Source organism: Ipomoea triloba, chromosome 15 (genome assembly GCF_003576645.1).
Source record: "Ipomoea triloba cultivar NCNSP0323 chromosome 15, ASM357664v1".
Lineage (NCBI taxonomy): Eukaryota > Viridiplantae > Streptophyta > Magnoliopsida > Solanales > Convolvulaceae > Ipomoea > Ipomoea triloba.
In genome coordinates this window covers 2,787,152-2,927,230 of record NC_044930.1, presented here as the reverse complement: position 1 = coordinate 2,927,230, position 140,079 = coordinate 2,787,152, and the positions used below count along the sequence as shown (strand labels likewise).

Below are 140,079 nucleotides of genomic sequence, written 5' to 3'. Positions count from 1 at the left end.
AAAAAGCTTAAGTTAACATAACTAGAAGCTATTTTTCTAATGTCATCAAAAATAAGTTGGAGAGAGGAAGCTAAATCAAAATCATGAAGAATGCCATTAACAACAAGTTGGCAATCACTCTCCACTTGTATATTATCAAACTGCAGGCTCTTAGTCCACTTCAATGCCTCTCGGATACTGATCGCTTCTGCTTCATCAGGGCGATAAACTCCATTCCATGGAAGGCGGCAAGCAGCGATGAAACAACCCTCGGAATTGCGAAGAACAAAGCCGAAACCCATGTTGTGGTTACTTTGATCGATAGCAGCATCAGTATTAAGTTTAAGCAACCCATGTGGGGGCTTGGACCAAGTAGTGGCTGCATGCAACCTGTCAATGGGATTAGCAGTAGTGTGAACAGATGACCACTCAAACAAAAAGTTTAATGCATAGTGACAGATAAAAGGGGCTGGGAGGATAGTGCTATTCCAAATCTTTTCATTTCTGGCATCCCAGATTTTCCAGCAGATAGTAATGATCTTGCAGACTGCATTGTTAGTTTTGGTGGTAAAGATATGCTCCAGCCATTCGAGAAAAGTTGTTGGAGAATGATAATCTATATCTCCAAGAATGTTTCAGCATTCCCTAGCAAGAGGGCATCTCACAAATAAGTGGCAGGAGGACTCTTCATCAGTATTACAAATTTGACAGTGGTCCGGAACATTAATATGTCTAGATCTTAACCGATCATGAGTAGGCAGAGAGTCTGAGCAAAGCTGCCAGAAGAATGTTTTTATTTTCGGTGGCAACATGAATTTCCAAGCCTTTGTCCAGAAAGGTATGACGGCCAACTGGGAATTAGCGGCGAGAGCCTTATAGCAGCTTTTAACAGTATAGACACCCTTAGCGTCCTCCATCCAAATGAGCTTATCGGGCACCTTAGAATCCGGGAGGGGTATGCTTTGAATCAGGAGCCGATCATTATAATCAAACAGGTTATACGCACATTTTTTGGGCTAATATGTGTTATTTAAGATTTGATTTTGATTTATTATGTTTTTTTACTCGCACCAATAATTATACATTAACAATGCATTATATATTTAAACATGTATACATATTTGGTTACTATATCTGTAAATCAAAACGACAATAAGACCAAAAAGAGAATAATTAATTTCTTTTGTCAAAAAGATAAAACTATTGCGATTTTGATGTTATTAATTTGTTCAAGCTTTCACTTGTGAAAAATAAATAATCATTTGGCAATGCACCATCTCAGGGTGTGCTACTACTACAAATAGTGTATACAGTGCTGTTAACGAACCGAACATAAACGAACGGAGGTTGTTCGTGTTCATTTGTTAAGAATTTTGTTCGTGTTCGTGTTCGTTTGTTAAGGTTTTTGAAAATTTTGTTTGTGTTCGCGTTCGTTAACGTTCGCGAACGTGTTTGTTAACGTTAACGAACACGTTCACGAACGTGTTCGCAAACGTTGACAAACACGTTCACAAACATGTTCATTTACGTTTATGAATACGTTCGTGAACACTTAATAACCAAACACATGTACATGTTCATGAACACAATTTGTTCGTGAACAATAAATAATCTATGTTCACGTCTTAACGAACAATTATATATATATATATATATATATATATATATATATATATATATATATATATATATATATATATATATATATATATATATAAAAGTTTGTAAACATGTTCGCGAACATTATTAAAAAAACACTAAACGAGCTTGTTCGCGAACACTACTAAACGAACACAAACGAGTTTGTTCGCGAACACTTAGCAAACGAGCTTACCATTGTTCAGACTCTGTTCGTTTATTTATAGAGCTCTAAATTTTGTTTGTTAATATTCATTTACCTTAATAAACGAACATAAACGAACACTTATCGAACTCGAACACGAGTAGTTTGTCGAATGCTCTGTTCGCTAACAGCACTAATTGTATAGAGCAATAAATTAAAGATTAATAATAATATAATGTCAAGTTAATGTCATATGAGGTCCTCCAATAATTTTGTCACGTTTACTTCTAAACTATCAAATTGATCACTTATAAGCATGGTCCTTCGACTTTTAAATTTTAATACCATTTGAGTATTGTGATAATTGAAGGACCATGGGTAAGTGTTAAAATTGAAGAATCACTAATGTTCAATTTAAAAGTTTATGACTAAAAGTAAGTCATATAATGTGACGCCTATGTTGATATATTTTCTTTAACTGCAAATGGCATTTTCACAGATCCAATCCACAAATTCCCATCTTCTTCCTCAATAATCTCACTAACATACTTCCATCTCCTCCCATTAACACCTTCCAAAACCTCCAAAACATCTCCATTCCCATTCATCCTCACTCCAAACCCATATCCACCAACAACACTGCCCACATACGAATAAGCCTTGGTAAGATCAAAGGGGAGTTTGACCAAAGCATTCCCAACCCAAGATTTCGACAGTGCCCATTTCATGAATGTTTTCCTCCTGGAATGAACTCCCACCCAGAACTCGCCTCTGTGGTTCCTTTTAATGTTGTCTGGGAATCCTGGGAGTTGGGCTATGGTTTCCACTTCCCCTGTTTTTGGAGCTTTGAGCCACAGCTTCAGTATCCTGCATGTCGTGGTTTCTGCGACGACGAGGAAGTCGCCGTCTTTGCTTAGGGAGACGCCGTTGGGGAACTTGAGGTTGCGGAGAATGACGGAGATTTGGTTGGTTTCAGGATCGTATTTCATTAGCCTCCCCGTGTCGTCACCGCTAACTATCGCAGAAATATAATTCCTGAAAATATGTGAAAATGATCAAATAAAACCTTAAACATAGTTAATTAGGCCTAAACATTTAAAACGTGCAATTAGACCTTTAATATGTTAAATTAGTGCAAAAAATTCAAAAATCGATAAATGACCTGCAATGTTCAGGGGAAAATCCGGCAACCGCAACGGTAAAACCGTCGCTAATCGCCATACTCCGACAAAAAGCGACCAATTGGTTGCCTTTTACTCGAGAAGGCGACCACTTCACCGCGGTTCCGCCGGAGAAGGCGACTTAAGACGGTCCGCGCCGAACTTTGGCCTAAGATTGGAATGACCTGTAATAGCAGGTCAATTACCGACTATTGAACTTGCCTCAATATAACCTGTTAAAGGGTCTAATTGCACTTTTTAAATATTTAGGAACCTAATTAACTTTTCAAGTAATGTTTATGGGCTTATTTAACCCTTTTTCTCTTTTTTTTTGGGTGATTACAAAAATTCACACTCATAATTTGAGAGTGTCTATTGATAAACTTCGTTTTGTGATCTTAACCAAAAAATGGTTACCAGTAGGTAAACCATGACTAGTCTAGATTGTCACCAACTCAAATCATTAAAAGGTCAAACTTTACTGGGTAAACCTAGCCATATGATTTTAACTAGGGGTGTAAACGAGCCGAGTCGAGCTGAGCTCGAGCATAGGGTGGCTCGAGCTCGCCAATTTTCGAGCTGCTCGAGTTCGGCTCTAGCAGCTCGCGCTCGATCCCGAGCTCGAGATCAGGGTTGAACTCGAGTTCGAGTTCGATTTTGAGCTCAAATTTAACATGTTTGATTTTAAATTCATGTTTCAATTAAAAATAAACAATATAATTTTATATGTATATATTATATTATATTATAAATAAATAAATAAATATATATATATATATATATATATAATATTATATATATATGGCTCGCGAGCGACTCGACGAGCCACGAGCCTAAGACATTAGAGCTCGAGCTCGGCTCGAACTTGAATTAGACCGAGCTCGAGCCGAGCTTTGACCAAGCGGCTCGCGAGCAGTTCGCGAACCGCTCGGCTCATTTACACCCCTAATTTTAACCGGCAAAGGACATCCAGGAAGTAAATTAGTCTGCCCATCAATCAATATTGTCTATAGCTAATCGGTTCAAACCAATAAAGTCATTGAGCATCGAAATTGTATATATGACATACCTTCTTTGGTATTTGGTGCTGCTATCAGTGAAAAAGACGACTCCAGTTGCCTGATCAATGTCCAGAGAGTTGGTGAATCCAAAGGGGACTCCTTCGGCCTGTTTAGCCACCGGAGTTGCAATGCCGCCGTTTGGTGTCACGGCAAGAAGGCCCATATAGGCATCGGCAACCATAAGATGTCCATTCTTTTTGTCAAAATGGAGACCCAATGGCCGCCCACATACGTGCTCCCTCGCACTATCATCTCCTGCACCTCCACACCCATTTCTGTAAACAATTAACCTAGAGATTTTAGTAACTTACCAACAAAATTTTTTAATGCTTATAGTATACCTATATACTATAATTGTAAAAATTACAAAAACAGCAAACACGGCTATTACTTTTCCAGAGGACCAGATTGTACTTCCATTTACCCAACTTTCCCCCAATAGCGACCCCACATCGACAACTTCGTATGCATGAACACACAACACATGATGTTTCTGGTAAATTGGCAGAGATGCATACTAAAAAATTCTTTGTTGGTGACTCACGAAAATTGCATTATATCTCTACATTTTTGTTTCTTCTGGGACTATCTTTAATGGTCCTTACGTGACTGTATATTCTATAAACACAACACTCGTGTAACGTGACATCCAATGATTCAAGACAATAATAATTAAAAAATAATATTCCATCTATCTCATTTTATTTGTCCTACTTATTGGTCAAATTAACTATTTCATCTATGTGGGAGTATAAATCGGACACTAGACCATAAAGTTTTTGGCATATAAATTTTATATATTAATACTAAATATAATATTATAAAAAATTGAATTAAAAATAATTTGAGTCAAATCCGAGGAAGTAATAAACTAAGATAAGATAAATCCTCACCTCTCCGGCGACGTGATGGCGAAATCAACCCACCGGCTTTCGTTCCGGTGCCACTTGATTATCCGGCCGTCGGACACGCCAGTATAAGGGCCGCCGCCGTTGGGGTCGAACGCGAAGCTCTCCGGTCCGACCGCGCCGACGATTGGGATCACTTGTTTGTCGTCACGAAATCCTGTGTCGGACGATGAATGTTTTGGGCTTCCATAATAAAAAGAGAAGAGGATTGCTACGAGAAGAAGAATGGCCGCAGGAACAATGAGCTTAAGAGTTGAGGATTTTGTAGGACAGCCCATGAATGAACTAAGAGAGGAATTGGCATTTCATAGGTGGGGGTGCACATATATATAATGGATATATAGTATTATAAATTTATAATTAATTAATAAATATTAGTTAGTAGTTTAACCTAACAAGTCTAATCAAACGAATATTTACAAATTTAATCCAACGGTCTGAGTGACTTTAAGTTTTGACATAGCAGTCCAAGTTTGTTGAGGCCATCTCCAAGGAGTGACTTTAAGGTTCATAAAAATTATTATTTACATGACAACTTATATTTTATATTAAACTAATTAAATTCGAATTACATTATATTAAACTAATTAAATTCAAACTAAAAATTGAGGAATCAAATTATTTGTGTATAAATTTTATTTTGGTGTAATAAGTTCGAGATGAATAAAATTTGGTTTGAGAATACGCTGAGAATATTCATTTTGATGTGACATTCGATATAATGTGAGTTGGAGATGCTCGGAGTATGTGTTAAGACGATTTAAATAGTATTCAATACCTTTTTTTTGAGTACATGATATTGTCATTATTGCATCATAGCGGGTGAGGTGTATTCCAGTAACCTTACCTAATTTTGGATATTAGTGTGATACTCTCTTGATAGATAATTGTACGAAAGATACACTCGGCACATACTTTTAATAGCTATGAATATATACTACATTGTAACAGAGTCGTAGTACTAAAAAAAAAAAAGTTAATAGCAATAGTTAGTCATATACGGCTATATATACGTACTATTTCAGTTACTTAAGACTATCTCCCATTTTGGTTAAACTACACTTATTAGGTTTAACTATCACTTATGTCAGGGCCAGTTTTTTTATTTGCATGGTCGTGTGCCGGTAAATAAGTGAGACCCGATCAAAGTATAAATAAACTGCAAATTGAAGAAAAGTGAATCACTTGAATATTACGGAGTATATATATATATATATATTTTTGAATAATAAGTAGAATTTAGATCAGTCATGAAAACCTAATTTTGAGCCAATACATGCAATCACAAATACATATACTAATTATTGGGTCAGGGCTGTATTAGGGGCCTTCAAAATTTTGGAACCCTGTGCGGTTGCACATCTTGCACGCCATAAAATCCGACCCTGAGTTATATATATATATATATATATATAGAGGTAGGGTAGTTGAGCCCATCAAGTCTAGTGGTTCAATGACCACTCTAAATCTCTAATCCTAATTTGGTGGATTTGTTAGTTTGTAAAGGAGTTATTGGACCAAACAACAGATTTTCATAATGTATGTTAATCTCGAAATAAATTGTCTGTATCATCACAATTAAGTTTAATTTACTTTTCAATTGACTTATAAACAAAATTTTATTGTTACGGATTATTTAGATAAATTCAAATAAAGTGATCAAAATGCCAATCCAACTTTAATAGGAAGAGAAGTTTGAAAATCATTGTTTTTTTTTTTTTTGGGTGCCAGTTTTGAAAATGCATCATTGATTAATGGTTGTAATAGAAAGAGGATACCAACATATTACGTAAATGCATAGATCATCTTAGGAATGTAGGGTATTAAATAATGGGTTTGGGAATGATCACATTTAAGGATTTATTATTGTGTTTGGTGTCTTTTTATATATGAAATGGTCCTTTTGTTTTGTTTTGTTTTTTTTTTTTTTTTTTTGTTTGTATTTTATGACATATACAAGAAAAGTATGTATTTGTAATTTCATAAATTTTATTTTCCGTGGGAGAGAACCCTGTAATTAATCACTATTTTTTGAGGATGTGCATTAGATAAACTCCGATCATATGTAATAATGCACAAATTATGCAAAAAAAAAAAATTGTAATAGAAATTAGACTATATGACAAGTTTTACAGGTTTTCTCATATATTTTATTTTTATGGCATGTACATGAGGGCCTCACAAATTAAATATTTAAAATTTGTAATCTCATAAATAGAGATGATGGAGTACTTATGGTATAGGTTGGGCGTTTGGCAAGCCAAGAATTTTGGCACAAGGCATACAAATGAATTAATAATTGGTGGAACAGTACAAACTAACGCGCGACTTCTTTTGGCATTCATTGCCATACTATTGGAGAGAAGAATTTATGGATGGAGTTCATAAGGATAAGGGTTGTGTGATTGGGTATGGCTTTCACATCTAATCCATCAAATATTTACAAATACTTCAGACGATAGAAAGTAACAATGAAGTAACTCAAAATAAGTTAATAAATTTTACTTTAATAGCGGTCACAAATTCACAATGTGTATAATTTAAATCTTATCAAGAATCAAAAGAGTGATATATTAAGAATAAAAATGGATGTATAAGTCTGACTTTGATTTTACGAGAAGACTTATAACCATTATTCAAATGAGCGTTCATGGTAAAACCCGCAGTGTAATCATAACAAACAAAGGATCACAATGAGGTAAATTGACATTGGTTAGTGGTTACCCATAGTGATTGCTTCAAATCAGAAGAAAGGCTAATAGACAACTTATACGAGGAGTCAAACTTTGAACCTTGTCATTGCCAATTCAAATGTTCGACCAAACATTGGGATGACACGCTATGATTGAATTGGAAGATGATGGAGGTCGGCAATTGAATGAGGTCGTTGGAAGAGATGATGGGCAATGCTGCTGCTCCGCTCCAAATGTCATTACTTAATCACACATACAATTCCAACCATGTCATCAATTAATGCTTCATCTTACGTGTTTACTTGGCCGGGGAAAAATACATCTCTCATTCCATATCCTACATGTTTGTAAGAGGATTCTGTCCGATCACTTTCATTTTTACTATGATAAAGGGGACATATCTATCAAGATCATCATCATCATGAGTTTATAAATTGGACATACAATCCATTTTTTACACCAGAAACATATAACCTTACAGAAATGGCAGGCTTAATTATGCAGTGATGATTTTGACTTTGCAAGAAGATCAACATATATGTCAGCATGCATTAGTAAATGCTTAGCCACATAGATGTGCTACTCATGTACATTCAGAATTATTTGTGGATTGTAGACTTGTAGTGCTCCAGCCTCCATGGAAGCCTAATTTAATTTGTCAAAATCTGCGAGCTCATGCTTGGTTTGTACTTGTGAATTAGCCTAGCGGTGCCAAACAGATGACAAAAAAGAAAATGACGGCTGTGGGATTTGAACCCACGCCCTTTCGGACCAGAGCCTAAATCTGGCGCCTTAGACCACTCGGCCAAACCGTCCTGGTTGTTATATAAGTTTTCTAAGAATTATTTTAATGACAACAAATAAGTTTGATAATTCAATATCCATCCAAATTCAAATGATGTACCCAAAAAAAAAAAAAAAAGCACACACAATAGCAGTCTTGGAAGTAATACATGAGTGGATGAAACACGATTTTAATACATGAATGGTTAAGAGTTTGATTATTGTCAATACTTTCTCAATTGAACTCATCACATATGATCTTTTTAATACGATTTACCTCTCTTGTATGATTTGGAAGTTATTATAACTTATTGTTTCATCTTGTCGTGATGGGCGGTCAACCCTACCATGTTAAGTAGTTGCCCACAAGTGAGCTCCTCTAGGCTCTATACTAGCTATATATTTAGACATGTAACAGTTAGTAGACAAGTAATATATAAAGCAACACACAATATTCTTAGTATGTTTTTTTTTCTTCTACCATGTTAACTAGATTGCCCACAACGGGCATACCCACAAGTGAGCTCCTCTAGCTATTTAGAGATGTAACGCTTAGTAGACAAGTAATATAGAGTTAGAAGAGCGTGGTTGTACGTTGGGGGAGACAAGCAAATCCTCTATGAACACAAGAAACAGTAGAGGCCCATACAGAGTAAGGCCCACTAAACAATACATACGTACTTATAAGTAAGCCACATTATATGTTTGCCATATTGAATTTTGTTCATATAAATATTAAAGTTTAACATGAACAAAATTCATTAATACCCATCGAGCTCGTCATATAAGGTCTTTCATTACACAGTAGCACGATTAATTTAATGCAATGCATACTCTTGAATCGTGACTACGGGTTTCTCCAACCACCTAAAAAAAAATTCATTAATTTGCTTCAAAATCTGCTAAATTATAGAGTTATATAATTCAAAATCATGTAAAATATGGAGGCAACCCCAACCAAATTCGTGGGCTATTGGCCTAGTAATCACAATATCAAGTTTAATTTGCAGTGAGTCAAAGTGACCTAGGATGTGGTTATTAATCATCGAGGTGCCCTGAGTATACTTTAACTATAAGAGACACTTTAAATCCAAATCATACTCAAACTAATCCTTGTTCGCACCAAATAAGTCTAATTAGTTTTTCCATTCAAGATGGAGTCTTGGACTCTTGACCTATCTTAAACGATGAGAGTTCACGGCGACCATTCACACCAATCAAGCTGATTTTTAATTTTTAACTTAGTTCACTATCAAAACGTGCTATTATAGCCAAAGACCTTGTGGTCAAGTGGCATCCGGTGTCCCGATTAACACTCCCACATGGATGATAGGAGTGGATTCGAGCCTCAGTGGACTCGTTGTGTTTCAGTAGGTTGAGAAAGTGGCTATGAACAAATACTACATTGTAATAGAGTCAGTAGTACTCAACAAAAAAAAAACGTGCTATTATAAAATTTCCGGGGATTATACGATGAATGTTGTAAAGTTTTCAAGAACGCCGGGTATAATGTAGGTAGGACATGCAGTGTTTTGGTGTAAGTAATAGTGAATGGCAGGTGAATCTAATAAGGGTGGTTGGTGGAAGACAGTGGTGACCCAAAGGCACTGCTTAAGGGCATATATGCATCCATAAATGCCCTTACACCTCTTCCTAAGGCCACAACTTCGTACCAGAAAAATATTCCAGACAATCACAAAGGACGGCATATTGTTCCCATTTTTTATTATTATATGCAGCCTGGGGTTTAATTACTTTTGCATTTATACTTAAACCTAGCTAGCAGGTTAGTTAGTATGTGAACTGTTAAATAACTGTAAAAAGATTGACTTTTGACCTTTTGCATGTGTGCAAGATAATGAATTCTGTGTTAAAAAAATTTTCAAATTTGATCTAAATTGAATCTCGATTAATTTTATTGTGGTGAAAATAAAGGTTAAAAGAATAAGAAGAGAAGATATTTATATGTACAAGATGTACATGTAGGATTCTTTGGCGCGGAACATGGTGCACGCACTAGGAAGGTGTGATTAGGATAATATTATATTTTATTTGTTTTGTGTTTGTTTAATGGTGGAATTAGAAGAAAATAAAGGCAAGAAACCTAAATAGGAGCTGGCAAAAAGATTTGCTTCTCTGTCACAAAGGGTATGTAGGAAAAGAGATGATCAATGCATGGGTGTGAAAAGATATTTTGCAGGAGGAAACATTATATTGATGTTTGTGACAACACCTACTTTATTCTCGAGTTGCATCAGATCTGTATGCAGAGTTTAAGGAAGGAAAGGATTCCGAGGGAGGGGGGATTGGGAATTAATTAAGTATGTTTTGGTTGTGGAAGATGAAGTGGCATGCAGAATTAGTCTACTACCGAGGATGTTAATGTGGACCGAAGTCCGTGGGCCAGTCCTAAATCACTTCGTAGTGAAACGAGTTAGGACCTAAAATTTTTTACCCGCTTAAATGCGATCCTTGCGTGCTTGACCTACGCGGATTAGCAAGCTAGTCCGTACGTGCCTGATTGGACAGCTCATAAGTTAGTTAGACAGTCCGTTTTTATGCTTGATTGTTCATAATAATTTTTTTAACCCTCTCCTATAATTTGTAACTGTGTTATTTTATAACTTGAATTAATATATATTGCTTTCGAAAAGAAAGTATGAAGACATGAAAAATCAAAACCAAAACTTCACCCTACCCCCGAGGATAGAAAGGCAATGGCAATCCCAATCGCATGTACTTTAATGTGAAGAAAGGAGACCCACAATCCCCGGCAAGAATCATTGATTTGAATTGAAATGTCCCAACCAAAGAATTCAAAGGAATCCCTTCTTCTTTATCACCAAATCCATCCTTGAAATGAGAGCTGATAGATTTAGGTGATTGCCGGTTTGAATTGGGACCATTATATTCTTCATCATAACCCATTCAGCCCGGCCTGCAATTTCCTACTCTCATCTCATCTTTCTTCTACTTTACACCATCTTACAGATGAATTTATTAAAATGTGTTCAAGATTTATTAGCGTGGGCAAAGTTTACATTCAAGAATTATTACCCTGCAAATTGTCTCGAGAGAACCTATTGATGCATAAAGAATCAATATATCCCGCTGAAATTTGAACCTGTAACCTTTCATTCAAAAGAATCACAGAGATGTCATTAAACTATAAGTTACTTGAGTTCATTTTTATACTTATATTATATTAACGGTACTTGAATATATTAAAAAAAACACTATAGATTTATGTAACAATTAAATAATTAATGCCTTAAAGAAAACAACACTTAAAATAACTAAATAAGGACCGTTGATCATATAATATATAAACATAAATGTGTAATCCAACTATCAACTTAAGTTTTTAGTTGAGATGGAGTAATGCTTCAATTTGGTATTAGAGCCAACCTCATGCCCGTCCACGTGTTTCTTGGAGCCTATCAAAAGTAATCGGCCCGCACAGGGGCGTGTTGAACATATAATACATAAATATAAATGTGCAATCTAACTATTGACTTAAACTTTTAGTTGAGATGGAGCACATGCTTCAATTATGATAACGGAATTGGTTTTTTTTTTTAACAAAAAAATAATTTATTAATTAATTATTTTTTAGATGACGAGAGAAACTCATAGTCACTATTTAACGGTTGGTGTGCACTAGATAAATCTCACTCTACTCTTATGTAATAATTCACAAATTACACTAAGAAAAAACCTTGTGCAATGAGTTCAACCGAGATGATCTTTTTTTTTTTTGGCAATATCTCTCGTGGGTAGTTTTATATAAAACATATATAAATTGAACGTGAATTGTTGATGATGTTAATTTTAAACCTACTGCTATATATTATTGCATTATTAATATAAATAAAAATTTAACTACCTCTTTATTTTAGTGTGGACACCAAAGCAAAATGGCCACGTGGAGGGTTCACTCTATCAACTTTTAATATTGATTCATAAACTAATAATTTCCAATCTAATTATATATTTCTTTATACCTTTATTTAATGTATAACACTTGTTACGGTATTATTATTTTAGATTCATGTATCTGAATTGACATCTAAAATTTCTTATATAAGTCAAAAAATTTTATATGTGTAGAGGCGGTGCATAGATGCATCAGGCATTTGATCTTTTAATGGTGGTGAAAGTTAATTGTCAAATTGGTCTTTGGCTTGACCCAAGCCATTAGTATAATTCACAACTAGGTTTTATTGACAAACCCTTTGATTTATATTTTTTTTTTTTCGTTTTCAAAGGGTTTGTACACAAGTAATGTATGTGAATCAATTATAGTTTTTTTAAATCATTTTTTCATAATGATATGTATGCGTGCATTTCAATGTAAATGTGTGCGTTGTGCAACATTAGAGTACGCACGGTGCAATGTACAAGTGTGGATAGTGCAATATAGAAGTGTGCACACTGTTCCTATGATATTCTACGATGCGCGCAATGTTATGCATTAGTGCACACAGATACAGAGTTGCCTAGAACACATCACAACAACCTTTATGTTGTTCATGAGTGCTTGTCTTGCTAAATTAAAGCACTGTACTAGATATTAAGAAAAAACAATAAGACTTTCTTACACTTAATAATAATAGTAAAATTTGATTATTTAAATGAAATAGTTTAACAATATATGAACTTTTATTTCAGCTTTGTCTAACCTATTTTTATGAAATGTTAAAATTTTGTTTGGACGCATGAATTTAGGATGTTCACTTTTAATCATAGCCTTTAACCACTAATTTCCTTCTCTTCTCCCAAAAAGTTGAATCCCCAACCCCAGGGCCCCCCACGTCACGACGCAACAAAGCATATGAGAGAATGTAAATCATGGTAACTCAGCTGACCACATAGGCTAGATCTTTGCTTACTGCGCACAAGAAGCTCCCCTCACTTTGAGAGGTTGCTACTAATTTTCTATGGCTACGATTTGTCCACGCTTCTCATGTGGGAGAATGTTCTCATGCAATGGACACTAACTACGTACTCCAAAGCATGCTGGATGGCGGAGAAGACCCTGTGAAAGTTTGTGTGCATTCATGTAGTTCTCACGGTCTCACGTTAAACATTGTTCTCATTTGAATACAACTATCTCTCTCTCTCTCTCTCTCTCTATATATATATATATATATATATATATATATATATATATATATATATATTTCATGTGCAAATAAACTTTAAAAAAATAAGCGCATCTCTCAAGGTTACAATTGGATGAAGTAGAGCATCAAGAATTGCCAGCCATATCTAATGACATCTTTATTAAAAAGATAAAACGAGATTAGGCGTATCGGTTATGTCAATTCCCATTGACATTAACCTGTGATAATACATAATTAATGTCATAGTTGTTAAGTCAAATTCTAAAATATTTGTTTTAATTAGTTGTGGCTTTCAATGGTACGACGCAGAATCTTAACGCTTTTAGTTAAGATTGCCCATGATTCTTATCAACAAGGTTTTTTAAAAGGATTGGACTGACACCACAACAATCTGTGATCAATAAAATAAGTGCTGACCATATATGTTGGCTATTATATATATATATATATATATATATATATATATATATATATATATATAACTTTGTTTTTTTTTACTTTGATTTTCTTTACCTTTTTTTTTTAATAAAATATTATTATTATTATTATTATTGTTTGTAATAATAATTAGAACACAATTCATATTGATTGAGTATCTTGAGCCAGTTATCGAGGACATCATGCACATTATTTATGGGGACGTCATGGGTTTTTCTAGAGCCTGTAGGTCTACAATTACCCCTCTTGAAGTCGATCTTGATCCAAATAAAAAAAAATGTAGTTCTTACATGACTACGTAATGAATGTTATCATTATTTATAACAATATATCGCTCAAAACCTTTTAAATAATGATGACTAACAATATATAAGTATATGTAAGTGAAACTTTTAATAAGTTACCTACTAGTTAAAATTAGTAATTACTAACTAGTGTCACATGTATACAATAATTATTGGATGTAGCTCTAGGTATTGACATAACATCCTTGCACAAAAACTTATTAAAGATTTTTCCTTTTTATAAAAAACTATATTTAATAACATGTCAAATGCAAAGTATGTATTATTTTTGCAAATAATATACTTTTATATATATATATATATATATATATATATATATTACAACAACGTCACTATAATAGTTATTCTTTATGAGGTTTGGTTGAGGACTTGAAGTTTTACTAGATTAATAGCATCAAATATAAACAGCCAGTGTCTTATGCAAATAAATAATAATAATAATAATAATAATAATAATAATAATAGTAATAAAAAGGGTGAACTCATATGTTTGTGCTAAATATTTTATACATAATATGGTTATCCATAAATTGAGTAATTGTACTACAATTGTTGTTGTTGTTGTTGTTTACAATCAATCTTAAGGGGACCCATGCTTAAACCACCAATTTTATCATTGAGTAACCACATGATGAGATTCCTTAAACAGGACGATTGGACGAATCAAGTTTCCTTTTTATTCTTTTTTTCTTGTGGCCTAAAATCCAAAACCATTTCCACTTTTATAAGCAATAAATCTTTTATGTGGAGTGTTACGCAGAGATTTATTTATTTATTTTGTACCGTAAAAAAAATTCCAATATAATATATATAATTTACATTTAACTTTTAAAAAAACAATATAATATATCAGAAATTAATGTACCATCATGTCAGGGTTGTCGGCATAACACAACTTTGGGTTCTATTATTATTATTATTATTATTATTATTATTATTATTATTATTATTATTATTATTATTATTATTATTATTATTATTTTATTGGATTATAAAAACACTCGTTGTCCTATATATATATCTAGCAAACCGTATTATAAAAACTTTGATCTATACGACATCTTTAATAGTTAATGCCGTAATGTATTGATACAAATTAAATATGTGACATTTTGATTAATGGGAATCATGTTTTATCTATTTAATTGGTCACCTCTTTTGAGTAAGCGATAAATATTATTATCTATCAGTAAACGATTTTCTCAACATTCGTTACTCAATTTACAAATTTTGAATTCAAGAAGAACCAAACTAAACATATATACAAAGAAATAGAGTAATAGAACACTCTTCTCCTAATTTTACCTTGTAATATTCACATTCTAGAGTTATGATGTGGCAATATTTCATTGAATTGCTCATTTTTAATTATAATGTGTGTTTATTTTTAACTTGGTATACACCAATTATATTCTCACATTACAAGGAGAACACTATGAGATAAATTTAAGAGGAAAAAAATATTTTTCTAAGAAATAATATACTAAAAGGTTTGTATATATAGGGATAGAAGAAGAAAAAAGAAAAAGAGAAATTCCTTTTAATTAAGCATTGGTAGGGCCAAAATGATGGTTCAAAATGGAAAAAGGGGAAAATGTGAAGAGTTTCCACATGAGGAGGGCAGGACAAGGATCCTGTGGAATCTAAAGCCGTGCATAACAGATGATAGATAATCTTCAATCTTGTCCTAAAGATGAAGGCATATATGCATGGTGGTCCTCAAAATAAAGGGGTCCATCCCTAGCTAATTTAGCTATCCAGGTATGGACAAGTAACATGGGTTAACACAAAATAGAATTTCATAAAGTAAATTTGGAAAGCATATTTTAATTAGTATTTTTTTAAAAATGTTTCCGGGAATTTTTATAGCGTCGATTGACATGGATATCATGTTGCACTTATTACAAATATGCAGGTGATGAAGCAATCGAGCTGCTTGTGCTAGTACTGTGAGCATGGGTGCCAATAGCTTACACCTAAGTGGTTGTACTAAGCACAACGAGCATGACATCATACAAGTTCTCGTAATTTGGGTGTGCACTAGGTAAACTCGCCTTGTCACTTTGACTGACAAAAGACCACAAACAAGTAAATTCATTTAGGTTGTCCGTAGCTAACATACTAAAAAAAAAAAAGCCAATAGGCTATTTTTGTTGGGAATCAAATTTGTAATATTGTGGTTACTAAATCAACAACCTGACCAATTGATTAGGATTAATGAAGAAATAATTTAATTGAAATTTAAATATTTTTGTATGTATTAAATTTAAGGATGAATAGTTATGAACATACTTTATAATTTTCAATGAAAAAGTCATAGCTATATATACATAGACCATAATAGATATATCCATGACGTTTGCCTTACTAGGAATAAAGTCGAAGATTATAAGGAATAAAGATCACAACCTATTGTTTGTTAAGAAAAAGGTAAAGATTTTAAGAAATGAGATGTATGTTTTACCTACTGTCATGATGATGATATATGTTGTACAAAAACATCTAATTAATGTTCATTTACATTTACATAGTGATAATGATTGGGTGGAGAATTATATTATCAATTCATAATTTCGTCATAATTATATAATTATTTTTTACATGGAAATATTATTAACTCAATCACTTGTCCTCTATCTATTATTATATAAATTCTTTTTTGGGAGAAAATATTATTAACTCAATCATCCTTATTTATCGTTAAAATTAAACATTCTGGTCATAATTATATAAATTCTTTTTTTAAATCATAATATTATTAACTCAATCGCCCCTATCTATCATTAAAACATCTTGGCCATTGCAATGTCTGTCCATTTCTTATGTCTCGCAGTTATATCATACACACACCTTGCATATTGTTGAAGTTATTATTACCAACCTTCATTGCTTGATAACAAACAATCGACTCAAATCAAGTTAAAGAGGGCATAAGGCCAAGCCTTATGAACCATGGACCATGTTATAGAAGTCTAGTGCACCCGATCCAGTATGATGCTCGAAATACTTTGAATGCATGAGGCATATGAGGTCTGTTTCAACCGTCATATATTCTAATCTCAATGTTATAGTTAGCTCTGAACCAGAAAATTGATACTCGGTATGTGTGTGTATTCACAAGCTAGATAGGTTCGTTGATCCAATAGAAAATTTGTGTGAGTCAATTTACTTGATGTTTGTGTGAATATTACTCATTAACAAAAGTTTGGTAATATGTTATTTTCTTGTGATTATTATGCTTTCTTATCCAAAATCAACTGTTGCAAATCAGATGCCAATATTGTTAGTTGTAGTAATAGCTAACTACTTTTAGAATCTAAACAATATCACTTAATATATATATATATATATATATATATATATATATATATATATATATATATATATATATATATATCATAACACAAATTATGACCTCATATTTTATATATGACTATGAATATTACTATTCATGTAATATTTTATAAAAGTAAATCAACGGGCATTAGTGCATTATTTATAAATCAAGAAGTGACATTTATTTGTAATATTAGTTTACCATTAAGTGGGCATATATATATTATGCTAAGTTTGAATATACGACCTTATACATCATATGACTATGAGTATTGTTATTAGTAGATTTTCTTTTTATAAAAGTAAATTAGCCGGCATTATTGCATTATTCGTAAATCAAGAAGTGAAACATATTTGTAACATAATTTAAAGTTATTATTAAAAAACAAATGACAAAAATTGCCCAAAGACAGACAAAAGCTAAATTGTAAATCTTGTAAATTTTATAAATATTGCATTATTATGTGAAAATGATGTAATATAAAACATGACATGTGACACATCAGATTGAAATCCGCACTCTTGATATGGTCATAGACTTACAGATAATCTAAATATTGTTATTGAATTTTTATTTTTTTTCTATATAAAGCTAAGTTAAATCGGTGGGTATTAATGCATTATTATTTATAAATCAATAAGTGACATTTATTTGTAGCATGCCATGTCTATGATCATGATGAAGTGACCACAAGCCATTTAGTTGAAGCAGGGTTATTGATTCCTATCGATTCTTGGTACTGAAAATGGAAATTTGTGCCATCCCTCATCAATTAAAGAGCTCAAATACATGCACTTTTGTACATGGACATGATAATGACTTTGCACAACTCCTATCAGATCTGTTCTATTTTCGTGAAGATTTTGTGTCTATTGTAACTAAGGGATTATATTCTCAATTAATCTTTGCTTTCTTTGTGATATGAAAGATTTATTGGGAGATTTTGTGGGGATACTTTAGTAAGTTGCACAAGACTTTGCACGATTATGGCAGTGCATCTGAAAACTGCATGATCTTCGCCACGATCGTGATAATGTATAAAATCATTAATAAATATAATGTGTTATATGATATTTATTATTATTATTATAATTAAATATCGTATATTGTGTGATTTAATAAATTTCAATGAGAAAATGATAATAAAATTGGTCGAGTAGGTATAGAATGATTATCATATTTAAATGTTATGGTGAGTTTGATTTGTGTTAACGCTCTCTCGATTAAATCTCTGTTACACTAGAGTGAGATTTGCAAGATAATATTACAGTGTTATTTTGATAAAATGGAATATCTTGTGGATTAAGTGTGATAGGTTGTACCAAACATTATGGTGTGTCGAAGAATCTTTTTGCTAGGAACCAACCAAAAGCTCACCTCGTTTGACGTTTCGGAGTCAAACTTGTGATGCAAAGTTGGTAATATACCATATTTTAGTTTTTAAAGTTTTATTTTCTTTAAAATTATTTTGAATACTTTCTTTATTGTCTATGGACAATATCAACGTGCTCCATCATTTCCATTTTTTTTTTTGGAAAGTTTGGTTCAAGTTATATGAGATAACTAAGGTTATATTTGCTTGGGAATATAAGATTCCCCTGTTTGGTTCAAGTTATGTAAGATTCCCAGGGAATGTAACATAACATCCCGATGAAGTTTTTAGCTATTGGAAAGGAATGTGAGATACACCCCGATTTCTTAGGTAATCTCACAATCCCTTATCTTATTACCAAGTTTTTGGTATTTTAATCAATTAATCTTATCTCCGTTGTCTTATTTACCTACTTCAATTTTAAACCAAACACAGGAATCTAACATTCCCTAAGTTAATCTAACATTCCGTGAACCAAACGCCCCCTTAGAGTTGTAACGTTACGTTTTTTTTTCATTATTTGTTTTAAAACTATAAAATAAAAAAAAAATTCCATTCTTTAATTCAGGAAATGAAATCCCATCTAATGATTTCACTTTTGGCTTCTTCTAAGAATTAACACCCCCCCCCCCCCCCCCCCAAAAAAAAAGTGTCAATGACAAATAATGGCACGAAGTGACTCTCCCAAATGAGATGTCATGAATTTGAGTCTCAGTAAATGTGATATTCTGAGTTATTAGTATTCAAAAAAAAAAATTATTAACATTTTAATTATTAATATGTACTTTTTGGCCAAAAGCTTATAAAATAAGAGTATGTTTAGTAAAATTTTTTAATTTTTTTTTAAATATTTCCAAACGAGGACTAACAGCGTAACGCTACAATTCTACAAAGATGGACTATATTGCATGACCTAATTATAGTTAGGTTTGAATTATTGGAAAACAAAAAACTATTCTCTATTTCTTATTTGAATTTAAAAATCATTTAGTCTTTTTTTTTTTTAAAGTTTTTAATCCCCCCTCCCCCCAAATAAAAGAAATCATAAAGCAAACTCTCTATTTTCAATATCCTAAATAAAAAAGTAAAAAAAATGTTCACACAAAATTGCAACCAGAAAGATTCAAATCATTAAGTATGATAGTCAAAGGATCAAGGGATTCATCCTATTCAAGATCATATCATTATTTATTAACAAGACAAACACGTTGTTAATTTATAAACTTTTAATAAAAGTACTTTAATTTAATGTGACAAGGAGGGTACAATATAATAATAATATTATTATTATTTTAAATCAAGTATAACAAAAAAAAAATGCAAAATACATAGAGCAACCACCCTACTCTACTCATTCTTCAGTACTCATCCGAGTAACACTCGTGGTATTGTTTACAAAGATATGTTGAAGTCCTGAAATGGTAGACACGTGAGTGGTGCATGATATTTGTACATCACGAGTTTGGGCACAATTCTTGGCAACATCATCTTAGTTGAGCCCAATCTACTCCCTCCTTATAGATATGTTTCACCTATGGTATAGTAATACATTATTACTTTTAAACCCAAATTGGAAGGGGTTGAACTATACTAACAAACTAAGGCAATCGACAACATAACCTTATTCTATTCTTTATAGATATATTCCACCTTTGGTATAATAATATAGAGTATTAGTTTTTAATCCGAAGGAAGGAAGGTATAACTCAAAAAAAAAAAAAAAAAAAAAANAAAAAAAAAAAAAAAAAAAAAAGGTTAAGTGGACAATAGCCACCCTCATGCGAGAAACATTCATGGTATAGCCTAAGAGGATATATTAAAGAGTAATAATCGACAGTAAAACACTTATAAACTTGAGCATATTGTTGCGCTATACGGATAAGACAATCAACAACCTTATTCTATTCTTTATGGATATGCTCCACCACTCGTATAATATTATTGTGAACAAGAAAAGGGTCGAACAAAATATTGTCAAAAATCACACAAAACAGCAAAAGCTTATCTCTTAATACTATTAGCCAACATCATTGTTTTGAACTTTTCGTCTTTTTGGTAAGCCAAATATCAAAATCAAATCTAAAGAGTAGAAAAATGTGAGATTTTCTTGAGAAATCAATCCAAAACATACAAAAAGAAAAAGAAAGGGTCTTTAATTTGGTCAATCCCCCCTACATAGATCATCTTTATATATGTTGTTTTTTAGTTTCTTAAAGTTTGCAAACGTTGAATTTTGGAAGGCTAATCTCCACAGTTAGCGTGATATCATTTGTAACATCAAATCTTTTGTGGGAGCCGCTTGCTTTGTGTTTTTCTTTGCTAAAATATTTTGCTACACACCTACAAATTTATTTATTTATTTTAATTCCTTTTACTAACTGTATCATATGGTCTATGCACCAATTTACTCACCGTTTCTCTCATTAGTTGATTTATGTTGACCGGTCAAGATAATATAATGTCAGTATATTTGATTAATTACATGGATAAAATCACATATATTCCTTCTTTTTTTTGTTAGCTAGTCAAAGCTTGGTTTGAATTTATTTAAATTTGAAATTGAACTGAGTTCAAGTTGGCTAATTAAGTAATCGAATTGAGTTAAACTTTTAAATTTTTTGACTTGTGACTCATCAAACTATATATATAGTTTGAACTCAAGCTCATCAATTCGAAGCAATTGAATTTAACTCGAGTTTTATAAAAACTGATGAGGCAAACTTGTGCCTAAATTTTTAAACTCGATTAAAGTTCAACAGTACACAAACTTGAGTTATTGTTACTATTTCGAGCTTAAACTTGAGTCATGCTAAGTTCGAGCTTGTCTCAACTCATTTGCACCCTTAAGCTTTTTTGTTAATCCTGTGAGGTTACACAATATCAATAAGTTGCACTAGTTGTGGCGAAATCACTTCTAAGGCAATGATTTTGAGTTCTATTACATGTATTTTCTATTTCTATTCCTTCACTTTTACTCTCCGATGTGACAATTGATGATTAGTTATCTTCATCCTGTGGATCTTAATGAAAATGTCAACACCAAAATTTTGTGAGAGAGCAGCAATTGAGAGTATAAATTGGGAGTGTGAATAGTATATTTCTCTATTTATTGCATAGCTTTATATATAACTTTAAAACGTTTCTTGAATTAAACGCTCTTTAAAAGTAATGGAATATTTTATCCGGATGCGATAGTCAATTAAATGTGAGCAAAATTTCCTATGAGTGGGTCAACAAGCGTGTATTTTAGTACGAGAAATTGAATCAAATTAAAAGCGATAAATCCTAGTATTCATCATCTAATTATGTTCATGTTGACCTAAGATTATGATTCTAGAAACCATAATTCCGTTTTACACTTTAATTCATTTTATTATCTAATTAAATCAGTTGTATTTAATATTTCTCATTTTTTTCTATTGTATAAAATGTTTCATTAACTCTAAAAAATCGAGCAATTTAATCTTATAAGACCAACTTGTTTATTATATAGTTATGTACGAAAGTACTCTTAAATCTCGAATTCAAAAGTTTTAGTTAAGCTAGAAGAGACTTGTGCCATCTTATCCACACCTCATGAATTATGTGCGAATTGTATTTAACCTAATTGACCTTATAATTAATCAATTAGTTTATATTATGTTATGTTGCATTGTTAGTAGACTAGTAGTTCAAATAAACATGCTAAAAAAATATATGCATAAGATGAGAATCATGAGATTGAATTGCAGCCCGGATATTAATGACGATGACCAGAGAGAGTTGTGGCTCATGAATTTTTGATTCAATTAAGATTTTTATATATTTCCTAAGGAACTTGTGGTCTAGTAGCATCAAATACTGCATTGTAATATAGTTAGTAGTATTAAAAAAAAAGGTTTTTATATTTTATTTTTAATAAGAAACGATGATTTTAATCTTGATAACTTGACTTCGATCGTCTAGGTTCCATTCTCAAATGAAATCAAGACAATCCATATAGCTTCAGTTCTTTCAAATACAGTTTGGTCCAAATCATGATGATGCCTAATGGACAATGGTACATATATACATGAATCAAAATTTTTGAATCAAACCCTACATCATTTGAATTAATTTTTATGATTATAACGTATTATAAAGTCAATTAATTACACATACACAATCTAATTTATTAAAGAAGTTATAACGTTTGATATAATTATATTAAAAATCTCGTACCGTTATTTATTTATTTATTTATTTATTTTTGTTTTAAGACCAACCCATTGATGGTTGATTTTGATTTGCACATATGGATTTTAATTTGTTAGTAAATGACAAAGTTTAGTACCCAATAGCTGGAGGATTTTGGGCGGAGGTCGGTAAAGTCTCCAATGATCAAGTCCAGCATTCAACCTGTCTCAAATAATGTGATAAGTAGGAAAATAAGTTGTGCGCATTAGTAAACAAAATTAAAGAGTGGGCCATTATATTGTTAGGAAATAAAAAGAGGCATGAATAAACAAGACATGAGGAATAGGCAATATGTAGAGAGATGATGAGGATGGGCATAACATATTGGATGGCCATGGGAAGCAAATCTTGAAAAGAAAATCATAAGAAAATTGGGTCTCTTCCCCTTTCTCCCCCACCCGAAGCAAGACATGGTAAGCGCACATGATTTGGCACCACCATAAATCGACCGCACTGCTCACATCACTTGTATCTCTTGGCAGGATTTTGGTGGACCAATCCAACCCTACTACTATATTTTTATTCTTTTTTTCAACTAAATAATCAATATAATACATACAACATGTATACAAATTACTAAATACTTCAATTCGTACGTGTATCTAATTACATCACATGATACCACAAATGTTATATTTATGTGAATTAATATTGTTTTTAGTTATAGGAGGGTTGTGAATTTACCGCTTTAATTTAGGGGTATTTTTGTCTTTTTGATTGTTTTTTTTTACTACTAAACTCTTAGCCTAATTGTTTCTCATTGAAAATTTGATTAATTCAAAGGCATTTCCATCTTTTCGAAGGAAATCACTAAAAGTGACAAGCCAACAATATTTCATAATAAAATAATGTTATAAACGCCCTTGAGGCTTAACGTATTGGTTCGTTGTCTGAAGGCAGTAGTGGGAGGCCAGGGAGGCTCAAGATGATGGTGAGTGTGTATTGGATCTCTTGTGCAAGCATGGAGACTAAGGTTTTACCGATGAGCTAATTACACGACTTATGATTTATCTCTGCAGTGACTCTACAGACACGGTCATTTAGCCTCTACATCAACCAAGTTATATTTTAACATTGACATATATATAATAAACACACGTAAATAATTATATAAATAGTTATTAAAAAAATTTCTATTTACTTTGTGACGTATTGATGTCATGGTCCAAAAAATTACTATAAAGTTAAGTCCATTAATTTTCTCTCCTTTTTAAACAAATATTTGAATTACCACACCATGCAACAATAGAGAAGCTCCAACTAACAGTACTACTACATAACATAAAAAACAGCTTTTATATATATATGCTTTAACCTTGTCTCAAATTCTTCCCCAAGCCTTCCCAAGACAAAAACCCCATATGAGTAAACTTGCTAGTTTTCTTCATAGCATATATACATGAAAGCCCAACCTTGAAAGCAATATTCTATACTATACTTCTTACCAGCCCCATGTTCTTTCTGGATATGCAATCTTTTAGTTAACTTTGTATAAACATATTCTTTTATTGTCTCTTTCCCATTGGTTTGCCTTGTAATTCAAAACCAGGATTGGAAAACCGGGGTGGAGATATCTTGGCAAGAAATCTGGTCAGATCTTGCTTTGTGGGTTTGTGGATTTTGGTGGGTCTTGGTTCTCAATACAAAGTTTCTTCTCCATTATTTACCCTCTTCTTCTCATCTCATTATAAAGTAGGGGGGAAAAATAAATAGAAAAAGAAGGGGAAATTAAGAACTCATATATATATACCCCAAGAAAGAAGGAAGGCACCTTTTTTTCCATCTTTCCCTTTTTTGGTTTCCTGTTATTCTTGGTTATTCTAGCTTTTAAAGCTCTGTTTGGGTTCTGGGGATTGAAGAAGAATTTGGAGAAATGGGCATGGCAGCTGCAGATCCACAGTTTCATGTTTTGGCTGTTGATGATAGCCTCCTGGATAGGAAGCTCATTGAGAGGCTCTTCAGAACCTCCTCTTGTCAAGGTCTGATCTTTTCTTGGTTAGATACATTGATGTGACTGTGGGATTTGATTCCTGGGCTTTGATTGTGGGGTTTTTGCATTGATACTGAATCTGGTTTTTTTTTTTTTTGGGTGTTTTACATTGCAGTTACTGCAGTTGATTCTGGTAGTAAAGCCTTAGAATTTCTTGGATTACTAGAACATGGCCAGGATTGCCAAACCCAACCTTCTGTTTTACCCAACCACAATCAGGTAAAAATTTCTCTCATTTTCCCTTTTGTCTTGGTTTTAGGGATTCCAGAATTTCTGTAAAATTTCCTCAATGTTTTCTGGGATTTGCAGGAAGTGGAGGTCAATCTTATCATCACAGACTACTGCATGCCTGGGATGACAGGCTATGATTTGCTCAAGAAAATCAAGGTAGGTATATTGGTTGCAATATGCTTTGTGTTTTGTAATTCCTGGAGGGCCAATCTTATCCACTGATTTTATATTTTGCTTTGTTGATTGAGAAATAGAGAGATAGAGATTCTATAAATTTCTTTCCTTTCATGGAAAAAAAAAGCCCATGACAAAAGATTTCCCATCCATACCCAAGCTGTACTGTAGTCTGTAGCCTCCTCCAAAGTGGGTCCTTTTCTCAGCTTTCAATTTTTGAGATCAGTGGGAATCTGGCAAAAAATCTTGCCCACCTATTTTTGCATAATTAGATGTTGAAAGGGCATGTGACTGTCACCTCTACCACTCACCCCCCTATTGTCTTTATTCTTTACTTTTTTATTTTGTGCATTGTAATGGCTACATTGAATTTTTTTTTCTGGCCTGGGAATGATATGGTTGTGGTGAATAAATATGGGTGTTTGCTTTTTCCCTGACAGGAATCTTCATCTCTGAGAAACATACCAGTTGTCATCATGTCATCTGAGAATGTTCCTTCAAGAATCAATAGGTATGAATATGAACAATGCAAGATGGTCAGATTGTTGACTTGGTAACCATAAGATTATAAATTCAACTTTCAGTGGCCTAAAGACCAGCCTTATTGGTTTGAGCTGGTTAGCTATGGACACTCCAACCAAGTTGGTTAGATTGTTGACTTGGTAACCATAAGGTTATAAGTTCGACTTTTAGTGGCTTAAAGGCCGACCTTCTTAGTTTGAGCTGGTCAGCTATAGACAACCTAGGTCGGTTTACCTGGTTTGAATTGAACTGTGTTTTGTTGAGGATGAATTAATGGGGATCTTGCAAAATTTACAGATGCTTAGAGGAAGGGGCAGAAGAGTTTTTCCTGAAGCCAGTGAGGTTGTCAGATGTGGATAAGCTTAAACCTCATATGATGAAAACCAAGGGCAATAAACACCAGAAAGCAGGGACTGATGATGACACCCAAGAACACAAAGAAACATCATCTGAAGAGTCATCATCAGTTGAGTCTGGTGTAACAGATGTTCAATCACAACTGCCACAACTACCATTAGAACAGCCACAATCAGAGACACAACAGCACCAACCGCCACCACCCGATAATACCAATAATTGTAACAACAAGAGGAAGGCCATGGAAGAAGGCCTTTCACCAGATAGATCAAGAACTAGATACAATGGTCTCACCAGCCTCTAACCACCTGTGCTCTTTCTTTGTTCCTTTTTCAGTCTGAATTTGATTCTGATAAGTCATAACCTTTACCCTTTTTTCTTTTTTCTTTTTCCTACTTGTTTTAGTTACATAGGTGGATGGTACAAAGGTCCTGAGAAATGTAGAGAAAAAAAAAAGATTTGTGACTATATGACTGATCTGTACACATATTATATGATGAAAGAAGTTCATCCAATTTTGTCTTGCTGATCTAATAGGGGCTGAAAAGTTGTCATTGTAGCTGAAAGATCAGTCTGACTATTGTAAAGCTTTGGTAGTTGTTAGATAAGGGATTTAATGCAGGAGAGTTAGTAATGTTCTGCATGCATTTTTTTTTTTCTTAGTATAAGATAACTTATTATAATCATAGACTTTCAATTCGACCAAAACAGATATATTGACTTTTATTTTTATTGCAAATAGTCATCAGTTATGATTTCTGCCAAATGGTGTTAAATGTAAGGGTATTATTGTCAAATTAAATCATATGACGCAAACGAAATATGCAACAGCCCGTTGATATACTGTGAATAACCCGTTAATTATTTTTGAAACATTATGCTTCACCTAATGGGTTCTCGAGATCCCGCCAACAACCCGTCAATTTATTTGTCCAATTTGAAGGGTTCCTAGTTGGCTCCTGACATCCCACTTACATTATGTTGACTCATGTTTATGAACATATGGAACAAATATTATGAGAATAATACAAAATAAATGTTATTAAACATAATGCATTGATTGTCGCCATTAACAACATAACATAAAGTGATATCGTTTTGAACTAGGGTTCACGATATAATTTGCAGTCTAAGAGAGTAAGAGAGAAAATTAAGCAGAGACATAGTTATATCATGAACCCTTCACAATTTGAATTGCGAACATTTAATATGTAAATTGTGAATATTCAGTATATAAATTATATATTTGCCTAGAGACATCAAATGGGCCACCATACATTCCCAAGACCACTGATAGGGCTGGGCTAAACTATATGGGCAAAATCCGATGCTTGTTCCAAGCCCACTAGACTCGGGCCCAATACCCGGTTTCCCGCTCTTGGTTTTCTTCTTTTTCATTTCAAACTCTCTTTCAGAAGATGCTGATTCTCCATCTCCATTCACCCAAAAAGCTTTGAATTTCAGCGCCGGTGCCGGAGAAACCGATTCTGTTTCTCTCTCTAGAATTCACTCTGCTTCTCTCTCTCGGGAATGGCTCCACCTTTCATTTTCCCTCCAAATCTCCAATCTCTGGAGGAGGAAGACGCCGACGGCGGCCGTCTCACTGTCCAAAATCCCACCTCGGTGCCGTCTCTTCGCCCTTCTGAACTGGAAGAGTTCGTGAAAGGTCAGTTCCGGCCCTCTCCTTTCCTCCAGATACTCATCAGCTCCTAATTGCGTTCAAATTTCCCTCCATTTTCTCTGCATTCGAATAGGTGTTTCCTTTGACCTAACGGATAAAGAGCTATTCTGCATCGAAGAGCAGGATGTGTTTGACCGCGTGTACTCGCTCGTGAAGGCTTTCGCAAGTTTGCCTCCCCCGTGTAAGCTCAATTTGGTGGAGTCTCTTAGGTCTAACCTCAGTGTTTTGCTCCCGAATGTGGAATTGTTTTCAAGGGCTTCTCAGAACCGAGATGATAATCGCAGTGATGATGATAGTGAGGAAAGCGATGGCTGTGATAGTTCAGTTAGTGATCGCTTGGCCTCACATCGGAATGCTTTCAAGATTTACACTTTCTTCCTCATTCATATTGTGCTCATTGAGGAGTTTAGTACAAGTTCAAACAACAATACAAAAGTAAATTTCGTGCCCCCAGCATTTATTTATTTATTTGCGCCTCTATATTAGTATGCACACTGCACAGTTTGAAAATTTGAGGAATTTCCTTAGTTTTCTTTGCTGATGAACTGGTCATTGTTTGCTGTCAGTAATTGATTCATACATCAATGTCTAGTTTTGCAATTAAAAATTCAAGGAAGATGCGTCATTCCAATTTTTATTCTTAATGCTGTATCTGTATTTTGATCGTACCATGGCATGGGTGGTCGTTGGCACTGATGTTTGCATGTACTAGTGTTTTTCTTTTCTCCTGTAATAGAAGTTGGAATTTTAAGTGATTGGTGGATATGGTGGATGATGATTTTAGGTGATGGCTAGTGGTCGGAAGAAGCAACTCGCAAGCTCATGGAATTGGGAGCCCCAAAGAGCAAGGATACTGATTTTGATTGCTAATTCATTAGAGATCAACCTCTCATTGCTCTTTGGATCTTCAGACCCTGATGAAAATTACTTGTCTTTCATATTGAAGTAAGTCATAGAATCTTTTTTTCTTTAAAAAGGTAATTTGCTGTAGCTGTGTATAGGTAGACAGTGATAAAATGGTTATGTGAATCTCTGCAGGAATACTTTCTCCATGTATGAGAAGGCTACACTGTTAAAGGATTCAGACACAAAAGGTGCCTTGAGCAGGATAATTGCAACATGTGCAACTAAGTTCCATTTTGCAGCACAGGCATGTGCTTCAATTCTCCATTTAATTCACAAATATGACTATACTGTTTCTCACTTGGCTGATGCTGTTGCTGGGGCTGAAAAGAAGTATGGAGATGGAAGCCTTGCCATTTCTCTTATTAGAGAGATTGGAAGGACAAACCCAAAAGATTATGTGAAAGATACTGTTGGGGCTGAAAATATAGGAAGGTTTCTTGTAGAGCTAGCTGATCAATTGCCTAAGTTAGTTTCAACTAATGTGGGCTTGTTAATCCCACACTTCGGTGGGGAGTCATATAAGATAAGAAATGCTCTTGTTGGTGTGTTGGGGAAATTGGTTGCTAAGGCTTTTAATGATGCTGAAGGTGAAGTGAGTTCAAAATCTATTCGTCTTCGAACAAAACAGGCAATGCTGGAGATCTTGTTGGAACGTTGTAGGGATGTCTCGGCCTATACTAGGAGTCGGGTTCTTCAAGTTTGGGCTGAACTATGCGAAGAACATTCTGTTTCAATTGGTATGTGGAATGAGGTCGCAGCTCTAGCTGCTGGAAGGTTAGAGGATAAGAGTGCAATTGTCCGCAAATCTGCACTTAATTTGCTTATCATAATGCTGCAGCATAACCCTTTTGGTCCACAACTTCGAACATCCTCTTTCGAAGCCACTTTAGAACAATATAATAAGAAATTGAATGAGCTTGGACCGATGGCTCAATCAGATACTGTTTTAAATGGGTTACCTTCTGACAATGAGGAATGCAATGGGGATGGTGAGATACATGAGGAAGGTGCTGAAAGGATGTCCAAGGAACTGAACGATAGCTTAACTGATAGTTGCTTGTCTCAGATGCAAGATCCTATCCCGCAGGAGGATATTTCTGTGCCAGATGTTGGCAACTTGGAGCAAACAAGGACTTTGGTTGCATCATTAGAAGCAGGGCTTAAATTTTCCAAGTGTATTTCTGCTACAATGCAAACTCTTGTCCAATTAATGGCTTCATCTTCTGCCACAGATGTGGAGAACACAATTCTTTTGTTAATGAGGTGCAGGCAGTTTAAGATTGATGGCTCAGAAGCATGCCTACGCAAGATGTTGCCACTGGTAATTGCTGATTAGCATCATTAGAGTGAAGATCTTTCTTGTTTTTATTGCAATTAGGGTGGACTCCGAATCTCAGCCTGGAGGGGTCCCCTCTGAATATCCATTGGGAGTGGTCCCCTCTAATAAGGGTTTAGTGCTACCCAGAGGGATTAGGCCTCCCTGCCTAACCTTAATGCTCTTCTGACCAAATTCTGGGCCAAATATGGCATTGTGCAGGTATTTTCACAGGACAAAGCAATTTATGAAGCTGTTGAGAATGCTTTCATAACGATTTACATACAGAAGAATCCCATAGAAACTGCAAAGAACCTCCTGAGTCTTGCTGTAGATTCAAACATTGGAGATCTTGCAGCCCTTGAGCTCATAATTGGAGCCTTGGTATCCAAAGGCGATATAACTTCTATTATGGTATGCTTGAATTATATATTTGACATTTATTTATTTATTTATTATTTTGATGTAACAAAAAACAAAAACAAATATTTTATCGTAGTAACAACTATATAAACTATTTCTAATAGGCTCCTTATGCAGATATAGGGTATTTTCATTTTTCCTGAACAATTGAAAAAGTAGTTGGTTGTAGACTTGTAGTTGTTGACCCTGATGAAGAAAGTAAATGATGCCTAGAAATATGATAATCCTTGTTCAAGTATGTCTGTCTGAATTCTGAAAGATTTTTGAAGATACTGCATTGAATATGATTGTTGTAAAATAATTAAATATCTCCTATATGTTGAAGGATTTCTGTAAAGAATTGATCGATCTGCATAACTTATACCTCCCTGAACACATCTGTAACTAATTCTTGTAGCAATTTGGATAGACATCTCTGATTTTCCTCTTTTGCTGAAATCTTTGAGGAAAGACTTTGAAATATTTTATCTGTCTTGCAGTTATCAGCACTGTGGGATTTCTTTTGTTTCAATTTCAGTGGAACAACAGCCGAACAGAGTCGCGGTGCATTATCTGTCTTGTGCATGGCAGCAAAAAGGTCAACTATGGTTTTTAGCTCTCACCTTCCAGATATTATTGACATTGGGTTTGGTCGCTGGGCAAAGGTTGAACCCTTACTTGCAAGGACAGCATGCACTGCATTGCAAAGGCTGTCTGAAGAAGATAGGAAAAAATTGTTGTCTGCTAATGGAAGTCGAGTATTTAGTATTTTAGAAAGTTTAGTTACAGGAAATTGGCTTTCTGAAAGTATATGGTATGCAACTGCTGATAAAGCAATAGCTACTATATATACTATTCACCCCTCTCCTGAAAATGTAGCTGTTAACCTGGTGAGAAGATCTCTTAGTTCTGTATTTGATTGTTGTGGGGGAGATGAGATACAAAATGATATAGAGAATGGAAGCACTAATATGCTTGCCTCAGTTAATGTTACAAAACTTAGTAGATATCTATTTATTGTAAGCCATGTAGCTATGAACCAATTGGTTTACATTGAATCACGAGTTCGGAAGATTCAGAAAGAGAAAGCAAAGAGAGAGAGAATTGTTTCTGAACAGAATGCTGATGCTAATAATACCACTCCTGATGCTCAGAAGGTGATCAGCATTTCACACTTGCACTATGTGGAGTAACTATTTTGTGAGGAACTGCACAGTTTGTTTGAATTTAGATAATTTGTTATACTGAATTTTTTCTACTGACAAATTGTAGGATAAAGGTATCAATGCTGAGCTAGGTGTGGCAGCTTCTGAAGATGCTTTACTGGATTCACTCTCTGATAAAGCAGAAAAAGAAATTGTTTCTGGTGGCTCTGCTGGGAAAAACTTGATTGGGCATTGTGCACCTTTTCTTTCAAAATTATGTAGGAACTATGCTTTGATGCAAAAGGTAATTGCATTGTTTTTGCATGAGTTTGCAAATCTTTGAGATACTATGCAAAAAATCAGTAATAAAATGGACTTAATTTGTATAAGCATAGTTATTGCATCCAAAAGTCTAAAGTTCAATGTCTATACTCTATTTGAAGAATGTCTTATGGACTGATGGTTTATTCATGTTTTAATAGTTTTTGGATACAAAATCTTTTACATATACTGATTTGGCTTCTCAATCTTTCAGTATCCTGAACTACAAGCATCCGGAATGCTATCATTATGTCGATTTATGATAATTGATGCTGACTTCTGGTTAGTTGGCTCTCTGTCTCTATGCTTTTATCTTGGTGGTTATAGCAAAATAGTCTGAATTCATGATTCTATACAGTGATGCAAATCTCCAACTTCTCTTCACTGTTGTGGAGAATGCCCCATCAGAGATTGTTCGATCAAATTGCACAGTTGCCCTTGGAGATTTGGCAGTTCGTTTTCCTAACTTATTAGAGCCATGGACTGAGCACATGTATGCACGTCTAAGAGATCCATCAGTTTCTGTCAGGAAGAATGCTGTATTGGTTCTGTCTCACCTCATTTTAAATGACATGATGAAGGTTAGGGGGGCTAACTTACAGTTACCATACAATGTGCCATGTGCCCATGTCTTTAATCCTTTTGCAGCTTATGTTAGCATTTTTATTTTATCTATTGCGTGCAGGTAAAAGGTTATATAAATGAAATGACAATCTGTTTAGAAGATGAAGATGAACGAATATCAAGCCTGGCAAAACTGTTCTTCAATGAGTTGTCAAAAAAGGGTAATATTTCATATCCACATGTTCTTTGTTGATGAATTTCTTTGGCATTTTAAATCTATAAGTGAGCACAGGTCATGTAGAAGCAACCCATTTGGTTTCTGTTTCAGGGAGCAATCCAATTTATAACCTACTTCCAGATATCCTGGGCAAGTTATCTACACAGAACCTGAAGCAAGAATCGTTTTACAACATAATGCAGTTTTTAATTGGTTCAATAAAGAAGGTATCATTGGTTGACTTGATATGGTGGCAAGCTGTGTTTTTCAATCCATTGACTTGTATATTTTGAATTTTTAGGACAAACAGATGGAAGCACTTGTTGAGAAGCTTTGCAATAGATTTAGTGGAGTTACAGGTATGACGTTTTTTAGTTGCTTATGATTATTGTTTCAGAATCAATTTTCACTATACTGTTTCAACAGGATAACATTATTTATCGCTTTTCTTGCTACAGATGTTAGGCAATGGGAATATATTTCATATTGCCTCTCTCAGTTAACGTTCAACGAGAAGAGCATAAGAAAGCTGATAGAGGCATTTAAGACATATGAACATGCCTTATCTCAGGACACTGTGATGGATCATTTCCGAAATATTATAAGCAAGGTACTTTTTATTGCTTGGCATCACCACATTTTTTTTTCTGGAGATTTACTTCAACATAGTATTTCTGATCTTCCTGTTTGAATAATTCTTCTTCAATCAGGGGAAGAAGTTTTCTAAGCCAGAACTCAAGTCATGCATTGAAGAGTTTGAAGAAAAGATCAATAAATTCCACATAGAACAGAAAGAGCAGGAAGTTACTGCAAAGAATGCTCAAAATCATCAACAAAAAATGGCAAGCCTTATGGTGAGCAAGAAAGAGGTAGAGGAAAGCAGTGAATCTGAAGTTACTGAAGGTAAAAGTATAAATACCCAGTACATAATACTAAGAATTTGTTTCCAAAAAAAAAAAAACTCAGAATTTAAAGTCTTTGAAGCAATTAGATTTGCAGAAATGTTTATATAAGCAGTTGTGGTGACTGTATTAGCTTAATTTTATGAAGGTGGAACAGAGGGTGAACTCACTGATATGTCAACTGAAGGAACAACCGAAATCACACATTCGAAGACAAGATTTCCTGAGTCAAAAACACATTCTCATGCTTCCAGCGAGGTGACAGATCCAGAATTGGATGAGGATGAAGTTCAATCATCTCTTGTTCATCCAACAAGAGGTAGTACCCTGCTCTTCTTCTGTCTTTTTCTTCTATGTCTTGATACCATTATGGATTCAATTTTCATTCCCATGTCACCATTTGCAGCTGCCACTAGATCAAGAACCAAGAAAACCAACAAAGTTGACCAAGGCGATGATACTCGCACTTCCACTAGAAGAACTACCCGGTCCAGTAGAAGGTACTGATCAACTATCAGTCTACCTTTCCTAATTCTACACTAGTAGTTGAGACTTGAGAGTCACATACTTGTCCACAACTCAACCTATTCTTGTATGGGTTATGTTCAAATTTTGCTTTGTGATTATGCAGGTAGATTAAGGCACGTGATTGGTGATTTCCTTTTCGTTGTACGGCAGAATGACAGGGAGTCAATGATGAAAAAATTATGTTTGTAAATTGATACAATCCCCACTCTAGTGTTAGTTTCTCCACTGGAGAAATGTCGCTTATGACACATGCTTGTGTATTTTCTGAATTTCAGTTTTTGTAAGCTTATAAAAAGGAATTAATACTTGATAAGTTGATAATCATTATTTCCTAATTGCTCTTACCCTGACTTGAATTTTCCATAGATTTTATATAATCAATTATATAAAATCAATGTTCATCTTGTTTTACGTTATAATATACTCTCTAACTTTTAAACTATAAAAATACTAGAATAAAAAAATAATGTGTTTTCTTTAATATTATCAAGAGATGGACAATTATATAAAAGAAAATACTATGATTATGAATTACATAAATATTAAATAATTAATTTTTAAGCATTTAGAGCATTCCTACTTAAATACGGAGTAATAAATAAATATTATCATAGAGTTTTCGTGCAACATATTGTTCACCTAATTTAATTCACTTTTTTGGTAATTTTGAAGAGTTGTAATTTTTTATTATTTTTTTAAACAAATCTTTAGAATACCAAGGAATGGAAGAATCTTTTAACTACAAATCAGAGAGAGTTCAATATAGGCATTAGATGATTTATAACCATTTGTCCACAGTTAGCAATTCCATAGATGACAATAGTATTCAGCTCTTAAGGTACACCAGTACTGCACCTCAGCTACACCAAAAAAGGGCACAAAACAGGGCAGCAGAATTGCTTAACACTCTATGACACAATATACTCTTTAGCTTCATCAAATCTGCTCTCCAATGAGTTAGAAAAGTATTGCAATTCAGTGAAACTTCTTAGAGTCTCCGAAAGGCATGCCATAATGTTGAGCCAACTGATTAGCACTTCCATTAGGACCACTACCACTCACGCTTTCTAACAGCTTATACTTCTTGTGGTGTGCCTGCAAGGCCAAGTCCTGCTTCTTCGCGAGTTTTTCTTCCTCTTCCAGTTGATGCTATTCACAGAAATGAAGTTATGAATATATGCGCAAGTGATAGTGAATCAACATGTGTGTATGTGTGTATACTATACCTTCATTAAAAAGTCAGCCTCAGCAGCATGTTTGCGGACTAGAGCCGTCATCTTCTTTGCCACCTCAAACTCGGGGTCATTAGGGGCCACCCAACGCAATTCTATCTTTCTACCAGGTTTGCGAGGACGATCATCAAACATCTCAGTCTCTGCAGCACGCGCCCTGACTGGCCTTGGCATCCCTGAGATCATAAACGGGGAATTGCTCACCTCATAGATTATGTTTTCAGCCTGATTTGGGGTCCGCATCTCCACCAAAGCTGCACATGCAGTATTGTTGGGCTCGATGTAGTTGGGAAACAGATAAACGCTCGTGACATCCCCGAATTGGTTAAAAGCAGCTTTCAGGACAGATTCAGTCGCCAAAGGAGAAAGGTTATCGATGAACACAGTGCGCTTCACTTTCTCTTCAAAGGCAGCATACTCCTCTATTGCAGGATCCATTTTTGGGTTATCATTTGTAGGTTCCATTTTCCCCTGAACAAAAATCCCAGAATCTGCAGAGAGGGTAATAAATAAGACAGAATGTTCGCAATGATTTTGGGATCTCAGCTTCACACAATGATTACAGAGAACAACCTTCAAGCACAGGACTGTTTTCAAAAGGTTTCCAAAATAAACACTAATACAATCATACAAATACACTAATAGCTCCCCATTCTCTCTTCCCCTGATATGAAACAGAACAACCCCATGATCACCAGCTTATTTTCTTGGAAATGTTCAAAATAGAGACTTATGTTTTTGTATACAAGGGAAGAACAAATAGAAACTTCCACTACAATATCTTGCTTTATGGGCAACCAAATAGAAAATGTAGAACCCTCCATTGACTAACAGACTCACATGGCACATTTTGTATTGCCAAAATACTCAATTAACCCTGCATTGGGTTATGTTCAAATTACACAAAAATCATTAATTTCTTTTCTTTCTTCTTTTGCATAATCTCACAATCAAGAATTCCAGGGCTAAAATACCAAGAAATATTGGGTTAACAAATATACAAATGGATGAATGATGAAAGTGATCAGTTAATCATATGACAGTGACACAAAAAGAAGTCCACTTTGCAAGAAGAATGTAAACCCCACCCCAACCCACACCCACAAACTCCTTCTAGTAGACCCATTCTCACAGTTTAAAAGAGAAAACAAAAATTTCAAGAAACCCACCCTGAGAAATCAACACCAATAATCTCAAGAAGGCCAACTTATTTCTCATATTCAAGACTACTAAACCCTATATGATTGAACCCATTCTTGGCAAGCAACCCACCACTCCATTCTATTATCTTTACACAAAGTCACAAACTTTAGAGAGTTAGTGCATGGTGAGAATCCAGTGAAAGTCACACATAATATGTAGGATTATCAAATGGGCTGTGAGAAAAATCGCAATGCGAACCTAATAACGACGTGATCATGAAAAACAAGTAAACTTGTATGCATATTTAGGCGTAGAGATAAGAAGAGAAAAAAAAAAGCCCATAATCACAAGAACAAAGATGGAGTTGAGACATTTTACCTTCAGAAAATTCTCTTTCGTTCTTCACTGCTCTTCTCTCTCCCTTCCGCTTCACGTGACTCGGTGAGTATTCCCTTGGTTACTGACTTGCATCTTATAATTTTCTTTCGGGTCTTTTCATTTCAACAATTTTATTTGTTTTTTTCCTATAAAATGCATTCCTAAATAGTAAATAAACTCCATTTTATATTTCTGATTCAGTTAATAAGACTTGACTGAAGTTATTTTTCATTCAGTTTTTAGAATATTAAGTTTAGTATTAGTATACAAAATTTAGAAACTATACTAAAATTATTATTAAACACAAAAAATCAAATTTAAAAAATACTAAAGAAAATAAACAAAGAAGAAAGAGTTAATTTGACCAATAAATAGTGAGTATGACAGATAAAATGTAATGAGTATTATATAGCGTTACTTATAAATATAAAAATACTTTTAAAAAGTTAGTAGTTACTTGTCAATTTATTGCACGTAACTGGCACGTGTACACACACAATTTACCACCTTTATTATTATTATTATTATTTATTTAAAATTTAAAATTCAATTACATATATAAAAGGCTAATATTGTCACATTCAACTTCTTCCTAATATAGAGGAAGACAATACATGTAGAGATAGGATGGAGGAGGCAATGCATTTTTTTCAAAATAGGAAAAAGAGGAATCAACGTTGTCTCCTTTGCCATCTTTTAGATATGGAGGCCACTCAAGTACTTTATGCTATATACTATAGTAACGTACTCCTAAATAAGTAAGTGGACCGTTTTTAACAAAAGAGATGTACATATGAGAGAGTGAATCAATAATATTTATAACATAAAGTAAAATGAGATTAAAGGAGGAATCCCTGCATTATATTCCTTCAAGTGGACTCCAATTCATATCTCTCACAAATATAATCTTCCTAGCAGTGGTTTATGTGTTATGCCAAAGCTTTTGGTTATGGGCAAGCAACTAAATATACAATCAAGTCTATGACAAGTTGTTTATGTTCTTGACGAAGAACATGTTGCTACTGAAGTTCCAACTAAAATAGTAGTAGAACCACCTTATGTTATAACACCTATTGAATAGTCAAGGAGATCAGAACGACAAAGGTAAATGCCAGTGCGCATACAAGATTCTGAAATAAAAATAAAAAACAAATAAATTGATTAATTAAGATCTGAACACAAAATATTACAATTAAAAAAGAGGGTTAGGTCAAAAGATCACTCTATACTTTCAATTATAGAAACATACACCAAAACAAATAAGTAAGTTGTCTGATTCACGAATCACTTAATAAAAGAGATATACTATTTCTTAGAATCTCTGGAACGACGCAACCCATAATGTTGAGCTAACCTATTAGCATCTGCATTAGGAGCATTACTACTAGAGCTTTCTAACATCTTAAACTTCTTGTAGTTTTCCTTCAAGGTTGCTTCCTGCTTCTTGGCAAGTTTTTCTTCCTCCTCCCGTTGATGCTATAAAGGGAAATAACAAAGTTATGAGTTAATCAAAATTCCCGCATTATATTAGCATCAATGGCCAATGAAAAGTAGGTATGTATTGTATAATTAGTACTCTCGAAGCAAACTGATCCGCTCCACGACAAGCCTAATCTCTGACGGACTTTTACGAGCCAGTCCGCCAAAATCGCGGGCTAGGGTTCATGTAACCCTAGCCCGCCTCATGCAGGTTGGTGGGCCCTAAGGGCTAGTCGGCGAGCTTTTTTTTTTTATAAATTATATATATATAAAGGGTCTGGCCCACTTCTTCACGGGCCACATTTTTGTAGCCCTAACATGCCCACTGTGGGGCAGGTGCGAGCCGGCTTGCCGGCTTCGGTCCACTTTGACAGTACAGGTATATATATACCTTGATTAAACAGTCAGCCTCAGCAGCATGTTGGCGCACCAGAGCCTTCATCTTGTTCGCCACCTCAAACTCAGGCTCATCGGGGTCCACCCAACGCCATTCAATCCTTGTTCCAGGTTGTCTAGCAGGACGATCATCAAACATCTCGGGCTGTGCAGCACGTGCCCTGACTGGCCTGGGCATCCCTATGATCATAAATGGGGAATTGCTAACCTCATGGATCAGCTTCTCAGCCTGGTCTGATGTTCGCATCTGCACCAAAGCTGCACGTGCAGTGTTGTTGGGTTCAAAGTAGTTGGGAAGTATATGAACATTGGTGACATCCCCAAATTGGTCAAAAGCTGCTCTCAGGACAGCCTCAGTAACCAAAGGAGAAAGGTTATCAATCAGCACAGTCCTCTTTACTTTCTCTTCAAAGGCAGCATATTCTTCTGTTGCAGGATCCATTTTTTCCCTCTAATAAAAATCCCAGAATCTGCAAAAAAGGGTAATAACACAAAATGCTCACAAGTATATTCTTATATAAATATATTATTATTATTATTATTAAAAAGTAACAAATGTGCCAACAGACTACATAATACTTCATAGTTGGCAAGTTTTAAAATAATTTAATTATTGGTGTATTTATAGTTATATATATATATATATATACTATCAAACAAAAAACAAGACAAAATACTAATAATTAAGTGATAGAGTTTTAAAATTAATATAATATTAATTATGAAATACATTTAATAGTCAATATATAATGCATATTTTTTTATATTTATAATACTATTTCAGGTTAGTTCGAGTTTCGGGTCGAGTATGGATAAATTTTAAATACCCGATATTCGAATCAAATTTACATTCAGATATACCATAATTAAAATATCTGAACCAATATCAATTCGGGACTCTGGGTTAATACAAAATTCAATTCGAATTTCGAGTGATAGTTTGGATAATTCAAATTACGCCCACCCCTAAGATTAAGAGGAAGGACACTTGAGAGATACATAAAATAGTGATTATTGTGATTGTTTTTTAAATCCGTTTTTTTTGAAGATCCAAAAGAAGATGAGCCTTTTTCTAGACTTGGAAGAAAATGACGTCGTTTCCTTCACCCTCCTCTAGATTTGTAGGAAGGTGACGTCTTCGATCACCTTCTTCCAAATAGGGGTGGACGTAATTTGGATTATCTGAACTAACACCCGAAACCTGAACCGACTTATAAATTTCGGGTGAACCCGAATAGTTATCAATTCGATTTTTTTAAATTTGATATATTCGAATAAGAATTCGGTTAAGATATCAGGTGTTAAAATTTTATCCATATCTGACCCCAAACCCGAACTAACCAAAATTTTATTATAAATAAAATAATATAAATTATATATTTAGTTTTAAATGTATTTCATATAGTAATATATTAATTTTCAAAATTCTCTTAGTTAATTATTAGTATTTTGTCTTAATAAAATCATTAAAAATAACTTAAAATTGATAACTTTTTTTTTGGGAGTATATCCAAACTAACTCGAAATAAATCCGAAATAATTCCACCCGAACCGAACATAACCGAATTAAATGTAGTTCGGATATTGGGGGTAAAAAATATCACTCAAAATTTTTAGATATCCGAAATAAAATTCGTCTATCACCCGAATCGAACCGACGTCCACCTTTACTTCCAGATATGGACGAAGATGACATTGTCGCGTCCACCTTCTTCCAGATCTAGTGAAAGATTAAGTTTTCTTTTCACCTTCTTCCAGATCTAGAAGAAGCTAAGACAGCGATTCCGGTTCACCTTCTTCCAAATTTGGAGAAAGATGATGTTATCGTTTCACCTTCTTCCAGATCTGGAGGAGAACAACATTTTCGCTTCATATTCTTCTTGATCTGGAGAAAGACGATGTTGTTGTTTCACCTTCTTTAATATCTAAAGGAAGACGATTTTATTATTATTATTATTATTATTATTATTTGTAAAAATGATACACATAGCGAAATCATCATAAAACAAGTTATATTGTTTTTATGCAAAAGAAGATCGAAGAGATTACCCTTGTAGCGTGCTTTGATGGAGTGGTAGAAGCCCCTTGAACTGAACAATTGCTCGATCTCTACTCTCTAGTCTGACCACCTTCTAGGCAAGAGAAAAATAAAACAAAGAGTTTTATGAGAAACGACTTTTCTATATTTTCTTAACCCCGGTAAGAAGTGATAATAACTATATATATAGATATCTTTGGGATATTAGAGTTGTCAAAACGTGCCCAATTCGACAGATTGGGCCCGTACCTGTATGTTAGACATGCTGGGTTAGAGAATTTTCAACCCGGCCCGTATAACCCGTGTGGAGGTATAGTACGAGTTATACGGGTTGGCACGTGGGTTGCACGGGTTGGCCCATGCATGGGTTGCACGAGATGGCCCGTGGATTGCACGGGATGGCACGTGGGTTGCACGGGATGGCCTGTGGGTTGCACGGGCCAACCCGTATTCCCATCCCACCCTCAAAGTTGTTGTGTAATTGGGTATTGTATTAATATTTCAAAATGTTATTGAGAATCCCCAACGTTGCGTTTTTAACTTCTTTTCGACTTCTCGAAGCGGGATTAAATTTTTAGAAGGGGTTGCTATTACAAAATCAGTTGTTTACAAACTTCCAAGCTCTGAGACTCCTAATTTGACCCTTTTTGATGAGTGAATAGCCTGAAATGGAATCAGAATAGAAGGTAATAGAATCTCCTACCTTTGAATTCGTTGCATCAAATACCTTGTTTAACTCTTTGATAGAAGGGGGAAGAATTCTTTTAAAAAAAAATTAGAAAAAAAAAAAGATTTGAATATCTTGTTTGTTATTAGAATAAACCTAGAAATATAACAAAAATTGAACTGTTGACCTTTCACTTAATTTAACACTATTAAAACTAACTATGCTAAAGTCGTTTGTTGAACATTTTTATATAATCATATATTATTTAGATCATTCACAAGCATTAAGTATATAATTTATTTATATTACATGTATTACAATTATTAATTAATAAAATTAATTATATCTTTATATAAATATTAATATAAAGTTTAGTTATTATATAAAGTTATAAACTATATATTTTATAAACCTTATAACTTAATAGGATTATAATTATAAAATAAAAACATTACATGTAAAGGTGACTTTAACATATAAACTTTTATAATTGTACACACTTAAATCCGTGATTATTGTGAGTATTTTTTAAATCTGTCTTCTTTTCTTTTGTTTGAAGATCCAGAAGAAGATAAAGTTTTCACCTTCACCATTTTCTAGACTTGGAAGAAAATGACGTCATTTCCTTCACCATTTTTTTAGATTTGGAGGAAGATGACGTTTTCTATCACCTTTTTCCAAATATGGTGGACTTAATTTGGATTATCAGAACTAACACCCGAATAGTTATCGATTCATTAATTTTAAATTTGATATATTCGAATAAAAATTCGGCTCGGATATCAGATGTTAAAATTTTGTCCATATCCGACCCAAAACCGAACTAACTAAAATTTTATTATAAATATAATATTCCCTCCGTCCCGAATTGGATGTCTCATTTGCTTTTTGCACGCTTTTTAAGAAAATAAAGTAAATGTGATGTGCTTTCTAATTATGCCCCAAACTTTTTTACTTTTGAAAATAAAAGCAATAAAGAAAGAAAAAGTCATAAGGGTAAATTGGGAAAAGTAGAATGATGGTGATGTTCAATTTTGGAAAGTGGACAACATTTTGGGACAAACTAAAAAGGAAAGTAAGACTGGTAAAATGAGACAGTGGGAGTAATATAAATTATATATATTTAGTTTTAAATGTATTTCATAATTAATAATATATTAATTTTCAAAATTCTCTTAGTTAATTATTAGTATTTTGTCTTTATAAAATCATTAAAAATAACTCAAAATTGGAAAAAAAAAATTGGGAGTATATCCAAACTAACCCCAAATAAATCCGAAATAATTCCACCCGAATCGAACAAAACCGAATTAAATTTAGTTCGGATATCGGGTGTAGAAAACATCACTCAAAATTTTTAGATATCCGAAATAAAATTCGGCTATTACCCAAACCGAACCGACCTCCACCCGTATTTCCAGATATGGACGAAGATGACGTTGTCGCATCTACCTTCTTCCAGATCTAGAGAAAGATTAAATTTCCTTTTCACCTTCTTCCAGATCTAGAAGAAGACTGCTATTCCGGTTCATCTTCTTCCAAATTTGAAAGACGATGTTATCGTTTCGCCTTCTTCCAGATCTAGAGGAAAACAACATTTTCGCTTCATCTTCTTCTAGATCTGGAGAAAGACGATGTTGTTGTTTCATCTTTTTCCATATCTAAAGGACAAGACCTTTTTTTTTTATTTTTTATTTTTTTAAATCTATATTTATTTATTTGTAAAAGGGATACACAAAACGAAATCATTTTTATGAAAAAGAAGATGGATGAGATTACCCTTGTAGCGTGCTTGATGGGATGGTAGAAGTCCCTTGAACTAAACAGTACAAGTGCTCGATTTATACTCTCTAGTCTGACCACCTTCTAGGCAAGAGAGAAATAAAACAAAGAGTAGGACGAGAGAGGAAATTAGAGAACTCACTATCTTAGGTGTTAGAGAGTGAGAGTCTGAGAGATTGAGACTTGGGAGTTGAGAGAAATGGAGGAGAATGGAGAAGACGGAGAGAAGTAAGAGAAATGGAGATCACACTTGACTGCGCAAATGAGAAAGTGACGAACCCTAGCTGATGGATTATATATATATTTATTCCCAAACGACGTCGTTCCAACACATCCCGTATAACCCGTATGAAGGTACGAGTTGTACAGGTTGGCACGTGGGTTGCACGGGTTGGCCCGTGGGTTGCACGGGCCAACCCGTATTCTCACCCCACCCGTATTCCCCGTCTCCGAATGGGTCGGGTCGGGGAATGGGGAGTTATTTCAAGGATGGGGAGGGTACCCCATTCCCCACCCCAGTAACGAACTTACTGGAAAAAAAACCTAGACTATTGATACCAGATGAGAACAGTAATTCTAGATTAATTAGAAGAGTTATAGAATACAACAAGTAAATACAAGATAAGAGTTACAATAGAACTATAATACATAGAGTCCTAATATTGTCAACATTTTCTCTATATTTGGCTTCATAGGCTATTGATTATTGAACATAATGCAAGCAAATTGAGTACATTTGAGCTTTATTGGGCAAGCAAAGCAAGCAAGAGTTTGCACAGTTTTAGTTTGCTGTCTTCATCAATTACTTCTTCAAACTCCATTTTCCCACCAGGCAGCCATCACAGGTCCACTCCATTAACTCCATCTTTTCTGTGCTTCCCAATAATCATCTTCTTCCAACTGTTCTTGACAGCCTCCTCTCACCTACACTCTCCCTTTTTTTCTCCTCTCCGGCCCAGCATTTTCACTTGTAGCCACTAAAGGATTACAAGAAGGGCATTGCAATATTTTGCAATCTTTCGCCGTCATCCTCTGCTTCTAGTTTCTGTGTTCGTAGATGGGCTGCTCTGCTTCGCGCTCGCATGAGTTTATTCACCACCGGAACCCGTCGAATTCGGGTTCTTCGCGCCCACAGTCGCCGTATTCGTTTTCCGATTCCGGGTCGACTCCGGTTTCCCGGACACTTTCCCTGCCGACGCCGCTCGTTCACCACCCGCCTCTCCGGAGAGGCGACACCAACCACCTGGTGTCGCTCACCTCCACCACGTACGGCTCTCTTGTGCTGATTGACCGTCCCCGAACCCCAAACCCTAACCCTAATTTCAGTGGTCCGGAGGGCGGGAACCCGAATGCCCAGATGGGGAAACCCGAAAATGGTGGGACTGACTCAGTAATCAACACTTGGGAGCTCATGGAAGGCCTGGATGATGAGTTTGGTTTTCATGTAGTGGAGTCTCCTAAGAAGCCCAGTGTGAAAATTCTTGAAATTGAAGAAGAATTTGATGTGAAGTCCTATGAGTTTGTTGAGCACTCAGATTCAAAGCCATTGTGGAAGCACTTGTCTGAAGAGTCCTTGCTGGCTAAGATGGATCCTAATGTAGCTTTGAGCTATAGGAAAGCGTTGTCGGCTAAACAGTTGGGATGTAGAGAGGGGAAAGATATGTCACAACCGAAAACAGCGAAATCTCAAGTGTGCAATGACAAGAGTTTATTTAGCTTGGTGTTGCCCGAGTCTGACAGTAATGTTCGGCTAAAGGGCTGTGGCGAGGAGAGGATTGTTCTGTACTATACGAGTTTAAGAGGAATTAGGAAGACCTATGAAGATTGTTGTAATGCCCGGGTGATCTTTAAAGGGTTTCGAGTTTGTGTAGATGAAAGGGATATATCCATGGACTCATCATATAGGAAGGAGTTGCAGGGCATGTTGGGCGAGAAAGGGATTAGTTTGCCACAGGTGTTTATTAAGGGGAGGTACATTGGTGGAGTGGAGGAGATTAAACAACTTAACGAGTCAGGCGAATTGGCTAAGCTTTTGGAAGGGTTCCCCGTCAAGCATCATGGACTCGCTTGTGAGAGTTGTGGCGATGCAAGATTCCTGCCATGCCCGAATTGCTATGGGAGTCGAAAAGTGTTTGAAGAGGATGAAGGGAAGTTGAGGAGGTGCCCAGATTGCAACGAGAACGGACTGATTCGATGCCCCAGCTGCTACCCTTAGAACGTAACGTACCTCTCGTTGACTGATTGGTGGCAAACATTCTTCATCAATTTTTTTGTGAGGATACTTGAGAATGGTACAACAATGTATTATTCTAAATTATCTGTGTATATTGTGCTCTAGACCTGTCTATCTCATCTCATCAACTGTTTATATTATCTAGCTTGTGGCCGGTTATGTTCATCGTCTCTTTGAACAATTCCAAGGAATAAAATGCTAACTATTTATATCTGCATTGCTGCTCATCTACCTGCTTGGGTAGATAGATTCTTGTTGGATACCGATGACATGTCTGTCTGCTGTAACTTTAACTAATGTAGGCCTATGATTCCAAATCACAGATACAGTTAAGCTGTACAATGAGGCATTCTTTAGTTCTTCTGTCTGATTTTCACATTGATGGTTCATTTCAGATGGAGTCCGTTCAACATTCTGTGTATTCTATAATTCTATTCAGAGACTTAAGGGTTCTTTCATTGCTATGTTTGATATGAATATGATGCCAATTAACTACTGAGGTTATAGGATTGAGCAAAATAACCTGCAAAACTGCTCCCAATTCACATTTATATTATGCTGAATATTGCAGAGAAGAATTATATAGGGAGAGTATCCCTCAGGAGGTTTTAATTTGTTTTTTTGGGAATTTGGTCCCGAGAAAGGTGGAAGTCCTTACCAATATTCCTAAAATGTTAACAACCCAATTCAAAGCTACGTGACTGCCACCAAAACAAAACTATTACCTTTCTTTGAATTAGTCAACTAGTTAAGTTAACAACTAAACTCTATACTAGTTAAGTTAACAATTGAATTTACACTTCTTTGGATTAGTCATCTAGTTAAGTTAACAATTGAATTCTATACTATGTGACTCCAGCAAAGCAAAACTATTAACTATAAACTCTATACTATGTGACTGCCAGCAAAACAAAACTATTAACCTTCTTCTATTAACTTTCTTTGGATTAGTCAATTAGTTAAGTTAACATATGCATTCTATACTATGTGACTGCCAGCAAAACAAAACTATTAACTTTCTTTGGATTAGTCAACTAGTTAAGTTGACAAGTGAACTCTATATTATGTGGCTACCAACAAAACAAAACTATTAACTTTCTTTTAATTAGTCAACTAGTTAAGTTAACAATTGAACTCTATACTATGTGACTGCCAGCAAAACAAAACTATTAACTTCCTTTGGATTAGTCAACTAAATAAGTTTACAAATGAAATCTATACTATGTAACCATCAGCAAAACAAAACTATTAACTTTTTTGGATTAGTCAACTAGTTAAGTTAACATACATATGAACTCTATACTATGTGACTGCCAGCAAAATAAAACTATTAACTTTCTTTGAATTAGTCAACTAGTTAATATATGCTTTGGCTTGATGTGTTTTTTAGTGTCAACTAAACTATATATATATATGTGTGTGTGTGTGTTGTGTGTTTTTTTTTTTTTTTTTTTGATAATTTTAGCCAACATTTTTTAAATCACTAATTTTATACCAAAAAATTTACATGCCAATTTCCTGGTATAAAAATTCTTTTAGAAATTACACATTAACATCTACATGATCTAACTCATAAGCCACATTTAACTCATAAGCCACATTTGTTAACCAAAATTTTATAACATTTCCACACGGCAAGAATTATAGTCAAAATATTTTGAATTTGATGATTTCAATTATATTCTTTCTATTCTTCTATTTGAATAATGAATATTATCTTTTTAAGCATATTCCACCAAAATATGAAAAAAAAAAAAGAAAAAGAAAGAGAGAAAGAAAAGAAATTACGCAATATGATAGAACTTTATGTTTATTAATTTTTAATCCAATAAGTATAACTCGTGGTAGATAACCTTGATGTTAATTACAAATTATTATGTGGACCATAGTCCACATAGTGCTACGTGCATCATAAGAAAAAGTATATAATATACTAAAATTATATTATTTGTGTACTAAATGTACATTATACAAAATAATTTACTTTTTCTAAATAGAATACAATGTACATTTTTAATATTAAAGTATATTATTTATGTACATTATTTGATAGTATTTTCCACACAATAATGATTGGATGCTAATGTGTAATTTTTACAATAAATTTTATACCAAGTAATTGATTGCTTATCATGATCAAAGTAGTTCATTTTTTAGATTGGATAGTAAAATTGGTTTTTTTTTTTTTTTTAAATAAAAGTTTGATATAAAATTTAAAAATTTTGGTCAAAAGTTTTATGAAAAGAAAAGAAAAAAAAAACGTAAATGTTACGAGTAAAAGAAAAGAAAAATTGAAAAAAAAAAGAAGAAAAAAGTGAGATTGCTTACATCATCTCGGGAGTCGGGACTGGGTGCGAAGTGTCTGTTCTTGTTGAGATATTCAGAATTTTGAGGGCTGCTGCCTGCTAGTGCTCTCAGACCAAACCCCTAACAGAACCTTCGGAAATCAGCAATGGACATGAACGGGTCGCCGATGGACATGGAGAGTCTGGGCCAGTGCTTGAGCAGCTTCGTTGACGACGGAACCGTCGAGAGCCACCGCTACTACCTCTCTCGGAGGACGGTGCTGGAGATGCTCAGGGACCGCGGCTATGCCGTCCCCATGGCTGAGATTGATATTTCCCTCCAAGATTTCCGCGACAAGTACGGCCAGAGACCCGACATTGACCGCCTTAAGATTACCGCTCTCCACAAGTACGATCCTGACAATAAGGTACTCTTCTGTTCTCTCGATTCTGAATTTAGATTCCTATTTACTTCGCTACTCTTCAATTGTTGTTTTCTTCAATCCTTATCACAGGTTCTCGATTAATTCATTCAAATGTTTAGAAAAAAGGAAGAGACTATTGTATTATGGATGCTTCTAATTTCAATTGTGAAATATCGACGAAGAAGGGCTTAAACTTGATAGAAATTGGGTTTTGGAGTGGGTGGAGGGATTATCCTCTTATAAACTGCTAATTCCATTTCAATTGGTCTCAGGAACAACAGAAAATTATCATATTGCCTGGTAATTTGAAACAAAAATTAAAGGAAGAAATGTGGTTTATTGACTTCTTGAACGGAATGGTATGGTATGGATGAAGCAATTACATGTGCTTGAATGCTTGAAAAGATCAATAGGTAGTGTTTCTGTGTTTGAGTGTGACTTATGGGGTATTTAGGCTTAGCAGGGCGAAATTCATTCCAAGTCTATTCCTAGAATGATGGGAATTGGGATAGGTTTATCTCATTTGGTGCCTTATGTATTTCTTTCTTTACTATTTGGAACCTTCTAATGTTTAAATCTTTATTTCAGATTCTGGCCATATTCTGTGGTCCAAGTGTGATAAAAGTAAATATTATCCGAGGTATTTTAACTCAGATAGTCAACAAGGAGACCTTGAATCGGCTTATACTGATTGTGCAAAGCCAACTAACCAACCAAGCCATGAAAGCTGTGGAACTCTTTTCATGCAAAGTTGAAATCTTCCAGGTATGTTCTCTGATTAATTATGCTTTTTGAAGATCCATTTTGTATGCCTAATGATTGAAATATGAGCTTATAATGTACTTTGGGTTAGTGGCTACATATTGTTTTCCTGCAGCATATTGACTTGTTAGGTCATTCTTGCTTATTATCTTCAGGTCAAGGACTTGCTTGTCAACATCACAAAGCATGTCTTGAAGCCAAAGCATCAAGTGCTGTCTGATGAAGAGAAACAACAATTGTTACAGAAATACAGTTTGGAAGAGAAGCAGGTTAGTGTAAGAGTATTGCTTTCTTGATTTATTTTGAACATGGTAATTTTCTCTTAGGAGCCTTACTGGTATCATTGTAGTGTTGGCACCAAAATTTTGTTGGCCTCACTTAATGCAATAGTATAAGTACTTGGATTATACGCTTGTAAAAAAAAAGTGGTGTCTGGTCGATTATGCCACTCGCACATCTCCAATCTGGTTGAATAAAGTACTATCAGTTACTTCCTTATGGAAAACACATTTTAATTTGTTTTTATTTTTTTCTCTGGAGGCTAAAGAGGGTACCATTTTGTGAGTACTGTATGTGTTACAGTCTCCATCTTTAGGCAGGAAATGGATGATATTATGCATTCTTTCAGCCTTTCTTTCTGCTGGAGTTTACATATATACTGAAGTCAATGATTTATGCTTAATGGCCATTTAGCAAGATAATAGCTTTATGTGGATCTCATTTCTCTTATTTAAGTCACTTATTCTTGAAATCTTAACTTAAAGTAGTTGTTCTTGAAAATTTCCAGCTCCCTCGGATGTCACAGAAGGATGCAATTGCCCGCTACTTTGGACTCGAGAAGGGCCAGGTTGTGAAGGTTACATATACTGGTGAGATCATTGAGACACATGTTACATATCGATGTGTTTGGTGATGCTCTTATGGTATAACATTATCCAGTTGTCGGCTTCCTCTCTGCCATGGTAGAAATGATTGGAACGTGTAAGAATTTTCCAGTTCACCCTGCTCGCTCCTATTACCACCGTGACCACCACCAAACAGGGTTAGCAACCCCCAACGGAATGTACTTGTATTCAATGTCGTATTAGTTTAGGATCCCCCTGATACATTTTGACTTGTATGATGTTTGCCAATGTGTGTAGTAGCCAACTAGGCATGACAATAAACCCTTGCTGCCATATTTTGATTTATGGGGGGGAACGTTTAAGGGTGCATTCAGATATTACCATCATATCAAGTGTCTCTCCTATCCTCTTTTAAGCCCTTTTGCGATGTTGGGGCGAATTATACTATGGTATTAGAATGACATAAACTTTTAACACAATTTTTTAAAAAATAAAATTTAATGTATTAAAAAGGAAAAAGTGTCAAATAGGCCACTGAACTTGTAGCTTTTGTGCAATTGAGCCATTGAACTTAAAAAGCGTGCAATTCAACCATCAAACAAGCAAAATTTGTGCAATTGAACCATTTTTACAAAAAAAATTAATTCAATTTGAATTAAAAACATTTCAATATTAACTCCCAACTAGTATGGTAGAAGAAAATGCCACTCTTAATACATATATGTTAGTAATATAATTGGATTTTACCATAATTTTTTTGTAAAAATGGTCCAATTGCACAAATTTTACTTATTTGATGGTTGAATTGCACACTTTTTAAGTTCAATGGCCCAATTGCACAAAAGCGATAAGTTCAGTGGCCTATTTGACACTTTTTCTTATTAAAAATGAATCATATACATATTTTTCTTTATAAGGTGGATCATTATTCATTGTTTAATCAACCTTTTATTAGTCACACCAATCGATATGGAGAGACTATATAATCAGCCTTTAATTAATCACACCGATCAGTATGATGAGATAGTCACATCGATCAATATGATGAGATTATATTAAGATCTAAAGAATTTAACAATATAGATTATATTATGATTTAAAGAATTTAACAAGATAGATTATATTATGATCTAAAGAATTTAACATGCCAGATTTGTTTGTTTGTTTTTTTAATAATATTTTTATTTTTATTTTTTAAGATATAGGGTTGCTTTAAAATTATAGGCAAAGTTAGGGACCTGATTACTATTAAAGAAAACTTTCAGTAGACATACAAAAAAGCTGTAGGATATATTTTCAAAAATTGAAGTAGACACAGACACTTGACCCTCCACAGCTTCGCCGGCGATCGAACAGCCGGCCTTATCTCTCCAAGAGAATTGTATGGTGAGAGGTGAGATTTGCTTGGACAGAAAGAAAATTGGAGTTTTTGCGGAGAAGACCGGCGTTGTGATTTCTTTTCTAAGCAATTTCATGTAACTTATCTGTCTACATTTTAGCAAGATGAGTGAAATGTTGGGCGGAAGCGATCCTTCAGTATCGACGGAAACGACGAAGGGGAGTAGTGCTTTAGATGCGAGCCGAATTGCAGAGGTAAAATCATGGCTAGTTTCCCAATTCGACGCTGTTGGGAAGGACGTCCCTGATTTCGAGTACACTGCACGAAGCGTTGCGCATTTGCACAATATTGCGACCATTTCTCAGGCCAAAAATCAAGCCGCTGGGATTGTAGCCAATGATTTCCGTCAAAAAGCTGCCGAGTATAGGTCTCAAGGTACTAGGATCTACCTTCTCAATGTTTTTGGATGATTTTATGCCGCCCTATTTTTTCTTATATATATATATATATATAGTATGATCTATTGTTCATCGGCCTAAACTTTTACTGAATGTGTCATGATTGTAGCTGCGAGGATAAGAGAGATATTAGAAAATGTGGGATTGGCACAAGAGAGTTTGACCCCGAATGTGGTTTCATCTGCACAAGTGCTTGCCAGTATGGCGAATTTGTTGAATATTAGAGACACTGAACTGAGTAGGTGGGTTGGCTTTGTTGTTTTACATCTTCTTTCCTTTTTCTATTTGTTTGGGGTTTCATAGTCTTACAAAAGAAATTATTTTTTTTGTAGCTTTCTTGTAGCAATGGCAGATCTTTCTCTTAGGAAAACAGCAGTAGAAGAGAAGAGGGCTAAAGTGCAACAGGAATCCAAAGTTCTGCTTGATTACACTCGGAAGGCAATAGCAAGATTGACTTACTTGAAAAGGTAAATCTAGAGACAGTCATATAGAGGGCTTTTGTTATTGTTTAATCAAATGTTATGCTATATTGCAATACTTGAGGCAAATATATGTTTTTGAATGTCAGAAAGGTTGACCGGTATCTGATTTTTCTATTACTGCTTTTTAAATTATTTACTTGGTAGGACGCTTGCTCAGCTTGAAGATGACATTGCTCCTTGTGAAGCACAAATGGAAAATTGGAAAACGAACCTGACAATTATGGATTCCAAAGAGAGGCAATATTTTCAACAGTATTCTAATTACAAGGTAACTCCATTAATTAGAGATCATTTAGAGATCAAAGGCCTAATTTTTCCAACCATCTCTGGCTTGATTTATCCTATTTTTTGTTAAGCAGTTACACTATCAAATCCACAATTGGGGTTTATTTTTAAAGAAAAGTATTCCGTTTGCTTGGTACTCTTATGTTGTGCTAATCCTCCTTCTGTGTGATAGAGCTTCGAGGTGTAGTAGTATTTGAAGTGCATTAAGCATCAAACAGACATTGCTCTTTTTGCTGGGCTTGTGGCTCAACTCTGAAGAGTCTAGACTCTAGGTGCCTCTCAAAATTTTATTCTAGAAAGCAGTGAACCTCAATGGCTGTTTCAAAATAAAGCTAGGAGATACGTGTTTAATTTTGGGGTTAGTTTTCCTTTGGGAGGGATAGGCAGATGTCTGGTAAACACCAAGCTATTTGCAAAGCTAACTGTTTGACAATCTTGTGTGGTTTGGAGCATTTTTCGTTTGCTTAAATATACCAAGCCAAATGCAAATAGTTTTTAGTATATTATTATTAATTGAATATATTTAGCTCAATTGGCCAAGGACTCTTTACTGTAGTTGTATTCCTATATATTTTTATATTGTATATGTGAATGTAATATTTACTTATGTTAACATATCTTTGATGCTAATAATATGACATTGATGTTCGTATTTATGATTTTTATATTTTGGTTTGTTTTATATAAACAAGTCAAGCCAAAGTTGAATTCTATTATAAGCCTGGCTCTTATGTATCCCTAGTGCAAGCTTGTTAGCTTGGTTAATTAACAAAGCCAAACTTGACTAAAATGCCTCCATTACCAAATGAGTTGCACCTGAGTTAGCTGCAGCTACTAACTGAGCCACAACTATTCGTGCTAGATTTGGCTTGTCTACAGCTCTAAGACATAAGTTTTCCATTTTTTGAGCTGGCCGTGGAACTGTGGAAGTGTTGATTATGGTATGGAGACTCTTTGAAGTATCGCATATGGTGGCGAGGTACTGAGATGGTTTTGAGTGATGAAGTTCTGGAACTAAATATTACATGAACAAAAAGGATGTGTAACTTAGAAGCCAGTAACTTGGTGACAATATTTATGCTGCTATTGCTAGATAAGATTTATCTTCTCTGGAAATAGTGTCCAAATAGATGCAGAGCTTTTTTACCACCTTGCCACCTTATAGGAAGAAAATGAGACAACATAGAGGAATTGGGCGTTAACAAGCCAATGGAGACATTAAAATAAATAAATGATATAAAATATGTTTACAAATGAAAGGGAAGAATTGCATCAAAAAGGAACAATGGAAGTGGTTGTGGTGGTCCTGGCAGATCTCACTATTGGTTGTTGGAGTGTTTGGGCTGGTTGAAGTTGTAGTCTACTAGTTACAAAAAGTAGAGATACGAGTTTTGTTACTAAGGTTGGGATTGAGATTAGTTGCAGAAGCAGTAGTAACTGTGTTTTGGCATCCAGAAGAATATGGCCCCTGACAATGTTGTTTCATGGTAGTTTGACAGCTGTTGTTGTTCAAAAGATTAGGTTCCTTTTGTCCACTTGATAGGCATGTGCTCTGCTCAAAGGGATACAGTATACTTGATCAATCTGAAACCTGTAATCCACGTTATCCTGTTATGCATATAGTTACGAATCTTCCATATGCAGGCAATGCTCAACCGTGTTGGCTATACCCCAGAGATAAGTCATGGAGTGCTGGTTGAAATGGCCGAGCACAGAAAGGATTTGGAGAACAAAACAAAACCAATTCTTGATACTTTGAGAAGCTACCAAGACCTGCCTCCGGTAAGATCGACTAAATTCTGAACCTTTTAAATTGCCTTCTTCACATGCTTCGCCATTGAATTCTGGACCTTATGATGTAGGATAAAGCGTTGGCTGCATTGGCAATTGAGGAGAAGAAAAGGCAGTATGCTGATGCTGAGAAGTACCTTGAAGATGTGTTGCAGTCAGCTCTTGCTGCTACAGATTGAAAATGAAAGCTTCTGTTGTCAGGATTACTTCCTAGTTTTTACTCTTATTAGGAACATTAAGGCAAGTTCTATTTGGCCCAATTTTTATTTTTATTTTTTGAAATTGTTGTGTTCGTTGTTCACTTTTTCTTTGTACGTTTTCATATAATGATGTACCAAGCTTGGAGAAAGTTTGTTAATAGGATGAGCTTTGAGACTTTGGTCCACAATTAATCTTTGGTTAGGTTATAATGTAATATGTATTCTGTTCCATTATGTTCCTTTTGTTAGGAAAAATAAAATAAAACATCTAAAAAAAAAGAAAAAGAAGTTAGAAAAAAATATTTGAAAAAACATGGAAAAAAGAGTTTTTGTTTTCCTGCATTGTTCCTCGTTCACACCATATTCAAAAAAAGGAAACTGTTCTTGTTTCCTTCCTCTTCCCACATTCACGTACTCTTCATACGGAAGCTGCACGGACCGTAGTGCAAATAATAAATCCAACCACCTCATCATGATAATCTAATAAATACTATTCCAAGTCAATAAATACTCCGTATTTTCCGACAGCCTACCATGACCATTTAAATGACCAGAAAAATCCGTAGTTATTACCTAAAAGTATACATTGGATAAATCATGTTTTGTGATCCTAACTGACAAAGGACGAGTAAATCAGTCCAGATTGTCTAGAACTGACCGGCTTAACCTAAAAAGGTCAATAGGTTACTCTCATAAAAATTCAATTTTGTAACTTTGTAATTATCAAATCAACAATCTAAAGAATTTGATTGGGATTGCCCTGCAAGAACTAATTTTTCGTAGCCTTTGAATGGTTGGGGAGAAAATAATTCCATGCGCATGCATATTCTTGCATGGTCCCCAACCCAGTGGGAAGAAAAGAATCATCCAAAAAAATATATGAATGCTTTCGGACAACTATAAATAGGGTAAAGTGCATCCATATTGCTCCCTCTTGCTGCTGTTAGTTCTAGCGTAAGGGACTCTACTGTTTGCCAAAAAAGGAAAAGTAAAATAAACAGCAAATACTAATACAACTCCTTACTTAAGTTGCGCATATATATTTTATTTTGAGAAACATCCCTAAAGGTACCAAGAATAAACTTTAGATTTGTTCATATAAAGGACTTAAGTTGGGGAATTAAAATACGTGTAAGTGTATTTTGTTATGATATTTTGTGTCTTGTGCTTTAAAATTATGTATCTTATGAGTATGAATTCTATACCATGTCTTTTAAATCTAGCTAGACCCATAAATCTATGGTATGCGTCTTGTGTTATGAAATTCTATAGCTTACGACGCGAGTATGAATTCTGTACCTTGTTGTTTGAATACACGGTCCATAATACTATGTGTACCTTGGTGCATAATACAAATTGCCCCACTCAAACCCATCCATGACCTTTGACATGGAGTAAGTTGATTTTGATATCAAATTGAACCATGTGCTCCATCTCAAAAAGTCTAACTTGATAGTTGAATTGCACATTCATGTTTATATATATATATATATATATATATATATATATATATATATATATATATATGCTCAATAACATTCACATATTCTTCATACGGAGGCTGCAGGAACCATTTACAAGTACAATTAATAAACGCAACAACCTCATCATGATCTAAATACTATTCCAGGTCAATAAGCAGGGCCTTACCATTATTTAAAAAATGTGAAAAATTAGTAATCATTACCTAAAAAAAGTATGCATTAGATAAATATTATTTTGTGATTCTAGCGGACAAATAAACATATTGATACCAGCAAGAACCATTTACATATTCTTCATACGGAGGTTGGAGGAACCATTTACAAGTACAATTAATAAATCCAACCACCTCATCATGATCTAAATACTATTCCAGGTCAAAAAGTAGGACCATTTAAAAAATGTAAAAATTTGTAATCATTACCTAAAATAGCATTGAATAATTTTTTTTTAATTCTAACTGACAAATAATCATATGATACCGTCTTAAACTAAGAAGTCAATATATAGGTCACTCTCGCAACAAATCAAATTTATAATCTTGTGATTATCAAATCAAAATCTAACTAATTTGGCTGGGATAGCTTTGAAAGAACTAATTTTTCATAGCCTTTGAATGGTTGGGGAGAAATTAATTCCAGGCGCATGCATATTCTTGCATGGTCCCCAACCCATTGGGGAAAAAAAAATCAACCAAAAAAATTGGATAAGAACACAAAGGAAGCGAAATATATATGAATGAATGTTTTCGGACAACTATAAATAGGGTAAACTGCATCCATATTTTCTCCCAATCCAAGCTAGCAAATTTACAATCTCAACAATGGCGGCCATCTCCCATATTATCTTTCTCCCATTGGCACTTATTGTAATGCTTAGTCTCACAATAATCCATTGGCTAAGTTCCAAAAGAAAGCCACTCCCTCCGGGGCCCAAACCCTGGCCGTTCCTCGGATCTCTCCCGGAGATTCTCCGGAACAAGCCCGCTTTCCGGTGGATACACAATTTCATGGACCAAATCAACACCGAAATCTCATGCATCCGTCTAGGAGAAACCTACGTGATTCCCGTCACTTCCCCGGAGCTCGCATGCGAGTTTCTGAAGAAACAAGACTCCATTTTCTCGTCAAGGCCCCTTTGCATGTCCGCCGATCTTGTCAGCAACGGATACCTGAGCTCCCTCTTTCTCCCCCACGGCGATCAGTGGACGAAAATGCGGAGAATCCTCACCTCCCACGTGCTTTCTCCGGCCACACTCCATTGGCTCCACGATAAAAGGGCGGAAGAAGCCAATCATCTCATTCGTTACATCTACAATCAGTGCAAAACCTCGGAGGCCGACAACATGGGCGTGGCTGTTAACGTGCGAGCCGCCACACGACACTACTGCGGAAATGTCGCTAAGAAGATGTTTTTCAACAAGAGGTATTTTGGGAGTGGGAGGGAAGATGATGAACAGCTGGTTGAGGCCTTGTTCTCAATTCTTAGCTATACGTATGGAATGGGAATCTCCGACTACATTCCGTGGCTGAGTGTGTTTGATATCGACGGCCATAAAAGCATGATCAAGAAAGCTCTGGCGGTCACGGGAAAATACATTGATACTGAAGTGGACGAGAGGATTCAAATGTGGAAAGATGGGACTAAAACTGCCGAAGAAGACATCCTTGATGTTCTTGTTACGCTCAAGGATAATGATGGAAGATCAATGTTGAGTGATGCAGAGATCAAAACACAACTTCTGGTAAAACCCTTTTTTTTTTTTTTTTAAATGAAAAATGCTACTTACATCTCCTAAATTGAAGCATGTGTTCCATAAAAAAAATTAAAAGACTAAACTGATAGTTGAATTGCACTACATATTCGAACACATGACTTTTGGCATGAGGTTTGCTTTAATATCAAATTAAATTGGTAGCCCATGAAATGGTAGGTCAGAATTTAGTCAATTGTTATACAATGGACTAGGGTTTATATATATATATATATATATATACTCCGTATGTTACATTGTGAATCCTAGTCCAAAAATTATGTGTATGCAATTAACACATTCTCACATTTTGTGCCTGCAGTTAATAATTTTTATACATGTAAACAAATTGAATGCATATAACAGAGTAATTACAGACACAACATGATAACTACAGACATATAAATTGTTAACGTGTACAAAATATGTTAACTGCTGACACATAAGATGTAATTGTTAACATATTATTATGTGTCAATAGTTAACATATTCTATACATGCAGTTAATAGTTTATATGTCTATAGTTATATTGTTATGCGTCCGTAATTATCATGCGAAGGATGGATTGAAGCGAAAAAATATATAGGAGGGTATCTAACATTATATATCACTCTTCTAACAACTAACACATGTTTTGTCATAATATTATTAAAGGAAATAATGGTAGGATCTTTGGACAATCCATCCAATGCTGTGGAATGGGCGCTGGCAGAGATGATAAACCAACCCAAACTATTAGAAAAAGCAGTGGAAGAAGTAGACAAAGTGGTGGGGAGGGAGAGGCTTGTTGAGGAGTCCGATTTACCAAAGCTAAACTACATCAAATCATGTGTTAAAGAGGCTTTTCGGCTCCACCCAGTCGCACCTTTCAACATCCCCCATGTGTCCATGGCGGACACCGTCGTAGGCGGCTACTTCATTCCCAAGGGCAGCCAAGTGCTCATCAGTCGCATTGGGCTTGGCCGGAACAAAAGGGCTTGGGAGGAGCCTCTCAAATTTAAGCCGGAGCGTCACCTCAAGGAGGAGGGTGAGGAAGTAGTATTAACCGATTCGGAGTTGAAGATGTTGTCGTTTAGTGCTGGAAGACGAGGATGTCCGGGTGTGAAGTTAGGTTCTTTGATGTCTACAATGCTGATGGCTAGGCTTGTTCAAGGGTTCACTTGGAGTGTTCCAACTGATCTGCCATGCATAGACTTGACTGAGTCTGAACATGATCTCTTTCTTAAAAATCCACTCTTTGCACTAGCGAAACCGCGGTTGTCCAAAAATCTATACTTGTAGTCAATTAATCATCATCTAATATGTTACTTTAATTATAAATTTGTAATAAGATTTAAAATTGTGAAATGTACAAAAAAATTATATTAATAAAGATGTGCTAAGGAGTTGGAAGAGTTGAATCTAGTTTTATTTAATTTCGGGGTTTAATTAAAATTTTGAAGGATCTTGATTAATGCAGAATAAGCAATATAATTAGGGTCACACTTGTGTGTGACCGTCTCACGAATCCTTATTCGTGAGACGGGTCGGGTCGGGTCGGGTCAAAGCACCATGCAAATGTCATACTTATATGTGCACATCTCATACTTATATGCTCAAATATAACACTAATCAAAAATACAATTTTTGTTACTTATAAGAGAAAAAGTAATACATTTTTCATAATAAGTAATGTTGACAAGTACCTCTCACTTATAAGGGCAAATATAATACTTTTGAGGAAAAATGTAATATTTTTAAATCGAAATGTAAAAGTATTGTATTTTCCCTAAAAGTATTACATTTACCCTAATAAGTAACAAAAATGTTATTCTTGATTAGTATTACATTTAAGCATATAAGTATGACGTTTGTGCATATAAGTGTTACATTTGCATCTTGACCCGACCCGACCCGAACCGTCTCATGGTGAGACGGTCTCACACAAGTTTTTACCATATAATTATACTATAGAATTTCTCCTAGGAGAGACAATAAATTGGCCGGTGTTATAATGGATTTAAGAAGGGTTTTATTCAAATCTGGATTTGACTGCTAATTAATGCATATAATTTCTATAATCTTATTAGCTCCTTCTTTTGCTGATAGATTTTTCCAGCACTTTTCCTTTCAAACTCGAGAATATAATATGGTGAGTTTCTTATAACAATACTTTTTAGTTATTTTTACTTTTATGGAATTAAGTTATTTACTTGATTTATCTACTTTGTGTCTTAATAGAGATTGAACACTATATTAGAGATTTATTGACATTCATAAATTATTGATGATTATATATATATATATATATATATATATATATATATATATATATATATATATTTGAATTAATTCAATTAATTGTTAAGTGAATCTATCAATTGTCTAAACATAGCTAGCTCAACATATTTAATTGCATCTCTTTCTCTATCTTTTTAATCCAAAAGAAGAGAGCACAAAAAACTCAACGTAGTACTCAAGAACCTTCTTAAGTCTTGAGACACCACAATTACCATCCAAAGGAAGAGTGTGGGGAAAATTAATATTAGAACCAAAGGTGGATGTTCTCATACAACCAAAAAAAAAAAAAAAGAAAAAGTGTACAGATACTTAGAAATCTAGGACATGCAATTTCACATTAAATTTTCAAAAGCAAAAAAAAAAAACAAAACAAAGCATTAAAGAAAAGGATATTTTCGTACATACTATACAATACTAGTAGAGTGTCTTTTTTATATGAGCTGGTTTCCTAATTCTCCCAGGATTTATGTGGTGTATACATTCTCAACCAAGAATCTTTTGGCTGGATATATAGCAAAGTGCATTACAAAACATTATTGAAGTCCTATGCATTATCTCAACCACATAATATAACAACATTTCACATGTTTAAATTGTTGACAATATGCATGTTGTCAGTTACAAATAAACATTTTTAAACATTCACATGCTGAAATGACACTAGTTCATGAACTTTAATCACTGAGAATTAAGTTTAATGGCTAAAATAGTAAGTGTCCCATTTTTCCAAATGCAACTGTTGAATTGGAACTTTTTATAGTTGATTGCTTAATTATAGTTTCAAGAGTATGCAAAAATATTTTATAAAAATGTATCATCAAACTTTTTCAAAAAATACATTTGAAATATGCTTATGATATTTTAATAGAAAATTTTTTCATTTCTGATTTCATTGGGGAAAATGTATCTCAAAATTACACGGTGTATTCTAATATGTATTTATAAGTTATTTATATTATAGAATGCTCCTCAACATTGTCCTTAAGATGAGAACCACTTTCTGTTGGCTGTGGTGCATGGTACTTGGTCTCCTTTAAGGAATGAAATGTCGTTTTACCCAAGAACATGACAATAAAAGAATTGTTAAAATGTCAAATGAGTGTGCAATGCAATAAAGCTAGCTACGGTAAATTATATTGGTAAGATGCGCACTACATAAGAGTTGCCTATTCCATTATTTCATTGTGGTTCATTACCTGCTAAGATTATAAGACGAAATTTACATAATGCATACTTTTAATAGTGTTTGTAAATTTTCTTCATCATCACCTAAAATAAAATTTAAATTAGCCTCTAAATTGTATATGAAAATACAATTGAGTCATTTAATTTTAAAAAATTACAATTAACTTTATGAAAAAATCAAATTCGGATGAAAGATTACTTGGGTATATTTTGAGAACGATGAAGGTTTCAATGATGAGATAAAGTGTTAATGAATTTTAATTAAAAATAAATATATAATAGTATAATACACTAAAAATGAAATATTACTATATTAGTATAAAAAATATCGGCCTGTTTGGTTGGATGTAGTTTGGGGGGAATTGCAATATAATTCATTGAATTACAATTCAGTGAATTCCCAAACTACAGTGTTTGGTTAGAGGGAATTGATGAATTCCCTCCAAATGATGAATTGCAATTCACTGGGTACCCTCCTCCCATACCATTTGTCTTTTTTTTTTTCTTTTTTTTTTTTAATTTGAAAAAATTATTATTATTATTATTATTATTATTATTTTGAAAGAATTATTATTATTTTTATTATTTGAATGAATTATTATTATTATTATTATTTGAAAGAATTATTATTATTATTATTATTATTTTTGAAAGAATTATTATTATTATTTTGAAAGAATTATTATTATTATTATTATTATTATTATTATTATTATTACTACTATTACTACAAGTAACATCTACCACAACATAAGGGCATTTGAGTTATTTTGTCGCTTCTTACCTTTCAGATTCATGTACTCCTATTTCTGCATACCAAATACTGTAATTTCAATTCCTACTTTATTCATTGAATTGCAATTCCACGAATTACAATTTTTTTCTCCCTAATTCCTTCCTCCCAACCAAACGCTCTGTCATGGATATATATTGGTAGTCATGGCCCACAAGATAGAATGAAAGTATCATGTATGTGGCTCTTATTACTTACGTGTTCCGTCGTCCATTCACTCGGTTCGGACCCTACAGGGAAATAGCTAATCCGTATGTCTAAAAAACGACAAAAGTAATGTGCGCAGCCCAAATCTCATCCATGCTTTACAACAAATATAAATAGGGCAAACTACTTCTCCTCACTCCAAGCTACCAACTACAAAGCTCACTACTCACTACTTCACTACTTCTATCTATATAGACACAAAAAAAAAAAAATGGCACCAATCTTTGATATTATGCGCTACCTAAGATTTTCTTCCATATTTCTTTCACTGGCATTTACTGTAATGCTTAGTGTCACAATCCAATGGGTGATTTCCAAAAGAAAGAAGTCGTGTTCATCACTGCCAATTCCTCCGGGGCCGAAACCCTGGCCTCTTGTGGGATCTATCCCGGAGATTCTCCGGAACAAGCCTGCTTTCCGGTGGATACACAATTTCATGGACGAAATGAACACCGAAATAGCATGCATCCGTCTCGGGGGAACTTACGTGATTCCGGTAACTTCCCCGGAGCTGGCATGCGAGTTCCTGAAGAAACAAGACTCCATTTTCTCGTCAAGACCCCGTTGCATGTCCGCGGCTCTTATCAGCAACGGATACTTGAGCTCCCTCTTTCTCCCCTACGGCGAGGAGTGGACCAAAAAGCGGAGAATCCTCACCTCCCACGTGCTTTCTCCGGCCACACAGCATTTGGTTCTAAACAAAAGGGTCGAAGAAGCCGATCATCTCCTCCGTTTTATCTACAACCAGTGCAAGATCTCCGAGGCCAGCGCCATGGGAGCGGTTATTAATGTCCGGACGGCCACACGACACTATTGCGGAAACGTGACTAAAAAAATGTTGTTCAACAAGAGGTACTTTGGCCGTGGGACGGAAGATGGAGGACCCGGTGCCGTAGATGAAGAGCTGGTTAAGGCCGTCTTCACAATTCTTCGTTATCTTTATGGATTGGGCGTGGCCGATTACATTGGGTGGCTGAGCTTATTTGATCTCGACGGCCATAAAAGCATGATCAGGAAAGCTCTGAAAGTCACCAGAAAACACCTGGATACCGAAGTGGATAAGAGGATACAAATGTGGAAAGATGGGACTAAAACTGCCGAAGAAGACATCGTTGATGTTCTTGTTATGCTCAAGGATAATGATGGAAGTCCAATGTTGAGTGATAAAGAGATCAAAATACAAGTTCTGGTAAACTATACGAAATTAATTATTGTAATAAATAGTGTTATAAATACACTCATGCATGCATGCATTAATATTTTTGTGAACGTACAGGAAATAATGATAGCAGCTTTGGACAATCCATCGAATGCGGTGGAATGGGCACTGGCGGAGATGATAAACCAACCAAAACTATTGGAAAAAGCAGTGGAAGAGGTAGACAAGGTGGTGGGGAGGGAGAGGCTTGTTCAGGAATCCGATTTACCTAAGCTAAACTATATAAAAGCCTGTGTTAAAGAAGCCTTTAGACTCCACCCAATCGCACCCTTCACCCCTCCTCATTTGTCCACGGAGGATAGCGTTGTGGGTGGTTACTTCATTCCCAAAGGCAGCCAAGTGATCATTAGCCGGACTGGACTAGGCCGGAATAAAAGAGCCTGGGAGGACCCCCTCAAATTTAAGCCAGAGCGCCACTTCAAGGGTGAGGATGTGGATGTGGATGTGGTCTTAAGTGATTCTGAGTTGAAGATGATGTCATTTAGTGCCGGGAGACGAGGATGCCCGGGAGTGAAGCTAGGTTCTTTGATGTCTGTTATGCTAATGGCTAGGCTTATTCAAGGTTTCACTTGGAGTGTTCCAGCTGACCTGCCATGCATAGACTTGACTGAGTCTAAATATGACCTCTTTCTTGAAAATCCACTCTTTGCACTTGCAAAACCAAGATTGCCTCACCATCTTTACATCTAGTCCATTACTCATCTAGTACAAGGAAAAATATAATAATAATGGTAATAAAGGTGTGTATTTGGAAATAACAAGCCTGTCTAGCTAGCTCAGCTCTTAACTTTGTGGCAGGGGAGCCCTACACAAGTTGGTCGGACAATTGATTTTGTAATTATTAGATGTCAAATTTAATTCTCCGTGAGAGTTGTATATTAGTCTTCTTCATTTGAGCCAATCAACTATGTACAATATAAATTGGTTTACCTTATTGTAGTTCTTTGCCGGTAAGAGTTACAATTTGAGTTTCACCCATGCACACCTTTAAGTAGCAATTGCGGAAGTCAAACTTTTTTTTACATATAGCAAGTATGATCTTACATATAGCAAGTATGATCTAATATAGACAAGCACTTTTGAGTTCTGCTGACTCGGTTACAATGTAGTATCTGTTCATATCTACTTTCTCAACTCGGTTACAATGTAATATATACAAGCACTTAAGTAGCATAAAATCTCAAAATAGCAAAACGCCAAAAGCGTACCTTGCGCCGTCCGCAGTTCAGGTGGTGTATCAATACCTCAACTAGTTCACAGCCACCGAATCAATTCTTCACTATCTTCATACTCATTGAAACTTGGAAGTAATCTATACAAAATGCTATTTGTATAATTTTATAGTTTTTAATGGTCCAATTGTACACTTTTTTATTTGATAATTTAATTGCACCATATATAAAAGTTCAATGATCTATTTAACATTTTTTCATAATAATAATAATAATAATAATAATATTATTATTATTATTATTATTATTATTATTATTATTATTATTATTATTATTATTATTATTATTATGATGATGATGGAGTATTTAAAAAACATTAGTCATCCCTCCCATACACCTCCCTAATAACTTCCCTTCCTCCATCTTCCTTATCCGGTCTTTTCATCAAGGACGAAAATAAATTAGTCATCCGTTGTCAGGTTAAGACTTAAGAGTGATTAAGGTCAACATTATCCCTGCAATTTTAGACACTTTCAATTTGATGTGAGTTTTTTATTTTAAAAGAGTTCATTCCAGCAATGGTCCTCTGACTATGTTGATTTTCCAAAATTAGTCTCCGACTTTTAATTTGGACAATTTAGGTCCCTTGACTTTCAAATTCTTTCCAATGTTGGTCCTTTCGTCTCCCTTGACTTTCAAATTCTTTCCAATGTTGGTCCTTTCGTCACCCTTGACTTTCAAATTCTTTCCAATGTTGGTCCTTTCGTCAACCTTGACTTTCAAATTCTTTCCAATGTTGGTCCTTTCGTCAAATTTTGGTTAAAAATTCTTTCCAATGTTGGTCCTTTCGTCAAATTTTGGTTAAATTGAGGTCAAATTGTTGGTCCTTTCGTCAAATTTTGGTTAAATTGAGGTCAAATTAAGGGGTAAAATTGTCCGTTCACATGTTTAGTGTATTATTACTCGTATTTTTCCTGTCTTATACGCTGTATATATGAATATAATCTCAGTCGAAGTCTCAATCGAAATCATATAATCTCAGTCGATGTCTCTTCGACTGATATTATATTGATATATATAGCGTATAGGACAGAAGAAATACGAGTATACAAGTGAATGTACAATTTTACCCCTTCATTTGACCTCAATTTAACCAAAATTTGACGAAATGACCAACATTAGAAAAAATTTGAAAGTCAGGGGACTTAAATTGTCAAAATTAAAAGTCGGGGACTAATTTTAGAAAATCAACATAGTCGGAGGACCATTGCTGGAATTAACTCATTTTAAAATTTGTTTTTAAATTACCTTTTTAATTTGCTTCTGTTTCAATGAATGCGACAGCAGTACAGTTGTCTTACGTAAGACGTTGGAGCGTAATTTGACAATATAATTAAGGTCCACCACGATGTTCTCAAGGATAGGATTTGTGTGGTAGAGCCATGCTCAATGACGAAACACGTTTGAAATATGTGTGATATTATTTTCTTTAAAAAAAATTAAAACAAATTTCATTTGTGATTTTTGCAGAAAATACATTTTATAAAAATTGTGTATTTTATATTTTTCTTAAGATATAAAAGAAGAAGAGCAAAAAAATGATACAATATCACATTGATTTTACAAGAGATTGTGAAATAGTATTAATTAACTTGGGTCAAAGTTCGCCGTACTTTTAAACTAACTTTTATGGTAGAGTTAAACTTTAACCTTGATTTGCATGTAAGTTCACAATAGCTATCGAGACGTGCGCTTTAAGTAAAATCCGCTTTGTGACCCTAATTAGTAAAAATCACCAAAAGTAAACTAGTATAACTTGCTATAAAAACTAATAAACAATTTTTTTTTGAAAATAATACTTGAAACTTTGAGATTATCAAATTAAATATCTGACTAACATTCAAAGAGGGTTTTTTTTTTTTTTTTTGTTTTTTTGTTTTTTTGTTTTTTCCTTTTTTGTTGAAATAAATCATTCAAAGAGTTTAGTCTTTAACTTGATTGGTGCGCTCAAATGCACTTATACGCTTTTTGATTCTTTGAAGATAAGAACCGTTTTGTAGCTGGGAAGATTTTGCTGGCTAAGCTGAAAGATACCTTGTCTCCCTTAATAAAAAAAATTTAAAATGTCGTTCGATCTCCCCAAAAATTATTCTTTTAAAAATATGAAAATTATATTTCTACTAATTTAATAAAATTAGGTTTATAACGCGAACTAAAAAAATTTAGTCAAATTGTTTATTGAAATGAATGAATGATATTATTTTTATTTTAATATTTTTTTTCTATTTTACTCTCTATTATATCATTTATTTTTTCCAAATACCCTGACATTCCATATATATTTGTTACAAAATACAAGTGATGTGGTACTTTTACAAAGCTTGATAAAAAAAAAAAGCTACTATGTTACTCAACTCTCTGCCGAGCAATCCATCATATATATATATATATATATATATATATATATGTATATATATATATATAACAATGACATTTTTCCAAATTTCTTTAATTTGCTCTTCACTCCAAGGATCAATAACCAACAAGGTTATGGTTTTTTGTCTAATAAGAATAAACGTGGTTAGACACCTTAATGAATTTTGATTGAGTGGAGTAAGCTTGGAATTTCTAATTATATTGTTTGAATGAGCTTAAGATTCGATCTCTCTTAGAATTTTAAAGATTTCTTTTTTCCTTAAAAATGTCTCTCTTTCTAATCTTTGAAGGAGTTCTTTTATAGTAAATTAAAGGAAACTTGTTGCTTCTCAATTTGAAAAAATTCAAATATTTCTTTTGGTTCTCCCTCATAGATAGGTAGCTAGTGTTGGAACCTATATATTTTCATATTTTACGTTGCAAAGCTTGCAACATTGGTTTTACCCCATGTCATTTGACTCATTTCTATGCAAGTATATATTGGGAGTGTTTGGTAATTAAATAACCGTTAGATAATTGTTAGCTGATTGGGTTAATGAGTTTAATTAGTTTATAGTACTGACGGGTTGTAAAAAGATATTTGCTAAATTAACTATTAGCTTATAGTTGATTATATGCAAAATGGCTTTCTCAAAAAGTTAATCGAAAAAATTACTTTGACTAGATCGATTTTTGAATTTTAGCCTTTTGGAGCAATAAGCTATTAAAAAAGTTAATTAACCAACACTTATATTGGTTGTTTAATTAAGTCAAGCAAGTTGGTCGTAGACTTTTTATGTACAAACAAATACCCGGAGTATTCCGGGGTTATCGATCCACAGGGAAGCGGGGTATTAAGCACTAGTTACTAATTAATTCACGAGAAGCTATTCCTACGTTAACAATGTGTATTTATCTATAATTATGAAAACAAAATAAATGAAGCAAGGCAAACGGATTTTTATATACAAGAGATTAAGAGCGGGATTTTTGGAGGTCAAAGTGTTTAATCACCTAGTGCCAATCTAAAGTGAAATAATCATTCGGGTTAAACAAGTGTGGATGATTGCAATCTAAAAGGGAAAGATTACTCTCGTAATTCAATCCCGAAATAAGGTAATTGGAATACTCACTCTCGTGAGCTATTCACAACNTTGGAATACTCACTCTCGTGAGCTATTCACATTAAATCCCTTAATCAACATGTCCTCTCTCGAGGTACAAGAATCAAGTGCAATTGTGGGTGCTCTAAGTCATAGACAAATTTAGCAATGAAACAAGTAATTAGGATCCTTAACTACAAGCATCAAGAAATTAAGCCACAATTACAACACAAGTAATAAACCCAAATAGATATTTCATTCAAGCAATTCAAGAACTAGGCACATAGGTTCATAAACACTTATTAATCCAAAAATCCCAAAGGAAAGCTTAGCCTATCATGGCTAAAATAAATTCAACAACAAACAATTCAAAGGAAGATTTACTAAAGCTTAAAATAGAGAAGAGATGAAGAAATTCTCCCGAATATGTCTTCCAAGCTCTTCTCCTATGAAGAAATTCTCCCGAATATGTCTTCCAAGCTCTTCTCCTCTCTTGTTGTTCTCCCGAATATGTCTTCCAAGCTCTTCTCCTCTCTTGTTGCGGCTTCGAATCTTCTTCCTTGCTCTCCTTTTTGGTCCAAATCCGCAGCCAAGCTTGTTAGGGTTGATAGGAAGTGATGCTTTTATAGTGGGTGGAGAATGGGGGTTGATAGGAAGTGATGCTTTTATAGTGGGTGGAGAATGGGGGGTGATAGGAAGTGATGCTTTTATAGTGGGTGGAGAATGGGGGGGCAAAAATGGCAATTCAAAGAACTGCAAAATCGCAGATCTGCAACTCTCGCCGCAGCGAGAATTAGGCTCGCCGCGGCGAGAGCGTCACTGCCCAAAATTTGGGATTCTCGCCACGGCGAGAATGAAGCTCGCCGCGGCGAGAATCCGCCTGTGACGAAGCTCCAACTTGCAGCCTGATTTTGACCCTTTTCCCTTTTGAATCACACTTTAATGTCTTCATAACAATTGTAGCCCTTGAAGTCTTCTTTCCAATGGTTCAAGAATCACCTCATTTGGATACTCCTAGACTGAGATATGGTCCAATTACTGAGGTGTCGCCATATTTAGCAGGAATTACAACTCTTTGATCTTTTGACCAGTTTTCCTTTTGATCTACACTTTGATGTCTTCATAAGAGTTGTATCCCTTGAAGTCTTCTTTCCAATGGCTCAAGAATCATCTCATTTGGATATTCATAGGAAGAGATATTGTCCGATTACCAAGATGTCGCCATGGTAGCGGGAATTACAACTCTTTGGCTCCTTTGAATTGGCTTTTGCTCCCAAATAGTTCTAATGCACTTCTAAACACATCAAAAACATCTAAACCAAGCATTATACCATTTAAAATATGAAAACAAGGAAATAAACATTGGACACAACATTTTATCACACAATTAACTATAAAACCTACATAAAAACACAAGTAAAATAGGTACAAATGAGAGTGTATCACAAGTAATAGTAGTTAAATAAGTAAAAATTGACTGATAAACTAATTATTTTACCAAACAACGTCATTAACTTTTTTCTAGAAAAGCTTGGCATCTTGTTGACCTTTTCATCTTGTAACGTTGTCAAGATTATATGCATCGACTTAAGAATTGTGCCCATTAGATTATATTTTTCAGTAAATACTAGATTTATTAATTGGCTAACAAAATAATAATTTACCTTTTAGCCATCAAATTTAGTAGAAATGAATCAAAATAAATAATGATAAACTAAATTAAGCATTTAAACACAATTATTGAGGTTGATAGTAAAATTAAGTGGAATTATCAATTAAAAAGTGAAAACTAACTCTAAAATCATTGGATAACATAAAATATCGACACGCACAACTCATTTCTAAGGATTTAAAGTAAAACATTATATGCATTTCGATCACATACTTTTCTAATTTACAAGAAAATCCGACCTTTAACCAGTAAAAGATTACAGAAATTTAAGGTTAATAATAAACAACTATTGCATTTGATAATTGAACTTAGAGCCTTGTGGTTATCAAATCAATTGTAAGTCCTAGCAACTCGGTTACATACTTCTGGTAATTATTCCCCATGTTTAATTTTTAGTTTTTCTTTTCTTTTCTTCTTTCATTTTGTATTTACCTTTTTAAATAATTTGCTTCTGTTTTTCTATTGTTGGCATTTTGTTTTTTTTTTTTTGTTTGGATTAATGAATAAACCCCACCCCTAACTATGTGAGTAGTGAGTAAACCTTCGCCCTATGACCCTAGCCAGCAAAGGACTACAAGGAGGTAAACTAGCCTATGTTCTTTTTCAATATATGAAAGCAACAGCAGTACAACGTAAGATGTTGGAGAGTAATCTGGCAATATAATTAAGGTCCACCATGGTATTCTCCAGGCTAGGATTTGTGTGGTAGAGCCATGCTCAATGACGAAACACGTTTGAAATATATATGTGTGTGATATTATTTTCTTTAAAAAAATTTAAACAAATTTTATTTGTGATTTTGCAGAATGTAATATCACATTGATTTCACAAGAGATTGTGAAATAGTATTAACTTGGGCCAAAGTTCACCTTTAAACTAATATAACTTGTTATAAAAACTAATAAATTATTTTTACGAGAATCATACTTTAAACTTTGTAATTATCAAACTAAATGTCTGACTAACCTTAGAAGACTAGTCTTTAACTTGATTGGTGCGCTCAATTGCACTTATACGCTTTTTGATTCTTTGAAGATAAGAACGTTTTGTAGCTGGGAAGATTTTGCTGGCTAAGCTGAAAGAAACCTTGTCTCCCTTAATAAAACAATTTTTTAAATGTCGTTATCCCCAAATATTATTCTTTTGAAAATGTGAAAATTATATTTCTACTAATCTAATAAAGCCAATGTTGGTCAAAAAAATAAAAAATAAAGCCAATAAAGTTATGCTTAGCTTATAAGTTATAACACGAACTAAAAAATATTAGTCAAATTATTTGTTGAAATGAATGGTTCATGTTATTTTGATTTTTTTTTTCATACTTACCCTCTATTACATCATTTACATTTCCTAAAAACAATTGCATTCTGTCTGTGTAAACTTTAGTAACGGAATATTGTGTTAACTATTTATTATTTTTAATTTACTCATTGATTTACATAAGGAAGTTCGAACCACATTTTAATCATAGATATTCTATTAAATATTTATTATTCTTAATTTACTCATCAATTTTCATATGGAAGGTTTTAGGTTCGAACACCATTCAAATCAGAGTAGACATAAATGTTGAACATATACTATGAATATGTTGGTAGTGTATTGATTCTTTATCTTTAAGATGAGAACCACTTTCTCTTGGCTGTGGTGCAAGATACTTGGTCTCCTTAAATGAAAGAAATGTCTTTATACCCAAGAATGTGACAACAAAAGAATTGTTAAAATGTCTAATGAGTGTACAATTCAATACTTGGGGTCTCCTTTAATGAAAGAAATATCGTTATACCCAAGAACATGACAACAAAAGAATTGTTAAAATCCACATACATAATTATCACTATTAGTCTCCTTAAGTGGCTGAATCAGCAACCAAATCTCATAATACTAAAGCACTAATAATAAAATGCAGTAATCATCATTCAATGAATTTGCCCCATTATAGAGTTCATTGAAAGGGACGACACAAATACAAGATGCAGTATCAGTATTGTAGTTATTCACGTAAATAACACATATGTTTAATCCTTTAAAACATATCGATACGTACTGTAATTTACATATCCATATAATATGATGTTGTAGTAAGCTACGTAACAAGCTATTGATTTGCATAATCATATACGAAAAACATATGTTTTTCAATCTAGCTATGATACCACATGTAAGATAAACCCTAAGAATACAGGATCTACAGGACACAAGGAATTTCATATATAATGCTTAGTTAACGTTTAATGAACCCTGGCGACCCGAAAAGCATCTCGGAAGATGACTCGGGTTGAGGGCGACCCCAACCCTGGGCGGCCTCGGTTGGAGAGGAAGCCTCGGCCTAGGTAGGCCTCGTCCAAGTGCCGCCTCAGTTGGAGGCAGCCTCGGCATGGGCGACATCTGCCTGCCTAGGGTGGCCTCGGCGAGAGGCAGCCTCAAGGTAGCCTCGGCGGGAGGTGGCGTCAGGGTGGCCTGGGTGATAGGTGGCCTCGACAAGGGTAGCCCCGACCCACCTTGCGCGCTACACACGTGGACTCGGTCAACAAGGTAGTTATGATCAACTCCCCTTTTTAGGGGCGGTTAGGAGGCTTCATAGTATAAAATGACTCATTAATTGTCTTGTTAGGACATGTTGTTTTGCATTTACTTTCTTGTTTTATCGCTTTGATCTTTATCTTGTGTTTGTTATAGAATTCTTTGTTGATTATGAATCTTATGCTATTTTCATTATGTTTATCTGTGATTAGTTTTCATTGAAAGGAGGTAGGGGTGTAGGCTAGGTATTTGATCGACAATTTTGAATTAGTTAAGGCAAGTTGAGACATGACTTTGATGTTGTTGATTGACATGATTATTCGAGTCCCGATTAGGGAGTGACAACCTAGTCTAAGTTCGAGGAGTTGATCAATCATGTTTCCCCTTTGAGAAAGGGAAGTGTTTGATGAAATGCCTCTTAGACATTCTTGAGTCATGAGAATGTCCTTGAATGTTCTAGGAGTGTGGGATGACATTGAGAAAGGCTTCCCTATTGCTATATGACATCTATCATCTTTTGGTTCCCAATTTAGTTTCAGTATCTTGACCTACCTTTAGTTCATATCTACTTCCACATTCTTATCATTTTTTTTTCATTATAGTGTGTTGTTTGATATTATGTTTGTATCCAAATCAACCCTTCAATTTGGCTAGATTATATTTCCACGAGGAACATTAGTATATATCTTATGTTTGGAACACTAAAGCTTTGCTTCTATTCAGTGTGAGGATACCTCTTACAGATCCACTCACCCAAAAAACTTACACTACCACTGGCTGTAGTGTACGATACCTGCTCTCCTTTAATGGATGAAATCTCGTTATCCCAGACCCAAGAACGTGACAACAGAAGAATTGTTAAAATGTCAAATTATCTGCTCTCCACTGCATGCAACAAAGCTGTGGTCAGACGCATACTACGTGTGTATATGTCTTCGTGCACTGCATGCAACAAAGCTGGGGTCAGACGCGTACTACGTGTATGTCTCCCGCTTGGAGTTTGCACGTATATATTTTAAGAAAAAAGAATCATGTTAGCGTTTAATCGATATACAAAAAATACAATTAAATCATTTAACTTTAAACAAGATCTTGTGGTCTAATAGCACCAAATTGTACTCCTATATATATGAGGTTGTGGGTTCAAATCTTAGTTGGGGAGGAGCCAATAGTATTCGAAAAAAGACACAAAAAGTACATTTTTAATATATTAAATGTACATTATTTGTATATTGAATGTATATTATACAATATAATGTATATTCAATACACAAATAATGTACATTTTTAATATATTAAAAATACATTATTTTTATACTGAATGTACATTATTTGATAATATGATTTACACAACTGTGTAGACCATAGTTCACACAATAATGATTGCTAATTGAGACCATCGGCTTCTAAAACAAGACCAAAGAAGGAAGCGTACTCCCATTGGTTTTCTTAATTTATTAATTTATTTGTTTTTAAATTGTGATGTTTGTTGAAATTAATTTAACTTATTAAATCTTGTCAGTTTTAGAATATATATATATATAACGGATCATTTATTGTGATTTAATTTAAATTACAAATTTTATCAGTTTTGGACTTATCTTATACGGAGTAGTTACCAAGTTGATACCTAAAATGTTTAGTTGCGGTTGCCCTGATCTAAGTACAATATTAGCTCTTTTAACCATGTGATAGTATTAGGTGGTTATAAAATGTAGTTGATAAATTAATTGTTTACTCTTAACTGATTAATTAAATGTAAAATGATTTAAAATAACATTTATAACAATAATAGTTAAAAATAACACAAAATAAATAATCCTCAATAATAATAATAATAAAATACAAAAAAAAAAAAAAACATTGGGGAACCACTCTCCTTTGTGATGTGGGATCATCACATTGAAAATTTACATAGAGGAACTCAAGGCTCATCTTCCTTAGATAATTGCCCCATCTAATGTTTTCACATTGGATGGGCAACAAAAGTGGAGTCCGGGGCTCTTTTTCTTGAGCTTCTTTCAAAATGTAGTTAATTGTTTTTTAATGTTTCTCAAAAAGTTCAATCCCCAAATCTACTTAAAATAGCTTTTAAGATTTCAGCATTTTGATTTGACTTTAATTTGTGATCCTCTAGCTCGAATTACATGAGTATTTTTGACATGTACAGACATTGCAGAGTAATTGGATGTTAGCTACTATATTGTGTTAACTAATATACATACTACGTACTTTTTTACACATTCAACATCTATAAATAGAGCAAACTGCATGTGCTTTTACTCCAAGGCAACAAGTAGCAAACTCACTAACTGATAAGTGATAAGCTCACAAAAATGGCAGCCATCTATGATATTATGGTGTATTATAGATTTCCTTCACTCTTTCTTCCATTAATACTTCTTGTAATCCTTAGAATCACAAGGCAATGGCTAACTAACATAAGAAAGAAATCGCTGCCAATTCCTCCGGGGCCAAAACCTTGGCCCCTCGTCGGATCTCTCCCGGAGATTTTCCGATCAGGAAAGCCTGCATTCCGGTGGATACACAACTTGATGGACGAAATGAACACTGAAATCGCATGCATCCGTCTGGGGGGCACTGACGTCATTCCCGTCACTTCCCCGGAGCTCGCTCGCGAGTTCCTAAAGAAACAAGACTCCATTTTCTCGTCAAGACCACTTTGCATGTCCGCGGGTCTTATCAGCAACGGATTCTTGACCTCCGTCTTTCTCCCCTACGGCCAACAATGGACGAAAATGCGAAGAATTCTCACCTCCCACGTGCTTTCCCCGGCCAGACAGCATTGGCTTCACGATAACAGGGTAGAAGAAGCCAATCATCTCCTTCGTTACATCTACAATCAGTGCAGCAAGGGAGCGGCTGTTAATGTGCGAACGGCCACACAACACTATTGCGGAAATGTGACTAAGAAGATGTTATTCAACAAGAGGTACTTTGGCAGTGGGACGGAAGATGGAGGACCCGGTGCCGTGGATGAAGAGCTGCTTGAAGCGGTGTTCACAATTCTTCGCTATCTCTATGGAATTGGAGTCTCTGACTACATTCCGTGGCTGAGTATATTTGATATCGACGGCCATAAAAGCATCATCATGAAAGCTCTGGCGGTAATGAGAAAACACCTTGATACCCAAGTGGACGAGAGGGTACAAATGTGGAAAGATGGGACCAAAACTGTGGAAGAGGACATTCTTGATGTTCTTCTTATGCTCAAGGATAATGCTGGAAGACCAATGTTGAATGATACAGAGATCAAAACACAACTTCTGGTACGTAAAACGTACCGGTATTATATATATATATATATATATATATATATACTTCATCTCAAATGCCACTGTATGGTGGTGCGGCCACTTAAAAAGACACCAATAGTGTTAACAAAAGTACCAATAGTGTTACGAAAATCACAACAATAAAATTCACAAATACACTACAAAGGGCACAACACACCCAAAAATATGCATCATACCTCCCACACCTAATTGTGTATTTCTGAACGTTGTGTGGTGCGTTTATGCATACCTAGAGGTGCATTTTTGGTGATGTGTATCTAATGGTGCGTTTCTTGGTATATTTTTACATTTTTTGTTGTGCGTTTCCTAACACTAATGGTGTATATTTGCATAACTATTGGTGCAGTCGCACTGACGGCTGGCACGTTAAGGGGCGGCCCCACCTGAAATAAGTTCTATATATATATGTGCCTATTTTTATGTTTTTTTTTTCCTACTGGTTTAAAATGTAATATAACAATAATGCATGCATGTTTTTTTGTCAAATGTAATATATCACAGGAAATAATGATAGCAACTATAGATAATCCATCGAATGCTGTGGAATGGGCACTGGCAGAGATGATAAACCAACCAAAACTATTGAAAAAAGCAGTGGAAGAGGTAGACAAGGTGGTGGGGAAGGAGAGACTTGTTGAGGAATCTGATTTACCTAAGCTAAACTATATAAAGGCCTGTGTTAAAGAAGGTTTTAGGCTCCACCCAATTGCACCCTTCACCCCTCCTCATATGTCCATGGCGGACACCGTGGTAGGTGGCTACTTCATTCCCAAGGGCAGCCAAGTGCTCATCAGTCGCATTGGGCTTGGCCGGAACAAAAGGGCTTGGGAGGACCCCCTCAAATTTAAGCCAGAGCGTCACTTAAAGGAAGATGGTGGGGAAGTGGTCTTAACCGACTCGGAGCTGAAGATGTTGTCATTTAGTGCCGGGAGACGAGGTTGTCCTGGTGTGAGGTTAGGTTCTTTGATGTCTGCAATGCTGATGGCTAGGCTTGTTCAAGGCTTCACTTGGAGTGTTCCAGCTGACCTGCCATGCATAGACTTAACCGAGTCTAAACATGACCTCTTTCTTGAAAATTCGCTCTTTGCACTTGCAAAACCGCGATTGTCTGAAAATCTCTACAAGTAGCTAGCTAGCCATTTAGTCATGTACTAAAGCTCATATGTTATGCTAAGCTTGTTATAATTCAGTTTCAGTGTAGTATTTCTTCCAAATAATAATAATAATAATAATTCAGTGTATTATTTCTTCCAAAAAAAATAATTACAGTGTAGTATGAATTTGTAATGTATTTTATAGTTCTAATAGTCCCAGAGCAATAAATAAGCAACTCAGTTACTCCCCTAGTAGATTGGAACTCGACACTCCTAACACCGGTGTTAACTCCATTTTCTTCGAACATGGCCTCAGTCCAATTGACCCGGAGGTTGGGCATTATTGGTCGAGCATCAAAATACAAATCATGTTATGTTGCAAAACATTGAAATTGGAATCAAATACTTCATCATTATTGTAATGATTTTAAATAGAAGAAGTCTTTTTGTTTGAGAGTAAATAAAAATTAAAATCAAAATAAATTAATTAAATTAAAGTAATATATAAAATATATAATGCACATATATACACATATGTATATGTGTTTATATAATAAATAAATTAAATAGAAATAAACAAATATATTAAATATATAATACATATATAAGCACATACATATATGTTTTTATATAATAATGTTCAATTCCATATTGAATAATATGATAGGCTGATAGTAAAAGTAAATAAACAAACATGGTAATAATAAACACTAGTACAAAATGAGAAATATGCGTCTGAAGTAAATGACAATCTATGTCTGCTCTACTTCAGACGGATATGCAAGAGAAGTAGATTGGTTGAACAATTTGCGTTTGAAGTAACATCGGGCGCAGATTGTCCTTCTTTTTTAAAAAATACAATATGCGGGCTGCGTACTACGATGGAGACTAGCAGGCGGCAACCTCTGCTGTACGGAGAACACCGACACCTCTGTTGTATGCACGATCGAGCGGTGACGATGACAGTGAAGATGGGGACGATGGAATTGAGAATGTTGGGTGGGGAATTGACGTTGGGGAAGACGATGGATATGGGGAAAGAATTAAATTAATTTGGGTAAAGAAACCCTAACTATTTCCGTCAGTCCGGTATATATTATTAATACCGGACGCAGATTAACTTTTATTTAATAATAATAATAAAAAAAGTATATGACTATTTGTGTAGGACTTCGGACGCAGATAGTCTATTGTTTTTTTGAAAAAAAAAATTAAATATCAAACTTTTAGTTACAAAATTGCCATTGTGTCACTTTACGAGTCTATTGTTTAAACACCAGACATAAATTATCTCATTTTTATGGTGATTTTTGTACTAGTGAAGTATCAAATTCGATACCCGATCTAGCTATTGAAATAGTGAAAATAATTAAAGCCACTTGACTAAGTGTTCTAATGGATGGCGATTCGGTGATGTTTTTTTTTTTGTTTTTTTTTTTGTTTTTTTGAAAAAATGGGTAAGGGCAGCATTTTATATTGTCCTTTCTAAAAAATAGTACGTAGTTGACATGTTCAATTAATCATGTCCACCCACCTGCCAGCAGCCTAGACTCAATCGTTATATCGTGGACCGGACTCTGGTCCGAAACGATGTCGTTTTGATGTTAGCGGACGCGAATGACTCCAGGTAATTCATTATTTATAATACACATAATTATTATCTAGAATACACAGAACGTTTGTCCAGAATACACAGAATATTGACACAAAATACACAGAATTCATCCTCATAACATTCAAATGTACAAACACATCACAATTTGTGTTAATAACATGAATACACAGAATATTGACACAAAATACACAGAACTCATCCTCCTAAACATTCAAATGCACAAACACATCACAGCATATGTTACTAACATGAATACACAGAACGATTGCCTAGAATACACAGAATGATTGCCTACAACACACAGAACAATTACCTAGAATACACAGAACTCATTTTGGTACGGAATGCACAATATATTGTGCACCGTGGTCCACGATATAAATTGCCCATGTATAGAGTTTGAACCTCAATCACTTCTTTTTCTGCAGATTCCAGTTTAACCATACAATCTTTCACCGTACCCCATTCTGGCCGAATTGTGAATTTGTGATTAGGCCCATACGCCAGGACTCAATCAATAATTAAGATCGACCTTGGGATTCTCGAATTCTCCAAGCTAGGATTTGTGTGGTAGAGACATGCTCAATGAAGAAACACGTTTGAAATATGTGTTTGATATTTTCATTAAAATAAAATTCATTTGTTATTCTTTGGAAGATGAATGCTTTGTTAATTTGCACCACTTTCTCAATTTGTCTACATTCGATACTTGATAGTCCCAAGTCTTACAATCTTTGTTTTTGAATTGACTATTCAATATATATATTTATGGCCACAAAAGATTTGGGGGTCCTGTGAGATTACCCTGACATGACCAGGGTCAACACTAGCTTGACTAAAAGAAGAAAAAAAAAATTCCTAATGCATAGTATGCACCACTCATTTTATTTTTTATCTTTCTTCTTAAATATTAATATACAAAAGGGGAAAAAGTTTAAATGTCAATAAATTATTATAAAAAGGTTCAATTGACAAAAGAGTACAATAATTGACTCCCTATACCTCTTTCTTTTTCAAACTTGTAAATGTAGAAATATTTTAATAAATCTTGACATCAAACCATGTTACAAATGTAATCTTTAATACTGAAAATAGTATCTATGATATTATTCTTCCACATAATAGGAACAAATATAAACCAATTACTTATTTATTCACTGACTATATATAAGTCTTTGATCTCTAATGTCTTGCAAATATTTTAAAACGCAACTTTCTTTAAGGTCATTTAATGTTGATTCCTAACATTAATGTCACATCATACGTTTATGTAAATGATCACAGTTGTGTAAACCTGTCTCACGAATCTTTATTTGTGAGACGAGTCGGGTCGGGTCGAAACAACATGCAAATGTCATACTTATATGCTCAAATATAATACTAATCAAGAATACAATTTTTGCTATTTATAAGAGAAAAAGTATTACATTTTTCATAATAAGTAATAGGGATGGCAATTCTACCCGCACCCAATGGGTTCCCCGCATCCCCGCCCCTATGGGTTTTCAAATACCCGCACAATATGGGTAATGGGTGCGGGTATGGGGGGAATTTTTTATACCTGCGCGGGTATGGGGGCAGGTGCGGGGGGAAGTATCCCCGCCCCGCACCCGCACTTATATATATATATATATATACATACTTGTGTTATTTTAATTTATTTATTATATAAGTTTATGTATCTTTTATAATTAAAAATACATAATGAATTAAACTTCTTTATATGTTAGTGACTTAGGGATTCAATTGAATTATCATCTTATTATCTTAGTGTTTTGTGTATGAATATTGAAAATGAACAACACAAATAACATAATGAGCAAACACTTAATACAATTTATTATACCAACCCAATTTTAGTTCCAATTAATGAGTAACGTCATTGACTCTTATTAAATTTTAGAGTTATGTTCAAACTTATAAAAAGAATCCATGTGATAATTAGAATTATAATATAAAATTTTTATTAGATTTAAATCTAATTTAATAATTAGAGTTGCGGGTTGGGTAGTACCCGCACCCGCAAAATCCCCACGGGGGCGGGGATGGGGTAGGAAATTCATTACCCGCGCGGGTGCGGGTGCGGGTAGTGGGTAGGGAATGCGGGTGCGGGGGCGGGGGCTATATCCCCCGCACCCACCCCGCCCCATTGCCATTCCTAATATGTAATGTTGACAAGTGCACCTTACTTATAAGGAAAAATATAATACTTTTGAGGAAAAATGTAATACTTTAAAATCAAAATGTAAAAAATATTATATTTTCCCTTAAAAAGTATATATTACATTTACCATTAAAAGTAACAAAAATTTTATTCCTGATTAGTATTACATTTGAACATATAAGTATGACATTTATGCGTATAAGTACTACATTTGCATATTGACCCGACCCAACCCAACCCGTCTTACGGTTAGACGGTCTCACACAAGTTTTCGTCTCATGTAAAACATTATCAAAACAATGTTGAATTCTCCTTATCCTTACTTTCTTAATTTAATTTTTTTTTTTTAAAATTTCACGTATAATTTTTTTTCCACATAATAATATGCTGCCTCATCGATCAGATGTTTACAAGGAGTTGTATGAGGCAATTGGTTATTTTATTTGAAGTGCATTGCATATTTGCATGATTTAAAAATGTTTAACGGTTGAGTTGCATTTTATTTCCACATAATCATTATGCGGTTTATGCCCCACGATAAAAACTTGAGTTACACAAAAATAAATAAATAAATAAAAATCCATGGTGCTGCGCCATGCATGCCATGCCGATGCCGACACAAGCCGTTTGCCATCGTTACCCCGAAAGTTAAGTCTGTGGCCATTAAACCAAAGGGTTAACACCTCTAGTCGTTTCTCAAGTTGTGTGTATTTTTTAAAATGTTAAGCACGTTTCTCAATAGCTTCTGCACGTGACGCTGCAAATCTGCAATTTTAGTACGTTTAAGCTGACCCACAATCTCTTCCTAAAAAAAGAAATTTAGCATATATACCCGGAATAACTCTTATCGTGATTTATATTAATTTGCTGCATTATACTGCACAATTTGGTAAGATAATTTGTAAAATTGTTTTCCCAAATCAAATAGCTTTCTGCAAAGAAGATAAGGAAATTTAGCATTTATATGGGAAATAACTCTTATCATGATTGTGAAAGACCTTGTGGTCAAGCGGGCATAGCTGTGACCCTCGTACATAAGAGATCATACGTTCAATCCCATTACAACACTCATATTATTGTTATTATTATGAAACAGACAGACAAACAATGGGGAGCCACTCTCCTTTGTGATGTGGGATCACCATCACATCGAAAATTTAAATAGAGGGACCTCTCTTCCTTAGATAAGTGCCCATATGATGTTCTCATATTGGATGGGCAACATAAGTGGAGCCCAAGGCTCTTTTCTTTCTTTAGAAATTTAGTTTAATTTTTGTAATAGTTCTCAAAAAGGTCAATCCCAAACTCTGTTCTGCTCAAAACAGCCTTTACATTTCAGCAATTTTGATTTGATCGACTTTGTCATCCCTCTAGTTCGAATTACATTAGTATTTCTGACATGTAAATAATATTTGAGTAAGGTGGGAGGGAGTAATTGGATGTTAGCTACTATAAATAGGGCAAACTCACTCACTGATAAGTGATAAGCTACTTTAGTAAAAAGCTCACAAAAATGGCAACCATCTCTGATATTATGGTCTATCTTAGATTTCCTTCACTCTTTCTTCCATTAATACTTCTTGTAATGCTTAGAATCACAAGGCAATGGCTAACTACCAGAAGAAAGAAATCGCTGCCGATTCCTCCGGGGCCGAAACCTTGGCCACTCGTCGGATCTTTCCCGGAGATTTTCCGAGGAAAGCCTGCATTCCGGTGGATACACAATTTCATGGACGAAATGGACACTGAAATCGCATGCTTCCGTCTCGGGGGCACTAACGTGATTCCGGTGACTTCCCCGGAGCTCGCTCGCGAGTTCCTTAAGAAGCAAGACTCGGTTTTCTCGTCCAGGCCCGTTTGCATGTCCGCGGATCTTATCAGCAACGGATACTTATCGTCCATCTTTCTCCCCACTGGCGATCAATGGGCCAAAATGAGAAGAGTTCTCCACTCCCACGTGCTTTCTCCGGCGACCCTTCACTGGCTTCACGATAAAAGGGTGGAAGAAGCCAATAACCTCGTTAAATACATCTACCATCACTGCAACATCTCCGGTACCGGCGACAAGCATGTTATTGTTAACGTCCGGACTGTCACACGGCAGTACTGTGGAAATGTCATTAGCAAGATGGTACTCAACAAGAGATTCTTCGGCAACGGAATGGAAGAACAAGAAGAAGAGCTCCTTAAGTCCCTCTTTGCACTTCTTCAAACTCTCTACGGATTGGGAATTTCTGATTATATCCCATGGCTGAGTATATTCGATATCGGTGGCCATAAAAGTACCATCAAGAAAGCTTTGTCAGTAATGAGAAAACACCTTGATTCCGAAGTGGACAAGAGGGTGCAAATGTGGAAAGATGGGACTAAAACTGTAGAAGAAGACATCCTCGATGTTCTTGTTATGCTCAAGGATAATGTTGGAAGACCTTTGTTGAGTGATGCAGAGATCAAAACACAAGTTCTGGTAAGTAGAATTAGCTAATTTTATGATAATCATAAAGCTAGCTCAATGAATGAATTGAAACCAAGTCTATTGCCACTTTTTCATGCTAGCAAACTTAATTCTTTCTATAGGTGGTTTAAAATCTGGTCTAAAAGCACATGTTTTTTTTTTTTGTTAAAAAAAGGAAATGATGCTAGCAACTACGGATAATCCATCAAATGCTGTGGAATGGGCACTGGCGGAGATGATAAACCAACCAAAACTACTGGAAAAGGCGGTGAAAGAGATAGACAGCGTGGTTGGGAGGGAGAGGCTAGTGGAGGAATCCGATTTGCCTAATCTAAACTACGTCAAGGCGTGTATTAAAGAGGCCTTCCGCCTCCACCCAGTGGCGCCGTTCAACATCCCCCATGTGGCCGTGGCAGACACCGCGGTGGGTGGCTACTCCATTCCCAACGGCAGTCAAGTGCTCCTTAGCCGCGTCGGGCTTGGCCGGAATGCAAGAGCTTGGGAGGAGCCTCTCATGTTTAAGCCGGAGCGCCACCTCAATGAGGACGGTGGAGAAGTGAATTTAAATGACTCGGAGTTGAAGATGTTGGTGTTTAGTACTGGGAGACGAGGATGTCCGGCTGTTAAACTAGGCTCTTTGATGACTACAATGTTGATGGCTAGGCTTCTTCAAGGGTTCACTTGGGATGTCCCTCCTACCTTGCCATGCATAAGGTTAACCGAGTCTAAACACGATCTCTTTCTTGAAACCCCACTCTTTGCACTTGTGGAACCTAGATTGCCTGAGAATCTCTACTTATAGTCATCAATTACATAAAAAATTAATTTCCCACCCTTGCTTTCTACTTCATAGTTGTCTTGAAATGATGGGTATCTATCTTGTTTAAGTTGATCTATCAATTGGGTGACAAAAGAAACATAACTAATAGTCATTACCTGACGGTATGTATTGTGTAAGCTCCATTTTTGTGTAATATATAGCATGTAAATAATCATACAAGAGATGGATATTGTTAGGACAGAGGCTGATAACTTTCCAAGTGCAGCAATTGGTGGTTAAGAGATTTGTTGGGCTGAAGCTGGTAAAGTGCCAAGACTCTCTCAACAATGTGAGAGCTATATATAAAGAAATAAAGTTACATCATTGCTACAAGCTATAATTTTTTTAATGTAGTGGTAAGTCCTTGATCCTAACATATATTTTATATGATTAACCCAATGCAAAAACTTAATAGAAGAGATCGCTTTAGAAAAATAACTCACATGCATGCCAATAAGAATTATCCTTGTTTACTTATTTATGAATGCATGCAATGGTCAGGAACGTAGAATTTGGATACTACTGAATAAAAATTCTACGGTCTTAATTTCCCATAAAGGATGCAACAATATATTATATATCTTGAATAATGGCACCATTTGGCTCTCCAAATTAGAGATTACAGGTTGAAACTCTAGTGGAAGCATTGACTGTATCTGTATTTCAAAGATACTACATTGTAATATAGTCAGTAGTACTCAAAAAATAATTTGAAAAAGACACTTGTGTTAGAGTTGTCATTAACAATTGGGCGATTAGATAAGATTAAGGACACCTGTGCCAGCAGTGTCATTCACAATTGGTTGATTTGATAAGAATAATGATATCTCTAGAATTAATGTGTGGTGGCTCTACGCTTGACAAACCAAACAAAAATCTTTTAAATGGATAACATGCTTAAATTTCTTGATATTATCTACACTACATAATATATACTCTTCTAGCAGGGTCTAAATGTATCGATTCAATAAGAGAAACTTCATTTAAATTATTTAAGATTCAATTTATCTTATAATATTTACTAAGTAACTTGTGCTTAAATAGTATCTCTATAACTCTCCTTGAGTGAAAGTCACAGAATTCAACCTCGTCATCACATTATTTAGATGTTGGCTAGCAAATCGGCCAGCAAGGCATGCACCAGCTGTGACATGATGGGGAGCATAACAAGTACAGACAATGATCAAAGTTGGGTTTTTTTTTAAAATTTTTAAAAAAATTTTTTTTTTTAATAAGAGTATTGTTTGTATATATATATATATATGTGGTAAAAAAATGGCCACATGCTAAGAGTTTGGAAGCTTGGCAACTGTTCCTTTGAGCTAACCTTGCAGTATTATATGGATTTGAGAAGGATGTTAATTTTATGGAGTTAGTTGCCTGCACTTCTTCTTCTGCATTTCCATAATCTTCTTCTGCTGCTGCAATTTGGTTGTATCCTTCAAATCTGTGGACTCTCTGCCAGGCTATTCCGGCAATCTTCCCTTCAAGCTCGAGACTGGGTGAGTGTCTTACCACACATGTTTTATTCGTTTATTTATTTGAGAATAAGAAAATTTTACTATGTTGTGATTATGATATTTGCATAGACTTAATAACGTAAATATCAATGAACAGTTTGTTTAATAATTGAGGCGCAATAATCTCGCAATACGGTCCAATCATAATCATGTCAAACAATATTCAGTGGCATATATGGGTGATATGGGACGTGTTTGGCTCTTTGAAGCCCAGTTTGGTCAGAATTAGGGACTCAATATGAGGTAGTACCTAGAGGCTAGAGCATTACAAGTTAGAACATGCCATATTAGGGAACTAGCCCTCCTCCTATTAGATGGATGGGGCTAGAAAACAAAAAAAAATCATATAAAAAATGTGTTTTTACATTAAATAGGTATGCAATAATTGTTTTTTTTGTACTACTAACTCTGTTACCATGTAAGAGTCAACAGTTGACTCCACTGAGACTCAAACCCACTCCCTTTCATGTGAGAGTATAAATCGGGTGCCACTAAACCACAAGTTATTTGGTTGTAATAATTGTTCTTAAACATAAAAAAACTTAACAATTTATAATTTCAACAATGACTTGTAAAATTCAATGTTCTTGTGGACCGTTAAATACAACAAAGGATCCCTTAAGCCTGATGTAATCAACTATTGTTTTAATTGTTTCCACTTAAATAATATTATTTAGTTACTTAATTTAACCTGAACTATACCCAGAATAAAAAACCCAACTTTATGCATTCATTTTGTTTCTATTTGTGTAGGTACATTGATGTTGGGGAATATGAGGATGTGCAACCATTCTACAAGAACTTAGTTGAGTCTGCAAAGAATGCTGCAAAAGACCCTTTGATGCTTTGGTTAACCGGTGGCCTTGAGTGTTCCGCCCTCTCTAACCTTGCCTACGAAAATAAAAACCTATTGAAGCACAAAGAAAGAGTCAATAACGCCTCTACTAAGATGCCACAACAAAGCCGCTTGACCACAAGGACTTTGGATATACAGCAATGTATTATCTTGAGCATTGTCTATTTATTGCCATACAATATAAAGAAAAACTTCTTATTTTGAATAAAAACAAAAATCGAAAAGGACTTTTGTGCTAGCGGTGTCGGTCACAAGAGGGTGATTTGGTAAGATTAATAATGATATTTCTATTAGCTTGCCCTAAAAGGATTAATGATATTTCTCCGAGCAAAAATGCGTGGTGGCTCTACGCAATAAGAAATAAAGTGTTTGTTACATGTAAAGGAAAGTGCAATACTTTTAATAAAAAATGTATAATATTTTTAAATCAAAATGTACAAATATTACATTTTTCTTCAAAAATATTATTCTTCCCTTTATAAGTAATAAATACTTTATTGCTCATTAATATTACATTTTTCAGTATAAGTATTACACTTTTCATTTTGACCCAACTCATTTCATAGACAAAGATCCGTGAGACGGTCTCACACATATTTTTACCAAACCGGCCTTTCAAGTGGACAACATGTTTGAATTTCTTGATATTATCTGCACCACATATAAAGTACATACTCTTGCAGGTTATCAGTGTGTCAATTCATTGAAAGAAACTTCATTTAAATTAGTAAAAATGATGTTTTTGGCTCCTAAATTATTGTATTTAAAAACAATCCGGCCCCATCAATTGATTTGAATAAATTTAGTCATTCAATTGCCGATAATATACAATATTTAGTCCCTGATGTTATATAATTACAACCTTTGTTAATAGTTTTTTCATGAGTTATATTTGTCGATTACTCCCCAGCTTCCTTCTCTCTCCTCTTAACAACGTAGGCAATCTTCATCAAATATTTGATTTGATAAAAACCTAATTCATAAATAATCAAAATTAATATGTAGGATTCTCCTCCTCTGTAGGAAGTCAATGAAAAAAAAATTATTAACAAGGTCTCTAATTAATAATTACTACGTATATAACATTAGAGGCCAAATGTAATTATGAAGAATTAAAGAAATAAATTTGTTCAAATCAATTGATGACAATAACTAAATTTTCAAAATTAAAACTATTTAGGAGTTAAAAGCGTCATTATCTCTTTAAATTATTTAAGATTCAATTTATTATATAATATTCAATTTTAGGATTAATATATAAAATTTATATATTGAAAATAAAACACAAAAATTGTTAATTTAAAAATTATAAAAAACTATTTAAAAAATAAACATCACTGGTAAAATATGACAAAAGAAATGCCAGCAGCTATTTCTGTATAATATAGCAAATGACCTTGTAGTTTAATACCATAAATTGCTTCGTTGCACATATGTATGCCTTCACGTGCAGAATTTTGATATTTAAAGACACATTTTTGTGCATTCAAGTGTATATTTTTATGTTATTAAGTGTACAATTTTTATTAATTTGAAGTGTAATTTTTGTAGAGCAGTAAATCTATCTAGATGAATTTAATGGATGTGAAATTATTGATGATTAAACTATTCAATTTTTTTTTTTGAAATAATAATATGGCGGGGTCGGACTTAACCAACGCAGTGAGCAGCTTGGATTAACGTAAGATAATTTGCATGGTGCTGCCCCATTCATTTGCCTTTAATGACGATTTTATTAAAGGCAACGTCATATGTCTAATGTTATATGTTTTTTTAGTAGTGCGATGATTCTATAAATATATTATTAATGACAACGTGTATGAAGAAATTGATAATACTAACTTAAATCAAATTATGTAGTAATATTAGTCAATTATTACAATCATCCTAACATATATTTTGTATTTTGTATGAAACTTTTACATATTGATCTATTTTTGGCCCTTGCATTACGCGCATCGCGTGAGCCTCGCTAATAATATTAATAATTGTCATGTAACAGTAATAATAGAATAATTAATTTTCTCAATCATAAACCCTGACATTTAATGTGAATCATTTTTAAATACTACATAATATTATCACTATTAACAAATAGATGTTTTCGATGAAAATGAAATTTGTTTCAAAATTATATGATTCAAAATCATATTATTAAAATTCAATATTAATGATAATAGTAACAATACAGTTCATTGAATCATCGGTTGCAATGAAGACATAATCGTGATATAAAAATCACATTTCATAATTAAAAATATCATAAAATTATGACAAAATTATAACATTTCATAAGTGCAATGCATAAACATAATAATCAGTGACATAACATAATATTACAACAGTTAAGAGATTTAAAATAAGCAAACTATTTATGATCGGTGACATAACATAATATTACACAATATTATTAAATGTCACATAATATTATTATTGTTATCATATAACTAACTATTTTACTTCTCAAGGATCTTTTCCCTAGTTCACGTTTTCACACTAAAAGAATAATTGACGGGAAAACTTTCCAATTCTTAATGGTTTACATAAGGAAATGACTTTCAATTTCATGTGCTTGTTGGGAATGTTATATTCCTTTTTCTTTTCTTTTTTTTTTTAATTAAAATTAAGGTATGCAATATAAACCTATTTGGTTTAGGAGTTATCTTTCATGTTATAATTATTTATTTTTACTTTAATATTCTTAACATATTTTTCATGTATCTCAATAAACTTTAAAATTAAAATAAATAAATAAAACAATGATAATATATATCAGTAAATGATATAAAAATAATTAATTAAGAGCTTGAACTTAAGAAACAAAATTACTTTATAAGCTAACATCATGTAATAAAATATAAAATTATACATATAATAGGCTAACACAAAATATATATTTTATAATAATTATAATTAAAATGGCAACAATAGTAAATATGCACCGAAGTCTTGGATAACATAAGAATTGTGAGGGAATCACATTCCCATCAAAATTCGATGTGGAGGGTATATTGCATTCGTTGGGAAATATTATTTCCTTGGGAAAGTAAGATAACATGAACCAAAATGGAAATGTAAGTTTTGGAATGTCACATTTCTTTGGTTTTGTTATATAACTTGAACCAAACATCCCTAACACAAAGAAATTTCAAAATATGATTCTCAAAAGAGTGGATTCCATTTTTTGTCCTAGATTTATAGTTGACATTCCACTTTGAGCTCTTTTTTATTAGAACATCCACATTTTGTCATAGTATTATTGTGGCATAACCATTTTTTGTCCTCCGTCAACAAAATCGTTGAAATATTGTTAAATTCAAAAAAAAATTGGTCATTTTTATACAAAGTGAGTTGACCATACTATATTTGTATGTTTAATTTTTTATTTTTTGAAAAAATTCATAATTGAAGACCGAAATGTTTGTGTATTTAATGATATTAGAACTATTTTGTTAATAAAGGACCAATAATGGTCATGCCACAATAATACTAGGACCAAATGTGTATGTTCTAAAAAAATGACTAAAATTGTACTACCACCTATAAATCTAAGACCAAAAATGGAATTAAGTTTTCTTAAAATCATTATGACAAGACCGAGAAAAGATGTAATATTGAATTGCCACAAAAACAAATGTTTTTTTTTCTAGAACATAACCGTGATATAAAAAACACATTTCATAATTAAAAATGTCATAAAGTTATGCATGACATAATTATAAAATGTCATAAGTGCAATGAATAGACATAGTATTCTGTAACATAACATAATATTACAACAATTAGGACATTTAAAATAGAAAAGCAAGTGCAATGTTAAAAATTACAATAACGTTTCTTCTCCCAACTAACTAACAATTACAAAAAAGCTATTACAATTTCCAAACTGCAATAATTACAGAAAGGAGTCATGAGTTTTAATTTGCTACCATTCATGCATAACGTAACGTATCAACAGCATCTATAAATAGGGCAAACTGCATTTGCTTTTACAGTATACTCACAGCAATTGAAGTAGCAAATTAATTAATGGCAGCCATCTGTGGTATTATGACTACATTACATTTTCTTCAATCTTTCTTCCATTATTAATACTTGTTGTTGTTGTTGTAATCACAAGGCAAAGGCTAACTAACAGAAGAAACAAGTCAAAGCTGCCAATTCCTCCGGGGCCGAAAGCATGGCCCCTGGTGGGATCTTTCCCGGAGATTTTCCGATCAGGAAAGCCTGTATTCCGGTGGATACACGACTTGATGGATGAAATGAAGACTGAAATCGCATGCATCCGTCTCGGGGGCACTTACGTGATTTCGGTGACTTCCCCGGAGCTGGCTCGCGAGTTTCTGAAGAAACAAGACTCTATTTTCTCGTCAAGACCCCTTTGCATGTCTGCGCGTATTATCAGCAACGGGTTCTTGACCTCCATGTTTCTCCCGTACGGCGAAAAATGGACGAAAATGCGAAGAATTCTCAACACGCACGTGCTTTCTCCGGCGGCAATCCATTTGCATCACGATAAAAGGGTGGAAGAAGCCAATCATCTCCTTCGTTACATCTACAATCAGTGCAGTCCTAGTAAGGGAGCGGTTGTTAATGTGCGAACGGCCACACAACACTATTGCGGAAATGTGACTAAGAAGATGTTATTCAACAAGAGGTACTTTGGCAGTGGGACGGAAGACGGCGGACCCGGTGCCGTAGATGAAGAGCTGGTTGAGGCCCTCTTCACAATTCTTCGCTATCTTTATGGATTTGGGGTGGGCGACTGCATTGGGTGGCTCAGTGTATTTGATATTGACGCAAGTAGAAGCAGAGAGTGCGGCAAAGGAGGAGGTTACGAGATCATAACAGAAAGGATGGGAGAAAACTGAATGTTATCATTAGCATGCAGATACAGAACATTATATAAGTTTTACATGGCGGTAAAGTTTGTTGTAACTGCTTTGAGTTTGTGAATAGACTATGCTACCCTTCTATACATGCTAATAGATATCGACGGCCATAAAAGCATGATCAGGAAAGCTCTGGCGGTCACCAGAAAACACCTGGCTACCGAAGTGGACAAGAGAATACAAATGTGGAAAGATGGGACCAAAACTGTTGAAGAAGACATTCTTGATGTTCTTCTTATGCTCAAGGATGATGCTGGAAGACCAATGTTGAATGATACAGAGATCAAAACACAACTTCTGGTACGTATAGTACCTATTTTTATCTTCTGGTTTAATTTACAATGTAATCTAACAATTGTGTCAAATGTAATATATCACAGGAAATAATGATAGCAACTATAGACAATCCATCGAATAATGCGGAATGGGCACTGGCAGAGATGTTAAACCAACCAAAACTATTGGAAAAAGCAGTGGAAGAGGTAGACAACGTGGTGGGGAGGGACAGGCTTGTTGAGGAATCCGATTTACCTAAGCTAAACTATATAAAGGCTTGTGTTAAAGAAGGTTTTAGGCTCCACCCATTTGCACCCTTCACCCCTGCTCATATGTCCATCGCGGACACCGTGGTAGGTGGCTACTTCATTCCCAAGGGCAGCCAAGTGATCGCCAGTCGCATTGAGCTAGGCCGGAACAGAAAGGCTTGGGAGGAGCCCCTCAAATTCAAGCCGGAGCGTCACCTAAAGGAGGACGGTGGGGAAGTGGTCTTATCCGACTCGGACCTGAATATGATTTCATTTAGTGCCGGGAGACGAGGCTGTCCGGGTGTGAAGTTAGGTTCTTTGATGTGTGCAATGCTGATGGCTAGGCTCGTTCAAGGCTTCACTTGGAGCGTTCCACCTGACCTGTCATGCATAGACTTAACCGAGTCTAAACATGACGACTTTCTTGCAAATTCACTCTTTGCACTTGCAAAACCGAGATTGTCTAAAAATCTCTACAAGTAGCTAGCCATTTAGTGATGTACTAGTTTATTTGATTTGGCTCAGCTCATATGTTATGTTAAGCGTGTTATAATTCAGTATTTCAATGTAGTATGTCTTCCAAATAATAATAATAATAATTCAGTGTAATATAAATTTGTAATGAGATTTTAATTTGTGGAATATAGAAGGAAAAAGTATCTTAATAATAAATGTCTTAATTTCGAGGAGTAGTTGAACCTAATTAAATACCTTATAGTTTTACTTTTTTTTTTTTGAGAAATACCTTAGTTCATTAAATAAGATGAATTGAAAGACAATATAATCAACAAGAAAAAAAGGGGAGGAGTATAAATTACTCAACGTTTGAATAACTTAAGTTGGTTGAACTTTAAACATGACGTTAAATGGCTTATGTCAAAAAAAAAAAAAAAAAACGAAGTCATTTTCCAAAAAAAAACAAGTGTATTTTCGTTTGACCAAACATTTGTTTTCTTTTGACTCTAATTTTTCACTCTTTACCAAATACGGGAAAATCGAAAAATGATTGACAAATTTCCGAATACACACTTAAATTATTTAAGATTCAATTTATTATATAATATTCAATTTTAGTATTAAGGTCGAATCTCGTCCCGCATCATAAACTAATATATCTCAGATTGTTCATACTGCACATTGACCTTTCATAAAATTCATATCGATTCATTTGCCAGGTTTCTCAGTTATCAGAATGACATAACACCGATTTAAGCTGATGAGAACTTTCTATGTTATTTACGTGTTTAAGTTTTAAATTTTAACATTTTAACATTAACCCAAACACATCTATTCGTTATTGTCTTCAGCTTCAGACTTCAATCCAAAACCAAGATTTTTACCCTGTTCAAAATTCCCCGGAAGAAACTCAAATCCCAGACCTAATTGCTAAAAGATCCAATCTTTAAGCGTTCCAAAAGATGAACTTCCTTGAAAGAAAAAAAAAATCTATATATTTGAAAATCCTGTACCTGAAATTTATAAAAATAAGAACTTTATCCTTAAAATTAGTATAAATAGAAGTAGACGAAGAAGCTGATTGGTTTGAGGGAGCTGAGAAAGGAGAGTGACCATAGAAAAGACCAATTGCCCAAGAGCCCTCATTGTCTTCGTAACAGCCAAAGGTGGGCAGGCCCGCATGGACATTAGGCGTCAGCATGAGGCGAGCATAACAGAAATGAGATCGCTACTGTGTTCTTGCTGGGGTTTGAGATGATTTAGGGATTTAGGGTTGCGTTTGGATTAATCCACTTGTGATTGCTCTAAGAGTTGGGAAACTTGAAAAGGCATGGCAGCTGTTCCTTTGAGCAATCCTTGCAGTATTATATGGATTTGAGAAGCAAAGGATGCTTATTATTCCGACTTGGAGATGCCTGCACTTCTTCTTCCTCTGTATCTCCATAATCATCTTCTTCTTCTTCTGCTGTAATTTGGCTGTATCCTTCAAATCAGTGGACACTCTGCCAGGCTTTCCGGCACTCTTCCCTTCAAGCTCCAGACTGGGTGAGTGTCTTTATCCCTTAGCGATTGTTTTAATTGTTTCTACTTAACAAATATTATTTGGTTACTTAGTTTAATCCATACCCTGAATCTAATGATTCATTTTGTTTATATTTTGTGTAGGTACATTGGTGTGGGGGAGTATGAGGATGTGCAACTGTTCTACTACTTTGTTGAGTCCGAAAAGAATGCCGAAAAAGATCCTTTGGTGCTTTGGCTAACCGGTGGCCCTGGCTGTTCTGGCCTGTCTGGTCTTGCCTATGAAATTGGTATTCCATTTCGTCTTAATTTCATAATACTAGTTTGTGATATCTAAAGAATACCTATCAAAAGAAACAAATCTTTTTAGCAAATATTTTTTGTAGGTCCATTTACTTTTGACATTCCTTCTTTTGATGGAACATTGCCCTCAATCAACCTAAATCCATATTCATGGACAAAGGTGCACTCTCTTGCTTAGCTTAGACTTATCCCATTTCTTGATTTTGGAACTGTTTTATTGCCATATTATGAATGTAACATTGTTGGGAAATCTAATTAATTCATTCACAGATTGCAAGCATTATATTCATTGACTCGCCTGTTGGAACTGGATTTTCGTATGCCAAAAGCCCAAAAAATTACCCATCCACAGACACAACATGGACCAACCATCTTTACACGTTTTTTCAGAAGGTAGCAAACATGCATTAATGTTGTTGTTCTACTTCTGCAAATGAAATTTGATACCTCAAAAGCTGCTGTTATAATGGGGACAACAAATGGAATATTATGCAGTGGCTGTCAGATCATCCTCAATTTCAGAAAAACCCTTTGTACATTGCTGGAGATTCCTATGCTGGCAAGATTGTCCCCATGGTTGTCTCATAGATAAAGAAAGGCCAGAATTTCCTACATAAAACTCACTTCTCCATTTGCAGAATTGAAGATAATGTATATATATTCTGATTTATGTGATTGCAGGCATTGAAAATGGTTCAGAGCCACGCATGCTTATCCAGGTATGATCTCATCAGATATCAGTACTCTTGTCTAATGGACCATTTAGTCACTGTGATTTATCACCTCCACAAATCCTATTAGGCCGGGGTGTGGAGGCTTCGGACCAGGGATTTCGCCTTTTATGGGCAAGATATCAAAAGTCTTCAATTGTTTTTGCCTGAATAGTACATATTAATTGAAAACTTCAAGAATTCAATATATACATATAGGGTTTTCTCTGGTGTCTATGGGTACAAATGCTGATAGTACCAAGTACATTGTACCCGGAGTTATTGACACTAATGTTAATATCGGTGTAACAGAAAATATACCTGGCCTGGTGCTATGCCATGTAATTTTTACAAAAATTGATGCAGGGCTACTTTGTTGGCAACCCTGTTACAAGTTATAACCATGACATTAACTGGAGAATCCCATATGCTCACAAGTTGGCAATCATCTCAGATAAATATTACAAGGTGGCCTGGTTTAATTAATTCCTTTAGTCCATTTTCTTTTGCATATTATCCCTCTGTGATCATCATCTGAAATGGTTACCAAATGCGTTGCATTATCAATCAGTTTGCAGAAAGTAGCTGTAATGGGGAATATGTAAACCCAGATCCATCTAACTTCAAGTGCCTCTATGCTCTTCAGCCTATTCAGCAGGTGATTAATCTATTCAGATTCACCATTATATTTTCTCTGAGCCCCAACATGAATTGGGTGACCATTTTAAGGTGTGTGCAGTGCATTGAAGGCATATTTCTTGGAAATGTTCTGGAGCCAACCTGCAGAGTCACTTCTCCCAATCCAAATGCTGGCAAAGAAGATCAATCTGATGAAACAACTTCTATGACACAGATTGACATTGACATATTCCTCAGAAGTGAAGAGGAACCTTGGTGTCGTGTAACTCCCCTTCCCCTTCCCCTTTCTCTAGCAGATCAGAACAACATTTTACATAATTTCATCATCAGCTTATGTTTGGTCTCTACTTTTCTGCAGAGCCACAATTACATTCCCTCTTATTTCTGGGCAAATGATCCAAGAGTCCAAGAAGCTCTTGGCATTGAAAAAGTAAGCATATATTTCTACCTAAGAGTCCATGACAATTATCTTACTCAATCATTGGTTTATTGATCAGGGAACCATACCAGACTGGAAAAGATGCAATAAAAGCTTAGCTTTTGAATCAGATGTACCAAGTGCTTTTGAGTATCATCAGCTTTTCAGTAATTCTACACCATTTCAAGTTTTGGTTTACAGGTGAAGTCAAATGACTCAAATCCTAGTCTGTTATAATCATGAAAAATGCATATTTTATTTCGCAGGTATAGTCATTCTAGTCATTGCAGAAAACATTACGAAAAAATTTCAGTTTTCATCCATCATCAAGTAAAGAAAGCATGATTGCGATTTGTTTCATATTCTATTTCCAATTAGCATGCGTTTTTGGTAATAATGTAATTCCAACTTGCTTATATTATTATTGTAGTGGTGACCATGACATGGATGTTCCATACCTTGGCACTCTGAATTGGATACACTCTCTAAATTTGACAGTGGATTGCAATTGGAAGCCTTGGTTCGTCAATGGCCAAATTGCAGGGTAGGTTTTCCATTTAAAATTTTCATCACTTTAAATTGAAACCAAAGCTTAACTTAGATTGAATGTATCATATATTATAGCTAGCTAGGTTGTAATTGAATAGATCATGTTTGTGTAGGTATTATGAAAGATACATGAGAGCGGGAAATGAATTCTATCTCACATTTGCAACTGTGAAGGTACCACAATTTTTAGTTATTTGTCCATTCATACATAATCAGTGATGAATAAATATGATGGATTTTGTAGGGTGCTGGTCACACAGCTCCAGAATACAAACCAAAGGAATGTTTGGCGTTGGTTGATCGATGGCTATCTTCTTTTCCCCTATAAATATAATGTTATTACATACATTAGGAGTTTTAATAAAAGAGTAATAATACAACAAAAATAAAAATTTTGTATGATATAATACATTATTATAATTGACTATCAATTAACGTCTAATCTGCCAAACATTTTTCTATAACCTGCTAATGCTATTAACTAGTCAAACTCGTTAATAGTTATTTGTCGAAGACTCATTATCTTGAGCATTGTGTATTCGTCGCCATATAATATGAAGAAAAAACTTCTTATTTTGAATAAAAACAAAATTCCAAAAGGACACTTGTGCTAGCAGTGCCATTCACAAGCTAAGAGGGCCGGGTGATTTGATAAGATTAATGATATTTCTAGTAGCAATGTGTGGTTGCCCTAAGCTTGACAAACCAAACAAAAAGCTTCTAAGTGGATAGCATGCTTGAATTTATTGATTGATACTGCACCACATAATATATAATCTTCTAGGGTCTAAATGTATTGATTCAATTAATGAAAGAAACTTCACTTAAATTATTTAAGATTCAATTTATAATTTAATATTCAATTTTAGTATTAATATATTAAATTTATATATTTAAAATAAAACACAAAAATTATAAATTTAAATATTATAAAAAAATTTAAAATAAAATAACACGGCCAATTGTTATACCATGGACCATGTTCACAGTTCATATTGCATTGTGAACTTTGATATAAAAATTCTATACCTTCCGTTAACAATTTCTATACAGGTAAACAGATAACTTAATAACTACAAATACAGAAAATATATACAGAATGCGTCAACTACACATACAGAATGTGTTTACAATGTAAGGTAGACACTGGTCCATAGTATAATTTGTCGGAATCGGACAGCAAGTCACCAGCTATTTTATGTATAATTCGTACCATGCAAAGCATAACAAGTACTGAAAATGATTAAAGTTGGGATTTTCGTAATAAGAGTTCTGGATGAGTTTTGTTTGTATATATATATGTGGCAAAAATTTGGCCACTTGGGCGAAACTAGCTACCTCAGTTATATACTAACGAGCTAAAGAGTTTGGAAGCTTGAAAAGACATGGCAGCTGTTCCTTTGAGCCAACCTTGCAATAATATTATATGGATTTGAGAAGGATGTTTATTCTTCCAACTTGGAGTTGCCTGCACTTCCTCTTCTGCATTTCCATAATCTCCTTCTTCTTCTGCAGCAATTTGGCTGTATCCTTCAAAACAGTGGACACTCTACCAGGCTATTCCGGCACTCTTCCCTTCAAACTCGAGACTGGGTGAGAGTCTTAAATACAACAAAGATCCCTTAGGCCGGCCTTGGTGGTTGTTTTAATTGTTTCTACTTAACAAATATTATTTGGTTACTTAGTTTAACCCATACCCTGAATTTAAAACCCAACATTATGGATTCATTTTGTTCATATTTGTGTAGGTACATTGGTGTGGGGGAATATGAGGATGTGCAATTGTTCTACTACTTTGTTGAGTCCGAAAAGAATGTTGAGAAAGACCCTTTGGTGGTTTGGTTAACTGGTGGCCCCGGTTGTTCTGCTCTCTCTGGTCTTGTCTATGAAATTGGTATTTCATTTCGTCTTAATTTCATAATACTAAGTTTCGAATTCATTTTTTTTAATATGTATATATACAATTCACGTGATATCTCAAGAATACCTATTAAAAGTGACAAAACTTTATAACAAATATTTTTTTTAGGTCCATTTACTTTCGACCTTGCTTCTTTTGATGGAACATTGCCCTCAATCAACCTAAATCCATATTCATGGACAAAGGTGCACTTTCTTGCTTAGCTTAGACTTATCCCATTTCTTGATTTTGGACCTGTTTTGCCATATTATGAACGTAACATTGTTGGAAAATCTAATTAATTCATTCACAGGTTGCAAGCATTATATTCATAGATTCTCCGGTTGGAACTGGATTTTCGTATGCGAAAAGCCCGAAAAATTACCCATCCACAGACACAACATGGACCAACCATCTTTATATGTTTCTTCAGAAGGTAGTAAACATGCATTAATGTTCTTGTTCTACTTCTGCAAATGAAATTTGATACTTCAAAGGCTGTTGTTATAATGGGGACAACAAATGGAATATTATGCAGTGGCTGTCAGATCATCCTCAATTTCAGAAAAACCGTTTGTACATTGCTGGAGATTCCTATGCTGGCAAGATTGTCCCCATGCTTGTTTCAGAGATAAAGAAAGGCCAGAATTTCCTCCATAAAACTCACTTCTCCATTTGCAGAATTGAAGATAATGTATATATATTCTGATTTTTATGTGATTGCAGGCATTGAAAATGGTTCAGAGCCACGCATGCTTATCCAGGTATGATCTCAGAGTCTTCAACTGTTGTTGCCTGAATAATACATGTTGTTGGGTTGAGGCTTGAAGAGCCGAGTCTAGTCCACCATTCTGCCATCAAAATGTGGCACTAACGGTTACACAAGTATAAGAAAATAAAGTTACGTCTTCACTACTAGCTATAACTTTTGACGTAGTGGTAAGTGCAACTGTGCAATTGAGGCTGGCAGATGTTGCGGTTTGGAGGTTTCACTACTAGCCATAGTTTTTGGCGTAGTGATAGCGATTGATTCTGACACATTTTTATGGTGTCTATCGGTACATATGTTGATAGTACCAAGTACCGGGAATTATTGACACTAATGCTGATAGTACTCGATCACTATAACAAAAAACATACCAGGTGCTAAGCCATGTAATTTTTACAAAAATTGATGCAGGGCTACATCATTGGCAACCCTGTTACAACTTATAACCATGACACTAACTGGAGAATCCCATATGCTCACAAGCTGGCAATCATCTCAGATGAATATTACAAGGTGGTTTAATTCCTTAATCCAATTTCTTTTGCATATCCCTCCATGATGATCATCTGAAATGGTTACCAAATGCGTTGCATTATCAGTTTGCAGAAAGTAGCTGCAATGGGGAATATGTAAACCCAGATCCATCTAACTTCAAGTGCCTCTATGCTCTTCAGCCTATTCAGCAGGTGATTAATCAATTCAGATTCACCATTTTCTCTGATCTGAGCCCCATCATGAATTGGGTGACCATTTAAAACTGTGTGCAGTGCATTGAAGGCATATTTCTGGGCAATGTTCTGGAGCCAACCTGCAAATTCACTGCTCCCAATCCAAATACAGGCAAAGAAGATCAATCTGATGAAACGACAACTTCTACGACAGAGATTGACATTGACATCTTCCTCAGAAGTGAAGAGGAACCTTGGTGTCGCGTAACTCCCTTTCCCCTTGCCCTTTCTGTTGCAGATCAGAACATCATTTTACATAATTTCATCATCATCTTCATCAGATCAGCTTATGTTTGGTCTCTACTTTTCTGCAGAACCACAATTACATTCCCTCTTATTTCTGGGCTAATGATCCAAGTGTCCAAGAAGCTCTTGGCATTGAAAATGTAAGCATATATTTCTACCTAAAAATATTGAGAACTAACAGACCATGACAATTGTCTTACTCAATCCTTGGTTTATTGATCAGGGAACCATATCGGACTGGAAAAGATGCAATAAAAGCTTAGCTTTTGAATCAGATGTACCAAGTGCTTTTGAGTACCATCAGCTTTTCAGTAATTCTACACCATTTCAAGTTTTGGTATACAGGTGAAGTCAAATGACTCAAATCCTAGTCTGTTATAATCATGAAAAATGCATATTTAATTTAGTAGGTATACTCATTCTAGTCATCGTTGCAAAACATCACGAAAAAATTCCAATGTTCATCCATCATCAAGCAACGATATAATTCCGATTTGCTTCATATTCTCTTTCCGATTAGCATGCGATTTTGGTAATAATAATGTAATTTGAACTTGCTTAATATTGTAGTGGTGACCATGACATGGATATTCCATACCTTGGCACTTTGAGTTGGATACACTCTCTAAATTTGACAGGGGATTGCAATTGGAAACCTTGGTTTGTGAATGGCCAAATTGCAGGGTAGGTTTTCCATTTTAACTTTCATCACTTTATTAAATAAATTGAAACCAAGTAACTAATTAGATGGATTGTACCATATATTATGGGTTAATGTAATTGAATAGGTAATGTTTGTGTAGGTATTACGAAAGACACAAGAGATCAGAAAATCAATTCTATCTCACATTTGCAACTGTGAAGGTACAAAAATCTTCTCATATATTATATCTCTGATTAGAATCAGTGATGAATAAATGTTGTGGATTTTATAGGGTGCAGGTCACACAGCTCCAGAATACAAACCAAAGGAATGCTTAGCCTTGGTTGATCGATGGCTATCTTCTTATCCTCTATAGAAGTTTCAATAAAAGAGTAATATTATGATAAAAAAAAATAAGAATTATGTTGATATAATACATTATAATTCGTTGACTATCTAATCAGTGGAGTCCTTATTTGATAGTCAGCCAATTAAAACATGTTGAATATGTGAGATTTTCATTGTTAGAATAATTCAAACATTTTTCTCAATAAAAATTTATGCAAATTGATGAAAATAATAATAAATTTATTATTATTATTATTATTATTATTTTAATCCTTTCAGTAACATCTTACCGAATTTTGACTGAGATTATATGGCTTCGATCGAGACTTCCACTGAGATTATATTCATATATCTACTATACTAATAAGAGCCAAAGAGAGTTAGGCCTAAAATGGGTAGAAAAAATGGCGGTCAAATTATTTAATCAAATGGATGGTTCAGATGAATTATTTAATCAAATAGATGGCTAAGATAATTCAGATTAATATTATTAATAGAGATTACCTAATTTAACCTTACTTTTATGATTATCCGTTAAGTTTTCCGTTAAATATTCTCTTCTCCGTTAATATTCCGTTAACTTTTAACTTACCCATTAATTTCTATAAGAAAGGTCTTAGGTTCGAATCTCATCATAATCAATTTTGACATAATTAAGTTTCTCACTCTATTTTACTCTTATTAAATTAAATAAATTAGTAGCTACAACAAAAAATGATACATATGTATTTCTTTAATTTAGAATTATGTGTCTACAATACCTTTATTTGAAAAAATTATTCATTATCAAAAAATTAAATTAAATAAGAGAAATAATTTCATTAGTTATATTGTCTTTATTTTCTCTCATGCAAAGATTCTTTACATTCAAATTTATCAATTGATATTCATTACATTGTCCATTATCTTATTTTTACAATATCTTGTAATTAAATATCAAAGTTATAGTACAAAATAATGTTATATATTTATTTTCCAAGTATTTTATTAATACTATAAAAAAAATTAAAATAATTTGAAGCTAATTATATTAACTACTTGGGGATCGGTTGACAAATAGAGTACTCAAATAATAACCCAACAAATTGAAGCGGAATCACTCTATTTTACTCTTATTGAATTAAATAAATTAGTAGTTACACCAAAAAATGATACATATGTATTTCTTTAATACCATGAAAAAAAAAGTAAAAAAGAATAGTTTGAAACCAATCATATTAACTACTTGGGGAATTTGTTGACAATGAAAGTACTCAAATAACTCATTACCCAGCAATTGAAGCGAGAAACTACCTTTTAATATCTTTGGAATACATAATATTTTAAATTTTCAAATTTTTATTAATTAATTTAATCTTTTTTCTTAAACTAGTGATTTCTTTATCCACAATAACTCATTCAACAATAATAGTTGAACCAAATGAACTCCAAGCAGAACACCTAAAGGAAAGTCCATATCTCCTATATCATAATCTCATTGCATGACGTTGTCATCTATGCTACCAACAATATCCGAATTGCGAATAACACACTACCAACAAAAAGGAAGAGAACAAATAGTAAAGATGAAGACAATGACAATGTTACTCAAAAGAGAATTAAGAACACTTAGAAAAATTCAAATTAAAAGTAGTATTTATTTAGACTATCATTTTTAGACCAAATATTTAGACTATCGATTTTACAAGGTTGCAAACATTTATTTTAGTAATAATTATAATGAATTTTCTATATTATCTTGGATTCATATACTTTGAGTTAGATATTTAAATAAAAAAGTTTGGCATTCAATTACCCATGTATAAACTTCTCCTATATAATCTTGCATTGATATACTTTCAAATATTTATTTAAATATAAACATTGGGCATTAACCCATTCGCGCAATGGGCGTATGAAACTAGTACATCTTATAAGACATGAGAAATACAAGTAATAATACACTAAATAGGTGAATGTACAATTTTACCCCTTCATTTGAACTCAACTTAACCAAAATTTGACGAAAGGACCAACATTGGAAAGAATTTGAAAGGCAAGAGACCTAAATTGTCCAAATTAAAAGTCGGTGGCTAATTTTTAAAAATCAACATAGTCGGAGGAGCATTGCTGAAATTAACTCTTATTATTATTATTAAATGTCACATAATATCATCATTATTACCATAGAACTAGTTTAAACTTTTTCCTAGTTCACATTTTCATACTAAAAGAATAATTGACAGGAAATCTTTCCCATTCTTAATAGTTTACATAAGGAAAAGACTTTCAATTTCCTATGCTGATTGGGAATGTTATATTCATTTGTTTGATTAAAATTGAGGTATGTAATATAAACCTCTTTGGTTTAGGAGTTACCTTTTATGTAATATATAAGTACATGATTTAAAAAAAAAATAATTAAGAGCTTGAACTTGAGAAACAAAAATACTTTATAAGTTAACATCATGTAATAAAATATATAATAATTATACATATAATAGGCTAACATAAAATACATATTTTATAATGATTATAATTAAAATGGCAACAATAGTAAATATGCATCGAAGTCTTATAACATAAGAATTGTGAGGAATCACATTCCCATCAAAATTCAATCTAACGGGTATGTTGCAATTCTTGGGAAATATTATATTCCTTAGGGAAGTAATATAACATAAACCAAAATGGAAATGTAAGTTTTAAAAACATCCCTAAGATAGAAATTTCAAAATATGATTCTTAAAATCATAATAAAAATCATTATGACAAAGACCCAAAAAGATGCATGTATCGAATTGCCATAAAAACAAATGTTTTTTTTTTTCTAAAACATAACCGTGATATAAAAATCACACTCCATAATTAAAAATATCATAAAATTATATATATAATTTCATAATTGCAATGAATAGACATAATAATCGGTGAAATAACATAATATTACAGAAACTAGGAGATTTAAAATGGAAACGGAACTGCTAATGCTAAAAATTACAATAACTAACATTTTTTAATATAGCAAGTCCGATCCACGAAACAACATATTAAAAACATGGCTTAGACCAAGTGCAAAAAATCAACAATTTACCATAGGTTACGTTACAAAAATTCTAACAACTTTACAAATTACAATAATTTCCAAACTGCAATAATTACAGAGAGGAGTCATGAATTTTGCTACCATTCATGCATAACGTATCAACCGCATCTATAAATAGGGCAAACTCCATATGCTTTTACAGTTTATTCCAAGCAAAATATAATGGCAGCCATCTGTGGTATTATGGAGTACATTACATTTTCTTCAATCTTTCTTCCATTATTAATACTTGTTGTTGTTGTAATCACAAGGCAAAGGCTAACTAACAGAAGAAAGAAGTCAAAGCTGCCAATTCCTCCGGGGCCGAAACCATGGCCCCTAGTGGGATCTTTCCCGGAGATTTTCCGATCAGGAAAGCCTGCATTCCGGTGGATACACAACTTCATGGATGAAATGAAGACCGAAATCGCATGCATCCGTCTGGGGGGCACTTACGTCATTCCGGTGACTTCCCCGGAGCTGGCTCGCGAGTTCCTTAAGAAGCAAGGCTCGGTCTACTCGTCCAGGCCCGTTTGCATGTCCGCTGATCTTATCAGCAACGGATACCAATCCTCCATTTTTCTCCCCCCCGGCGATAAATGGACCAAAATGCGAAAAATTCTCCAGTCTCACGTGCTTTCACCGGCGGCCCTCCATTGGCTTCACGACGAAAGGGCGGAAGAAGCCAATTACCTCGTTAAATACATCTACAAGATGCATGCGGTTAACGTGCGGATTGTCTCACGGCAGTACTGTGGAAATGTGATAAGCAAGATGGTATTCAACAAGAGGTTCTTTGGAAACGGAGAACAAGATGAAGAAGAAGAAGAGCTCCTTAAGGCCATGTTCGCTCTTCTTCAAACTCTCTACGGATTGGGAGTTTCTGATCATATCCCGTGGTTGAGTATATTCGATATCGACGGCTATAAAAGCATCATCAACAAAGCTATGTCGGTGATGAGAAAACACCTTGATACCGAAGTGGACAAGAGGGTGCAAATGTGGAAAGATGGGATAAAAACTGTGGAAGAAGACATCCTCGATGTTCTTCTTATGCTCAAGGATAATGCTGGAAAACCATTGTTGAGTGATACAGAGATCAAAACACAAGTTCTGGTAAGTTTAATATAATTAGCCTTCTTCATAATCACTCAATGCATGAAAAACCAGTCTATTTTAAACTTTTTTTTTTGGTCAAATTAAAGGAAATGATGCTAGCAACGACGGATAATCCATCAAACGCGGTGGAATGGGCACTGGCGGAGATGATAAACCAACCAAAACTACTGGAAAAAGCGGTGAAAGAGATAGACAGCGTGGTTGGGAAGGAGAGGCTAGTGGAGGAATCCGATTTGCCTAATCTAAACTACATCAAGGCGTGTATTAAAGAGGGCTTCCGCCTCCACCCAGTGGCGCCGTTCAACATCCCCCACGTGTCCCTAGCCGACACCGCAGTGGGGGGCTACTTCATTCCCAAGGGCAGTCAAGTGCTGCTTAGCCGCGTCGGGCTTGGCCGGAATGCAAAAGCTTGGGAGGAGCCTCTCATGTTTAAGCCGGAGCGCCACCTCAAGGAGGACGGTGGAGAAGTGGATTTAAATGATTCGGAGTTGAACTTGTTGGCGTTTAGTACTGGGAGGCGAGGATGTCCGGCTGTTAAGCTAGGCTCTTTGATGACTACAATGTTGATGGCTAGGCTTCTTCAAGGCTTCACCTGGAACCTCCCTCCTACCTTGCCATGCATATCCTTAACCCAGGCTAAACATGATCTCTTTCTTGAAAACCCACTCGTGGCACTTGTCAAACCCAGATTACCTCACAATCTCTACTTATAATTAATACTACTCCTCATACCTCAATTACCTAAATAAAAGTTGTATTTCAGTTCCCACCTTACCCTAGCTTGAAAATCAATTATGGTTGTCATGAAACATTTTGAAATATGCAATGTCTCAAAATGATGAGTATCTAAGAAAATGTTATTATGGGTTAGTTGAGATTATAATATTTCACTAGATTCAATGGAGTATATATTAATAATCAGTTTGTTTAATAATAGAGGCCCCATAATCTCGTAATCCAGTCCAATCATAATCATCCCGACCTTGTTGATGTTGTGCATTCAGTCCGGTAGCAAAAACACTGCTAATTTAACTAAAGGAATGCTTAACCTTGTTGATCCAGGACTATATATATTCTTTTCCCCGATAAACTATATTATATACATTAGATTTCAATAAAAGAGTAATATTATGATAAAAATGTATAGTATAATACATTATAATTGCCTAATTGGCTGACTATCAAATTAAAGGATTCTTTATTTGATAGTTAGCCAATTAGAACACATTGAATATGTGAGATTTTCTAGGTTGAAATAAATCAAACATTTTTCTCAATAAAAGTTTATGCAAATTGAAATTGATAATAGATTTATTAATAATATTATATCCTTCCAGTGACATCTCACCTAAGTTTGTCACATTAAGTTGCTGAATAATCAAAATTTAGGATGAATGTGACCATTATTCAAAGCCAAAGTTAAAGGAAAACAATTCTCTGGATCAAAAACCTTTAATTCAATCTAAAATCCCAACTTTCCCAATCCTAAGATAAATAGGAAATGCAACAATCTTCTGGCTTTTGCCATCTTCATTCCAAGCTCGAGTGAAATCTTGAACCAGATCACTGCTCAGAATCTCTACACCCTTGAGTTTTGCAGTCTGGTATCCGGAAGATGACCTTATGAATGCGAAATAGCTCTCCAAGTCCATCAATTTGTGTGCCTTGAATTCATAGGGCCCGTTGTGCTCACACCCATCCACTGGATCAAACGGGAAATCAATGGTCATATACTTCTGGTCCACCAGCTTTCTTCCAGGCTCCCAAAAGTGCTGATTTGTAGTGTAATATCTCAGGAAAATGGAGTCCACTGAAGTGCTGACCTCTGGGAAATAGTAGCACCAGGCTGCGATAACTCCGCCCGGTTTCTTGAGTACCCATTTGACTTGCTGGTAGAAGGTTGGGAGATCAAACCAGTGCATGGCTTGAGCAATTGTCACCAAATCAACACTTGATTCTTCTGCTACTTTGGTTTCTACCTCGGCAAGTGACATGTTGGGAGGAGTACAGATGAAGCGGACATTAGGGAGGTTTGGTGCAAACTGGAGTTGATTTGGGCTTGTGTCTGTGCCCACCACATTCTTGTACTTCTCAGCTAACTGCAAAACAAAATTAAACAAGAAAACACAACCAGTTGACTTAAACTACTCTGATCTACCTAGCTAATTTTGGGTCTTTTTGGTAAGTGAATAATCTTAAAGCTCGGTTGCTAAGAGGCCAGTAAAGGGTCAAGTCTAGCACCAGGTGACTAAGGGATTATTGAACGGAGGCCTGGAGGGCCAATTCAAGTAGTCTAACATCTTATTTCTCCAAAATGCAGCGATATAAGAAAATAAATACTAACTATAACTTTTGATATAATGATAAGTGTTTGATCCTAGCAAGTTAATAGCAAGTTAATATATGATGATGATGTTAATTATTGAAGAAAATGAGTGGAAATATGAATGAAGGGAAGACTTACAGACACAGCAGCCTGACCGCTGCCGGTGCCAACATCCCAGACAAGGTCATGGCAAGGTGTTTTTGAGGCTATGAAATCCAACAGTTGGTGTGGGTAGGTGGGTCTTCCCTCAAAGTATTGCTTCCCTTGCTTTAGGAACAAATCTGCCATTTTTCTTTCTCTGATCTGATCTGGTCTGTATATATCTCTGCGATGTGCGGATGTCTATGGAGAATGCTTCCCTTTTATATATAGTTTTGTAGTCCCTTAGCTTGTTAAGTAAGACTGGCCTTTTATATATAGTTTTATAGTCCCTTAGCTTGTTAAGTAAGACTGGAGGACTGGGTATCGGAGTGTCGATTTTCTCCGTTGCGTGTTTGTTTTTGCTTTTCCTACGACTTTTACAGCCATTGTTGCTCTGATCTAATGCTTTTTTCAGTTTGACTTTATTCCCACCAATTAAAGATACAGTCTTTTTCAGTTTATAACTTTATTCCCACCAATTAAAGACAGTCTTTTTCTATCATGTTTTCTAAACAAGATTTATCCCTTCACTCTACAATTATTTGGTTACATATACAGAAACTATATGTCTAGGTTCTAAATTTTTTTGTTTTTGAGTACTATTGACTACTATGTAGTATCTGTTCATATATACTTTCTCAACTTACTCAACCCCAGTTTGGGATTCGAACATGAAACATCTCATTTGAAAAGTCACAGCTATGCCGCTCGACAACATGGTCTTTTAGATTTAGTCATTTAGAATGCAATATGAACCCTAAGTATAACAATTGCAATTTAATTAGTTGAGAAGAGTATTTTTAATAACGGTTTAAGTAATAACACATATTCTTGTCTTATCAAATACGGATTACCGAGTATGTTACAATACTAATCAATTTTACAATAAATTATGAAATAATACATACTTAAACTTAATAGGAATCCCCTCGCCTAATAGTCTAATAAGTTGATTTTTTAAAGTTGAGCTCTCCTATTAGGAATGTGTAATCAATCAATAACTATGCCAACTTATGTTTTTCCCATCTTCATTCCAAGCATGTATGCCAATAATTACAGCATGCTATACAAATGAGACTTTTATTATTAATATAATAAAGAAAATTGATCTCGATCTCCATACATTTTATAACAAGTCTCATACTTATATTATTAAATTATAAGATTGTGACTAAGATCTTGCATTGTATGAGCCTTTACTATTACGCAAATTATATCGTGGACCGTGGTCCACAATGCATTGTGGACCGCGGTCCCAAAACGACGTCGTTTTGATTAATGAAAACAGACGGATGAATTCGGGCCACTCATTTTCTTTTCATACATACTTCAGTTACATTTCAACACAACTGTAGTTACATTTCAACACAACTGTAGTTACATTTTGATATAACTACAGTTTCATTCGATAATATCAAACACAAATGTGAAACTATTATTCAGTATCTTTTCATATACACTGCAGTTACATTTCAATACAACTACAGTTACATTTTGATATAACTACAGTTTCATTCGATAATATCAAAACAAATGTAATGCAGTATCTTTTGGAATGAACTGTAGTGTCAATTACGGGGCTCCGTCTCCCACCTACTAAAACAACGTCGTTTTGGGACCGCGGTGCACGATATAAGAACTCTTACCATGAATGAGATTATGACAACTGGTTTCAATCTAAATTCCCAACTTTCCCAATCCTGAGGAAAATAGGAAAAGCAACAATCTTCTGGCTTTTGCCATCTTCATTCCAAGCTCGAGTGAAATCTTCAATCACATCACTGCCCAGAAGCTCTACACCCTTGTGTTTTGCAGTCTGGTATGCAGAAGATGACCTAAGATACGTGAAATAGCTCTCCAAATCCATCAATCTCTCTGCCTTGAACTCAAACGGCCCGTTGTGTTCACATCCCTCCACTGGATCAAACGGGAAATCAATGGTCCTGTACTTATCATCAACCAACTTTCTTGCAGGATCCCAGAAGGGACCAGAGGCAGTGTAATATCTGAGGAAAACAGAGTCCACTGAAGTGCTGACCTCTGGTAAATAGTAGCACCAGGCTGCGATAACCCCGCCCGGTTTCTTGAGTATCCATTTGACTTGCTGGTAGAAGGTTGGGAGATCAAACCAGTGCATGGCTTGAGCAATTGTCACCAAATCAGCACTTGATTCTGCTCCTATGTTGGTTTCTAGATCGGTTAAGGACATGTTGGGGGGAGTGCAGACGTAGCGGACATTGGGGAGGTTTGGTGCGAATTGGAGTTGGTTTGGGCTTGTGTCTGTGCCCACCACATTCTTGTACTTCTCAGCTAACTACAAAAACAATTTTTGTCAGGATCAAAGGCTTATCATCGTACCAAAAACTATAGCTAGTAGTCATGACACAATTTTATTTCTTTACAGACAGTCATCACATTTTCAGGAACAGACAAATTTCTAGCCACCAATTGATAGACTTGACCTTTACTGGCTTCTGTCCAAAGAATTTTGGATCTGATTGCTAAGGGAATCATTTGAAAGCTCATATATGATCTTAAGTATTCAAGAAAGAGTGGAAGAGATAGGATTTTCGAAGCTGCAGATGCAGATAAAGTGTGAAGCTAGGGAAGACTTACAGACATGGCAGCCTGACCGCTGCCGGTGCCGACATCCCAGACGAGGTCATGGCAGGGTGTTTTTGAGGCTATGAAATCGAATAGTTGTTGTGGGTAGGTGGGTCTTCCCTCAGAGTACTGCTTTCCTTGCTCCAAGAACAAATCTGCCATTTTCTTCGATTCCTCTGTATCTCTCTCCGAGAGGCGCGGGGATGTACAGGGAAAGTCTCACTTTTTAAGCATGTCTATTTGCTACTTGCGTGTTTGGTTTTGCTTTTTCCATCGCTTTGCAGTCATGGTGGGTCTAGCATATTATCAATTTTGACCAAATAGAAAGTTGAAGTTCTTTTCTATTATTTTTATTTTACTTTGGAAAAAAAAAAAGTAAAATAAATCCTACAACACCACATGTGATGATGGCATCACAAGATTTTTACTTATATGTCCATTTTAAAAGCAAAATATTTTCGCAAAAAAAAAAAAAAAAAAAAACAAAATCTAACACCAACACTACACCACCACCTATCACACCACATCACCACCACCCTCACAACAAATTATTATTATTATTTTATAACAAATAATATATTCATTTTCAAGAAAATGAATAAAATATAAAAAATGTGATTTCTTAATTTTAAATTAAATAGCAAAATATAGTTTTTAAACTTTGTATCAAACAACAAAAAATTAAAATATTTTTCAAAAAAATAATCATTTTTCTGAAAATCATTTTTCATGTTTTTAAACCGTCACTAATGAATCTGCATCCCATCCCCTTTAATGGATGAAGATAGGATAAGAGCAGATTTGATGGATCCTTCCTCACTCTTAACTTCTATCACTAAAAGTAGACTTGCAATGAAAATAAATATCCTAATCAAGACAATTAATAGTACATGAGTTTGAATCTCAGCTTTCTTGATTTAAGTTGGTAAGCCCCACAAAGCATTGCCTATATGACAATGACTATTGCTGGGCCGCCAGACTTGGAAGAGCAATAATTAGTCAAATGACACTCCGAATTAAATCACTGCCCTTTCTCTTCCTCAAACATTAATTAATGGCATCGCCTAACAGGATTGAGATCCAGGTAGGCGTAGGAGGAAGTGAAGAACACACTGCTCCTATAATGATGGTACGCGAGCAGAGTATAAAAAAGATACAAAGAATTCCATCTTTCTTGCGTTCCCAGAACGGCAACAGCAACGACGACTACGATCCTAAAGTGGTTTCTCTAGGGCCATACCACCACGGCAAGCCGGAGCTGCAGCTTCTTCAGGGATTCAAACACAAAGTCTTGGAGGAATTCATTTCCGGCGGTGACAGGGACCTTAATTTCTATAGAAACAAGTTGCTAGAGGTGGTAGATGCAGCCCGGAGGGGTTATGCTTCTGGGTCGACAGATGAATTTGGTGATTCAGAATTTGTTGAAATGATGCTTCTCGATGCTTGTTTCCTATTATATTTTCTCCTATCAGGAGAGAGGCATCTTAATGTATTCAAATATTGCCGTGCTTATCTGTTTGAGCAAATTGGGTATTCATGCAACATGACACCTTTTTGTTTGAAAATCAGGTTCCCCTCTGGATTGTTGACTTCTTGTTTACTTCCAGATATGGTAATACCATTGGGATTTCATGGAATCAAGTACTTGTAAAGTATTGCCAAAGAAATCTTTTCGGGGTGGTGGATTATAAGGAGGACGAGGAAGAACGACATGGCAAACCGCTTCATATATTGGAAGCTTTCCACATGCAAATGGTCTGCAAATCTCACCCCACCCAAATGCTTTTATTGCCCTCCACCCACTCTGCAGGTTGCTGGCCCAAAATCATGCCCACTAAAAAGAAATGCTTGCAAAAAGAGACATTTGAAAATTTTGGTTACGTATTTCGTTCGGTCATGGATCTGAAATCAAAGGGTATTCATTTTGCTCCCAGTGATAATATTTATTCTGTGATGAGCATACAATTTGAGTCTAACTACATGTATGGAAAACTAAAACTTCCTATTTGGTGTGCCACCACACTCACCAAAGTTTTCTTCACCAACATGATAGCTTACGAGATGTGTTCCCATAGATGCACAGAATTAGAGGTAATTTCTTATGTGAACTTTATGAAATCATTGATTGTTTGTCCTGAAGATGTGAAAGAGTTGCGAGAAAAGCGAATCATACAAAACACACTTGGAGATGACATGGAAGTGGCACAACTGTTCAAAAGTCTAAAGACCTATGGAGTTGACAACTCCTACATTTTCAGAGAGGTGAAGTTGAAAATTCAAGAGCACTACGATAGCAAAGCAAAGACGTGGATTGCTGAACTCCTCTACACTTACCTCAAAAGCCCTTGGAGTATTATAGCTCTATTTGCTGCTTGTGTTCTTCTTATTTTAACTTCTGCACAAACCTATGCTGCCTTCAATCAACACAATTGATTGAAACTTCTTTCTAAAGAGGGTAGCATCGGAAAGGATTTGAATAAGAAAAGGATTACAAAGGATTGGAACTTTTGTTTCTTTTTTTTTTTTTTTGGTATGAGCTATTAAATTTATGAACATTATTGTGCTTATGTTGTGTTAGGAAAAGTCTAAGATGAGCATTGGTATGGGTAAAACCATTATGTTAGAATCAAACGTTTATCATAACGCCGAAAGTTATAGCTAATAGCGAAAATATAACTAGATTTTCTTATACAGTCACATAATTTTTGTGAGGCAAAGTGCTGAACTTGGTCCTTCAGACCTTCGCTCAACAATCCCTCTAACTACTTGGTGCTAGACTTGGTCCTTTACCATGCCTCCGCCCATAAGTGTCCTCTCAATAATTCTCAATACAATGTATATAGTATGTAGAATTGTACCTTATGCAAATCTGCATGATATCAGTTAGCACTTCAGAATTTTCTATTACGTTAATATTATTATGTAATTTTATAATTTTTGTGCCAAATCTGAAAATTGTGTGATTATATTGCATGGAAACCAATTCAAACATGTACTTATTCATCATTTCTGTTCATATATAATCATATCCTTGAACCTATAGAGCTAATGAGCTTTAAAGCACTTGGAGAAGGGACATCAATTAAACTTCAAACCTAGGGTACGTAGTTGATTTCAAGCAACAAAAGCCATGGAAATATATAACAAACACACATCATCTACCATTTAATTGGTTTTATGATTTTTGGTAGTCACAGGCCAACACTACTTATTAGAATAGTGAGAATATAGGAAAAATGTAATAAAAATATATGGAGAGAATATAGGTATTATATTGCTCAAAATTGTTTGTCTCCTCTCCATGGTTGGAGAATATATTTATACATATTTTGGGTCTAGAGTGGAATAAGAATCCAGGACTGCCTCATACGAGGAGTCTCTGTTATATTATGACTAATAAATCCTAATCTTGTTAATATTACAAATACTAAGTCCAATCCTTAACTTTTTGATAGCTTTGCCTTGGGTCTCCTTCTTGGGCCTTATTGATCCAATTACTCTCGTAGGCCGATTCATATAGCTCAGGTCTAGTGTATTATCAATCACATTCTTTAATTTTGTCCACTTCTCTTAAGTGGCTAAACCATTATTTAACACGTCTTGGTCAAGACGCCACTATTTCAATTTATTGTCTACTTCTTTTTAAGTGGATAAACCATTATTTAACACGTCTTGGTCAAGACTATTTCAATTTATTGTCTACTTCTCTTTAAGTGGCTAAACTTTCCTATTGGGTTGCGGAAGTAATGTTATTATAACGCATGCAAGTGCGTCAACATCATGAAAACATATCCTCCGTATTATATATAATAACTATTGATATTCTTAGCTTTAGCCAGCCAGTCATAAATAACTTAGAGTGATTTATCTCCTTACAACTCTTTAGTCGACTAAAGTTACAAGACTGGATTTACGTTTACCCATTCCACATCTTTGAGTAATGACTACGAGCTCTCCTCATCACAAAAAACAAAGAAAACAAAAAAAAAAAACAACTCAAATTTGTTCCAAATTCATTATTAAAATTATTCAAGAATTGAAAACTTTATAGTCAAATTTTCATTAAGCATATCCCAAATATCTCATGAAAAAATTGGGTCATTAATACCCTAATTATTAATTTTAACCCATAAAAATAGGTTGAAGTCTTTTCATAATCATTTGTATTTATTTTTATATTGTACACCCCATAGTTTAGCATTTTAGTGTGACAAAAGTAAATGTAATAATTTTTTTTAATTATAAAAACTATGAATATATAATTTATTATAATATTACAAAACATCAAATAGCCAATAATGATCAAGAAATCTGATCTACACGTGAGTCTTTGTTGCCCACAGCAGGGAGATGATGCTGACGCCTGACGCAGCATATCCACAGACCACAATGTATGTAAATCTTCCTCTTGAGCCTAAGACTTATTCATATCTTTTATTCATAGGTTTAACATGCAACACATTATATTATGATCCACAAATCCTGTCAGGTCGGGACGTTGGGACTAGACACAAATTAGGAATCATTCCCCACCTTTCCAATCCTCAGAAAAACAGGGAAAGTGACACGTTTCTGACCACCCCCATCTCCATTCCAAGCATCTCTGAATCTCTCCACAATATCCTCGCCCAGCACCTCCACACCCTTATGCTTGGCGGTCTGGTACGCCGACCACGACCTCAACCACGTCAAATACCCGTCCAAATCCATCACTCGCTCCGCCGTGAACTCGAACGGCCCAGTACCCGCGCACCCTTCCACCGCCTCGAACGGGAACTCGATGCTCCTGTACTCATCGTCCACCAGCTTCTTCGGCGATTCCCAGTAGGGGTCGAGGTCCACGAAGTAGAGGTTGCGCAGCAAGGCGTCCACGGCTTCGTTGACTTGGGCCAGCGTGTAGCACCACGCGGCGATTACCCCGTCGGGTTTCTTGAGGAGCCGTTTTGCCTGCTGGTAAAACGCCGGCAGATCGAACCAGTGCATTGCTTGCGCTACGGTGACCAGATCGAACGTGGATTCCTTTCCCACTAAGGCTTCCAGCTCCGCCGTCGACATCTTGGGAGGGGTGCGCTCGTATCGCACGTTGGGAAGCTTTGCTGCGTACTCCAGTTGCTGCTGGCTCGTGTCCGTGGCAACCATACTCTTGTATATCGTTGCTAGCTATAAAAATTTAAAAATAAATATAAAACTCAACCATAAATATATTATGACACATAGCCACATAGGCAATTAAGTGAAAATTGTTGGGCCGATGCCAATAATAGACTTAAAAAGGCCAAATTAAACACTTTAAAAAATGAGGATATAAGAAAATAAAGTGTACTTTCAGAGTCAGGGGTTCGAGTCCCAACAATAATTCAAGACTGGTTGGTGCTGGGAGGGGATTATTGGACTGAGGCATATAAAGGACTTTAAAAATCAAGTCTAACTAACATCCAACGTCTCAAAAATCAGTATAATGAAATAAACTTGCACATTTGTTGCTAACTAGTGCTTGATTCTAAAATAAATGATTGAATAATTAGCTAGATAATTATAAAGTTAAAAGTTGAGTCGGAAAGGGATATACTGATTTGGCAGCTTGGCCACTACCAGTGCCGACATCCCACGCAAGGTCATGAGATGGAGTTTTAGAGGCAATGAAATGGAAAAGCTCTTGTGGGTATGATGGCCTTCCCTCTGAATATTGTTTTGCCTGCTTCACAAAAAGTTGTGCCATTCTCCAAATTTGTTATTTCTATCCCTAGCTAGTTATGTTTGCAGTGTGTGCTTTACTTTTTACTGAATAATAACAATGAGATAGATAGGTGAGGTTTTATAGTGGATGAGCGGGCACCTTGGTAGGTAGCTAGACATGCGTAATGCAGTCACGTAACATTATCATATAGTTGGGAACTAGAAATTGGACACTTCCATTTTATCTCAAAGGCAATCAACCTACTTATATCTAACCAATTTATCCCCTAATTATAAAGTTGTGTCAATATCATATTTACTTCAGTAGATTGAGAAAGTATGTATGAACATGTGACAATGAGTATAGTCAAATTAAAATAACACATATACGCATAGTTAGAGATAACAAAGAAGAAAAGACTGATGTGACAAAGAGCATAGTCAAAATTACACATATACACATAATTAGAGTCTTAGAGATAACATTGACATATTTTTATTCTGTAATTAAGAGATTAATTTGGTCATTCTTATTTTAAAACCAAAATTGCAATTAACACTAATAAGTTTAAAAAAAATAAAACAAAAGAAAAGATAAGAGAGAAGAAGTTTAATAATTTTAAAAAATAAAAACTTTGTTTAACTTTTTGTGATAAGAAACAATGCTAATAATTTTTTAATTTTTTTTTCTAAGAGCAATAGAGCATACGACAAGCCCAAATGGACGAATCATTTTAAAGAGATAATGTTTTCATGATGACGTATTTGCATGCGTCATAACAACATGTAGATTCTCAAACTTCCCATTATAAATGTATCCAGTTCCTTGCCACCGAAAAGCGAATTACTTATTCTTTTTCTAGAAAATTAAATCCATAACTCCAACGGTCTCTTAGGAAATGACGAATCAAATCGTTTGTCCTTAGTTCAACAACGGAAGCGCGTCCTGACTCAACAAAGTATTTGTAAATTATTTATTCTTCTTCTTTCAAATATTATTTATTAAATCAGTAAACAAAATCCGTGCAGGTACGATTAATTATTTATTCTATTTGTATTAGGGGCTAGAAAAAATCAAACCGATTGAAAAACTAATGACCAATAATTGAATCGTTCGAAAAGTTTAAATTACACAACTTTTTCGTCAATATATTATATTTTTGAAGAAATATAATTATTTTGATTCATAGTCTTTTTAATCTATATACTATTTACCTTTAAATTTCACACAATAATTAAAGCTCTTCTTAATGATTCATTGGTTCACCCTTTAATTTTCTTCCTTCTTTTCTTGACCACACACACAAAAAATAAATCTGAAATCCCTCGCTCCAAAGATAAATTACGATAAATCAACAGTGTCTTAAGTGTGAGGACGAATATTTAATACTTACAAGGAGCCAACGGTTACTATTTCTCAATCTTACATTTTTATCCACGATCTACCAACTAAACTACTAATACAATCTGCTACATTCTTTTCTCAAGTTACTACTAGTACAATCTACTACATTCTTTTCTCAAGTTTATGAAGTCATCATTTCAATTATTTTTTTAAAGAAAAAACTCAACTAATGAGGCCATCCATATCAGTGAATCATATGGGGTGATTAGTACAACTTTTGCTTTGCTGGCAGTGAGAGATCAGATGGAAGGAAAGAGAAGAAACGGAAGCAACTGCAAATATGAAATATTGGTACAGTAATCTGTACCCCAGAAAACCAATTGCTTGTTAGTCAGGCGCAATAAGCGCGCCTGACATTCTTTTTTTTTTTTTTTTTAGTTTTTTTTAATTATTTTTAAATCAGATTTGTTTATTATTATTTTTCCTCCCCTCCCATTTTCTCTTTCCTAATCACACTTACAAAAATTCCTCTTATACCGTGAAATAACCCCATTGATGAGGATGCTCTGAGAAGAGAGTATCACTATTGAGGCTACTTAAAACACATACACAATGTAACAAGCTGGAGCCCAATAGTTGGCCTATTCGTTTAATTAAGGCCCAAATATTTCCAGCTCTTGGCCCAACTAACATGACAAATTATTGTGTGAATCATAGTCCATGAGCCACATAGCTGTGTGAACCATGCATGCAATATACTTTTTTTTAATATACTAAACATAATTATTTGTGTACTGAAGATATATTATTTGATAATATATAAAAAATCATACTTTTAAATAATGTACTTCATGTATACAAATAATGTACTTTTAATATATTAAAAACGTACTTTTTATTTATGCTTCACACAAATATGTGGATCATGGTCTATGAAATAATGATTCGCCCATCAAGGCAAATTATATCGTGAATTATGATTTACCTCACAAAGTAGACCACTAATACATGTTTGTTTATGAAATCTGCAATAAGGGGTTTCAAAAAGATCAAATTTTTCAGCTTCACAAAAGGGGTCACAATCTACCATGCATAGAAGCTGAGGCAGAGATTATGCAAGGAGTTGATCGAAGAAGGAAGTTTATGTTTGCCTTGAACTTACTTGCATTCACCATGATACTTCTTGAGCTCTCAACGATTTGATCAAAATCAAGAAGCACTACTGTCGGTTTGGTATTAATAATTGGATTTTTTTTTTCTAGAGTTGAATTGGTTTAAAGGTGAACATAACAATGATAAATTCAATATGTCAATATTCTTATTTTAATCCAAGGCCAGGGGAGGGAAGGAGCCGGGACTTTATATGACTCTTTTATCAATAGAATTTTTTGAAAATACATGTATTAAAACTCTAAAAACTTATACAACAATATTAACACAATATAAATTTCAATGTTCATAATTTAATACTCCGTAACCTACACCACACACACACAAAAAGAAACATCAAACACTCTTAATTTCAAACAAAATAAAAATTACACACTTACGAGTAAAAAGATAGAAATCAACAGTAAAGAAAAGCAAATTGGTATCGTACCAAATTTAAAACCACTGCACACAGTAGAGAAAATGAAATTACAACATGGTATTGTTGTTGTACTACATACCAAATCTATTATTATACCGTCTATATATGCGCGTGCTCTGATCTGTTAGCTAGTGACCTCGCGGGTTAATGGTGAAATAAGTCTGCAAAAAAGTTAAAACAAGAAGAGAAGTAGCAGCAAAAAAAGCTATAGCAGTCCATGGGGTTCTGAAGTAAGTGTGGGTGAGTTCAGCCATCCACGTCTTCGTTTTGCTATTGTAGTAGTTTAGGATTTTATGCTTGACGTCCCTGAAGATGATGGGATTTTCTAAGCCATGAGTGTTTAGCCCGTGGAACAACTTGACAACCTCCTTGTCCTCTCCAAGTGCACTTCTTATAATGCACTTTTCTCTTAGCTCTTTAACGTCTTGGGGAGAAACAATGAGCGATTTCATAAAGTTGATGTAGCTACCTACCACAAATTGTGTACGTCTGTAGTTGCAGAGCTCATAAGCTATCATGTTTTGGAAGTAAACTCGGGTAAAGGCGTTTGCATCAAAAACGGGAAGCTTAACCTCTGCTCGCAGAAGATTAGAGTTGAATTTGATGCCCCTGAGAGAATAACCAATATAGTTGCGGCTAAAATGAATGCCCTTTGATTTAAGATCCATGACCGAACGAAATAATAAGCGTACTCATCTGAAAACTCTTTTGTTGACATTTTTGGGGTGCTACCTATAGCTGCTGCTGCTTCTGAAGAGGAGGAGGAGGAGGGGCGGCTGACCATCATCAGCATATGATAAAACTCTAACAGATGAAGCGGTGCTCCATCATGATGCTGCAGCATAATATGTTTTTCCAGCTCATCAACATTCTCGTACACAATCTCTCCCCAAACCGCTGCTTGGCTTGTCATGGAAAGTAGTTGTTTCCATGTATGGAGGGGATTAGCATTACCATATGTGGCGTTAAACAAGAGCTCAATAATCCAGAGTGGGATCTGATTGTCAAGCAATAAGGTGTCGCGTTCTATGAACAACCACCCTGCAGCCGCGTCAACCAAGGTTATAATATCCAGGGGTGAGCAATACTCCAGGGCTTTATTAGTAGCAACATCATCCCCGTAATCGGTGGTCACCAGGCAGTAATTCAATAGGAAGCAGCCGTCTAGCAGCATCATTTCAGCGAATTGGTCATCATCAAATTCTTCATCATCCATCAATATGTAACAGCTCCGAGCCATATGCACCACCTCCAACATCTTCTTAAAGTAGAACTCATAATCCTGCTTGGAAATGGAAATGAAATGATCCAACACCTTGCGCTTCATTCCCTGGACGAGCTGCAGTTGTGGTTTGCCGTGGTGGTATGGCCCTATGGACACTACTTTAGGATCGTACACGTCGCTGTCCTCCTTGGAACGCAAGTGACGTGGAAGTTTGTGAATCTTCTTTAGGACACTACTGTCTCCTCCTACTGCTAGCCGGATCTCCTTCTCCGCCATTAATGACTTAGCTAGTGTAGAGAGGTCACGGAAGTGATGAAATATAATATAATGCCATTCATTTAATGCTTTCAATCAACCAATTAAATCCTCTAGCCTTTCGTTCTCTAGACGTAACTGAGTCGTCGTCATCCTTAACTTAGTTGACTTTAATTAACTAATTAATTGCTGCGTTCATTACGGCCGGCGGTGCTCATTAACAAATATTTATCATTAATAAATCATTGTATCCTGACATCCCACATACTTACCTAACATTCAAGCAAAATTAACACAAAATGAAGCACAATTATGAGTCATTCCATGACTTATCATCTATCATCTCCAATCCAATCACTATGTATCTAATAAGTTTCAAACTTTGTTTTTTTTTTTTTTTGGTGAGCCGGAGGGGCACCAGGGCCCCGAAAGATTAGCGACGTCTACAAGTCACTATACTTGACGCACCATGGCGCAGGAAGTTAACCAAAAGGACGTGGTGGAGACCAAATCACAACTTTGTTACTAGATGAGTAAAAAATTGAATTATTACTGGCAGGACCAAATCACCCCGATGACTTCGCCGGAAATTTGGCCGGAAAATTTTACGGCAGGACCAAATGTGATACAAAATGAATAGTCATACACCTAATTTGAAAATGTTAATAGTCAAGGACCAAAAGTGATACAAATTGAATAGTCATGGACCTAATTTGAAAATTTTAATAGTCAAAGACCAAAATTGATACATGTATTATAGTTGACGGACAAAAAATGATATTTTCTCTTTTGTATATATAATAATGTGCAAGTAGTTGGGGACTAGAATGGTTATTATGAAATTTTTGTGTTACTTTCTTAATTTCAAACAAAATAAAAATTACACACGTACGACTAAACAGATAGAAATCCAAAGTAAAGAAAAGCAAATTGGTATCGTACCAAATCTAAAACCACACAGTAGAGAAATGAAATTACAACATGGTATTGTTTTACTACGTACATACTCAATCTATTATTATATCACTCCAAATAAATTAAATGTTTTCTGCATGCTTGCTTCGGTCACCGTCTATATATGCGCATGCTCTGATCTATTAGCTAGTGACGGCGGGGGTTAATGGTGAAATAAGTCTGCAAAAAAGTTAAAACAAGAAGAAGAGTAGCAGCAAATAAAGCTAGAGCAGTCCATGGGGTTCTGAAGTAAGTGTGGGCGAGTTCAGCCATCCACGTCTTCGTTTTGCTATTGTAATACTTTAGGATTTTATGCTTGACGTCCCTGAGGATGATGGGGTTATCAAAGTCGTAAGTGTTTATCCCGTGGAGCAACTTGACAACCTCCTTGTCCTCTCCAATTGTACTTCTTATAATGCTCTTTTCTCTTAGCTCCTTAACGTCACCAGGAGAAACAATGAGTGATTTCAAGAAGTTGATGTAGCTACCTACCACAAATTGTGTACGATAGTAGTTGCAGAGCTCATAAGCTATGATGTTTTGGAGGATAACTCGGGATATCATGGATGCATCAAGAAAGGGAAGCACAACCTTTGCTCGCAGAAGATTAGACTCGAATTTGACTCGAATTTGATGCCCTTCACAGTATCATCAGAATCTTCTTTTTGTCTCCTAGCGTCGCCGCAGCTACAGTTATCGCAGCACTACTACTGTCTCCTACTGCTAGCCGGATCTCATTATCCGCCATTAATCACCTAGCTAGCTTAATTAATTAGCTAGTGTAGAGAGGTCAAGGAGGTGATGAAATATAATGGCCTTGGCATTCATTTAATGCTCTCAATCAACCAATTAAATCCTCTTTCTCCAGACGTTAATTAACTGATTAATTGCTGCATCCATTGCGGCTGGCGGTGCTCATTAAGAAATTAAAGAACCAATTCTTTCCTAACAAATTAGGCAAATATATTATATTGCTCACACATATAATCTATATATCACCTTTCCGTATTGTCCACAGTCTAGAACCAATTCTTTGCTTACTAATTAAGCAAATTCAACACACATCATTAGTATAGCTTAGTATTCTTTTGCCAGGCTTTATGCATTTTGTTGGATTAATCAATCTAAATATATGTATCATACGCAAAAACTATTAACAATCACAATGTTCTGGTTAACCCATTCAACCCACCGCACTGCACTGTTGCTCGGTCTAAGCTCTGCGTGCCTTAACACCTAATAGGGATGGAAATAGGTCGAGTTGAGCTTTAAAAAATTAGGTTTAGGCCTGCTATGAAAATTTAAGTTTTGGGCTTAGGCCTGAACCTTTAAGTAGGCTTTTTGTTAGGCTCAAGCCCGAGCTTACAATTAGCCTAACATAGCCTGAAGCCTTTTAAAAAACAAATTATACAATGAGCCCGAGTCTACCTTACAAGGTGGACTCAGGTCCATGTTCACAATAACTGTATATTGCATTCATGGCCCACACAGTTATGTGGAGCATGGTCTACACAATAATTTGCATGTAGGCCATTAAGCTATCATGTTTTTGAGAAAAACTTGGCCTACGGGCTACGGTGGATGCATCTAAAGAGCGAAGCATAACCTTTGCTCGCAGAAGATTATACTCAAATTTGATGCCCCTCGGAGAATAATCAGTATATAGTTGCCCAATTTGCTCTATCGCGCAACAACTAGTGGTCATTGCATATAGTCTACAGTCTATTGATTAAAATTATTTTTTCCTAGATAAAACTCTACTCTTTATGATATGAAAGTATAATCAATTAATGTCGACCAACAACCCACCAATAATAGATTTTTCATTTATTTTCACCAGCAACCTACCAATAGTTTTTGCATTTATTTTTACACAAATAATTCTTTTGCATTGATCACCACTTTGTAGTTTTCCATATTTGCATAGTACAAGGAAGACTTGTAAAACTGTAAAAGTAGGCCACAGGAGTTTATTCCCTTATAACTGGTCTACTATGGATAAATTCTACGTGTGACTTATAATACTTGATAGATAAAATTTAATATATTTTTATGAATATAATAAAAGTATTATACTTAATTAATTTAAAAATATTACACGTGACTTATTCGTCTACTAAAAAACTTTTTATGTCTTACATACAATAATTATATTTAAAATTAGAGTAAAAAGAAAATTCTCACACACACACACACATATAGCATAAGGTATAGTGTATATATAGCATATATGTGTCCATCCATTATCTCTTCAACACTCTTGGTATGATCACTTATTGATGAGAGTTAAACATTATATATGCATGCAATATGAAAACAACAATTATAAAATTATATAACAATATTAACACAACTAACATAACTTCAGTGTTGAACTCAAAAAACATAACTTCAGTGTTCATAAATTTAATAATCCTTAACTTGCACCACATACACAAAAAAAAAAAAAAACATGTAACACTTTTAATTTCAAACAAAATAGAAATTACACATAACTAAAAATGATGAAAATTATACGGAGTATATAATAAGTATGTACGGTACAGCTGTACCAAATTGTTATCACTCTAAATACCAAACCAAATAACAAATAATACAACATATAGATGGACAATTCCTTACCAATAATGTTGCGTGCTCTCAATCTGTAGAAAGAAGTTTGCATGCATCACTTGTCCGGCTTGTCGAAGGCAACATAAGTTTGTGCAAAAGTTAAGAGAAGAAGAAGAAAAGCCGAGAGTAAAGCGATTATAGACCAAGGGCTTATAAGATAAGTATATACAAATTGTGCCATCCACGTCTTTGCTTTGCTATCATAGTGCTTTTGAATTTTCTGCTTCACCTCCGAGAAAATGTTGGGATTATCAATCCCATGAGTATTCAGCCCTTTGAACAACTGCACCACTTCCATGTCGTCTCCGAGAGTATTAGATATGATGCGCTTTTCCCGCAACTCTTTCACATCGTTGGGGTAAACAATCAGCGACTTCATGAAATTTATATAAGAAGTTATCTCGAGGCGGGACCAGCTGTTGGGAGAGAGCTCATAAGCTATCATGTTGGTGAGGAAAACTCTACTCGACGAGGAAGCATACCAAATAGGAAGCTTTAGTTTTGCATACACAAAGGAAGACTCAAATTTGATGCTCATCACAGAGTAAATATTATCACTATGCCCAAAATGAATCCCCTTTGACTTTAGATCCATGACTGAACGGAACACATAACTATACTTCTCAAATGCCTCTTTTTGCAACATTATTATCGTGTTATTAGTTTTAATTGGCTTGAGTTTTTGCCACCTACCTGCAGATTTGGTGTTGGATGAAAGCATTTCACAATTGCCCACCATGTGGATGTGGAAAGCTTCTAATAGATGAAGTGGTTTTTCATCTCTTAGATCCTCACCCACCCTATACTCCTCAGCAAAAAGACTTGTTTGGCAATGCTTTACAAGCAAAGATTTCCAGGAAACCCCACCGGCTATGTTTGTACTACCAAATCTAGCATTAAACAAGAACTCAACAATCCAAAGGGGGATTTGATTTTCAAACAAATAGGTGTCAAGTTGTAAGAAGAAACTACCTGAATACCCAATCTTCTCAAACAACTGAACGGTAGTGAGGTACCAGAAATCATCAAAACCCTGCATAGTTGATAGCATATAGAATAGTAAGAAACAAGAATCCAAAAGCATCATTTCTGCAAACTTTGAATCTCCAAATTTATCTGTGGTCCCAGCAGCGTAACACCCTCGGGCCTCTTCCACTACCTCCAACACTTTTTTCCTATAGAAATTAGCGTCCTTGGGACTGCCGAAAATGAAGTTGTCAAACACCTTATGCTTAAATCCCTCGAGGGGCTGCAACTCCGGCTTGCCGTGGTGGTATGGCCCTAGGGAAATCACTTTGGGATTGTAGTCTTCGTTGCTGTTGGAGCCCCGCAAGAAAGATGGAATCCTTTGTATCTTATTCGTATTCTCTTGGGGTCCCAACATTATCACACCATTTTCTTCTCCTCTTCCTCCTCCGGCCGGATTCTCATTTCTTGAAGACGATGCCATTAATATAATATAATATAATGTTAAAATTAAAGCTAGCTTAGGGTAGTGATTTTATTCACATCTCATCTGAACCAACCAACCAACCAATGCATATATACATGTACGAATTGAAGTCCTCTTCTCCAGACGTACTTTGATAATAAGATAAAAAGTCACAAAAAAATAATAATAAAACTCCACTATTTAGGTCCAGTACATATCTCTTTCATTGTTGGCCAGGAAACAGACAAAGCAATAAATATAATATCTCATTGTGGTTGTGATTTAAGAATTAAGATTCTATCTTGCTCCAAGGGTCACGCTGAGCTACTTGCTCATAAGTCATGAGTCAATGGTCAACCAAACAACAAAGACAAAAATGTCTACTTCGGACTCTGCTCCATGGGTCACGCCACTTGCCCAGAACGGAGGGCGTTTGATTCAAGTAATATTTTATATTTGCTTTAGAAATTAAATTTTTGTAGCATGGTATATGTTTGTGGGAATCATATCTATATACTTCACTGGTAAATTAAAATATAATTTTATCACGTATAAATGATATTTACGATATTATATACATACATCGGAAAATTCTTTCTAATTGATTGAAACTATTAATAAATTTAGACATTAATCTGCCACCAAAAAAATAAAAATAAATCTTCAAATCAATTAAATTTAGATGTTAGAGATGGAAAAGTTGTCATTCTCTTATATTAATTAGTTGACAGATTCAATGAAGTGAAGTGAAAACTACACAATGGTAGGCAATTATTAATTAATTATATACTTGACGGGCAATTCTCTTATACATTTTTTACCTCACTTTTTATTTTGTTTTTTACTTCTTTACTCATGGTGACATGTTTTAATTAATTCAAAACAAAAATTGACTCTGTTTTTTAAATTGGGTCATGTCACTCAGGTGGAACAATAATTTTTATTCTTTGATTTGACATAGCCTGACTCATATTTAATCAAGTATGGATAAATATTACTTAAAAAAAATTATAGATAAATATAATAACTCTAAACGCGTGCGTACACACAAGTCAATTAGTACCGTTAAGATCTTAATTTTTGATTTCTTAAGATGGAGAATGTGGATGTGTCCACACTTTTTTTTTTTTTTTTTTTTTTTTTTTTTTTTTTNCTCCGGCCGGATTCTCATTTCTTGAAGACGATGCCATTAATATAATATAATATAATGTTAAAATTAAAGCTAGCTTAGGGTAGTGATTTTATTCACATCTCATCTGAACCAACCAACCAACCAATGCATATATACATGTACGAATTGAAGTCCTCTTCTCCAGACGTACTTTGATAATAAGATAAAAAGTCACAAAAAAATAATAATAAAACTCCACTATTTAGGTCCAGTACATATCTCTTTCATTGTTGGCCAGGAAACAGACAAAGCAATAAATATAATATCTCATTGTGGTTGTGATTTAAGAATTAAGATTCTATCTTGCTCCAAGGGTCACGCTGAGCTACTTGCTCATAAGTCATGAGTCAATGGTCAACCAAACAACAAAGACAAAAATGTCTACTTCGGACTCTGCTCCATGGGTCACGCCACTTGCCCAGAACGGAGGGCGTTTGATTCAAGTAATATTTTATATTTGCTTTAGAAATTAAATTTTTGTAGCATGGTATATGTTTGTGGGAATCATATCTATATACTTCACTGGTAAATTAAAATATAATTTTATCACGTATAAATGATATTTACGATATTATATACATACATCGGAAAATTCTTTCTAATTGATTGAAACTATTAATAAATTTAGACATTAATCTGCCACCAAAAAAATAAAAATAAATCTTCAAATCAATTAAATTTAGATGTTAGAGATGGAAAAGTTGTCATTCTCTTATATTAATTAGTTGACAGATTCAATGAAGTGAAGTGAAAACTACACAATGGTAGGCAATTATTAATTAATTATATACTTGACGGGCAATTCTCTTATACATTTTTTACCTCACTTTTTATTTTGTTTTTTACTTCTTTACTCATGGTGACATGTTTTAATTAATTCAAAACAAAAATTGACTCTGTTTTTTAAATTGGGTCATGTCACTCAGGTGGAACAATAATTTTTATTCTTTGATTTGACATAGCCTGACTCATATTTAATCAAGTATGGATAAATATTACTTAAAAAAAATTATAGATAAATATAATAACTCTAAACGCGTGCGTACACACAAGTCAATTAGTACCGTTAAGATCTTAATTTTTGATTTCTTAAGATGGAGAATGTGGATGTGTCCACACTTTTTTTTTTTTTTTTTTTTTTTTTTTTTTTTAGAGGATGTGCCCTAGACTCATTACTAGAACAAAATTTAAACCAAATAAAAGTAGCCTCACCCAAATATTAAACCAAATAACAATTACAACATATAGAGGCACGTACTGAAATTTCATAATTTGTTTATTCAATTCCTTGCCAAATGCCAATGCATGTTGCCCCCGTCGTAAGAAGCTAGTTTGAATCAATTGTGCGAATTAGAGCAACATAGCTCTGCTCAAAAGTTGATAGAATTGAAGAAGAACACAAGCAACAAGTGATAATACTCCATGGACTTGAAGGTGGATTTCGGCTGAGATTTAAAATTTTGATTCTGGGCCTCACTCTTGGCTGGATTTGAAATTGCATTTTGGATTAATTGAAGGTGTGGGCTTCCTATGCTTTTATTAGTCAAAGTAGTTTGAATTTGTTTTGGACTTGGTTTTTCTGGATTTATTGGGCTGCATTCGTATATGCAAATTATGCTATGCTACGATCCGGGTCTTTGTTTACAATTTTAGAACTCTATATACAAAATTACATTACCCAATATTCACAATTTTTGAACTCTATATTCACAATTTTGTTATATAGATTCAAAAATTGTATTATACTGATGAATATAAAGTTATTAAATTGTAAATATAGAGCTCTATAATTGTGGTCAAAGACCTTGTGGTCTAGTGGCACCCGATTTACACTTGCACATGGAGGGGAGTGGGTTCGAGCCTTAATGGAGGCAACTGTTAACTCAAGTAGCTATGAACAGATAACAAACGGTTCTGCCATCCCCACCATTACTTTGATGTTCATTTTTTAATACCAAAGATTTGTGATTCTCTAATGTCCTTTCCGAACATACTTCTTGTTCTTTGCATTATTTGTCCTTTAGTTTAGTTGGGTTAATTGACTCGATTTATATTCAACATTTTAAGAAGCTTGAATTATATAACATAGAGACTCTCTTTTGTTAAATTTAATATAATTTTCAACTTGATCTTCTTCGAAAACGAGGTTTTACTTGGTGCACGTTATTAATCATGTAGTGATTCCTTGTCAATTTCATAAGTGTCTAACCCATCTACTTACATATCATTTCAAAATAAACTTGTTGATTATGACACACTTTTCTTACTCCCGCCTCATATTCTCCAAACAATTTCATTAAACTTACATTATAAAAGAGTACTTTTTTTTTTTTATATTGAAAACAGTACTTTTAGTACTTGATATAGCCATATATAAAGAATTTACTCGATCTACTGGTACTGGTAACAGCAAAATGTCAAGACAAATGAAAATTTATGACCAGGAATAGGAATCTTCCTAAGCCACCACCAACAAAGAAGTTAACATAGGGAATTAGGAAGCAATTAAGGAGAAGGAGCTGTAATAAGTGTTTTCGTGCACGATATGCTTAATACAAAGTTTTTTTAAATTTGTATTTAAAAAATCTTATACAAGTTTAAGCTACTGACTCTGTTACAATGTAATATCTGTTCGAGTCAACAGTTGACTCCACTGAGGATCGGACCCACTCCTGTCATCCATGTGAGAGTGTTTTCCGGGACACCGAGTGCCACTATACCTTAAGAAGAATAGATATTGTCCTATAAAAAAATCATGAATATTTATAAAAAAAAATCCATATTTTACAATAATTAACAATGAATACATAATTTTCTTAAAATTATTATACTTGACATATCACTCATCAATGTATCAAATATCATGATTAATGAAAGCAATCACAAGTTTGTCTAATTATTAATTTTATATTTCTTTATCTTATTAGTTTGAACCGGTCATCAATAATATAAATTCGTTTAACTCTTTGTAATCTATTACTTATCAGGATCACAAAGTAGGGTCAAATTAAATCCCGAGACATGAATTTAATCATAATTTACCCTAATTATAATTGAGTGAATGAATTTTAGGAAAAATTGTGAGTTTGGTCCTGAGTTTAATCAAATTTTGACTCAATTCCTAAGATTTGATCGTATTCGAGTTTAGTGACTCTGTTATTTGCGGATTTGCGGAGTTACCAGATGAGTAGAAGTTCCCATAAGTGATGAAATTGTGTTGACGGAAAGTTCAATTTGTAGCGGCGGTGTTTAGTTTCATCGGCCGTCTGTGTGATCTCAGTTCTCACTCCCCAGAAAATGGATAAAGTCTGTCTCTTTCATTGACAACACAGTCCAAGAAGACGAAATCTTCTCTTAGAATCCCTTCCATTGCCTTTTCTCGCTCTACTGAAACCTTTCTTTAAGCCCTCCATAGCCACCCAAAAATGTTCAGAGCTCATCACTTCCGTCGCTCCCTCCGCTCTCTCCTCGCCCATTCCCACCCCCATTCCAATCCCCACATTAACCCGCGCCTCCTCTGCTCCCTCTCCTCTCAGCCCCCTTCCTCCGACGCCGAGGTCCGCAAGTACATCGGCTACACCGTGCTCGTCCTCGGCTGCGCCGCCGCCACCTACTACTCCTTCCCCTTCCCCGCCGACGCCAAGCACAAGAAGGCCCAGCTCTTCCGCTACGCCCCCTTGCCCGAGGATCTCCACACCGTCACCAATTGGAGCGGGACCCACGAGGTCCAGACCCGCACTTTCCTCCAGCCCGAGTCCCTGCAAGAGCTGGAGGCCGCTGTGAAAGATTCCAATGAGAAGAAGCAGAAGATCCGACCCGTGGGTTCGGGTCTGTCCCCGAACGGAATCGGGTTGACACGGGCTGGGATGGTGAATTTGGGATTGATGGATAAGGTCTTGGAAGTGGACAAAGAGAAGAAGAGGGTCACTGTGCAAGCCGGCATTAGGGTTCAGCAGCTTGTGGATTCGATTAAGGAACATGGTCTCACTCTCCAGAACTTTGCATCTATAAGGGAGCAACAAGTTGGTGGCATTGTTCAAGTGAGTTTAGTGAAAAAAATAGATAAAAATCAAATCTTGGTAACATTTGCTATTAGGGTTCCTTATTTTATTGCAGGAAATTTGCTTCCTTAGTGTGAAATTTGATTTTAAACCATGCTGATTAATATGCCCAATGCTATCTTTAATAGGGTGTGGTATCAACTATAAAGTTGCTAATGTTAATATTAAAGAATTTGAGTTAATTCTGTATAGTGTATACTCTCCTGCATTAAGAGGAAGGTGCTCTCTTGTGCTCTTAAGCTCTTGTATTACCTCTATACTATGAAAATTTCCATGGCTTTGATGACTTTTTTATTAGTTGAAAGCTACTTGGCATATAAACATTTGTGTGTGTGTTTGGACAAGTGATTTATAGACTTCTAGTGAGTTTTTTTTTTTTGGCAACTGTTTTAAGTATATGCTCCTCGTGTTAGGTTGGTGCTCATGGAACTGGTGCAAGGCTGCCCCCAATTGACGAGCAAGTTATCAGCATGAAATTGGTTACTCCTGCAAAAGGCACAATAGAGATTTCGGAAGAGAAGGATCCGGATCTCTTTTATCTAGCTCGATGTGGACTCGGGGGCTTAGGAGTTGTTGCAGAGGTCACACTTCAGTGTGTGGAGCGGCAGGAGCTTGTTGAGCACACATATATCTCTAACATGAAAGACATTAAGAAAAATCACAAGTAAATATGCACTTTCTAAAGTTGGTGATCAATTTTTTTTTTTTTTTCCTTTTTCTGTTTGCATGTTCCGTCCTTTTGTTTTTCTCTCTTTTTCTGTGGTATGAGCTTCAAATCTGGTCTGCTTCATCGAGCTTGATGTAAGAGCTAAGATAGGCCAAAAAGTGTGTCAGCTTGCATGCCGCATATTTTAGACTATTTGGAATGTTTATATTAGCATATTAACTTGTTGAAATAGTAAATAAATGGTGTCAGCTTACTGCAGAAAATTGCTATCTGAGAACAAGCATGTGAAATATTTGCACATTCCATACACTGATGCGGTTGTGGTTGTAACATGCAATCCTATCTCAAAATGGAAGGGTCCACCAAAATATAAACCGAAGTATTCTCCAGAAGAAGCTGTAGGACATGTACAAGATCTCTACCGAGAGTCATTGAAGAAGTACAGGTACAAGAGCTGTTTCTTGTTGCTTTTACTATACCTACTCGGTGGTTTTATGGAAATGCCATTTCAGCAAAATACTTATCTAGATTTTTAGGTCCATTTCACTCGTTGTACTAGATTGTTAGGTCCATATCATCCCTCCAAAAGAATCTTATTTCCTACGTACTTGGGTCATTTCTTGGTCTTTCTATAATACTACTGATCTCCATTGCACCCTTCTTACTTGCAGAAGTACAGAAAATGAATCCGAAATAAATGAGCTATCATTTACTGAATTGAGGGATAAACTGCTTGCGTTGGATCCACTGAACACAGACCACGTCAAAAAAATCAACCAAGCTGAGGCCGAATTTTGGAGAAAGTCAGAAGGGTACAGGGTAGGGTGGAGTGATGAAATTTTAGGGTTTGATTGTGGTGGTCATCAATGGGTCTCGGAAACTTGTTTTCCTGCGGGTACCCTTTCAAAACCAAGCATGAAAGATCTGGAATTCATAGAGCAACTAATGCAGCTTATAGAGAAAGAAAGCATACCTGCTCCTGCACCTATTGAGCAGAGATGGACAGCTTGCAGCAAGAGCCTGATGAGTCCGGCTTATAGTTCGGTGGATGATGATATTTTCTCATGGGTAACCTTTTAGTTTTTGATTCTTCTTTATTTACTTTTTCAAGATGGATTGTCATGATTTGAAGCCTAATTGCTCCAAATTGACGCATAAAAAACATAATCTTGAGTATATTATAGTTTAAAGATCAATGAGAACCTGGCATGTTTATCAGTGGGACCAGAAAATGTTGATTGGTAATCCACATATCTAAACAGTGAATTGAATTTGTCTTCATTCTTTGCCTCTTCCCAAAGGTTCTGCTGTATTACTTACGTTTCATTTTTTATTTTTTATTTTTCGTTTCTTCTCACTTCAATTCAACATCTCAGGTTGGGATAATCATGTATCTTCCAACAATGGATGCTCGTGAAAGAAAACATATAACCGAGGAATTTTTCCACTACAGACATTTGACACAAGCACATTTATGGGATCATTATTCTGCATATGAACATTGGGCCAAGATTGAGGTACGTATCAAACAATTTAGGAAATGCCACTGTCAATCTCTGTTTTACTTTACAGCAATAGATTAAAATTTAAAACTGTCATACTTGACAATCTCATAATTTTCAATCATATTTAAAAACTTAATCCGTCTGTTTGTTTTCCGGATGGTTTGATTGGGAGAGTGCAACTCTGTCATACCATTTTAGAGTGCCATGGCAAGCAGATATTCAATTGGCATTAGGGCAAAAATGAGATTTTTTACGGTGTCGTTGGATGTTGGAAATGAATTGCATTAAAAACAATAAATCCATCCTTGTATATATCCAGGTTCCAAAAGACAAGGAAGAACTACAAGCACTACAGGCGAGACTAAGGAAGAAATTCCCTGTGGATGAATACAACCGAGCACGCCAAGAGCTGGACCCCAATCGCATCCTTTCTAATAACATGCTTGAAAAGCTGTTCCCTTCGTCGTGATAGACATCTATTGGTTGGTTTATCTTTCGTATTGCGTCCGGGTATGCTGGTCTTTCCCGTTTTGATCTGTGAATTTGAGGCACAAAAGCGCATACTTGCCTATAAACTTGTATATGATTTTGCTAGATTGTTAACTGAAATGCTACAGAAACTCATATGATTTGGCATTTAATATGCTTGAAGGCTGCTTTTTCACAGGGCTATTGCCTCCAAGTTTATGAATAAAAATGGATTCACATGATTATGCATTTTTTTGTTGCTGCTTTTGCACCATTTCTATCTTTGATTTCACTGAAGTAACAATCTCATGAAGTTCTGAATAAACAGACAGGGCTAATTATACATGCATCATTACATCTCTCTGTTGGGTAGAATCAAGAAACACACATACACACACTGAAACACACAGCTTTAGTCTTAAGAGTTATGGTTACATCCTAGGAAACAACATTGGTGGTAGTATAGGATAAGGAATTCAAATCAAGAGATTCAGACACTCCAGCCCCCTCAGCTTTAGTCAAAGCAAATCTCACATATCCAGCAGCAACATAATGCAAACAAGCTGCACAAATCAAACCAAACCAGATCACAAGATGGGAATCAGAATACTGACTATGGGTTTCCCTCATCATTCAAAAAAAAAATAAAAAAAATACTGAGTGTTGCCTAATAACTTACCATCCTTCAATACAGCCTCGCTCTCCCTTGGGCTTGCTCCGCGCCCAACGTTTCTTCTTCTCCTTCTTTTCACTTGGAGGGTTTTCAGTCGGATAACCTTTCAAGTCCCCAAGAAAAAAAATGAGTCCAAATCGAGAAGATAATCACAATTCGCACATGTTTCATGCAGATACATATATATAGCATACCTAAAGGCTGTTGTTGGGTGACTTGGTCTGCTTCCTTTCTCATGGTGGAAAGCTGCTGATGACTGAAAAAAACACAAGAAGAAAGTGTGGCAATGCAATGCAGATATGATTTTGTATTGTTGATTGTTCCTTTGCTTTATGCAAATGCTACCAGCATATATATACACACCAGGGGAATAAGCTAAGGTGGCGCCTCCAACTGATGCAGCAACCACATCTCTCGAATCTACAAGAAAATCAACCCGCAGCCATATCAGTTTGACATTTCTTTGGCTTTACCTTTTGGCATAATTCAACTACACCTAACACGAATACCCGCTATTAATCTTAAAGATTTCGTTTTTAAGAACCTTTTATCAAAAAGAAAGAAAATTCTTATCTTATGTCAGCGTTATTTTTAGAATTTAAGAACATTTTGTAGTTTAACAGTATAATACGCGTGAGTATCTAATTGTAAATAAATAAGATATTTTCTTATCAATTTCTACTTTCTAGAAATGTGATGAGATGTGAATGTGAACATGTACAAGCAGCCCCAACAAGTTAGAGTGTTCCTCTTTGCATGTATTTGACATTAAAATCAAGATTCGTTTTGCTTTCGGCTGAGGATGTTTGTGAGTAAAGAACAATGATACCATTAAATTCAGTTAATGTTTTTTTTTTTTTTAATGTGGAATATATTCCTTGATTTTATCAATGGCGGTTTATCAAAATCATCAAATCATGGATGCCCTCCAAAAAGCAAAAGTTGAAAAACGGGAGACGGTGAAAAGCCATGCGGACGTGGGATTAACAAGTCGGTAAGAAAGAATATTTGTAAATCAATTTTAAGGTTTTAATTTTTAAGGATAAGTTTATATTACGATGGACAAAGGATTAAAACTCAATATGCTTAATGACTAATGTGTATCATTTTAACGTTTGTTCAAGAAAAAAGTTTAAGTTATAGACAACTTAAATTGTTTTATTATTTTATTGTAGTTATTCACAAATCAGGATTGCGAAGCATGATTTAATCCGTGCACACCCTCGAATAATGACTGCAAACTTTATTTTAACTTCTTTTCAATTATTAATTTTTAGAACGCTCCAGCCTGTATTACGTTCATATTCTCAAAAAAAAAAAAAACATGGAGACAATACTCAGCTCCTTGGATAAAAAAACACATCTTGCAAGAATCCATCCAATAATAATATTAGCAGTGCTTAGATTTGTCTGCATCCAATGGTCCAGTAAGCAGTATTTGAGAGAAGAGACCAATGTTTGAATTATAGCCGTTGGAATGTGGGGATTATATTCAAAGTGGTTCCTTATGCGCACCGGCCGGCATTTGACAAAAGTTACGAATTCAAATCTTGCTAACATTTTCTCAATTAACTCATTAATCAAAATCTTTCTAATACAATTTACCTTTCTTGTGTAGTTGATTATAAATTTTTCTAATCATTAAAAAATTAATTAGAAGATAAAAAGATGAAAAAGGCATACAGCAATGTGGACCTTTATGGAGAACTGCTTAACCGTGAAGGTGCTTAAATTGAATAAACCATTTGGGATGAGTTATGAGGATGGAATTGTTTATAATTAAAATCTAGATGAATGTGAAACAAGTTGATTATAGATCGATAGTGCAACACTTGTGAAGATTGAGATTGATTAGCAAAGTGCTTTTGGAGGCTTGCCAACTTGCCACATGCCTGGTTGCAAAGGTTAGTTTATTGGCAATGGATATATAAATACTAAAAATGTACTTTAATTATTGGTTCAACATTTTAGTTACGTGTGACAAAACTCGTACCCTCAAGTGTTGGTCAGATTAATTTTTCATATGAGAGCAAGTTCAAACTCGCTTAAGGGATAAGAATGCATGGTCACTCACGCCAACCAAGTTGGTTAAGTGAAGAAACATAATTTAGCATTATCATTTGTATTTCCATATATCTTAATAAGCTATAGTTTACTGTTGGTATATAATATCTATACTCGACAAGACAGCAAATATTTTTTCTTTTTATTAAGTTTAGGGTTATGGTAAAATCAACTTAGAGTAACACAAGTTGAGGAATGGATCATACTTTTCCAGTTTTATCCCTTTCTTCACAAGGACTAAAAACAAGGTTTAAAGGGGCTATGAAATTTGCTCAGATCAGTGCTATTACATGATTTCACCACTTGGCCCAATGACCTTTGTAAAGTCATCCTTATTTGGGCACTTCACCAAATTGGGCTCATGATTTACGATTTATCAGAAATGAAGCCCAAGTGAGTTAATACTAGCCTCCCAACAATCATTATATCGTGGACCAATATTTACCATACGCATTGTGAATGCGATCCACATTACGTACATACGTGTATTTAACATATTATGCATCTTCAATTTATTTATAAATATATAATTTGTTAATTGAATATACATAATCTAAACCAAAATTCATAATATGCATGATAAACTCTGATTTACGATATAATTTGTGCCCATGCAAGGGCAATTGTATCATGACCCAAAAAGTTCTTGCTGCATAATCTGAATCAAATAGCTTTATTCTTGAGCTACTTATTAGTTTCTTAGTATACACTCTAGCTAGTAAAGATCCATAAGGGGATAAATTAACTTAAGTTGTCAATAATCAACTGAATTAAGTAGATCAATAGGTTGCTCTCACTGAGAGTCGAACGTGACTTGAAACATTGTGTTATCAAATCAACAACTTGCCCAACTTAATTATAATTGTCCAATTATTATTAATGAATTTTTTAAACTTGCATGTGAAACTGATTAATTTACAGCAAACTAATTAATATACATAAAGAGTTTTATAATTACATCAATATGTAAATATAATATTAAAAGTTAAATTTAGAGGATATCATTTTTTTTCTCATTAAATAATGTATGCTATTTTCATAAAATTTCATGAGATCAGCTTGAAAGTTACAATTAAATAAAGTTTCAATAAAGCTAGAATCCAGCATTAAGTAATCATGCCCAATGGCTCTAATAAGAGTGATTAATTTATATAATATCCTTAATAAGAAATCTGTCATTTTCTCGTCACTTCAAAGCATGTTGCCCACTTGTTTATATATTTTATTATTTATTTATTTATCTATCTAAATGTGTGCCCTATAGGCTACAGCCCCTACTTAGCTTCTACTTCTCATAACCCTTCATCCTTTTTTTTTTTTGGACCTCTTTTTAATTCTAGTACCCATAATATCTAATAATCTCACTATATTCTAACTTATTTAAAGTCAACTTGCCATCTGATCTACCTATCTCAAATATTATTTGAAAAATAAAATCTCTTAGGATCCATTTGACAAATAAAAATATATTCTGAAAATATTATTTTTTTTTAAAAAAAAAAAGAAAGAAAGAAAGAAAAAAAAAGATGAATCATGGGCTTGGCCAGCTCTGGTACAATGTGAGGCAAGCGATGGATGAGAGTTTAAGAGAACCGGCCAAATGTGTGAGAGGGAAAGAGATACAAAGATGGATAGTTGAGAAAGAATGATTTAGAAAATGTCTTCTTAATAAATTAAAGTATTTTAAAATGATTTTTTTAATACCAAATTTGAGTTATCTTTAATTATCTCTTTTTGGAGATGATATACACATATAGATATATAGATAGATATATTCTAATCTTTCACTCTCACTAGCTACCTCAACTTTATTGGCTTTAACTAAAAAGCATATGGATAGTGATACCAATAAGAAGATATTACTAAAAGCAAAAACGTCACCTGATATATTTTTATCCTCACCTTTTATGTTTCTATTTTCTATTATTTTATTATTTTATTTTTTTACTCTAATCCACTTCAACTTTAACTAATTAATCCAAGTTAAATTATATATTATTTTACGGGTGAGATGAGAAATTTATCGTATCCGAGAGTGTGTATGTAGCTAGAACTCTAGTCCTATGTAATAGCAATTAAGTATATATTGTTGGTCTTATATAAGGGAAATAAACAACTATTGATTTATTTACCATAATCAAATTTATGATTCAACAATTTTCACTTAGGGTCCTTTTGAAAATTTGGATGTTTTCTGGAAAATGATTTCTAGAAATTTTCAGAAAATGACTCATTTTTCAAAAAATATTTTAATATTTTAGTGTTTGGCTAAATGAACAAAAAAAAAACTATTTTTTCCTATTTGGCAAAAAGTTGAGAAATTATATTGTTTCTATTTTGGTACATTTTCCTAAAAATGAACATATTATTTGCTATAATATAATAATAATATGTGGTGATGGTGGTGGTGATGGTGGTGGTGTAGTGGTGGGGTTGGTGTTAATTGGTGGTAGAGGTGGTGGTGTAGTGGTGGTGTTGGTGTTAATTGGTGGTAGAGGTGGTGGTGGTGGTGCTGATGGTGGTGTTGGTGGTGGTGGTGGTGCTAATTGTGGTGGTGTGATAGTGGTGGTGGTGGTGATGTTGTGGTTGTGTTGTGGTGTCGGTGATTGTGGTGGTTCAATAGTTGTGGCGGTGGTAATAATAATAATGTTGAAACTAACTTAAGAAAGAAGGGAGGGAAGAGAGATGAAAAAACAAAGAATCCAGAAAATGTCTTCGGACTAAAGAACTAAGGAGACATTTTCAGTCAAATTTAGCATTTTTTTCATTGACCAGAATGAATATTTTTCATTGACTCATTTTCCTTGAGTACCCAAATACTGAATAGTCGTTTGAAAAATGATTTCAGAAAGTCATTTTCCGGGTTTTCAAGCATACCCTTAATATCATTATGTTTAATTTCTCTTTGACAAAGATAAATGATAAATCAAACAAGAATGTTAATTGTTGGGCAGATGCGCGAAGGGTCAAGTCAAGCATATCTTGCTATAGAATGTTATGCTGATTGTTTGGCAAGTATGAGGGAATACAATTACACATCATTTGCTACTAACTACAACTTTAAGATAGTGAGTTGTTAGCGTGTACGATGTAATATAAAGTTTGTGGAAGATATAATACAAAGTCTTGACTACAAGTGGGACTAGTGAGTAGTGACAGTTACCATTAGTGTAATCACTAATTCTTAAAAGTAAATCATATAATTATAAGCACAACATGTATATAAGCTTTGTAATAATCATGCGGCATAAAATGTGTGGAATATTTCTGACGGTAATAATGTGTTACCGGATATATTATTTGAGTATTTGAATGTTTGAATACAATGTTGAGCGTAGTGCTCAGTGTACAAGTGAGTTCAATATGTATCGTCTAGTAAGAAGTGTCGTCCGAAGTCCCCCCACTATGTGGTTGTGAGTCTTTTTATTCCTTTCAGCTTAGTAACGGAGCATTGATGAGGAGTTGACCGTTGGACATCAATACTTGAGGTGTTGAATGCTGAGGAGCTGAACGTCTGTCATCAAGGCTGAGGAGCTGAACGTTGGCCATCAATGCTGAGGAGTTGGACCGTTGCGCATTGATGCTGAGGAGTGAGGTGTCTTGGGTAGTTTGAACGGCAACTGCCTTGGTCATGACAACGGTTCCGGGTCGGGTACCCAATTACCCTATCAATTTCATAATAATTCGTTTCCATTTCCCTTTGTCGGACGATACACACATAAAAACCATAGAGGTTTCAACTTTGGAGCCATTTGTCGTGGATACAAAGAGAGATGGGGAGCAGGCAACATAATATATGTTGGGATTATATTATATATCTTTTGGAATATTTAATAACACAAATAATAATAAAATAAATAACCAAATAATTATAATATTATAACTCCGTTGTGTAGTCACGATCAGTGTTGCATTCATGCATGACAACCAAATCAATTTCATAAAGCCAATCATGTCTCAAAAATTAAAATAAATTTTGATTTGTTTATATATTTTTCAGATACAGTTATTGATCGAAACCAATCAAGAAAAATAAAAATAAAGAAGATAAAGTAAAGAAGGAGAAGGGACCAACCCATGTCAAGACTCTCTAAAAGAACCAAAGCAAAACCCCACCCACCACAAGAAAACAAAAACATCCATTCTTGAAAATACATATGCATTTATATATGAATATGAACAAATCGCCAAATTTATA

General features: G+C 34.7%; 22 protein-coding genes, 2 long non-coding RNA genes, 1 other non-coding gene and 2 pseudogenes across 26 annotated transcripts in view; 16 read left to right on the top strand and 11 right to left on the bottom strand.

Annotated features, from left to right (window-relative positions):
- LOC116006813 overlaps positions 1 to 896 on the bottom strand; it is a 936-nt gene extending 40 nt beyond the window's left edge. The window contains exons 1-2 of the mRNA XM_031247309.1: positions 680 to 896; positions 1 to 595 (exon numbers count right to left, since the gene is read on the bottom strand). The exon at positions 1 to 595 is cut by the window's left edge and continues 40 nt beyond it. Of these exons, the coding sequence (XP_031103169.1) occupies positions 1 to 595; positions 680 to 896 (812 nt within the window). The remainder of the gene's footprint in view (positions 596 to 679) is intronic.
- Positions 897 to 1,972: 1,076 nt separating this feature from the next.
- On the bottom strand, positions 1,973 to 5,169 carry LOC116006319 (protein STRICTOSIDINE SYNTHASE-LIKE 2-like). Its single transcript, XM_031246646.1, has 3 exons — positions 4,877 to 5,169; positions 3,992 to 4,258; positions 1,973 to 2,797 (listed from the first exon to the last, which is right to left on the bottom strand). Exons 1-3 carry the CDS (start codon positions 5,167 to 5,169, stop codon positions 2,218 to 2,220), a joined length of 1,140 nt encoding a protein of 379 aa, XP_031102506.1. The 3' UTR covers positions 1,973 to 2,217.
- A 3,150-nt stretch (positions 5,170 to 8,319) lies between these two features.
- TRNAL-UAG lies at positions 8,320 to 8,399 on the bottom strand. The gene has a single exon. It is a non-coding gene; the product is annotated as a tRNA-Leu (tRNA).
- Positions 8,400 to 24,483: 16,084 nt separating this feature from the next.
- On the top strand, positions 24,484 to 27,142 carry LOC116005587 (two-component response regulator ARR9-like). The gene is made up of 5 exons (XM_031245826.1): positions 24,484 to 25,139; positions 25,266 to 25,369; positions 25,460 to 25,537; positions 25,996 to 26,066; positions 26,375 to 27,142. Exons 1-5 carry the CDS (start codon positions 25,034 to 25,036, stop codon positions 26,736 to 26,738), a joined length of 723 nt encoding a protein of 240 aa, XP_031101686.1. The 5' UTR covers positions 24,484 to 25,033; the 3' UTR covers positions 26,739 to 27,142.
- Positions 27,143 to 27,745: 603 nt separating this feature from the next.
- LOC116006085 (condensin complex subunit 1) lies at positions 27,746 to 34,759 on the top strand. Its single transcript, XM_031246352.1, has 17 exons — positions 27,746 to 28,100; positions 28,189 to 28,550; positions 28,900 to 29,060; positions 29,154 to 30,342; positions 30,559 to 30,750; positions 31,239 to 31,895; positions 32,011 to 32,187; positions 32,419 to 32,486; positions 32,563 to 32,785; positions 32,890 to 32,989; positions 33,097 to 33,212; positions 33,287 to 33,344; positions 33,444 to 33,595; positions 33,696 to 33,888; positions 34,036 to 34,206; positions 34,294 to 34,387; positions 34,519 to 34,759. Exons 1-17 carry the CDS (start codon positions 27,965 to 27,967, stop codon positions 34,520 to 34,522), a joined length of 4,053 nt encoding a protein of 1,350 aa, XP_031102212.1. The 5' UTR covers positions 27,746 to 27,964; the 3' UTR covers positions 34,523 to 34,759.
- Positions 34,760 to 35,299: 540 nt separating this feature from the next.
- LOC116005506 (paraspeckle component 1-like) lies at positions 35,300 to 37,259 on the bottom strand. The gene is made up of 3 exons (XM_031245713.1): positions 37,169 to 37,259; positions 35,642 to 36,138; positions 35,300 to 35,564 (listed from the first exon to the last, which is right to left on the bottom strand). The coding sequence occupies exons 2-3, from the start codon at positions 36,110 to 36,112 to the stop codon at positions 35,391 to 35,393; spliced, it is 645 nt and encodes a 214-aa protein (XP_031101573.1). The 5' UTR covers positions 36,113 to 36,138; positions 37,169 to 37,259; the 3' UTR covers positions 35,300 to 35,390.
- Positions 37,260 to 38,473: 1,214 nt separating this feature from the next.
- On the bottom strand, positions 38,474 to 43,764 carry LOC116006811 (paraspeckle component 1-like). The gene is made up of 4 exons (XM_031247308.1): positions 43,528 to 43,764; positions 41,093 to 41,175; positions 39,039 to 39,513; positions 38,474 to 38,644 (listed from the first exon to the last, which is right to left on the bottom strand). Exons 3-4 carry the CDS (start codon positions 39,483 to 39,485, stop codon positions 38,474 to 38,476), a joined length of 618 nt encoding a protein of 205 aa, XP_031103168.1. The 5' UTR covers positions 39,486 to 39,513; positions 41,093 to 41,175; positions 43,528 to 43,764.
- Positions 43,765 to 44,281: 517 nt separating this feature from the next.
- On the top strand, positions 44,282 to 46,139 carry LOC116006227 (uncharacterized protein At3g28850). The gene has a single exon (XM_031246523.1). It carries the CDS (start codon positions 44,588 to 44,590, stop codon positions 45,743 to 45,745), a length of 1,158 nt encoding a protein of 385 aa, XP_031102383.1. The 5' UTR covers positions 44,282 to 44,587; the 3' UTR covers positions 45,746 to 46,139.
- Positions 46,140 to 48,110: 1,971 nt separating this feature from the next.
- Positions 48,111 to 50,466, top strand: LOC116006222 (DNA-directed RNA polymerase V subunit 5A). Its single transcript, XM_031246519.1, has 4 exons — positions 48,111 to 48,476; positions 49,062 to 49,238; positions 49,391 to 49,504; positions 50,023 to 50,466. Exons 1-4 carry the CDS (start codon positions 48,216 to 48,218, stop codon positions 50,146 to 50,148), a joined length of 678 nt encoding a protein of 225 aa, XP_031102379.1. The 5' UTR covers positions 48,111 to 48,215; the 3' UTR covers positions 50,149 to 50,466.
- Positions 50,467 to 51,381: 915 nt separating this feature from the next.
- LOC116006077 (AUGMIN subunit 1) lies at positions 51,382 to 54,866 on the top strand. Its single transcript, XM_031246343.1, has 6 exons — positions 51,382 to 51,854; positions 51,987 to 52,119; positions 52,210 to 52,344; positions 52,504 to 52,627; positions 54,289 to 54,426; positions 54,507 to 54,866. The coding sequence occupies exons 1-6, from the start codon at positions 51,584 to 51,586 to the stop codon at positions 54,612 to 54,614; spliced, it is 909 nt and encodes a 302-aa protein (XP_031102203.1). The 5' UTR covers positions 51,382 to 51,583; the 3' UTR covers positions 54,615 to 54,866.
- A 2,081-nt stretch (positions 54,867 to 56,947) lies between these two features.
- On the top strand, positions 56,948 to 59,271 carry LOC116007240 (isoleucine N-monooxygenase 1-like). The gene is made up of 2 exons (XM_031247866.1): positions 56,948 to 57,861; positions 58,526 to 59,271. The coding sequence occupies exons 1-2, from the start codon at positions 56,989 to 56,991 to the stop codon at positions 59,150 to 59,152; spliced, it is 1,500 nt and encodes a 499-aa protein (XP_031103726.1). The 5' UTR covers positions 56,948 to 56,988; the 3' UTR covers positions 59,153 to 59,271.
- A 3,246-nt stretch (positions 59,272 to 62,517) lies between these two features.
- LOC116007386 (isoleucine N-monooxygenase 1-like) lies at positions 62,518 to 64,513 on the top strand. Its single transcript, XM_031248046.1, has 2 exons — positions 62,518 to 63,525; positions 63,613 to 64,513. Exons 1-2 carry the CDS (start codon positions 62,548 to 62,550, stop codon positions 64,243 to 64,245), a joined length of 1,611 nt encoding a protein of 536 aa, XP_031103906.1. The 5' UTR covers positions 62,518 to 62,547; the 3' UTR covers positions 64,246 to 64,513.
- A 10,263-nt stretch (positions 64,514 to 74,776) lies between these two features.
- On the top strand, positions 74,777 to 76,998 carry LOC116006810 (isoleucine N-monooxygenase 1-like). The gene is made up of 2 exons (XM_031247307.1): positions 74,777 to 75,730; positions 76,259 to 76,998. The coding sequence occupies exons 1-2, from the start codon at positions 74,777 to 74,779 to the stop codon at positions 76,883 to 76,885; spliced, it is 1,581 nt and encodes a 526-aa protein (XP_031103167.1). The 3' UTR covers positions 76,886 to 76,998.
- Positions 76,999 to 82,158: 5,160 nt separating this feature from the next.
- On the top strand, positions 82,159 to 84,086 carry LOC116007596 (tyrosine N-monooxygenase-like). The gene is made up of 2 exons (XM_031248310.1): positions 82,159 to 83,097; positions 83,261 to 84,086. The coding sequence occupies exons 1-2, from the start codon at positions 82,165 to 82,167 to the stop codon at positions 83,885 to 83,887; spliced, it is 1,560 nt and encodes a 519-aa protein (XP_031104170.1). The 5' UTR covers positions 82,159 to 82,164; the 3' UTR covers positions 83,888 to 84,086.
- Positions 84,087 to 85,215: 1,129 nt separating this feature from the next.
- LOC116006911 lies at positions 85,216 to 86,508 on the top strand. The gene is made up of 2 exons (XR_004095182.1): positions 85,216 to 85,407; positions 86,179 to 86,508. It is a non-coding gene; the product is annotated as an uncharacterized LOC116006911 (long non-coding RNA).
- Positions 86,509 to 89,347: 2,839 nt separating this feature from the next.
- On the top strand, positions 89,348 to 92,180 carry LOC116006809 (phenylalanine N-monooxygenase-like). The gene is made up of 4 exons (XM_031247306.1): positions 89,348 to 89,355; positions 90,402 to 91,063; positions 91,241 to 91,473; positions 91,554 to 92,180. Exons 1-4 carry the CDS (start codon positions 89,348 to 89,350, stop codon positions 92,178 to 92,180), a joined length of 1,530 nt encoding a protein of 509 aa, XP_031103166.1.
- Positions 92,181 to 93,564: 1,384 nt separating this feature from the next.
- On the top strand, positions 93,565 to 96,757 carry LOC116006805 (annotated as a pseudogene).
- An 877-nt stretch (positions 96,758 to 97,634) lies between these two features.
- LOC116006910 (serine carboxypeptidase-like 18) lies at positions 97,635 to 101,146 on the top strand. The gene is made up of 14 exons (XM_031247423.1): positions 97,635 to 97,886; positions 98,042 to 98,187; positions 98,323 to 98,399; positions 98,507 to 98,629; positions 98,732 to 98,834; positions 98,920 to 98,957; positions 99,374 to 99,475; positions 99,562 to 99,648; positions 99,730 to 99,894; positions 100,005 to 100,076; positions 100,160 to 100,281; positions 100,507 to 100,620; positions 100,740 to 100,800; positions 100,872 to 101,146. Exons 1-14 carry the CDS (start codon positions 97,720 to 97,722, stop codon positions 100,953 to 100,955), a joined length of 1,461 nt encoding a protein of 486 aa, XP_031103283.1. The 5' UTR covers positions 97,635 to 97,719; the 3' UTR covers positions 100,956 to 101,146.
- A 3,028-nt stretch (positions 101,147 to 104,174) lies between these two features.
- Positions 104,175 to 105,823, top strand: LOC116006804 (phenylalanine N-monooxygenase-like). The gene is made up of 2 exons (XM_031247295.1): positions 104,175 to 105,107; positions 105,197 to 105,823. The coding sequence occupies exons 1-2, from the start codon at positions 104,175 to 104,177 to the stop codon at positions 105,821 to 105,823; spliced, it is 1,560 nt and encodes a 519-aa protein (XP_031103155.1).
- A 574-nt stretch (positions 105,824 to 106,397) lies between these two features.
- On the bottom strand, positions 106,398 to 107,833 carry LOC116006919 (putative methyltransferase DDB_G0268948). Its single transcript, XM_031247440.1, has 2 exons — positions 107,575 to 107,833; positions 106,398 to 107,209 (listed from the first exon to the last, which is right to left on the bottom strand). Exons 1-2 carry the CDS (start codon positions 107,722 to 107,724, stop codon positions 106,568 to 106,570), a joined length of 792 nt encoding a protein of 263 aa, XP_031103300.1. The 5' UTR covers positions 107,725 to 107,833; the 3' UTR covers positions 106,398 to 106,567.
- Positions 107,834 to 108,641: 808 nt separating this feature from the next.
- LOC116006918 (putative methyltransferase DDB_G0268948) lies at positions 108,642 to 110,396 on the bottom strand. 2 transcript variants are annotated; one of them, XM_031247439.1, is made up of 3 exons: positions 110,194 to 110,396; positions 109,225 to 109,891; positions 108,642 to 108,778 (listed from the first exon to the last, which is right to left on the bottom strand). In XM_031247439.1, exons 1-2 carry the CDS (start codon positions 110,341 to 110,343, stop codon positions 109,250 to 109,252), a joined length of 792 nt encoding a protein of 263 aa, XP_031103299.1. In that variant the 5' UTR covers positions 110,344 to 110,396; the 3' UTR covers positions 108,642 to 108,778; positions 109,225 to 109,249. The 2 variants fall into 2 exon arrangements, with proteins under 2 accessions (XP_031103299.1, XP_031103298.1); XM_031247438.1 differs by lacking the exon at positions 108,642 to 108,778 and having other exon boundaries at positions 109,126 to 109,891.
- An 840-nt stretch (positions 110,397 to 111,236) lies between these two features.
- On the top strand, positions 111,237 to 112,684 carry LOC116007114 (annotated as a pseudogene).
- A 1,714-nt stretch (positions 112,685 to 114,398) lies between these two features.
- LOC116006209 (putative methyltransferase DDB_G0268948) lies at positions 114,399 to 115,962 on the bottom strand. The gene is made up of 2 exons (XM_031246507.1): positions 115,751 to 115,962; positions 114,399 to 115,341 (listed from the first exon to the last, which is right to left on the bottom strand). Exons 1-2 carry the CDS (start codon positions 115,898 to 115,900, stop codon positions 114,697 to 114,699), a joined length of 795 nt encoding a protein of 264 aa, XP_031102367.1. The 5' UTR covers positions 115,901 to 115,962; the 3' UTR covers positions 114,399 to 114,696.
- A 2,959-nt stretch (positions 115,963 to 118,921) lies between these two features.
- Positions 118,922 to 120,294, bottom strand: LOC116006803 (UPF0481 protein At3g47200-like). The gene is made up of 2 exons (XM_031247294.1): positions 119,486 to 120,294; positions 118,922 to 119,402 (listed from the first exon to the last, which is right to left on the bottom strand). The coding sequence occupies exons 1-2, from the start codon at positions 120,292 to 120,294 to the stop codon at positions 118,922 to 118,924; spliced, it is 1,290 nt and encodes a 429-aa protein (XP_031103154.1).
- Positions 120,295 to 121,345: 1,051 nt separating this feature from the next.
- LOC116006802 (UPF0481 protein At3g47200-like) lies at positions 121,346 to 125,402 on the bottom strand. The gene is made up of 3 exons (XM_031247293.1): positions 123,900 to 125,402; positions 123,772 to 123,794; positions 121,346 to 121,715 (listed from the first exon to the last, which is right to left on the bottom strand). The coding sequence occupies exons 1-3, from the start codon at positions 125,288 to 125,290 to the stop codon at positions 121,375 to 121,377; spliced, it is 1,755 nt and encodes a 584-aa protein (XP_031103153.1). The 5' UTR covers positions 125,291 to 125,402; the 3' UTR covers positions 121,346 to 121,374.
- A 4,466-nt stretch (positions 125,403 to 129,868) lies between these two features.
- Positions 129,869 to 133,393, top strand: LOC116006922 (L-galactono-1,4-lactone dehydrogenase, mitochondrial). The gene is made up of 6 exons (XM_031247443.1): positions 129,869 to 130,483; positions 130,918 to 131,168; positions 131,431 to 131,616; positions 131,843 to 132,239; positions 132,548 to 132,688; positions 132,996 to 133,393. The coding sequence occupies exons 1-6, from the start codon at positions 129,869 to 129,871 to the stop codon at positions 133,143 to 133,145; spliced, it is 1,740 nt and encodes a 579-aa protein (XP_031103303.1). The 3' UTR covers positions 133,146 to 133,393.
- A 33-nt stretch (positions 133,394 to 133,426) lies between these two features.
- On the bottom strand, positions 133,427 to 134,055 carry LOC116006924. Its single transcript, XR_004095184.1, has 3 exons — positions 134,012 to 134,055; positions 133,824 to 133,920; positions 133,427 to 133,707 (listed from the first exon to the last, which is right to left on the bottom strand). It is a non-coding gene; the product is annotated as an uncharacterized LOC116006924 (long non-coding RNA).
- Between the last annotated feature and the right edge of the window lie 6,024 nt (positions 134,056 to 140,079).

Coding starts and splice junctions, on each gene's coding strand:
- LOC116006319 (XM_031246646.1), bottom strand. CDS start 5,169: ATGGGCTGTCCTACAAAATCCTCAACTCTTAAGCTCATTGTTCCTGCG. Junction 4,259..4,876: donor GCCATCACGTCGCCGGAGAG/GTGAGGATTTAT, acceptor AATTGTTTACAG/AAATGGGTGTGGAGGTGCAG. Junction 2,798..3,991: donor AGCACCAAATACCAAAGAAG/GTATGTCATATA, acceptor ACATATTTTCAG/GAATTATATTTCTGCGATAG.
- LOC116005587 (XM_031245826.1), top strand. CDS start 25,034: ATGGGCATGGCAGCTGCAGATCCACAGTTTCATGTTTTGGCTGTTGAT. Junction 25,370..25,459: donor TTTTACCCAACCACAATCAG/GTAAAAATTTCT, acceptor TGGGATTTGCAG/GAAGTGGAGGTCAATCTTAT. Junction 25,538..25,995: donor ATTTGCTCAAGAAAATCAAG/GTAGGTATATTG, acceptor TTTCCCTGACAG/GAATCTTCATCTCTGAGAAA.
- LOC116006085 (XM_031246352.1), top strand. CDS start 27,965: ATGGCTCCACCTTTCATTTTCCCTCCAAATCTCCAATCTCTGGAGGAG. Junction 30,343..30,558: donor TACGCAAGATGTTGCCACTG/GTAATTGCTGAT, acceptor GGCATTGTGCAG/GTATTTTCACAGGACAAAGC. Junction 31,896..32,010: donor CCACTCCTGATGCTCAGAAG/GTGATCAGCATT, acceptor GACAAATTGTAG/GATAAAGGTATCAATGCTGA.
- LOC116005506 (XM_031245713.1), bottom strand. CDS start 36,112: ATGGAACCTACAAATGATAACCCAAAAATGGATCCTGCAATAGAGGAG. Junction 35,565..35,641: donor AGGCTGACTTTTTAATGAAG/GTATAGTATACA, acceptor TTCTGTGAATAG/CATCAACTGGAAGAGGAAGA.
- LOC116006811 (XM_031247308.1), bottom strand. CDS start 39,485: ATGGATCCTGCAACAGAAGAATATGCTGCCTTTGAAGAGAAAGTAAAG. Junction 38,645..39,038: donor AGGCTGACTGTTTAATCAAG/GTATATATATAC, acceptor TTCCCTTTATAG/CATCAACGGGAGGAGGAAGA.
- LOC116006227 (XM_031246523.1), top strand. CDS start 44,588: ATGGGCTGCTCTGCTTCGCGCTCGCATGAGTTTATTCACCACCGGAAC.
- LOC116006222 (XM_031246519.1), top strand. CDS start 48,216: ATGGACATGAACGGGTCGCCGATGGACATGGAGAGTCTGGGCCAGTGC. Junction 49,239..49,390: donor GCAAAGTTGAAATCTTCCAG/GTATGTTCTCTG, acceptor TATTATCTTCAG/GTCAAGGACTTGCTTGTCAA. Junction 49,505..50,022: donor ACAGTTTGGAAGAGAAGCAG/GTTAGTGTAAGA, acceptor GAAAATTTCCAG/CTCCCTCGGATGTCACAGAA.
- LOC116006077 (XM_031246343.1), top strand. CDS start 51,584: ATGAGTGAAATGTTGGGCGGAAGCGATCCTTCAGTATCGACGGAAACG. Junction 52,628..54,288: donor AACAGTATTCTAATTACAAG/GTAACTCCATTA, acceptor TTCCATATGCAG/GCAATGCTCAACCGTGTTGG. Junction 54,427..54,506: donor GCTACCAAGACCTGCCTCCG/GTAAGATCGACT, acceptor CTTATGATGTAG/GATAAAGCGTTGGCTGCATT.
- LOC116007240 (XM_031247866.1), top strand. CDS start 56,989: ATGCTTAGTCTCACAATAATCCATTGGCTAAGTTCCAAAAGAAAGCCA. Junction 57,862..58,525: donor AGATCAAAACACAACTTCTG/GTAAAACCCTTT, acceptor ATATTATTAAAG/GAAATAATGGTAGGATCTTT.
- LOC116007386 (XM_031248046.1), top strand. CDS start 62,548: ATGGCACCAATCTTTGATATTATGCGCTACCTAAGATTTTCTTCCATA. Junction 63,526..63,612: donor AGATCAAAATACAAGTTCTG/GTAAACTATACG, acceptor GTGAACGTACAG/GAAATAATGATAGCAGCTTT.
- LOC116006810 (XM_031247307.1), top strand. CDS start 74,777: ATGGCAGCCATCTATGATATTATGGTGTATTATAGATTTCCTTCACTC. Junction 75,731..76,258: donor AGATCAAAACACAACTTCTG/GTACGTAAAACG, acceptor AATATATCACAG/GAAATAATGATAGCAACTAT.
- LOC116007596 (XM_031248310.1), top strand. CDS start 82,165: ATGGTCTATCTTAGATTTCCTTCACTCTTTCTTCCATTAATACTTCTT. Junction 83,098..83,260: donor AGATCAAAACACAAGTTCTG/GTAAGTAGAATT, acceptor TGTTAAAAAAAG/GAAATGATGCTAGCAACTAC.
- LOC116006809 (XM_031247306.1), top strand. Junction 91,064..91,240: donor CGACTGCATTGGGTGGCTCA/GTGTATTTGATA, acceptor GTTTGTGAATAG/ACTATGCTACCCTTCTATAC. Junction 91,474..91,553: donor AGATCAAAACACAACTTCTG/GTACGTATAGTA, acceptor AATATATCACAG/GAAATAATGATAGCAACTAT.
- LOC116006910 (XM_031247423.1), top strand. CDS start 97,720: ATGGATTTGAGAAGGATGTTTATTCTTCCAACTTGGAGTTGCCTGCAC. Junction 98,630..98,731: donor TTTATATGTTTCTTCAGAAG/GTAGTAAACATG, acceptor AATATTATGCAG/TGGCTGTCAGATCATCCTCA. Junction 99,476..99,561: donor TCTCAGATGAATATTACAAG/GTGGTTTAATTC, acceptor TTGCATTATCAG/TTTGCAGAAAGTAGCTGCAA.
- LOC116006804 (XM_031247295.1), top strand. CDS start 104,175: ATGGCAGCCATCTGTGGTATTATGGAGTACATTACATTTTCTTCAATC. Junction 105,108..105,196: donor AGATCAAAACACAAGTTCTG/GTAAGTTTAATA, acceptor GTCAAATTAAAG/GAAATGATGCTAGCAACGAC.
- LOC116006919 (XM_031247440.1), bottom strand. CDS start 107,724: ATGGCAGATTTGTTCCTAAAGCAAGGGAAGCAATACTTTGAGGGAAGA. Junction 107,210..107,574: donor GCGGTCAGGCTGCTGTGTCT/GTAAGTCTTCCC, acceptor TTTGTTTTGCAG/TTAGCTGAGAAGTACAAGAA.
- LOC116006918 (XM_031247439.1), bottom strand. CDS start 110,343: ATGGCAGATTTGTTCTTGGAGCAAGGAAAGCAGTACTCTGAGGGAAGA. Junction 109,892..110,193: donor GCGGTCAGGCTGCCATGTCT/GTAAGTCTTCCC, acceptor TTGTTTTTGTAG/TTAGCTGAGAAGTACAAGAA.
- LOC116006209 (XM_031246507.1), bottom strand. CDS start 115,900: ATGGCACAACTTTTTGTGAAGCAGGCAAAACAATATTCAGAGGGAAGG. Junction 115,342..115,750: donor GTGGCCAAGCTGCCAAATCA/GTATATCCCTTT, acceptor AAATTTTTATAG/CTAGCAACGATATACAAGAG.
- LOC116006803 (XM_031247294.1), bottom strand. CDS start 120,294: ATGGCGGAGAAGGAGATCCGGCTAGCAGTAGGAGGAGACAGTAGTGTC. Junction 119,403..119,485: donor ACAAAAGAGTTTTCAGATGA/GTACGCTTATTA, acceptor TTATTCTCTCAG/GGGCATCAAATTCAACTCTA.
- LOC116006802 (XM_031247293.1), bottom strand. CDS start 125,290: ATGGCATCGTCTTCAAGAAATGAGAATCCGGCCGGAGGAGGAAGAGGA. Junction 123,795..123,899: donor GCCTTCGACAAGCCGGACAA/GTGATGCATGCA, acceptor TTTGGTATTTAG/AGTGATAACAATTTGGTACA. Junction 121,716..123,771: donor GATAACAATTTGGTACAGCT/GTACCGTACATA, acceptor AATTTGTGGTAG/GTAGCTACATCAACTTCTTG.
- LOC116006922 (XM_031247443.1), top strand. CDS start 129,869: ATGTTCAGAGCTCATCACTTCCGTCGCTCCCTCCGCTCTCTCCTCGCC. Junction 130,484..130,917: donor AAGTTGGTGGCATTGTTCAA/GTGAGTTTAGTG, acceptor TCCTCGTGTTAG/GTTGGTGCTCATGGAACTGG. Junction 132,689..132,995: donor AACATTGGGCCAAGATTGAG/GTACGTATCAAA, acceptor GTATATATCCAG/GTTCCAAAAGACAAGGAAGA.